The following is a 126,262-nucleotide window of genomic DNA, read 5'->3' as shown; positions in this document are numbered from 1 at the left end:
TTCCAGTGACCACGTGAGGTATGCAGATCACATTTGACTTCAGTGAGTGAAACGGAGAGCGGTTATGCTCGAGCTCTAATATCCTCCAGCCCTGGTCTCTGAGGCAGGCTTTGGGTCCGGGGAGGAGCCGATCGTAGAAGAGAAAAGCTGTTCACTGATGGAGACACTGGAGCCAGGCTTGCCTACACTTAACTCCACACTCCAAGTTTATACACTTACACAGCACACGCACACACACACACACCCTCACACACACACACACACACACACACACACACAAAAATTCCATTTACACACCCACATTACCGAACATGAATGCAGAAATATTCCCAAATTTCTCATCAAAAATATTCTCTTTATTACAAGACTGCCATTCATTGAACTATACCCATGTATTTTGATGTTTCTTTGGACTGCAAATACATTTTCAATTGTATTAAATCCTTTAATAAACGGATTAACAGACGCAACTATAAGAGAGGGGAATTTTCAGAGAGCAAGCTTGAATGGTCTGCTTTGTATGTTTGATATTCTATTTAAGATTAAATTGGAATATTTCAGGCACAAAATATTTTCATGTGGATTGCAGGACCCTCGGGGGATCTATCAGAAGCGTTTTTTATTTGTGTTGTAAGGAAAAAAAAGGAAAATCAACTGTTCCTTGTTATTTGTCTTTTAATCGACAAATTGTAGCACCAGATGATTGGACGACTCATTAAAATCTGCGCTGGATGTTTTATGCATGCATGCCCTCATCTCTGTGTTCACGCATACGTTGTGAAGGCGGTAACGCAAGCATATTGTCAATGCTCTCGAAAGTCTGCCCCACATCAAAACAAAGTTCCAGCACAGTAATCACATAGGCACAGAACAGCCACTGACAAAAACACACAAACACACATACTCTCACATTATTAAGGGCTAAATCCGTAAAATCCTCACAACAACGATGGAAATGGCATATTTAGGAGCATGATCGTAATGCAAATACACCTACTGGCAGTTTCTTACGAAGTGCCGGATAAAGTTTTAAATAGCCTATGGGATTATTTAATAAAATTCTCTTACAGAATAATACATTTTAAGATCCCAGATCTCAGAGCCAATGTGGCTTCTAAGATGTCACACATCTAGTCCATTGAGACATACAGATACACATGTACATGGCAAGCCGTTTGAGCTTTTATTCACTTTTTCCCATCAAAAAGAAAAAAAAGACATGTTGGTGTCAACAATTCCATGGCAAGCCGTTTGCGGTACACTCACTGACACAGAACGGATGCTATCATGTGACCTGTGCGTGCTGTCACTTGCACATGCGTGTGTGGTGAGGCGATGCTAAAAAATTGAGTATTTTGCTCAATTATTCCACATTAATGGACCAATCTGGATCAAACTTGGACGACGGCATGTTGGGACCACCCCGAATACACATTTTATTCATCTTGTCTGTGAGTGCAGCGGATCCGTGACATCCATAGACTACTGACGTCAGTTTTTCCCTTCAGGGCTCGACCCCTGAATATAAATACTGGGAGATCAGGGAGGATTCACGACAGTTTGAGCACGTATTCACTTTTTGAACTGGTTGCAATTCCGACTGAGCTACTTATAAATCTACTATTTGATAGAAAAAAACAACACATTGTTGATATAAAAGAAAAACGGACATTGTTGATATCAAAATTCTAATTCTTGATATCAAAAATGCAACTTTAACGAATTATTATTGTTATTCGTTGGGTGGGAGTAACAGCAGGATGTACGTAGTACTAGGTAGGTGGCTAGGGTTGGAATCAAAAACAATTCAGCAACACAATGGGAGATGTCTTGTGGCAAATTCAAAGAAAAAGAAATCTACTGTAATAGAGTTTAAGTTCAATCAAGGATTTGTCGGACATTGTGAAACACGGACAGTTAAACGGAGGCTGAAGTGAGCAGGCGAGTCGCAGCGTTATTTCATGGTGAGTTCAAATCACTCTGAATTCCTAGGCATTTCTTTGTACACACAGACCACTAAAAACCAGGCCCCCGATCAAAAACGACTGCATTTGTAGTTGTCATCCCTGGACTAGATTATAAAAACAACACTATTGCATTGTAAACATCATTTCTGATTTGTGGAACTTTTATTCTATTTCTGGAAACAGGAAAAAGGTGGTTAGAAATCTATTGAAATCCACCATTTCCCTGTTTTACAAATAGAATAAAATGTTCACAAATCAGAAATGGTGTTTAAAATGCAATATAGGCTTGTATTTATGATGTAATCCAGGTTTGACTGTTTTTGATCTGGATCTGGTTTTAAGGGGTCTGTGTGTGCTAAAAAAAAAGAGAATTCGGAGGAATTTTATCGCGCCAAGAAAAAATGCTATGACTCGGACGTTAACTTCAGCCTCGTTTAACTGTGATTTCATTAACAGCCCTGTTAAAATCTTCATGCTCGTGTTCTTTGTTTGTTAAAGATTCCGAATCTCTCACCACAGTAATTGCTTCATACCTTGCTTCATACCTTGTGTTTTTTTTTTTTTTGTTGTTGTTCTTTTTTTGGTCTGCTGCCCGTGAGGCAACACCCTTTGGTTCGCGTGTCTGCACGCGGCATACTCCGCCGCCTACTTAGGTGATGTTATTATTCACAGTGACACCTGGGAGGGCCACATGCAGCACGTGGGCGCAGGTGGATGGAAGACGTGTACGGTAGGGCAGAGGGAGGTGCAGTATCTGGGGGTACCACCTGGGTGGAGGAGTGGTCCGAACCCCAGATAGATAAAACCGCCGCGGTCGTGAACAGTCTGGGGCCCAAAGACGAAAAAAGAGGTGGAGCAGTTCTTGGCGCTGGCAGGTTACTATGGGAGGTCTGTGGCCGGCTTTTCCGAACTGACTGGCCCTTTGTCTGATTTAACTTGGAAGGGTGCGTCAGATCCGGTCCAGTGGAAGGGGAAGTGCCAGTGGGCATTTGATGAGGTAAAATCAGCTCTCTGTTCCTCTCCCATTCTGCTTGGGGAACGATGTGTCGGACAGAGGGCTAGGGGCAGAGGTCGCGGCTCCTCGGCCTAAGTCGGGCGATGGGGTATTTGGCAGGCGAGGGGGGCGTGGTTCAGCCGCGGTCTTTAGGTGAGGGCGCTGGCCTCTTCCCGCCACGGGGCGCGTGGTGCAGGAGACCCTGTGGAGCCGGATGGCGAGCCACACGGACCCTGACGCAGATTGATTTAGTTGCTATTTTATGTTCCCGTTTTGGCGAGCGAGCCTTCTTGTTTGTAATAATTAGTAAAGACACGCCATCTCAGCATCCCGGAAAGTCTCCCTCCCCATAACCGTACCTGAGGGTAGAGACTCCCACAGACAGCCATTGTTACCGCTGTCAGAGTCTCAAAGATCAAACCCACGCAACTAAACTGATGAGAGCACCGTGACTCAATTTTTTTTTTTTAACTCCTTCCTGTAAACCGCGCGTAATTTATTTTCTGTTACGTCACTTCCTACTGATCTCCTGCACGGGAAGTCACGCTGCTGCTTTGGCTTTTATATGCAAACCACTTGCTTCCAATTTGGTCCGAGTTCCAGAGCGCTCACATTCTACTTAGCGCTTATCAGAAGAGCTCCAAGTTTAAATTACAGTTTTGGTTGTATATTGCACATATTTTAATAAATGCTTCATTTAATGTCTCCTGCATACAACTCCCACAACATCATACAAACCAAAATATTGAAATGACGCAATTGTTTTTGCCCTCTGAATGTCCCTTTCAACTCAGACAATTAAAACGTATTACTTTAAACTCTCTAATTCCTAGAACTTATAGAACATACGACTTATAGAATAACTCATTTTTAACTAAAAGGGTAACAAGTTAGGCATACTGCTGGAAATGCAGTTATTCCTAAAATGTGAGCTCCACCAGCCAAAGGATTCTCTCTGATTAGACTTTTTCCCCCTGGACAGAGCATTCAATTTGTCGTGCTTTTCGTTCGGACGAGACTGCATCTCGAGACGAAATCTGTGTATCTTTGTTGTCAACATAACATTTCGGTTCCACTGTGGACGCACTTCTAAAGGCCCATTCATTTGCAGTGAATCAAGCTTTTGCAATGTTTTAAGCCCCATAACTGAATTTATACTTTAATTGGCTGCAGCTTGGCTCGAATTAGATGGTAAGAGAAGAGGGAACTTCTCCTCGACTGTTCATTCATCGCAGAAAGTCAGACAACATGACTTTGACATTATCGTGACTTTCAGACAGTACGTCTGTCTTTTGCCTGGATATTAACATCAAATGCACAGCAAAACCGGCCTTAAGCCCAAAACGATGATTATGATGAATGGCCTTCATTCACAGTAATGTGCTGCTATTTGTAATGCCTTTGCGCGTGTCCCCCGTGCACATCTGTGAGCGCAAATGCTCCTGTTGAACGTTTCAACAGTCGTTGAAAGTACATACTTGTTGTGCGGCACGGCGCAGAAACCTGGGACTCCTGTGCATTCCATAGAATAAGTGCAGTCGTGCATTTGTGGGTCAATCAAGAAGTGACGTCTATTTCGTGACCTAACCGGCTTAAAGACGAGTGGACTCATTTAAGGCCCTCGCCCTATGTTTCAGTGTGAGAGTGTCACAGAGTCCTCTGAATCAATCACAGGTATGTTACACTACAACAATACATTGACGTATCGGAGGTCGTCTTCTCCATGATTCATTCATTTGCTCGGGGGGGATATATAAAAAAATATCTCCTGGCAACAAAAATATTCATACAGGATTAAAGCAGTAAAACAGAGGCAATGCAGCTTTGGCCAAAAGTTGTCTCTAAAGTGTTCCTGTGTGATGGTGGCAGGGAGCTGGATTCTATCGTACGTTGGCCAGGCAAATTGTGCATCCTTGTTGAACAAAAACTACCCGGACAAATAATGTTGAAATAATATGCTTTTGCAATGAATCGCGATCGTAGTATGAAGAGAGCTATATATCACCGTGTAAACCCTCATCACTGATATAACTGTAGAGTTAACGCACTCCAAAAAAATGAGCGTCGCTACACAAATCAGCGTGCGTGCTTGAACACGGACGGCACTTCTTTTCTTTTTCGTCTCAAGAGCGGCCCTGTTTCCACTCAAGGACTTCAAGTTCGTCCCAAGTTATTATTCACTGCATGTGAAGGAGGGTCTGCAAAGTGTGATGAAAAAAAAAAAAAAAAGCGTGATGCATTTCATGCCTATATCTGGTCTCCAGTCAGCGGCAACACTGTGCAGGACAAACGCAAATCCATGAGCATGTTTCACACACGCCGCTCCTCTCATTATCCTCTACTACTTCTCCTTAATTATTCCATGACACTATTTATTCAATTTGTGCTAAATGGCTGGTGCTTTTCGAACAATAAAGTTAAGCCGAGCTTTCCATGAGTATTCAAAAAAGTTTTTATAGCTGGCTTTCGTCGTACTGACCTCTATGATTGTCCATTTCGATTGTTACGATTTTGGAGTGGAAAAGAAAAACCAACAACGAAGTCCTAATTGCAAAAACCCAACTTTCGCAAAGTGGACACAATGCATTGAAAGCAGATGAAGTTGGGAACACATAGTCCTAAAAAAAATGAAAGGGAATATATTTAAGGTCTTGGAAGTGCATCTTTGGTGAAGGAATCTAAACAGAAATTGAACTGACATATGTGTTTTGCATAATGTATGAACATTATATTTCACATGTTATGTCAACAGATACAGAACAAGGATCCAGATCAAGAAAAAAAAATACAAGGATGCTTTTAATGGTGTAATAAAGATGCAATGGGGTGATTTTATGTACTCCCAGGGAAAAATCATTATTGTGTGTGTGTGTGTGTGTGTATATGCGTGTGTGTGTGTGTGTGTGTGTGTGTGTGTGTGTATGTATGTGTATGACCCGATCCTAAAATGTGTTACATTGTACAATACAAATACTAATATGCACTACTACATTGGTACATGTGTAACCATGCTTTTAGCTGTAGTTACCTGGAGGAGAACCATGTTTTTGTGTATTTATGTATGCATGAAGTGCTCTAGCATGTAAAACAATAATAATTATTTATTAAAATAATATATAAACTCGAAAACATTACTAAAAATTACATTTTTACTCTTTTTTTAATTTTTTACTTAAAGTAATTTTCATTTTTCTTTAATTGTTTCAGATATTAGATATTACACTTCTGGTAAATTCATAAGGTATTTGATTAAATGAAATAATTTTTATGAATTATTTGTATGACTCTTTATAAACAAAATAACATATATAATGAAACACATTCACATATTTGTACAAATTTCACATGATATATATGCATATAAATACTTACAAATGTCTTCTTAAAAATTCTGATATTATTTTTGTGCTGCTTAAATATCTTAAATTTCAATATTCTTCTGAGGAACATGATCACATACAGCTTAATTACGTCACTTTTAAAAAGTAAAACCATAAACCTAAATACAAAAAATACATGTAAAACTGTGTACTTGAAACCTACTGTATATATTTCCAATAAATCATGAATATACTTTTCGGTTGTCTGTGTCTGTATGTCTAGTGAAGCGGCACAACTTCCTGTGTCTAGTCTCCTATGTTACGAAAAGAGATCATTTGCTGTATTTTTTAGTATTACATAGAAAACATGTCTATGACTATATTCTAGAAAAACTTCCTGTTTCCAAAAAGGAGAATCTTAGTTTCTCAATAGTAAAGTGTTGAGGTGGTACTATGAACCTTTTGTAAATACCTTGGTAAGTTAAAGGATCCACTGCCATACCCAAAATGTTAAGGACAATCTAACAAATGTTTGGAATTTGAGTTTTATTAAATGGCATTTTAGTGAATTGCCTTTTGTTGATTACATTTAAAAGAGGAACATTTAGATGTGTACATCTAAATAGCCACATTGGCTTTGGGGTCTGTGATTAACTTTATATATTTCTATTATATGTTGAAATTTTCACTGCATTGCAGTTCTTAAATTAGATTAATATTCTGCAAGATTGTTTTGTTAAATAATCCCATATACTATATAACACTTTATCTGGCACTTTATAACAAACAGCCATTAGATGCATTTGCATAATTCATGTGCTCGTTTTTGAACCCCCATCCAAGCATTGTAAAATATCTCTGGTTCAAAGCACTGGAAATCCCACCGTTCTAACCTCCAATTGAATTATTCTTCAGTATCCAGGCTGCCAAGACCTTCAGGGCCCTTTAAAGAAAGTGAGACCCGATTCGTCTCACTTCATGGTAGCCCGACTCGGATGGATTAAACAGTCACAGCTGGGCGTCAACCAACGCTGCGACAACTCAGAGACCCAGTTTTGATCTTTCAACCTCGTTCTTCACACACACTTAGCGCTCCGATGAGACCCCGGGTATCAGACCATCAGAACACATCTGGTTTCTGTACCGCAACAACACAAAAGCCTTCCCGGAGCAGAGACTGAACGACGGCCAAATGACTGGAGGTCAGAGGTGTTACTAGGATGTCATCTTTGGGTGGGCATTTGGATTATTTGGGTGGGCAACGGCCGAAAATGTCAGCTTTTCCTAAATAGGGTATGTAAACAAGGGCGTCATTTCATTTTGTTTCATTCAATTCACCGACCACATCTACATCTACAAAAAAACAACACCGTTTTTATCTGTTTTGTTTGGAGAAACGGGAGCGGGAGATCAGAGCTTGAGATTTAGCGGAAAATATTTAATGGGAGGACAGCGGGAGAGAAGGGTAAAATAAGGGAGAATTCCGGGAAAAATGGGAGGGTTGACAGGTAGGTAACGGGGATTTTTTTCAGAGTTTTCATTGGACGGGCAGATGGTTCCAGCCCACCCATAGCTACACCCCTGCTGGAGGACAAGTCAAAAAATCACTTGCCAGAGAAATATGACAAGAGAGGATTACCAAAAAACAAAAACATAAAAAAAAGTGAGAAGAACATGCAAACAGAATGACGTAAAACAATGAGCTGCAAAAGATTGGACCATTTTTTTTTTTTTTTTTCAAAGATCCCTGATAAAAATCAAAGTCAACCTAAGTTAAAGTGGTTCATTGCATAAAAAAAGCAACAACCCGAAACATAATATATTCTTAAGGTAAATCTTACTCTCATAAATTTTAATCAACAACAGGCAATTCACTGAAATTACATTAATATAACTTAAATGCCGTTCACATTGTGTTTCTAACTTATTTTGGAACATCTACTCTGAAACTCTATGATGGCTGTAATCTAATAGAGTCGCAAATTTGCGTTGACGTGGAAATGTACTGTAGCACTACATTTACCGTCTTAAATCGGGGAAAGTCAATTTCTATACTCCTTTATCATACGGCCCTAAGGGGCTTTGCAGGCCCACAGTCAAAGGACAGATTTATGGAACCCCTTTAACCCTTAGCCCCAGATAGGCAAGGCTCCCAGAAACCTCCCTTCATTCACAACGGGGGGTGGACAATTGCCAGCTCTCTTGCACATCTTAATTCAACAACTAATTTATCCAGAAAGGAAAGACCAGCATTTATAAGAAATCAAACACACATGCGTAAGCTGGCTACAGGAAACTGGCTGCGGCATCGCTCGGGATTTGCTGCAGAGTGGCATGTGCGAATTGGCGATCGCACAATTTTTGTGTGGGGCTAACTGCAAGCTCCAAATGTTGGCTTCTTTTCATCTCTATGCTGTTCTAAAAGCGGTAACAAAGGAGGCGGGGGCTGCGGGTTTCCAACACTAAGATGTCACACTGTGGAATCCAAACAAAATGGCCTATCCTTTTTCGCAACGCGACGGGTGTGACACATTTCAACACTGGCGGGGGGATTCACAAAGAATGGGTTGGGGCCGCGAATAGCACCATGAATCGCGTATCAATTTGCGCCGTCTTGGCGTCCGATTCACAAAATCTATTGCGCTGATGATATGCCAGCGCAAACACGGCCAATAAAGTTTTGCTGCCGAGTGCAATTTGCCCTTGTTTTGTATCTGATCACAATTATCCGTGCACTAAAATATAAAACATATTCAACGTTCTAGTAGGTACAGACCATTCCTGCAACGAATGACAATTAAGTGTGGTAAGTGATTCCGTTTTTCTAAAAAAAAAAAAAAAAACAGAAAAATGAAAAAAACATTTGTTTTTTCTTACTGGGTCCCTTATTATAAGATCAGATGGGTCCTGTAATGTTTGACAGTGTTTACTGGGATCATTTGTTTTTTAGTGGGTAGTTAAATAGTCAGAATGGTAGAACAGCACATACCTTCTAAATAAGTACAGAGTAAGTAATCTGTACTAAGAGAGAAATAACAGGAGGACAGTGAGAACTTGATTATCCGCCCCGCCTTCGGTTCTTAATCTGTAATTATGGAGTAACAATAGGAGGACAGTGGTCAATTCATAATCCGGCCTGCCCCCAGTTGTTGCTCTGTAAATACAGAGTAAGTACTCTGACAAACATATGTATGTTATTACATTAGTGTATTGTTAGTTTTACAATTAAGCCTTCCAAGGTGCTATGTTATGCCTTCTACTCCAGCCTGCCCATTATGAGTGTCTGCGGTGCTGGATGACACGCCTGCTAGGAGATCATTATCCAAAGTATAGATCCATTTCTCAACTTTTTCTTCTTCAAAATCATACATTGAAGTAGAAGCCATAATCATAATAAAACCCTGGAGTGTGGGTGAGGCTTGCCTGCCAAACTCACATGCATAAAAATGATTGTCACAACTGCCATGAGCAAAGGGTAAAAGCATTTTCTTTTCCATTGCACTTCATCCATTTATGATTCACATGAGGAAGATACACCGTAAGTTACGCAGAAAATGACGCGGTCCATGTCGGGAAGTTACGCTCTAAATCCCCGAAGAAGTTACACCGTAACTGACGGGTAGTTACACTCAAAAACGCGGGCTGTCTTATAAAGGGTGTTTATGACTTATGGAACCTCGACTTACAACTGTCATTGGTTCTATAAGAACGGTCGTATGTTAAAACAGTCGTATGTTGAAGCAATTTTTCCCATATGAATTATGAAATCATGAAGGGTGAAAATAAAAAAAATACACCGCACAAACACAGTAAATATGAAAAAAATATAGATAAGCCACGAATTACGTGCACACACGATGTAGGTCGCCCACTGACCGACTGCTGACTGACTGCTGACTGGCTGCTGACTGGCCGCCGACGCGCCAACTGAAAATTTCCGCGGCCGTATCTTGGAGCAGTCGATACAAGTTTTCGCGACTATCGCTACTCGTATCTTGGATTAGTCGTGAGTAGATGCAGTCGTAAGTCGAGGTACCACTGTAATCAAATCCCAGTCAAACAGACAAAGAGAAAAAAACACGGGTGAACTGGAGTAACCTCCATACAGTAACCTCTCTCTTAAAGCACAATCCATTCAGGACACGTCAGGGCAACGTGAAACATTTTTTCCCCCTCTGTTTCGAGGAATGAACTCTGAATTCCGAGTTTAAAGTCGAAATTTCGAAAGCAAAGTCAAAAGAACCATTCGAGAACAAAGTCGGAATTGCAACTTTAAAGTAGGATTTTCGACTTTAAAAGCCAAAATGAAGATTGGAGGATAGCCTCGGAATTGGCCGCCCCGGCCACCGCACGCCTCGAGTTTGGAGGCTCCTCGCCCCTGGGTCCAGGTCGCTACATCAAATTTTGCGGAGGTCCCGGGCCAGGCCCCTGAAAATCGCCGGGCCGACCGCCCGAAAAACTGCGCACGGATTCCCCCCTTTATCGGAATTCCGACTTAATTCTCAAAACTTAATTTCGAATTTATTGTTGAAATTCAGCCTTGGAATTCCATGTTTATTCTCGAAACACAGGGTTAAAGTTTTTTTGCGTGGTCATAATACTTTTCAGTAATTCAGGACAGGATAGAAATACAAAGGAAATTAAAGATTATTTTGACCGCGCCGGCACAAATCGTAAGACGCTTTCGAAAATGGGAATATCACGTTCCCCTGGCTTTAAAGAAATAAGGAAATGAAAAGGAATGGAGGAAAGGACGACATAGTACTATGTAGTACTGCCAGCCTCATTGGCTGTTCAATCCAGGGGAACAACACAGTAAATATCATGCACTTATTGTTCCAATTATAGATTCTCTCTCGGTTGTTTTTCCCCTCGAGTACAACCTCCAGGAAATACCGTATAAAACTGGGACAATTCTTAATAGGAGCCTTGAAATAACTTGAGGTAGCAAGCTATTTCTGACTCAAACTGGGTTTTACTGCATATTGCTTGTTTTTTCCTCAATCACTCAATTTCGTTTGGCAAATAACAGCTAATTAGCAGTACGTTTTCAAGGGATTGTATGCACGGCAGTTGTTGATTAGATCGATTCCACACATTCAGTTTGGAAATTCCCCTTATTCCTGAAGAGAAAAAGGTGTCGAGGAAGTTCATTTTTCTGTATTCACGGTGGGATCACTATAATATTCGAGCGGCTTACAAAGCATTTCTTCGATGAATGAGCATTAAGTGTGGTAAGTGATAAAATAATGCAAAAAAAAACAAACTTAGGGAAACTTTTTTTTTTTTTGCATAATTTACAGATCAGTGGCAAACCCCCTGCAATCTATCGTGTGCATGAAGCTTTGTCGTCAAATGAACTATACCGCATGCTTCAAAGGAGCCAAATGCACATCCAGGCATAAGGCAAATCATAAATATTAAGCATTTCGTCTTTAGGACTTATGGAACCTCCCCAAAAAATGTCATTGCCATACTTTTCAAGATATTTCAATCACAGTCAAACAGACAGAAAAATATGACAGCGCCTCTCTGAATGTTTTTTTCTTCTTTCTAGTTCTAGTTGAAGCACAATCCATTCAGCAAAGAAGAGTATCAGGGCCACGCAAAAAACAAAACAAAACACTACCCCTGTGTTTCGAGAATAAACTCGGAATTCCAAGTTTAAAGTCCCTGTAAAGTGAATTAAGTGATTTGTTTCTAAACACATTAAACACGTTAGAAAGTAGTTGCTGAAAACATGGGAAAAATACTGTGAGCGGTAGTGCTGAATTGTGCCGTGAGACCCTTAAAATGTTTCTCACCATTTTTATTGTCCAGGTTTGTGGTCCAGGTTTTTCAAGCTAATCTAACAGCCCGGAGTTTGGGATAAAACGCTGTTTTGGGAAACAGCGACTGGAGTAAAAGGCGTCTTCAGGGAGACTGTGAACTCATGCCGGGGACGCCAAAAGAACCGCCCCGTTGTTTTGACCGGGTGGGGGTTTGGTTACGTTAGCATTAGCTGCACGCTAGCAGGCCGTGGAGCCCCAACCTGGCCCGCGGAGGAGCCAGCAGGGGGCAGCGGAGGGCGGGGAGTCCCTCAGCCAGATGGCGGGGCTTTGAGGTCCTCAGCTAGACACACGGGACTGGGTTCAGCAGAACTTTTAAACATGAAATTTACTGACTCAGATGAAAACGTTTAACACGATTAACGCGAGATCAGGTGAGGTTTCAGCGTCTTCGGCGGAAACGTCCCCAGCGTCTCAGAACAGAGGGAACTGCCCTTTTTTATTTAAACAAATTTTATATACTTGCCGATTTTTTGGATCGTTCAAATTTAGCTGGGTGGTTAATAACACATTTTTCTGTGGTGTGACAAACTCAGAACACATATTTATTTTTACATTAAAGGGACTTTACTCCCCGATTTTTGACTTTCAAAGTCTGAGTATTCTCAAAATACAAGGTATTTTTTTAAACTTTTTGCAAGGTACGAAATTCTCTTCTGTAATTCAGGACAGGATAGTAATACAAAGGAAATTAAAGATTATTTGACGGTGCTGGCACAATATGTAAGATGCTTTCGAAACGAGAATATCACATTGTCATAGCTTTTAAAAATAAGGAAATTAAAAGGAATGGAGGAAAGGAAGACAAAGTACGATGTAGTACTGTCAGCCTCTTTGGCTGTTCAATCCAGGGGAACAGCACAGTAATTATCATGCACTTACTGTTCCAATTACAAATTCTCTCTTAGTTGTTTTTCTCCTGTGACTCAAACTGGACTTTCCTGCATATTGCACATATTTCCCTCAATTTTCTACCTTGGAAAACTCAATAAAAATCTGCATTTGACACATGTGTGTCCCTCAGTGGAACGGTATCAATCACCTCTGCAGAACTCCTTTTCACACTGGGGACACAAGTTTTTTAGTTTATCCTTATTAGTCTCTTACACTATATAAGGTCACCCATAATAATAATAATAATAATAATAATAATAATAATAATAATAATAATAATAATGAAAAATAAAAAAAACACATAATAATAGATAATAAGTCATTCTGTTTGCAAATTACCCTTATTTCTGAAGAGGGAAAAAAGGTGTCTGGGAAGTTCATTTTTTTCTGTTATTTCTATTATCTTCAACTGAATTTGAAATCGGTGAATAAAGAGCAACTTTGGAAAACCGTTGAGTCCTCACTCACCTATGCAAAGGGCGATGGCGACAAAAGTACGTGTGTGGCTTTTCACATATTCCATGGTAGAGAGAGTGCGCGTTGCGTCTCCTGCGCTTTAAGTCATCACCGTCTGGACACTGCGCTCTAGTTCGCGGGCGGCGGCGGCGGCGGCGACGGCGACGGGGTCGGTGCGCTCCCTCCGCAGCGCATTCTGATGCTGATGCTGCAGGAGCTGCACGCTGCTGATTCCTGCTCCTTCCCCCCCCCCCCCCTCTCTCTTTCTCTCTCTCTCTCTCTCTCTTTCGATCCCTCAACCTCTCTCTCTCTCTCTCTCTCTCTCTCTCTCTCTCTCTCTCTCTCTCTCTCACACACACACACACACACTTCTAAAGGGACCTTAAAAGTCAAAGTCTCTCTCTCTCTCAATCTCTCCCTCCCTCCCCCTTCTCTCAATCTCTCTCGTTCTCTCTCTCACTCACTCACTCACTCACTCACTCACTCACTCACTCACTCACTCACACTCTCTCTCACTCTGTCACTCTCTCTCTCTCTCCCACCCCTTCAGTGTGTTTGTGACGTGATCGTATTCTCTTTCGAGCTTCTGCTGTGACATGACTTACTGGGAAACCTTAAAAAGTCAGTCTCTCTCTATATATAAATATATATATATGTATCTATATACATACATAAATATATATATATATATATATATATATATATATATATATATATATATATATATATATATATATATATGTCCCTCCCTCTCCCCCCTCTCACTCCCTCTCTGCCTCCCACTCTTTCCCTCCTACCCCATCTCTCTCTCTCGTCCTCCTTCTCTCCACCCCTCTCTCTCCTCTCTCTCTCCCTCCCTCACTCTCCCCACAGCTCTCTTTCCCTCCTCCCTCCCACTTACTCTCTCTCCCTCCCCCCTCTCTTTCTCTCTCTCTCTCTCCCTCCCTCACTCTCCTCGCAGCTCTCTCGGCCTCTCTTTCCCTCTACCCCCTCCCTCAATCCCCCCTCTCTCTCTCTCTCTCTCCCTCCCTCACTCTCCCCGCAGCTCTCTCTCCCTCTCTTTCTCTCCAGCCACCCACCCACCACCCCCCTCTCCCCCTCTACCTCTCTTTCTCTCCACCCTTCTCCGTCTCCCTCCCCCCTCTCTCTCCAGGCTGAGTCACCAATCATGGGCCTACTCCACACTCTTGGTCATAGCGACATTCATATTCTCTGGCTGTCTATTCTTTTTCATTTTATGAACCTCACTTTCATGTACTCCCCCCCCCCCCCCCCCCCCCCCCCCCCCCCCGTTGCCCGGATGGCTTTATTTGTTCTTCAACGCCAGGTACAAGGAATGTCTACATAATGCATAACATGTATACTAAAATTTGACAAAGAAAAAGAAGATGTTTGATCCTGAACTTATAAAGACAAAAGAGCATCGGGACCAGAGTGCATCCTTTGCAAAGAACGGATTTTAAAATATCTTATCGTCGGTATGCAGGGCCTATGGACACATGTACATTGTTTAGGGGTTTTTTTTTGAGTGAAAAATTAAATTGATCAAGAATGAGTAAATAGGATCCAAATAGGCGAGTTAAATAAATCTGGGTTTTATCATGCCTATTTGTTACCAGACCTGCAAACATGGAACAAGAGCAAGAAACAGAAACAGAGACCTTTTATTTTTAGCATCCATGTGCTCGCCATATGTTTGATTGTTTGGGCATGCTTTAAAAGGAATTAAAAGGTTTATGGAAAGCCTTTTGACTCAATATTGAATAAATAAGTAAATAATAAATGCATGAATGAATAGGCCTATGAAATAAATCCTGAAATAATCGAGGCAAAACATATATACACACATAAATAAATGTAAATGTAAACATATAAATTGGTAAATATAGTTTAAAAAAATAAACAAGGTTTTATATTTTCAAAAGGACGAAAAGTCTATATTTATTCATTTCTGTCACAGATCCAGCCGTGCCTTTCTGTCCCCTGGTCTTGTTATGTGTCGGTCCTCATCTCCCCTGTGTAGGCTCCTCATCAAGACCTCGTCTGATTGTACCGTCACACACATGCATTTGTTGTTCCTTGACTTTTCTGATCCTGTCTGCCCCTCATCTCCAGAAAAATCCCCATGGGCCTGTCTGCCCACGCCTCACCACACTCTGAGCCCTGTGCCTTCAGCCTGCCCGCCTGGACCTTGAATGACCCACCTGCCCTTTATTTCATTCCCACAACATTTTATTCTGCCCTTGTAAATAAACCTTCTATACTTTCCCCGTGGTGTGTTCTGCGTCTGGGTCCTATCCGCGTTGTTCATGACAGAACAATCAGACCACAACATGGACCCAGCAGCCGCTACCCTCATTCATCAGACCATCTCCACCTATGACGAGTTCCTCTCCCGGCAGCACTGGATCATTCGAGGACTCATGGACATACAACATGCTGTGGGTGCTCCGGTAGTACAACTAGGGGAAATGCTGAAGAATCTGTCAACTTCTCCTATGCTCCCCCAAGATTCCTCTCCTCAGCCGCCTCCTTCCCTACAAGAGTCCCATGTACCCACGCCTGAACCCTATGCAGGGGATCTGGGGAGGTGCCAGTGTTTTCTCCTCCAGTGTGCGCTGGTCTTGACCAACCACCTACACTTCGGACTATTACAAGTTACTGTATCTTACGGGACTGTTAAGGGGGAGGGCTTTAGATTGGGCACAAGCAACCCTAATCAGGAATAACCAACATTCTGTACCTTTTTCTGAGTTCCTTGATTCATTCCATAGGGTGTTTGACCATCCGGTTCTGCAGGGGACCTCGATTGCTCATGCTCAGTCCCCAACTCTCGCGAGAGTCACTCCCAGTACCCAGACCATCTCCAGCTCTCCTCGTACCCTTGCGACTCCACAGGAGGAGCCGATGCAAGTAGGTAGTGCCCCCCTCACACCTGCCGAACGGCAAAGGAGGATAAAGGCAGGGGAATGCCTATATTGTGAACAGTCAGATAATTTCCTGTCGTCCTGTCTGGCCAAAAGACAATGCTCTGGTGGGAAAAACTACCAAAACCAAAGCCCCTAGGTTGCACGTCGAAGCCACCCGTTGCCACAATCTACTAGCCCTTCCATCGTTAGCGTTAGTGGATTCCGGTGCCAAATTCTCGACTTGCGTTAAGTCTCCCAGTCCGGCATCTCTGTGGAGCCCCTTGCTCCGGATGGTAGCATTCTGGCGCAGGTCACACACTCAATAACATCACAGTTAAAATCAAGTATCCTCTGCCTCTCAACAGTTCTGCCTTTGAACCCCTGCATGGCGCCACAGTCTTCATCAAGCTGGACTTGAGTAACGCCTACCACCTGGTCCGCATTCAGGTGGAGGGCGAGTGGAAGACGGCATTTAACACCCCACTTGGTCACTTTGAGTATTTAGTGATGCCTTTCAGCCTCTCCAACACCCCCACCGTCTTCCAGGCCCTCGTCAATGACGTGCTGAGGGACTTCCGGAATCGCTTCGTCTTCATCTACTTAGACGACATTCTGATCTTTTCCCGTGACCTCTCAGAACACAGGCTCCATGTCCACCAGGTACCAGTAAAATATACTTTTTTTGAAAGCGGAGAAGTGCAAGTTCCATGTGAATTCGTAGCCTTCCCTAAGTAGATCCACGCTGTCGCGGAATGGCCGGTTCCCTCCACCCACAAGAAGCTGCAGCAGTTCCTAGGCTTCGCCAACTTCTACCGACATTTTATTAAGGACTACAGCCGAGTTGCAGCCTCTCTCACCAGACTCATCTCCCCCGCGGCTCCCTTCGCCTGGACCCCTGTTGCTGAAGAGGCCTTCTTCCGGCTCCAACACTTCGTTTCAGCTCCCATCCTCGTCCAGCTCGATGCAGTTAGTCAGTGCAGTTAGTGGGGATGGTAGCTCAGGCGGTAGAGCTGGTGGTCTAGTGATCTAAAGGTTGCTGGTTCGATCCCAGGCTCCTCCTGCTAGCATGCTGTAGTGTCCTTGAGCAAGACACTTAACCCCTAATTGCTCCTGATGGCTGCGTCCGTCGGTGTTTGAACAATTGTAAGTCGCTTTGGATAAAAGCGTCTGATAAATGACGTAATGTAAATGTAATGTAATCAAGGTGGACTCCTTCGACGTAGGAGTGGGGGCCGTCCTCTCCCAGCACTCTGCTCCTGAATCTGAGCATCATCCTTGTGCCTTCTTCTCAAGTCGTCTCTCCCAGGCAGAGCACAACTATAATGTAGGCAACAGAGAGCTACTGCACCATCTGCGCTCAGAGTAAGGCCTCACACCACCCCCGGCAGGCTTACTCCATCCCTCACCTACTCTCATCCATCCCTGGTCACACATTGTCCTGGACTTTTCCACCGGCTTGCCCCCCTCTGAGGGCAACACAGTCGTCTTGATGATGGTTGACCACTTCTCTAAGGCGGTCCACTTCGTCGCCTTTCCCAAACTTCCCTCAACCTGGGAGACCGCCGACCGCATGGTCCGCCGTGTCTTCCACCTGCATGGCCCTCCGGTCGATATCATCTCTGACCATGGCCCCCAGTTAGTTTCCCAGGTCTGGAAGGCGCCTCTCATCCAGCTTTCACCTGCAAACCAATGGGCTGTTGGAACGTGCCAACCAGGACCTCGAGGTGGCTCTCCACTATGTTGTCTCCTCCAACCCCAATACCCACCCATCCTCTGCTACTGGTCTCTCTCCCTTCGAGTCCACCCTAGGTTACCAACCCCCATTGTTCCAGGCCCAAGAGGAGGAAGTGGCAGTGCCATTGGTGCAGCTCCATATCTGGTGCTGTCGCAAGATTTGGAGGTACACCAAGGCCACCCTGCTTCGGACTGCCCAGCAGAACCAACGCCTTGCAGACTGCTATCGGGTCCCGGCCCCAAACTACATACCCAGTCAACATGTCTGGCTCTCGTCACAAGACATCCCTTTGAAATCCACATGCGAGAAATTGTCTTGTTCCTTGGCCCTTTTGAAATAATGCGCATAATGCGCTATGCGCATCCACCCAACCTTCCGCGTCTCTCAGGTCAAACCCGTCTCCACCAGCACTCTCTGCCCTACGACCATTCCCCCACCTCCCACCCCGACCATCGAGGCCTACACTGTCAGCTGGCTCCTAGAGGTCCGCCACCAGTGCTTCCAGTACCTGGTGGACTGGGAGGGCTACGGAGTTGGGTTCTGCGGCACTCCATCTTGGACCCTTCCCTCATCCGGGAGTTCCACTTGGCCCACCCGGGAAGACCTTGTGGGTCTCCTGGGGGCTCCCATTGAGGGAGGGGTACTGTCACAGCCCACGCTGTGCCTTTCTGTCCCCTGATCTCCTTATGTGTCTCTCCTCCCTTTCCCTCTTGTATCTAGTATGTCCAGGTTCATACCTGACAGTGCAGCGTGGGTGTGGCGCCTTCTTTCAGGCCTGGTTGGCACGGCTGCTACTCGTCACGCTCACCATCCATAAGAACCCCAGCTCCTCATCCATACATTGTCTGATCGTACCATCACCTAGTGTGGTATTCTCTAGACTGCTCTCGTTGGGTTCTCATGTATTTGTTGCTCCTTGCCTTGTCTGACCCTGTCCGCCCCTCATCTCCAGAACACCTCCCATGTGCCTGCTTGCCTGCCTGCCTGCCTGTCTGCCTATGCCTCACCACCGGCCTGTCCACACTCCGGGCCCTGTGCCTGCCCGCCTGGACCTTGAATGACCCACCTGCCTTTTTTTCCATTCCCACATGATTTTGTTCCCCCCTTGAAAATAAACCTTCTATACTTTCCCCGTGGTGTGTGCTGCATCTGGGTCCTATCTGCCTCGTTCATGACAATTTCAGGGGCTTCTATTTCATCATTTCAAATCTATTTAAAGGGACTTTTATTTCATAATGCCACATTTCAATACCTTATATACAAATAATGGAGCGTGGTTATCTCACAGATTCAGAGCCAGGGCAGAGAGGGGGAACATCCACACCGGCGCTGCCGTTGTCACTCTCCGACACTTCAGTGGAGGTTGTTAGGAGCTGGTCCTTAACTCGAGATACAACCTCAGTTGGAACCAGCGGCCAGTAGGGAGCGAGCCGGTCATGGTGGAGGGCCACGACCCGGTTCGGCTTCACCAGCCGCACCTTGTACACAGCATTCGATAGGTGTTCCAGCAAAGTGCAGGGGCCAGCCCACTGGCTCAACAGCTTGGACGAGAGCCCCTTATTTCTCTCCAGTTAGTAGACCCCCAACTGGGTCCCAGGCAGTGGTGTACTCTAGGCGATATGCAGGTATACCCATTAGAAAGCGTCAGGATTTCCGTATACCTACTTAAAATACGTAATGGTACCTAACAATATTGTTTATATACAATATATACAGTATATAGTACAGTCATACAAGAAAGGTAACTGTAAAGGTAACTTTCCTGAACTGCTGTGATCAAAGGTTATTCTTTATTTTACTTTGTTACACAGTATACAACATTGACTACCGCACACAGGCAATAGCACTTCACTATGGGATTATTATGGGTGTACCCTTGGACTGCCTCACATGCAATCTTTCCAAAATTCCATGCATGCATGAATGCATGCATGGAATGTTAGTGTGTAACCACAACTACTACTAATAGACACGAGTCCGTCTAAAACATTTTTTCATTCTTAAATTTAATATCACATTCATGTTGTGAATGTTACATAATAATAAATGAATAATACATTTCCATGACTATTATTATTATTATTATTATTATTATTATTATTATTATTATTATTATTATTATTGTTATTGTTATTGTTATTGTTATTTTTATTATTATTTCCTTTTATTATCTTCTCAATATTTCCCTGAAATTTGCATTTTTCTTTTCTTTTTAATACATATAATTTAGAACAACAAATGTAAGTGATGTGCACAGCAGCTTTATTCACATTGGATTCAATACAACAATATTCAAATATAAATTCTTGTATTTTGAATTTGATCCAAAAAATTCAGATCCTCTTGCCACAACAAGCTTGGCACGTCGGGATTCAGCCAAATGGTGGTTTTACAGGCTGCCAAGCCTTTCGTATGCACCACACATTCATAATATTTTCTCGGCCATTAAACTAATATCCAAAACAAACCGCAAGACCACTGGGCATCTTACCGGCCTCATGTAGATTACCAAATCCACTGTGTGACGCCGTGGGCTTCTGTTTGAGGTGCATATGAGGCAAGCTGTACAAGCAGATCCAACTTTAGCACATCTGTGTTTCCATGCAGTATCAAATAATGGTCCCACTCCTTTAACAGTCCATTTCAGTGAAACTGGCCTTGCGATTTTATATGTTTACCGCGACAAAAGACCACAGCACAGTTCAGCTCCAAGCTGGCATGTATTACTTGACACTCTCAAAAGGGGTAAAAATTGTGGCAACTTCCCTTGTGGGTATTTGGGTCTCCACTTCTGTGCCCAAAGTGATTCTCTTACGGCTACAGTACCTTTGATGGGTTGAAAATGATTGCCGTAATTGTGAATGAGTTCTAACAAGCGTCAGCGCTGCAAACCCCACTGTGCCTTGAATAAAACATCACAGGGTGAGAAGAGAAACGTAAAAAGCCATGTAAAGCAACCCAGTAGAATAATATTAATGAACTGTTCGAAGTCGAACTGCCTACGCCTCGAGGTATCGAATCGTCATTATGTTTGTATTTCATCATTCTGATCAAAATGAAATAGAAAAAAAGGAGATGAAAAAGGAATCCGAGGGAATCAAAGCAAAGCAATCTTCCACCATCTAGTAACATTATTCTTCTGAATCTCCTCAGAGAAGATTCCGACTCAAATACCGTGCCTAAAAACGACTTAGCTTGCAAAAAGACATTTTGCAAGTAATGCATGCATATTTGAACGCTGTAAACGTGCCTTCTTCAAAAAGTCTGGAGTAGTAAAACTGCTCTCAAAGCTGGGTGCTTTTACTCTTATTAGCAGCTTGGTTGCCAACATACTTTCTGCCCTTCTACACAATACACATGTGTAAATAAAAGTACTCCAGAGAAATACATTATCGGCTTTCAAAGGGCTCCGATAATTACTGTTTTAGTAAGTTCCACTGAGGCCGAGTGGCTTCACAAATCTGGAATTTATGGAATTCAGCTGGAGTGCCATGCGGATGTGGGCTTACGTTTGGAGAAGGCGAAAGGATGGCCTCAACCCACGGTCTTTATCGAACGTGGCGGGGCGTCCGTAACGGTTGGGGCAACCTCCCGTGGGAGACCTCTGGTCCAATAATTGCTTTGCGTGGTCGTATAACATCCAAGCAGCATGAGGGCGTTTTACAAGACCCGATGCATGCTACAATTTCACACTAGCTTCCCCCCCAACTCTGAGGACGGGGGAACTGGATGTTCTACTTTTCCTGGCCTCCTCCTCTTGGTGCTAGGAGGACGGGATCAGTTACAGCGCTAACAGGAGTTTTGTGTCTTGCCCGAGGGCTATGGAAGCTTACCAAGCAATGGGAAAGACATTCCCCCTGCTCAACTGTGTTGATCACACACACACACACACACACACACTAGAAAATGTTCTAATCCATACAGAATATTAAAAACAAACACTAGAGGAATCCCACAGGGAAGAATAAAGAATACATTTAAATATATTGGAAAAAAAACTCCACATATACGGTATATTGCAGTACATTCCGATGTATTGTGATTTTTGGAAAATACATTGATTATAATATAAGTGTCAATAGTTGGTATATTCCACGATATACTATGAATATATTATCAATTCTACATTCCGAACCCAGCTCTTGAAATCATATTTTGATGTAGTTTTCTCACAGAGGAAATCGTGACTACAGTAACAACTATACACGTACTGTAATTGACAAGAACAATGAGACATCTTGAATGTCCATTATTTGCTTTGTTGATCCTTTTTTCACCTCAGACGTACATTAAGAGAATTCAGAGCGATGTGATAATGATGATGAATCATTTCGGCTTTATCGGTCGCAATTTAGCTCACAACATCTCCCCTGGAATCATGACACTGTTGGCTGTGCGTCCAAGCATTAAGAACCGTTCAGTCACGGCTGTGAGTCCGAACGAAGGTTTTCCCAATTGGTTGCGATAAACAGACAATATAAATAAGACACAACTATGCAGATCCGACTAGTTGGCGTCAACAGGAAAGCGCTAGGAAGCTGTTGAATTTTTCCCCCCGCTCGTAAATACCGCCAGGACTTTCTGTCGTCGCACGCTTTAATTGAGCCCTGTTTGGCCCGGGCTCTCATTCTGGTTGCTGGTGCTTTTGCCGTCTCGGTTCCAGAACGCGCCGCTTAGCCAGCGCTCTCGCGTCCAATCCTGACATTGTTCAAAAATATGTTTTTCAGTGATGTGGAACATAGCGCAGCATAGCCCCCCCCCCACCCCCACGCCCATTTACCATCTCTCAGGATGGTCTTAAATCTAATAATGTAATTGAATTAGAAGAACATTATTCGTTTGAATTGGACGCAGAATTACTGCTTTGTCTCAGATCCCAATATATGGCATTTCTTCATCCACAGAAAGGGGCCTCAGGGGTCTATCGGGGGAGGACAAGTAATAGCAGATAAGGGATGGGGGAGAGAACAAAGGCAGACGGCAAAAGTTCGGAGGGTGTCTCTCTTTATGAGCTGAAACCCACTTACCCTCTGCTGTGTTTAACAGTTTGTATTTTATTTATTTAATTAGAAGAGCATGATCCACAGCCGGACACTCGACTGACGTCGATTAGTCCATTATGAAAGTTGTGAGGAGGTTGACTTCCCTGTCAAAACACACCCTCACAGTCACCCATACACACTTTTATGGTCACAAGCACATTCTATGCAATTTGATTTACGTCAAATTAAAATGTGCGCAAGTATTTGGCAGCGGGATTGGCCTCGGGAAAGTTATAAATTTGGGGTGGCATATGAAATATGATATTTTGAAACCGAGCAGTCGACATGGTCGGATGGATTTGTAGCTCAACACTTCTCAATGTGCGGTCCGGGGAGTGAAGGACTCCCTCAGGGGTCTTTCCAGCGCTTGGAACCATATTGCCACTTAGCCTCAACCTAATGCCTTTAACTTAATTTCTCCTGTGGATAGAATCAAATTTTTTTGGATAAGCTGTATATTTTGTGGCCGCTCTTGTTCCTTATTTGGCGATTTATTTTGGAAATGTGACTTTTCCCAGTCTTCTGAGTTGTTATGGCAATCGCCTGCTCAGCAACGCAACCATTTCTTTCCAAAACAAGATTTAAAATTCTGATTTACCAGACCCTAGCGCCATAAAAGAATGAACAATAATGATGGTTTTCGCTGTTATCTCTGTAACTATAGTATAGACTGGGGTCCCAGAGACAAACTCTTATCAAAATTGGGTCTGTGGCACAAAGCATACAGTATCAAATTGAGGAGCACTCATATGAAAAGGAATCACTGCTCGGCACGCTGCGTAGTCTAGTCGACCCTAAGCTTCATAAATGCCTTTTTTTTCCCTTTGACATGTTTTATTTCTGTTCTCTGTTACACATTCAACATCTTTTTTTTTTTTACGGGCTATTTAGGTAAATAACTGACACCACGAAAGCGTACGGTGGTGACCTTTAACATTGCGATTCAAAACGTTGCGGTTGCATGAGTTTTTAATTATAACTTATCACACATCATCTGTTCTTCACAGCAGATCTTTATAACTTTCTCAGCTGAGGGACAGAGAATCCAGTCGCTATCTTTATTCTGTCTGTGTGTATTGAACAGTTAACAGGAAACAGCATGCTTTTGATGTTCAGTCTAATCAATTTGGAAATCTCCCTCCGTTGGTCTCTCCCTCTCGCTCTCTGTCTCTCTTTTAAAACTGTGCTTGAAAGCTCAAGGCCCTTCAGACCTTTGGTTTGGATTACATAGAAAGGCCATTTATGGAATGAAAGATCATGCTTCGATGGACGAACACAAAGGAAGCTGGCTTATGCTCCGCTTAAGACATTGAGTATACGGGGGATTTTCTGTGGTTATTTGCAAGGGTGTTGTTACCAAACACGAGTCCAAAACATTCGAAGCATACAACCCAGTAAGTTGTAATGAATTTGAAAAATACTCCGTTCTTATATCGTCATTCTGTAAATATATTCTAAAATTAGGGCTTGACCTCGCGATTTGAGGCACAGAGAAAATCAAACAGCGAAAGATGCTTCCAATAAAAATGAAAAAGAACAGAGGAATGAGGTGCTCATTCTTCACGTCTGTCCTGCAATTTTAATACCATTCATGTTACTGTAGCTTAGAACACGTACACTCCCACACAAATCTTACTCCAAGCAACATTCCACCATTTGGGTTGGACATGCTTGGAGGAGTCGTACCTCCACGCCTCGCAAACTTAACTGTAATTACCAACAGCACCACATTGAGAACCGAGGTTGGCGGGGCGCTGGTCGGTTGATATTGGGGCGGGGATGGCCCAGGGGGCGACTGGGTGGGACCCCTGCCAGCTGGGTCCCACCCAAATACTCTGTGTTGTATGCCCAGCATGCCGACAGCACAGGTAAAAAAAGAATATATATATATATATATATATATTTTACCATTTTTACCTATATATATATATATTTATATTTATATATAGTCATCACAATAATAATATTACAAATATTATTATTATTATTTATTTTTATTATTATTATTATTATTATTATTATTATTATTATTATTATTATTATTATACTTTTTGTCTTTATTTGTACTAAGTTTAGAGAGAAGAGAATACCATCAGAACATCTTAATCATAAGCATAATGAAAATGGAGAATGCCAGTCTGAGAAGTGAAAGACTGAGAGGACAGAACTGGATGTGGGAAGTAGTGGGGCCCATGGAGAGCACACTAGCACTCATTTATTCTCGAAGAGCCATGCAGCTGATTCCCTGGTTAGTCCCTCAGGTTAAATACTGGTCTACTTCCCTTTGTTCCCTGCCAGATTGTATTTTGCATTATGTTGAGCTTTCCTGCACTGCTTCCTGATTCCTGTCCGAACCTCTGCCTGTTTCCCTGGGCTCTGATTCGCTGCCTGTTTCCCTGGACCCTGATTCTCTGTCTGTTCCCTGACGTATAAGTTTGCCTTCTCTGACTGATCTCCTTGTTTTGACCCCTGCCTGTTTGTTGGAATAAACCTTGTGAACTATGATTTCTTACCTGATTGCTTTGGTGTCGTGCTTGTGGGTTCACATCTGTTTTGAGTCAGTGAGTGTAGCAAGGGGTGTCAGTGTGTGTGTGTGTGTGTGTGTGTGTGTGTGTGTGTGTGTGTGTGTGTGTGTGTGTGTGTGTGTGTGTGTGTGTGTGTGTGTGTGGGATCTGGGGAGGATGAGAGGACAGACAGAAAGGCAGGACACAGGCATCTATTGTGCATGTGTCAGTGGTACAGCAACTGTAAATTCAAACCGTCTTTAATCAAGCTGAGCATTGTAGTCTCAAGATGTAGGAGTTGTTTGAAAACCGTGGCTCCTGACTATTGGGACGGACATTTGTGTATCTCAGCTATCTCGTTGTGTGTGTGTGTGTGTGTGTGTGTGTGTGTGTGTGTGTGTGTGTGTGTGTGTGTGTGTGTGTGTGCATATGTTTGCGTGTGTGTGTGTGTGTGTGTGTGTGTGTGTGTGTGTGTGTGTGTCTGTGTGTGTGGGTGTGTGGTTGTCAAGGGGATTGCATTCAATGTGGTCAACTCCACAACCGTCTGCAGGTCTTTGTCAATATTGTTCTTGGCTGTGCACTCTGACGTGACAGTAACGACTCCGACCGCAACCTTTACAGCGAGGACAGGAAACTCAACAGTCGGGGCTTTCTTCACCCCATTGCAGGGTTGTTTTTTTTTTTTTTTTTTTTTTACAGTAGAACAAAGGGCAGTAATTAACTTGAAGTCAAACAAAAAGTCAAAACAAAAAAAAAAGGAATTTCTGTACCGGAAAGACATCACCGGAACACGGCAACAAAGCGATTATTGTCGCTGTTTAGACGATAAAAACAAAAACACCTCCACATGGAACATTTTCACAACTGAAGTCAGATGCACAGAGTACTGGAGGCGTGATTTGTGTTTGTAATTCTGTCAGATCTTTAAATCGCTTTCTCTAGAGAGCTCTTGGCACAGAAGTGTATTCCAATCACTTAGGGAAGAGGCGGGTGTGTGTATGTGTGTGTGTGTGTGTGTGTGTGTGTGTGTGTGTGTGTGTGTGTTAATGTATGACTAAGGATGCTGCAGTGGAGCGTAGGTTTCTTCTGTTTATATACTTGTGCTCAGAGAAGGTACTTCGATCGGGCTCTATTCACACACAAGTCTCAATTCTCAATTCACACACACACGCGGGCGCGCACACACACACACACACACATATACTGATGTGTGAACTTATTCCCGCAGGTGGTAAGAGCTGTTGTAAAAGCAGTCATAAATATATTGACAGGCTCAAAAACACAGACACACACACACACACACACACACACACACACACACACACACACACACACACACACACACACACACACACACACACATTTCAATGAGAGATAAAGAGTAGAAAAACACTGAAGTGTATAACTCCTCCATGGTTAAAACCTTGTCCTGCCAAAATGCCTTAAAATATCAATGGAGTGACGAAAGATGACACTTTATTGAAATACAAAGAAATCTATAACATCTGTACTATAAACTGCTTCTTAAGTGTGTGTGTGTGTGTGTTTGTGTGTTTGTGTCTGTGTGTGTGTTGGGGGGGGCGTTATGTCAAAGATCACCATAAAACTGATCATTCCCAACAACGATAGATAAATAAATACATAAAATAACTTTTAGAAGAGCATGTGTGTGTGTGTGTGTGTGTGTGTGTGTGTGTGTGTGTGTGTGTGTGTGTGTGTGTGTGTGTGTGTACGCTATCTTGGGTGATTTTAACTCACAATATGTCCTTGCAATACTGTAACAGTGACATATCCCGATGATATGTAGATATGGCACTAGAGGTTATAGATAGAATCTATGACCTTAAAGCCAAGTTAAGTTGTGTTAATTATACGTATTTATTGCAACTCAACTCTGATGGGTTTATTTCCCACCGGCCACTCAGCGATCACATTTTAATTAAGTCAGATTTACTGTGAGCACGTCTGATTTTTGTTTTGTTTGGATTAATTAACTTTAATACTATTAAATGAGAGCTAATTATAGACAGTATGTGTTGTTGTCATAGTAAAGCAAATTAAGTTATTGACGCATAACCACACACCCCCACCCTGGATGCAGTGATTATCAGCTCTGTGCCGCCTGTAAAAACCAAGACGTTGCTGTATTGTTGCCGTACCGTCGCCAGTTCTGTGAGCTCATTTTTGTTGAAAGTAGTGCCCCCAACTCGCTTGCCAGGTATACAAAAAAGATCGCATTTGAACGATCATTTGAACCACGGTACGATATACGATCAATAATTCCAAAAGAAGAACAAACAAAGAACAAATGTGTGAACCCACTTGTGAACTCACTAATCAGTGGAATTACAGGATTGTGTCTGCATAGTACAATGCCAGGGGGCGGTTCCTGTTGCAAATGCAAATGCATTCATGGATGCGTAGGGTGGTAGTGTGAATATAGCCTTGCAGCGGTGCTTATGAAATCGTTTTGCCATTCGATGTACTATCCTGGCCCCTTCCCGGGTTGTTTCAGTATACACGATGGCTTTATTCCAATACGATGATTTCAAAGTCGCAGTACGACATTGTTATTATTTTCCATCCAGCAACACTGAGCACTTAACAGCTATGATCCCCGGGGCGCGAGACATGGATAGATGACTACGCTTCCTCGCCTCTATGATGTTACAATCATGATATCACCTTTATTATATCAATATGTCAATTTGAATGACTTACAGGAATGACGTACAGGAATATAACCATTTTAGAGGACGTTGCAAATGTTTGCAAAGGTGAATTACTCATGTATGGCAACTTGCAGGCGCATCTCATTCGCCACAACCGTTTAAATGAATGGCAGTATCAATGGCGTTTAGTAAGGTGATAAAATGACACCATTAACTTCCTCACGGCTATTAACGCCAGCCACAACAGTAAGCACATATTAGATTACATTGTCATCTATGCCATAATACAAGAAGCAGGTATAGGCTGCCGGTGTTTTGCTGAGGGACACTTGACATGAAACATGTTGGTTATTAAAAGTATCTACTCCATGGAATTTTAGTTATCGCGGTTAATTGCGACCCAAGCTTGCAGGAAACGTCAGTGGCTAAGCGGGAAGTCGATTGTCAACAGAAAAGCCATCGCTGTTTCCAGACAGCGTGTGGGTAATTATAATGTGCCCAAGAAGCTCACTGACCTGTTAAGGCATTAACGATTTTGGACAAGCGCTTTCATTAAAACGCCGATAGAGCCTCCCGTTGCCTCTTTGTTGCTTCATTAGAGGAACATCTGTGGCCTCTTTATCTGTCCCGCTGAACCACGGCCACATCGTTGCTGACCAGGGCTGTTCTGCGCCCGCTTATTGAATTACTCACCACATGATCTTCAAATGTAATATGTGATAGATAACTGAATGAATGAATCAATCAATCAATCAATCAACCAATGAAAGGGTCTCCTGAGGCTTTTTTCAACTTTAAATGATCTATACGTTGTGGACTCGCCTGTTGGTCTTATGCCCAACACCTGTAATTATGCTGATGTTCTCATTTTTGCATTCTGTTTGAATTTGATCCCCGTCTAGATACAATATAATTGGAAGAAGTGTTTTTTTTTTTTTTGTTTTTTTTATTGTTCGAATGTGTTTTTATTGAATTACTCTTTGTTTTGTGTAATTTCATCGCCGATTGCTGCACCACGGTGTGTGAAATAAATGAAAACGATCCCAATCTTAAATGATGTTTCTGTTGTGGCTTTGTGACGAATGCCGCGTCCACATGGAACACGGTGGACGGGAGAGGCAAATCGGAAGTCATCTCTGTGGGGCAGAGCATGACGGCAGTCCGGCAGAGCATCAGCAACGGTAGCGGTACGTGGCATCTGCCGTCAAAATTAAAATATTTCAACTCTGCGATGGAATTACAGCCGGACGCTCAAAGCCACCTTGCAGGCATGGAGAAAGCCGGGAGCTGACTCTCCGCGTCAGCTGCGGCTGCCGGAGGACAGAGCCGGTAGATGCTGTTTTCTCTGGAATATTGCACTTCAGTGGCTTAAATATAAAACGCTGTTTTTACCTTTTCATTAATTGCATGGAGGCTGTTTGGTGCTTGTAGCGAGGAAGAAGACCCGCTTGGAGATGAATATGATGATTTATAGCCTTTTGTTTTGGAGGGAATTTAACATTCATTTAAGTTTCAAATTAAATATTATTAGTAAGCTGCATTGTTATAGCTACATGCATTACTAAAATTCCTATATAGTAAGAGATACAAAATAATTGAGTTTAATATATTTGAATGCAGTCTTTGTACATAACCATAGCAACACTGCCGTCATAGCTCCGCCTCACTCAACCTGTGCTGCTCGGAAAGTGCCGTTGCGTCGTTCCCGTCTACCGTGTTCCATGTGAATGCACCATTATAGGAAAAATGTGGATCCTGAGGCCAGAGCAGTTGAGAAACACTGATCTCATGAGATCAACAGCAGCAGGGAAAAAAGAAAATACCCGGTTCCCGCACAGAACCTGTTTTCAAGGTGTTATTGTGGATGTAAAAGATATAATTGATCCACTGCACTTCTCCGAGTCACAGTGAAAACAAACATACCGTACAGTTATTGATCAGCTATTGAATCTTCCCAACATCAGTTCGTCTTTTTTTACAGTATGAGTATGCATGTTCGTATCATCCTATATTAGACATGTATTCCACGTGTACTTTCGGTCCTGATTATCCGGGCGCTCTTTGACTGCACTTTGAGTTACGGCACGAAGTCGTGAGTTTGCAGCACAGCTACTAAAGAAACGCTGAGTGGGGGTTTTCCCATCCTGCGGAGGAAACCCCCAGGTAATGGATGAAGACAGTGTTGAGGGGGAGCGCTGGGCTGGGGCCCGTCCGTCCTTAACCTCAGCCACCTTGAGCCCAAATGCAGCTCTTGGCTGCGGAGCCGAGCGGCAACAACAGATTCTTCTCTGTTTTAAAGTGATCCGAGCTGCTGCCAATTCACCTGAGTCAACAGAGAGCAGCGTGTGTGTGTGTGTGTGTGTGTGTGTGTGTGTGTGTGCGTGGCGCACGCATGCATGTGTGTATGTGTGTGTGTGTGGGGGGGGGGGGTCTTGTCAGTCATTTTTGCTATTATTCACTTTGGTCATTTAATGTGTATTTTGTCGGAAATTGAATTTTTACTAAAGTTACGTTATAAGTGGCAATCAGCAAGATTGTCTGTGTTGGGTGTATTTCACTACAATTCCCAGAGTTCCATTCGGACCTAAAATGTTTATGTTGGGTTCATCGGTATAAGACGTCATTTTCTTTTTGCCAAAGTTTGCCTTTTCCTGGTCTTTTGGATTTCTTTCATTTTTTTGTTTTGTTTTCCTCTTCTTCTTGGTCGCTTGAGGTGGTGGGGCTATTTTGTTCTCTGAGGATGCTTTAGGGTTGTTTTTGTGAATGTTCATCCATCTGAACAGCTTACTGACCACAGCTAGCTACGCTGCTTTATGCAATTCACCGCTGCCCTTTCACTTCTTGCGCACGACCGACCTCTGCGTCCTCGCCTGGTGGCAGACCCCGCCGCCAACAAGAGAAAGAACAGCACATGCATGATGCAAATACATTGAATGGCTGTTTCTTATAAAGTGCCTCTAATGATCTTATCTTTTTGGATTTTTTGAAATAATAATATATAACGGATGATATCAGAACTTCAATTGAACTAATTATAACCATATTCCAATATTAACAGCAGAAATAACATTTTTTATACTGAATATATACTAATACTGAATGTTGCATGTATTTTTAGAGTCTAATATCTATTTGTGCTAATAACAAGCGACAAAGCGTGAGTACTATGAGTCCTAATTGGATCGTTTTCAGTCAACATGAGAGCAGCATATGCCTTGAAGTATTTCCTTTCGGTATTTTATCGTGACTCAGATCACCCCGTAAAATTTGAGCTCACTAAATAATAACCCTCATGCAATAGCATACAATATGTGGATTCTTAAGGAACAAAGCATGTTCTGCCCATTATTGAGGGGCTTTGAACTAAACTCATTGAAGCCTCTCTCTCGCTCTAAATTTGGGAATGTGCCGCACTACAGACAGACCTTTCCCCTGGGGTTAGAAGGCCTCTCTTTATAGAATATTATCCAACGTAAAGATATAAGTTCCCCTTAGAAGTATTGCACGGCAGAGTTCCGCACTGTGGTTAACGGTCCACTCCAGTGATCCCCAACATATGGCGGCTTGCTCCAGCAATCCGAGGTCAGCTTGCCAAGCTCTACACGAGAGTGTAGGGGAGAGAGAGCACAGACCGAGAAGGAGCATGGTTTAAATTCCGCTTTTAATTAAGACTTTATTTGGTGGAAAAAGGAAAAAGGGAAAAATATAAACTATTCTGTTATACAAATGCTTAAAAACTAAACAAACAAAAAAAGGGAAAACATTGATTTAAACTTAATTTTGGTTTTGGTTTTATTGTGGCAGACAGTTGAGAAATTACATAATATAACACTGTAATAGAGAGGCTGTATCTTTCGGTTAATGATAGTATTGATAATAAAATGTCAGGGGTTGATTAAGCTTTAGTTCTTGGCAAACGGTAATTCTGAGAAAAAACGTTTTCTTTTTTTTCTGTTTTTTCTTTTTTACGTCGTCGCTGACATGGCATGGCTGTAACTGATTTGGGAATTAAGCTACGCCTATTTATCAGTTAATTAGCGCGACAGACGGACCCTGCGAGAGCCCGTCAAACACGGACTGCGCCGCGGACCCGCAAGCGGTTTCCGTCAAGGTTATGAATCAGAATGCAAACCATGCTGATTGAAGCAGCCCTCTCCTTCCCCGAACAGCGCGGCGCGGCGTCTTTCTGCACCTCAGATGGGCAGATCCGTCATGCTGGCTCACGTCGCCTTTCCCTCTGTGTGATGCACTAAATTCTGTTGTGGCGTAGTTTATGAAAAGAGTTTTGTGTGGATTAGGAACTGAATGTTAGTTTTAAAATGATTTTCTTTTTGATGATGTTTATGGTTATGCATGTTTACTGCGACGTTTATGAAAACCATAAACCAGTATTACCTTACATTACAAGTGTATAATTACAATAATAGTTTAATGAAGAAAACGTATGTTACAACCCGGCCTCGCGCATTTTCGTGCTCATAGTCATGAAAATTAATCTATCCAACTTTTTTCTTGCTACATAAAACATATTTAAAGAAATTAATTTGATTGGGAGATTTTGGGGAGGGGGCGGCGGGGGTGCAGATACGTACACCAAAACTAGGTGACTGACTGGCTTTCTCTCTATTGAATGGTCTATTAAAGGTTGGGCAAAAATAGGGATATATGGTCATACCCTCAGTATGAATTTCATTTGTAGAAACAATTTAACTGGACATAAATGTCAGCCTTTGTACGCCTGTGTACCCATCAGCCAGTGCGGTAAACATTTCCATGGTAAAATCAAGCTCCACCTATCAGAGATATCGCTGTTACACTTAGGATTTTGGATAGTGTAGACTACATGACATCGATAATAAAGCATGTTATAAACATATTATTATATCCATTGCGTAATATTTACGCAGTTATTTATAAACATTTGAAACCCTAACGGTAACTCTAAGCCTAGAAACTACAAAAACAACAATTCTACAAAATGTTGTTATGCATTTGGGAAGGTAGTTATATTGTTATCACCTAAAAAGGAAAATAATGTATGGGTAAAAACATGCATGTGTTACTAGGGGTTCATCTTGATGCAATTGCCTCATGGGTCATAGTCATTTTAAGTGGCGCCCCCTACTGACACTACCACCCCTCTAAAAGTACATGTCCGAGCTGTCCAAAACAGTTGACCTTATTTTATTATTAATTGCTGAGATATAGGGCTTCAAGGGTGACCTCTGGTCAGGATTCAAAGGTCAATATCTCGGTTTAGGGTCCACTGAAATCTGTCAAACTTACATATGTTAACCCACAAAATGTGTTTGGTTTTGTTCCACGACAAGTAAAAACAAAAATCCAACCCTGCCATGGCAGTATTCACGTTCTAAATGGAATGAAATCAGATTATTTATTTTTTTTACATTGTCATAGAACAAAGCCAAACACACGGAAAGTTCTCCGCTTGTAGGTTAACAAATGTAAGTTTGAGACATTTTATCCCATCTTTATGTTTGCCTCAGAATGCAAAATCAATTTTATTTGCCTCTTTTAGAAGTTTTAGAGGGAGAAAGATGAAGCAATCATCTACACTTTACCTATGCCAGGTGGCCTGGAAGACTCGAGGAAACAACATGCCATGGTACCTGAAAAGCTCCTGTAGCAGGAGGGAAGGCACAGAGAGAAAATATTTTTAAAAAGAAAACCTTGTTACCATGCACTCAGAATTTAAGTGTAGATTCTACATGAAACTAATTCAAGTGGAAATCCATAAAAAATACGGGCAATCTTCTGGATCGTCACTTTAGGAACGTGAGTGTGTCCCAATTAAGCAATTGAAAATGGCACTTGTGGTCTACTGGGTAAGTGGTAAGTGTAATCAGCACAGGAGAAAACAAAATATCCTGAAGAAGGGCTGAAAACACTGGCCTGGGCTGAATATATTTTTCCAGATTTCTGGATTTCTACTCTTCCCCAATCGTTCCCCTCCTTTACACCTAACAGGGTGTGAGCAGCGAGTGTAAATAAACATACAGTGATTTACAGGGAAGCTCCCTGCTGTTTAAAGGGCGAGCTGTGTAAAATTTAAAGACCTGGAACAATGATAAGGCATCAAAATAACATCCAAAAAGACCGCGGAGAGAGACACGGCGCTTTATGTACAACTACTCTCCCAGAAATAAAACCACTGCCTTTCTGCCAACATCACTGCTGGGCACAGACATTCCTTGCAAACAAAACCAGAGCAATTATGTTACTATGTCCACCTACCTCATAAGTTCACATGTCATAAGCTCACTATTGTCTTTCTGTCACATATTTCATTGCAGTTTATATATATGTGTGTATATATATATATATATATATATATATATATATATATATATATATATATATATATATATATATATATATATATATATATATATATATTTAAATTTCTGTTTTTATATATAAATTATATATTTTTTTTTATATATATATATTTTATCTGCATCAAGTAGTTCAAAGTTTATGTTTACCTTTGTATTGCTTTGTTGTCCTTGTTTTAGCTGCATTTCCATTGTGTGTAAACAGATTGAGAGCAAGGAAATAAACCAGAGTCAAATTCCTTGTATGTTTACACACACTTGGCAATAAAGATGATTCTGATTCTGATTCTGATTGTGGAATATAACCAGAAAAATGTTGGATTATGATGCAAATGCCTTCAGATCAGTATCATTTATTTGGATGGCGTCTGCATTTCTCTCTCGTTTAGGGAATAAAGTGGAAGCAGGTGGTCTTGGTATGTCTCACAAATAGTCGTTTTATCGGGCGAATTGTGAAAAATATTAAACAGAAAGGCAAGGGGGGGTGGCTTGGAGTTGGGCAGGGGGTGGGGGGGGTTGGCTTGGAGTTGGGTGTGGGGGGTATGGGTCAGGGGTCAGCAGTTAGTGCCACATACTGTACAAAGGCCTTATACCGTCAGAAAACTGAGTCCCTAATGAGTACCTTGAGATTCAGCTTGACACTGTATGGCAATATTTTCTACCAATTAAAATGCGATAATCATGCACGTGGGGTGGGTTGTATGTATGCGCTTCAGGGGTGCAGGGTCTCCTCCTCCCTGGGCCTGGGTAATGCTACTCTGGGCCGGGCGCAGGCGTTGTTCCGCGGGCTCTGGGCGCTGGGCGCTGGGGGTGGGGGTCTACTCTGGCTGCAGGGCGGGGTGCTCGGGGATTTGCTGCAGTCGTGGACTGAGACAGTCGCTCTAAAGTACAGAGGGCAACCTGCGGCTGTGTGGCTAAAGAGCCGCATGCGTCTCTTTAGCCCCTCCACAGTGGCTCCCAGTGGCTTTGACAAAAAATTATATGGAAATGAATAACGTCATTTTTCAGCATTTTAATTTTCATTTATCATTGTTGTGGGCCTAAAGTGATTTATAGAAATGTGTAGCCTATACACCGTATAAAAAATGTTCCAGCATTTCAACTAAAATGTGCATTAGGGGTTTAAGTTTTCCGAGTTCCAGCTTAGATGGAACGCAGCTGCTTCGTAAGCACGCCAGAGGAGTGTGACGAGGCGGGGTCCTTACAAGCAACCAATTGAAATCAAGTATTCGGCCCCTTACTCCCTAATGCTAATGCAGACATTCCAGCCAATGGGAGAGCAGACTGCTGGGAGTGGATACTGGATAACAGCAGCACGCGCTCTCTGGGGACGCCGTAAGTAGATTGCAGCTCTGACCGAACAGCCACATAATTTATCCTCAAATTTGGAACTATTGCGCCGAGAATACAGTAGCTACACATTCCAAATCCCAAAAAAGAAAAGTCTCGGAGAAAAATAAACAATTTAAAAGTGCGTGGACTGATTTGTTTGCTTTCACTGCCAATGCTGCTGGCTTACTTACTACAGCGAGAAATGACCAAACAAAAAAATACTGACAAGACATTTCCAGAACATACACACTGCATTTGCTGAAAAGTATCCGGCCAGGGGATGATAGAAAAGAGAGCGATTTCAGAACTGCTGCGGAAAGCAGAGCAAATGTACTCTTGAGAATTTAAAGAACAAAAATAAAGACATTTGCAGCATAAATTGATGCAGCAAAGGCACACATTGGCGCATAAAAATTCAACAGAATGCGGGAAATAAAGTGGGTTTCACACACCCTCCGCTCAATGACAGATAAAAAACATTATATTTAAAATTGCGCCTTATAAAATTATTAATATTTTGAGTGTACAGGCATTTTTATACTCATGCCTGATGATGGCACAGTAGGTAGGACATCTTGCACAACACAGAGATCTCTGTCAAAGGTATATGTGGTGGGAGGATGGTGTGGTTTGGGCAGCCACACCATGACCTGGGTCTAGGTAATTGGGGACCCAGGATCAGAGTAGCTACATGCCTGTTGCTCATTGGTTGGTCTAATGAGCAACAGGTAAAACCCCCATCCCCACACACACTCAGGAGAGGAGCCCCTGACATGACACATCTCCTTCTGGGCTTACTCCAACCAGTCCACCCTCTACAATAAACTGGTGTGTCTGCCACCAGTCAGTGGTCGGTGTCTCTGTTCTGGAGGTCCCTGACAACGCCACGTGGGTGGCACGTGGAAGGAAAAGCTGCCCCAGGTATTAATAATAATGGCCTGTTTGAACTTACTTTTGCACTGTTTTAGACCGTGTCCACACGTAGGGGTGAATTCACAAAGAATGGATTGTGGCTGCTGATAGCACCATGGATTGCAAACACTATCTGCCCGTCTCAACGTCCAATTCACAGAAGATATTGCCTTAATGGTATGACGCCGCAAACATGCCAATAAAGTTTTGCAGCTGAGTGCAATTTGCCCTTGTTTTGCAGAGCTGTAGAGTAAATAAGTGCAATTGTCTGGCACCCCAGGGGTGCACCGGGTGAGGCGCCCGACAATTGTCCTTATTTACTGAAAAAGACAATTGCCCTTATAAACTTTATTTTAAACCAGGTACCAGGTGTTCAATTATGTGTGATTAGTTGCACCAAGTTGTAGGGTGTTACCATTAATTACACAGGTTTGATACGCTTTCTAGCCATGGGAAAAAGGGTCAAAAAAACGCTCCAAAGACCACCTGAAGACCTCATGACCTTGAAAAACACGACGTAATGCACGTAATAACTTTTGAAAATTGGAGATTTGTGTTTGACGATTGGATGACAAGAACTATTTTCTGTAAATGGCTCAGAAGACATCCTATACATTTTCTGAATGGTCTACAGGTCTAGATTCTGGGTCTAGAGTTTTGTGAGTTGAGGTTGTGGCCGTGATTATCCCAGAGGTCACAATAGGTAATTTTATACGGCAAGGTCAAGTTTAAAGAAATGCTGTCATCACATTGAAATGGTTACTATGACGCCAAATGTCTTCCCCAATGAATACAGTTGGGCTCTTTGGATTCACAAGAGTCTGAGCTTTGTAGCCATACCTCATTTTTAAAATTCCATGACTCTTTAGCTACCACAGTGTGCAGAAATAGGGAAAAGAAAAAGAGGCGAAAATAACATATTTTCACCGCATTCAGAAAACGGTCCGTTTAGGAGCCTGAAGCTGCAGTAACTTACCGATGTAGCTGACAAACACGTATGTCAGGCATGGCTGAGAAGGGTGCTTGACATTATGTCTGGTGAGGCCCATTAACCTTTGTCAAAAAATGATTGCTGATTTTGAAGCTAAGTTGCACACCCGCCGGCATGTCTGTCGAGGTTATGAATCAGAGTGAAAACCGGGCTGATAAAAAAGAAATAGATATATAAAATAAATAAATAAATGTAAATATAAATAAAATATCAGTGCAACAAGGGTTGAATGAACTAGTTCCTACATGAAGCAAGTGATGCCTGGTTGAAAGTGAAATGCTGTGAACATCCCTGGATTATATAAATGAATAATATATTAAGTACATTCAAATACATTGTATACCCGTTTAGCCATACAAATAAATGTAAGTAGCTATGTGTCCTTAACGTCAGCCGATATGTGTAATGTGATATGTGACTTCCCAGCGATGCAGAGCCGGGGAACACGTCTGCTACTCTACGGTTGAAATCCTCGCAAAAGCTGAAGGCCACATTATTTTTCAGCGCCAAGCATCAGTTTCTGGTTATAAATGGAGCCGTTTTCGCAGCGTCTTTCTGCACGCCCCGGGCCGGTGCTGGGCAGAGCCATTGCGCTGGCTCACGCCGCCTTTCCCTCCGGGTGGTGCACTAAAATCTGTGTGGCGCAGTTTACAAAAAGCGTGACTTAGACCGGTGTGGCTCCTCATTAGGTGCCGGTAAGCCTCCTCCCCATTGTGGTGAGATACGGCAGGTACTCCATCCCTCTCATGTTCATCCATGCTTGAATCCTCCGCCCGCTGCAGTTCTTCTTCTTCTTCTTCTTACTTACATACTACCACCTGCTTAACCGGGGGGGAATGCAGAATACACATCAAACGGCCCCTGTGTTGTTTTTATTTATTTATTTATTTGTTTGTTTAAAAGGTTAAACAGATTTAGGGGAACATATTTAAACGGGAGGACAGCGGGAGGGAAGGGTAAAAATACGGGAGGGTTGACAAGTACGCACACGCCATAATGGAACGTACGCGCCTATTTTCATAACGACTGTGTAAGCAGGCCTGAGAATGTGTGCTGATTTATACGAACGATGTTGTTTATTTTTCTGGTTTTGTCGCGTGAAGTGAACCTCGCAATTTCACTTGCATCCGTCACATCCAGTACGACGTCAGAACATCGGCTGGCCGAAATTGGAGGCTTTTATTTATTTAATTATTTTACTGAATGGAAATGATGTGGCCTTCAGAGCCGGGGCGTGTAATGCAGTGTGCAACAAAAAACACCATAGCTGATCTGATACCCAAAAATTTGACACGACACGGAGGGAAAGAGAGAGTGAGAGAGAGAAAGAGAAAGAGAGAGAAAGTGAGAGAGAGAGAGAGAGAGAGAGAGAGAGAGAGGCTGCGTAAACATCTGCTCAGCTCCGATTTGTTGCCTATAGCCGACGTTTCAAATCAACCCCCGCCTGCGAGCTTCATACCTCAGCCTCTGAGCTCAGCCCGTTCTCCATCTGCCATGGATGCCATTGCTTTTGTTCTTCCCGGAGCATCTTTCGAGGGACGTGTGAATCTGTCTTTTTTTCAGCATATGAGGGTTGTGTGGATCAACATGGGTGGGATCGTGTCGTTGGAAGCAGTGGTTCAGTAACTTTCAAACACGCAATAAACAAAGTTTTTCGCTTGAGCGCGTCGATGCCGTTTGACCGACAACGCCCGATCCATGTGTTTGGACGGGGATCGCATTCGCCGATTTCTGATTCCTGTCCCGTTTATTTCCACATGTGAATGTGGCCCAAAACGGATATGGAAAATTTTCCAATCCACGTGTTTTTGGATGTGTGTATATTCTCTCAATAAATACATACGCATTCACTTACGCAGTCACTCACACACGCACACACACACACGCACACACGCACACACGCACACACACACACACACACACACACACACACACACACACACACACACACACACACACCTCTTTCTGACCTGTGCTTAAAAACTGAGCGCACTAATTTCAAGTGCATGATCACTCTACTGCAGCTTTTACAGTCGCACACACACATACACACACACACACACACAGACACACACACACACAGACAGGCACGCAAACCGTTTTCCAACTATAGCAAGTCCTTCATGAACTGTAGACTGTGTGCACGTAAGTATGTGTGTGTGCGTGCGTGCCTGCGTGCGTGTGTGTACGTGTGTGCGTGTGTGTGTGCGTATGTGTGTGCGCGTATGTGTGCGTGTGTGTGTGCGTGTGTAGGCCTGTCAGTGTGATTATTTTACAGTTCGGAAAAAAACACAAAGCTCAAACGATCACCTCAGTATCGACTAGTTTAATGGGTTTATAAGCACAGAGAGGGGGGGGGGGGAGGAGGGGGAGGAAGTGACGGGGGGCGGGGGAGGGTGGGGTGGGGGGTCAGACTGAGAGAGGGAGAGAGGGGGGGAGAAGGGATGCTCGTGATTTCAATCAATGACTTATTGACTGCTTCTGTCCGAGCCATTGTCTCTTCTCATGGAAGGTTAATGCAGGATAGAAACTGAACCCGGGGTTCATTCAGTTCGACCTGCTGATTCTGATTCATCACCCAAACCATGATAAGTTACAACAAGATATTAAGAGCCACTTCAATGGCAAAATCTTTATATATTACTTCATGTGGTCTGAATCAAGTACTTACTTTTTTCATTAACTCTTTTTCACTGGCACATGTCCGTTGCCCAAAAAACAAATTCCAGCCACATCCTTGTTTTTCATTTTAATAAATTCCTGCAATTCGCTGAACGTCATCCGATGATTTAAGAAATGATAATAAAATGGAATCAAATGTTGAAATTCGATCAAAAGTTCAGACGCAGCACATTTCCCACCCAAGGCCAATACTAGGTGCTTGACACAAGGCATGAACTACGTACTGTATGGAAGAGTAAAGAAATAGAAATAAAAAGCTAAACACAGGCCTACGCCCTTAAACACAGCAGGACTCGAACCCATGACCACTTGGACATTGGGACTCAAACTGAACTTTTAACTACACTAAAAAAAAACCAGACAAAAAGACACAGATTAAAGGCTGAAGAAGGCAACCGTAACCTTTTTTCCTCAGTTTAGATTTGATGGGTGATGCCGTTGAACCACATGTTGCTGTGTATAAAGTTGCCCATCTTTTAACAATGCTGCCGTTAAATGCCGCACGTGTGGACTCAAATTACCGCTGCCTTCACATGGTTTTTCCTCTCAACATCCGCACCAGACTCAAGAGGAAGTCCCCGTTTGACAGCCACCCATGGCTGAGGCTCCGGATCCCGCGTGAGCGATGAAAAGGCCTTGGGTCCGTTCCCACCAGGTGGGCACATTGGAGACAACAACAATAACTCCATCAACCCGCCCCCATTGTCGCCACAGGGTGTTCCATTAGAAATGCATCCAAAAAGGATTCCTCGAATTTCCAATGGGGGGCAGATGACAGATCTGGCGTGCATGTGGGGGTATGTGAGGACGGGACCACCGTGTTTAAAGTGTGGCACTACATCTTTTTTTTTTCGGGGTGAATATATGCAAAAATTGGAAAATATATTTTGGGCCCGAAATTATTACATTTCACTGCATATATGTATGCAAGTATGATAAACAACAACAGATATAACCTAGAAATTACATAAAAACAAACAATTATTAAAAATAAAAATGAAAAAAAAACCTAAATTAAATAAAAAGGTTCAGAAATAAAAAAAAAATCAATAAACTTATGAAACTATAAACAGTAAAAAAAAAAAAAAAAAAGAAAAAAGATGAACCTCAGATAGAAATGGTGAGATAAACAAAATGTTGGTATTAAGCCAATAAACCCCGTGCCAGAACTCCCCGATTGAGAGTCCGGGCCCGAAATCGATTTATCTATATAATCTATATATGTATATACAGTATATATATACAGTACATATATATGTGTATACATATATATATATATATATATATATATGTATAAAGATAGATATTGACTTTGCAGGTACTTTATCCAACCTTCTCAGTCTCGGATGCAAATAAGTAGCTCTGGCTATAATACCATGTGCGTCTCCTTATTTTTAAATTTTTAATTTCATACTATTTCATACTCAGACATCCCAAAAAGTAAACGCAGGGGGAATTCTCCAGTAGATCCTGACCTGAGAAACCCTCTCTCTCTCTCTCTCTCTCTCTCTCTCTCTCTCTCTCTCTCTCTCTCTCTCTCTCTCTCTTTCTCTTTTGCAAATATATAGTGACGGTGATGAGTCTCATTGCCATCACAGGTCTTTGAATCAGCGATCTCGTTGGCCTACACTCATTCTCGCCGCGATGAAGACCATCAGCTTGTATATCAGACTGGCATGAGAAGCCCGGCCCTCCTGCGCAGGGTTTTTAAATTATTAACGACCTCCGAACTACAGAGAGAGAGAGAGAGAGAGTCAACCCTCACCAGAGGTAGGAGGTAGACCCAACCTGACCCAAATTGTGGCAGCGAGTCTGCGTCAGACCTCAAGATTCAAGATTCACGATTGAAGAGGTTTATTTGTCACATACATATACATACTTTCATACATATATGCAGTGAAATGTCAATGCAACGCACCCGGTGATTACACACAATATGTCCTAGACTGAACACAGTAGCTACCTAAGAATTTCTACTTGACTAACTAGCTTATTCCTAAAACGCAATGCAGTAAGACGAATAGTATAGAATAAAATAAAAATATATAGAATAAAATAAAATAAAATAAAATAAGAACTCAAGGGAAATGCAGGGTGGGGGTACAAAATATCAAAGACCTGCGATCTAGATGAAGCTCACACGGCATGGATGACGCATGTGCTGTGTGTCAGAGATATCTATGAGTGCGTGGGAGTGGTCCTGCTTTATTGAAATAAAATGGTTTTTTTTTCTTTTATAAAAGTAATAATTAAATGAGTAGATGAGCATACCGTGTCCTCTTTCTGGGTTCTTCCTGTCCTTTCTTAATAAATGACTGAGGGATAGAGGCCTACCACTACCACAGCAACATATTGAACTGATTGGGCACACACACACACACACACACATACGCACGCACACACACACATACGCACGCACACACACACACAGACACACACACACAGCCACTCTAACTACATTTATTTATTTGTGCATCAGTTTGCCTAACTCACGGTTCTGTTTAAATGTAACATTTTTTTTTATATAACCTATATACCCATAACAATCATTTATCCTTTCCATTGTATCGCATTTAGTATATTTGTTTATCTTTATATATACACTGACTACTTCTGTGTTGTATGCTTTTTCGCGCTTTTGGGCTATTTGTATATATTTTTTCAATAACCTTTTTATTTCATTTTTATATTTTTTATTTCATTTTCACTTCACTTTTAAATTCTATTTTATTTTATTATTATTTGTATTCTCAGATCTTTCAAACTGTTGAGCTTTTCAGTTTTTGTTTTTTTTTAACAGTGTCCGCCAAACCTCACCAGAACACATTCCTGTAATAACCAGTGCACGAAAATGTACCTGGCGGGAAAATAGACATGCCGAATACCTGGAAGATTTTCTTCAAAATGTTTCAATCAAATATGTAATGGAGATGAACTGCATCCTAGCGCAAAACCAAACCTCCAAACTTTCCACATCTGAAAATACGAACCGCCAGAAGATGCCTCAGCGCCCTGCAATGACTTGCTGCGTTTCCCAGCCGCCTTCATTCCTTGTTTGGACTCTGCCATGAGAGCGGCTCTGGAATGAATGGCAGCTTTGTGAGCGAGGGCTTGCCAGAGTATCATGTCCTCCTTCTAATGTAATCAATTCCAGCAAATTATAACGAAGCTAATGGCATTAGGACCTGATGACATTGATTAAGCCTGCTCAGTTGATACACATCCTACCACGGCTCGGCTAAAGCCAGGGGATGCGACGGAGGGACGGCCGTCTAAACACCACCTCCCACCGGCGACAGCGGGATGTGCTGGAGTCAAAAAAATGCCCAAAAAACGCATAAAATCCACTTTGTGACTGTGCCAGAGGGAGCAGTCATTATTACTTTATAACACACTATTGTGTTATATTGTGTTATATCATGTTATATGGGCCCATTTTGCACCAAATGCATAATACCTCATTTAAATATGTGCAAATATCATCGGCGCAATATTGACACTGTTTGCGGGTTAGTTAGGTGTGTATTTCACCGTTTGCGGCTGCTCTGTGAATTAGATGCCCGCCTTTTCTGTTATTTGCACACGTTTAGCGACCGCGCAACCCTCTAGTGGAATCGCCCCTGGGTGTCTTTGATTGGGTCGTGTAAACACGTGCATGCGTGAATCGTAGCCGTCTGCACGAGCCCCCGTCCCGGGGATTGAGCGCCCGGCAGCGCAGGAAGCAGCTCCGGGCTATTTATCGAGGCTTGCAGAGAACACCTCATACCTACGCATATCCAGGCTGTCACAGCTCCGTGGAGATTATTCCAATATTATAAAGAGTGTGTTGTAACGTAATGCGCGCAGCTTTGAAGATGCCGCCGTGATGGGTATGCATAAAACATATTGCTTTCAGGGGTTAATTGAGTTTAGCGTTCCATTTGTTGGACAATGAGAGAACATAAAAGGCTGGGGACATGGATTTAATATACGGTGTCATTCTATTGAAGGATTTTCTGCTCACCCTTGAACTGGATGCTGAATGGCAAAATTGAACATGATCGTACCACCGGCTCGGGGGTGTGTGCTGTGAAATAGGGCTATTATTCCAACTATCTCAGTATGTAAGTAAGCGGCGTACTAAGCAAACAGTACGCAATCAATCATTATGAATGACTTTCCAGAGCAGTGAAAATAGCATGCACTTTTAATTTTCAGAGATGTGTCTCACAAAGAAATACACTCTAGAATAGTACGATCGCAATCCCTCAAGAATGCATCAGGCCATACGCTGAATAGGACACAACTAATGACACAATGGCACAACATTTTTCGTGGTTCACCGCTATGTTTTTCCTCCCCCTGTGAAAACAGCCTCTATGAAGTCCACTGAACAGAGGAAATAGATGTGTGAGAATCAAGGTGAATCAACGGTTTGCAGTGTTGAATGTCTTCAATAATTTTTTTCTTTTGTTGTTGTTGTTATTCATAACACTCTAGTTGTTATCATTATAACGTGGGTAGAATGTGTCACCTTTTTTTTTTAAGGATGATGGAAGAGAGGGAATTTTCTCACGGAACAGTTAATAACGTTCAGCTTGGGAGATGAAGATCAATTAAGTGCATCTACTGCGCTTCCATATTTGGGCCTCTTGCCGCAGTTCAGATGAATTACCTTTCTCTTGGCTTTGCAAGTGAAATATCTGAAGTTCAACCAAAGAAAAAAAAATAAAAAAACAACGGATTTGTGTGTACGTTTTCCAATGAAAACCAAGGAGCAGGAGCACATTGGTCTACTCATGAAGAACCCAACGACCCAAGATCATCTCATCTGCTGTAGAAGTTATATTCTAATATCGCCATAGCTCCGCTCTGATGGTAGCGCTCTAGCCTTGATTCCATCTCGACAGTTGTTCATTTCCATTGAATAGAATTTAAATTGAGAGCTTTTATTCTTCAATATACGTCTAGGGGTGGTATTCAAACTATGGTGCGGGGTGCGGAGGAATTGCAAGGGAGGGTGGGAATTAAAGATAAATACATAATTAAATAAAGTAGGCCTTCGATATGTATTGTATTTTAAAGGGGACCTATTGTGAAAAACTCACATTTTCAGTGCTTGTGGACGTACATTTGTGTCCCTGATGGGCCTACTCACACACAAACAAACACAAGACAACCCAGACAGCTTTTTGTGAGCTGTCTCTTTCAGAAAACAAGTCCTAAAATGAGCCGTTCATCTCTTCATCAAATCTTTAAAAGGAAAGAGGATTTAATACCAACTGTCAGTGACAAAACGGCAAACGATGGAAATGTAAGTATTTAAAAATGAATTCTGCTGTGTGTGTCTTGTGTGTTTGTACCGTTGGCTGCGGCACTCTCCACATTTCTCCAAACAATACTGTAGATGTATTTATTTGAATGTATTTTCAAGATTCAAGATTCAAGATTTTTATTCGTCACTTACATATACATACTTTCATACATATATTTTATTTTATTTGCCGACAAACGTAATTTAATGAAACAAAAAAGCCCCAAGCCCCGCCCTGCTTATTTCTCGCCTCAAATTTGTTCAGAAACAGATTTTAGCGGACGGAAGTTATGGATTCAATGAAACACGGACCTTGTGCTCAAACCCCATTGGCTCACAGAACTAGGAGCCCCGAGAGGGAGGCTCCACCCACCGAAACAGCCCCGTTCTCAAACATGGTGAATTTAAAGGCGTGTTAGAGTGGCTCGGTTGCATAATCTGAGTGGCATTTTCAGCAAAGAAACTTTAAGAAACATGTTTTGGAGACCTCCATGAAAACATATTGACTCGGCGAAAAGGAGCGTAATTGGTTCACTTCAAGCACTAATTTGACATTTTATTTATTTTATTATTTGTGTGGGGTGTCAATCCTGCCTTGAAATCCTAGGGAGGGGGGCTCGACCAAAAATAAATAAAAAAGTTTGAATGTCACTGAAATATGGTTTGAGTTGTTTCATCTCAAACCTGATATGATTCATTAGCCTGTCTACTCCCTCTGGTTTCACACTAAATTTAATCGGCAGAGGAAAAATAAAATACATCAACAAAACACGGCAAAGGAGGACACATTTTTTACCACCAGCGTATTCTTCTGCATTTGATAAATCCACGCGGCCGAGGGAAATGGGAGAATCGCAGGTTTAGGGACGGACAGCTCCGGGGGTTTACAGGATTAGTGGCTTTGGGGAGGAACCGGTAGGGCTTGTGCACGACAGATGCGAGGCCTCAGAGCATCTCTGGGGGTTTGGGAAGAGGAGACGAGCGCTGGATGTCAGAGGAGAGGGCCCGAGATGGAGAACAACAACAGCAGATGGGGACCGAAGGGGGAGTCGGGGGAGAAAGGGAGTCGTCAGTGTCACAGAGCCACGTTTCAGGATTCGGCAGAGGGAGCAGGCGGAGGCGTTCTTCGCGGGCACCATTCCGATTTTTTTTTTTTTTTTTTTCCACGCACATAAATCGTCTAATGTCATTACGCGAGGGTAAAAAATCTGCCAGAGGCCAAGATGTCCCTTGGAGCTGTGATGTAACCAAACAATACATTCCATAGGAAAAACCTCTTGTGTGGTGTTGTGGGAATTTTTTTCCACAGTGGAACAAAATTCCCACCCTCAACACAGGGAATGATATTGAGCAAACCACAACCTTCATTTCAAAGGTCTAAAAAAAATTTTGTTTTTTCCCCGACACTGAAAAAGGTGTTTTTCATTTTGCTTGATTCGATTGTTTTTATAATGCTCTAAATTCTGATCTTTTCACAGCTCAGCCATGAATGCCTCCATCTCCCGCAAATAAACCCCAGTGATTTTATTATGATTCTGTTATCGATTTAGATTGATGTTCCGTAGACGCAAGAATCTTTTTAATAAGATAGGAGTTTGGCATATTACTTTATGAATAAGAGAAAATAGGGGCCAGATGTCGAACAGACTGACCATTAGTGCCCACGAGCAGCCATTTTTTATTTTACTGGCTAATTAGATGCCCAGGAATTCCTCTGGGAGAAAACAGGAATTTAGACCAACTCTTTACCTACAGTACAATACCTACTGCCTCCTGCGCACACACACACACACACACACACACACACACACACGCAGGCAGGCAGGCAGGCAGGCACGCACACACACACACACACACACACACACACACACACACACACACACACACACACACACACACACACACACCTCCGCAGTGTCCCTCCATTTCCTGATTTACTTTGTGAAAACCTGGACTCCAGGTGGATGGAAAAACTGACGGTAACAAACCTCAAAACACATCGAGAAAAAACAAAACAAAAAAAAAACAAGAGACAAGAAATAGAAATCCCCACCGTCACTCTCTGTGTAACGGATGTAAATGCATCAAATGGAATATTGGGAACACATGCTGAGGACAGTGATGCAGCACGTACCGTATATTTGGAGTCCATCAAATATTCTCTGTGAATACAATGATCTTCAAGTGTATAAGCACAAATGCTATTACATTGCCTCAAAACTACCAGTTTTACCAATCTTTTTAGTTTTGGAGCTTATCCCAGCACAGTCCATGAAAATAAGAATAAGAATAAGAATAATATTATTGTTATTGTTATTATTATTATTATTATTATTATTAATAATAATAATAATAATAATTATTATTATAATTATAATAATAAAATAAAAATTACATTATAAAAAATAACTAAATAAAAACCAACACTCCTTCTGTCCCCACCAGACCCTTGCGGCCATTTTCCAAAATCAATTTTTAGACAAACACTGGTCGAGGAAGCTTCAGTGGAAAAGTAATGGGATCCATGTTGGTGAAGATTAGGAGGATTTCAGAGTGCACGATAGTGATCGTGGCAATGTAGGCAACACTTGCTGTTTATCTGGATAATCCGATATTTTAGCGGCTGTGGAGCCGGGGTTAACGTCGCCACGAGAGAGAGAGAGAGAGAGAGAGAGAGAGAGAGAGAGAGAGAGAGAGAGAGAGAGAGAGCAAATTGGATGTTTTTCAACTCCCGTTTTAATTTTGTGCCAGGAAAAAAAAACAACAAAGCGCCATCACGACATTCCTATAAAATATCTGAAGAGCCAATAAAGAGACATCCTGAACACAGTTAACTTTACATGTTGTTACAAAGGGAGCTTTTATTGAAAGCAATATCATATGACGCAGGCCCTTACAAAGCACGGCATCTAGTCCCCCACCCCCCTCAACCTTTTGATGTAAACAGCCTTCCTGCTCTGTTTCTCTACAACCCTTACGCCATAATTACAGAGTAAATACGACACGACAAACGGGCCCTTCTCATTGTAGGTTGAATTACGTGACACGTGGCTTCGTCACACCTATAAAAATTCTTTGCTGTCATTCGAAATGTATTAGTCGGATCAGCCAACTCTATTAACACAGCTTCAACCAGCGAATAAAAAAATTTGACTGAAGGGATCTCAGCAGACGCATCGTATCGTGCTGTGGGAAACCCAGGTACACCTCACAAAAGATTGGCTGTTTTATTTCAAACCGAGACCTTATGTACTCGTTCCCCTTCCTTCTTCACCCTGGTCCTGCCACGCCAGCACTCTTTCATTCTCCTCTTGCTTCTGTTCCTGTTATTATTATTATTAATTTTTTTTTTTCTCCAAGTTGTACTCTCATCTCTTTGCCCCGGCTTCTTCCTTCCCATGGCTGTCGTGCTGCGCTCCCAGGACACTCTCCAGACGCTGGGCCCTAATCGGAGGCAGCTGCTGGTAGGTGTCAAAGCCCAGCTCCGAGGGATGCTGGGGCCGACGGAACTGCAGTAGGTGGTCCCTCAACACCTGCAAATGAAGGAAGAAGCGAATTAGGAACAGGGGGGGATGTAGGATGATTGAGGCCCCAGGGTGCAGACAACAGCCTGCTTTAGATCAATAGGATATCTGAATTAAAGAAAAATCAATAAATAAAAGAAATACGTTTTTTTACATTTACATTCCAAGAAACAAATCACATAGGTTATGTACCTTGATTTGATTCACACTGAAAATAATATTCACAATGGCGGCTTATTAAAAAAAAATATATATAATTTTTTTTTTTTTTTTTTCACAGAATTGTCATCAGGGATGTTACTTTGACACGTCCCACCTACCTAAACATTGTTGCAGACCAGTGTTCATTTTTTCTTCACATTTTAGTCATGTCGAGGACAACTCAAAACATTTTAGTCCGGTTTTAGTCGACGAAATGTCATTACATTTCGCTGACTTTTAGAACTAATTCAGTTAGGCTAATACACTGCATGGCTGGGATTCTGAGAATCCGTTCACAGAATGCAAAGTGCAGAGTGAAACTTAGAAAAATGAACTGAAGTGCGATTCAACTAAAAACGAGGTCAAAAGAACCTAAACAGGAGTTGAGGCTACGGACCTGACTGAAGGAAATAGGAGGGAACATATAGAGGGACACGGCCAAACCAAAGAGACACAAGAGGGGTGAAAGAGATATCAGAAGCAAAAATTATTAACTCTAAATATTGTAAAACAAGGGACTCAATACTAAAAGTGCACATGTTGAAACAACTGCAAAATAAATACAAAAACCTCTATTAAAAGGGATTATTATTAAAGGAAAAACCAATTAAATCACCCCCCACGAGGTTGAACTGGATGGGACTCCTCCACAGCTTGTTAAGCCCTGCAGCTGTGGAGTTCTTGTCCTTCCAAGCAGGGGTAACCAACTTAAATCCCAGCAACAATAACAATAACAACTATAATAACGGTAATAGAATTAAACATTGGGAAAATATAAGGCCAGTTAAAGCAAACGGCGTGTGTCACGAGGAAGTGAAATTTCTTGCTTCTGATGTTTATTTGTGGTCGATTTTTCTGTGATGTTTAGGGAAGTGATGTCACGTCTCGCCGGTGAAGTCGTTCCGAGTCGACACTTTACATCCTCATTTTATCAAAACGGTTTCACATGCCGACCTGACATCACACGGAACCCGGACTGATTGTCTTGATCCGCATGTGTGCATCAAAGAGAGCGGAAGATCACTGTTCGTGCTGTTGTTCCGAGGTCAACAACGGGCGAGTAACTCAAAAACTCTGTTCTCTCAACTCGAATAAGTTGAGAGATACTTTGAATACTTGCATAAATAATAGAAAGTTCAATCGTTTGTATTGATAGTAAAAAAGCATAACAAATAAAATACACATTTCCTTTGGCTCCAATGACTTGATGAAAATAAATCAAAAATACGTTTATTTTACGATCGTTTGTCAATTAGCAACCCTTTTATATAATATTTAACATGGGGACAGTGGGAAATAGATATATCATTCAATAAATAGATAAATCAACGGGTGTTAGGACTGCGAAAATAGTTTATTTAAAATATTTAAAAAAGGTATTTATTTTATCAACTGATTGGGGACAAATTAAATAATCAAAATGTTGTTTTTTTTTATTCATTAACAATTGTTTTAAATAATTTGTTGAACTCAGCTCTTGTATTCAGCTGAACCGGTGGCATCTCTATGAAAAACGGCTTGAGAGATTACAGGTGATCAATGAAAGTGGGCAAGGGGACAGGAGGTGAAGACGGCAAGCGGCGCAGGGATTGGCGGGGACGGAGGGGAAAGGGAACAGCGGGTGGGAGGACGAAGGATGAGTTTGAGTGTGAAGGCGGGAGACGTAGGAAGGCACCTGATCGGTCAGATAGTAGATCTTCCTCAGCATGCTGCACCGAGCTGCTTCGACGTCCTGCGGGCAAGAGGGCAATCCAGTTCACATACAAACAACAAAAAATAAAAATAATACACTTGAATAAAGCAAAACAGAAAAAAAAAAAAAAAAAGGGCCAAGGTTTTCGTAAAACACGATGTTTTTGCGACTCTAGCAAATGAAATAGCTGCGCGGCGAGAGGGCTGGACCGCAGAAAGTAATATGAGAATAATTCAAACGCATTCGCATGTTTCCTTCTCCGCATTGAGAAGGAAACATAAGCAAGTGGTGACAAGTCGACTCTTTTCAAGCAACAGAAAGCCAGATCTGCAGAGACGGACGACGGTAGGCTGTAGCCGGAGGCGCTCAGTATGTCGGAGCGCCGCGCGGCAGACTCGGAGCGTCTGATTATGATCTTTATGAAACAGCAAGCCTGGCCCGCCGCAGCACTGACAGGCAATGTGCCCTTTAAAATGTCCCAAAGGATTCCTAACCGGCCATAAAACCCATTTCCTGTTCACTGGAGGTGGAGAGGCTTCAGAGTTTGCCTTCCAGATGGTCGCAAAATAATCCAAATATTTTATTGTACAAAAGGAAATACGCCATTGTCTTTGTTGTTGGTTAAACAAAACAAATAAACCCAAAAAAAGAAAAAGAATGAAGTAAGCAGCAGCTGCAGACCAACGCCGTCTCCCTTCCCTTTGTTAAAGGCTTACTGGAAATCAAATAATCAAAGCGGGCAGAAACCCTGTCCCCGTTTGACCTTGGTTTACGGGGCTGAGAAGCGCATCGTGTGAAACACCTTGGGGGAGGGGGGCTTGCGTGGCGCCGTACCCGTTCCGCAGGACCCTGCGAGAAGACGAAGGCGTTGAGGTGAGACAGGGCCACCACGTAGAGAACGGGACACCAGTGGCGCTTCAGCGTGCCCGTCACCAGGGAGCGGAAGTAGAGCCGCAGGAGGGGAAGCGAGTCCTCGGGAGGAGACGTGAACCGCTCGAATGGGATGGGCAGCTGGGAATGGGGGGAGACACAAGACGGGAGAAGTCACGGCAGGGTCGGCCGCATCGTGAAATACAGCCCCCAGCGTTTAGTCCCGTGTATTTAAAGTGGTAATGAGTACGATTATTTTCCCATGATTAAATCCCGTGTTTGATATTCATCCCATTTCTATTTAGCTGATACTGCATAAGAAATAGGGGTGCCACGATTCCATTTGACTTTCAATTTTAAGGTCACGATTTGATTTTTGATTAAAAATAATAATAATAATTCCCAGCACTGACACCAATGCCATTGTTAGACAATTAAATCTTGATTTGTAAAGACAAAAAAAAAAAAAACCCACATGAAATCATTATAGATTATTAGTTATTTTTTTGTCGTGGAATAGATAGAAACAAAAATCTCATACAATTTTAAAGAAAATAAACTGTTTCCTAATGTTACTCATCATATCACAGCATCATCTTCCGTTTAACATTATTATCTTTATCACAATCCAAATCATATCCATAACGTTAACTACTTTTATGGAACGCGTACCAGTGCCTACCAACACTTCTCACCAGCTGCAGCTCTCTCTCTCTCCCTCTCTCTCTCTCTCGACGCGGCGCCACTTTTCACCGCTCTTTTGGTCGAGAGCCAAACAGCAGCGGCATAATGTCACATTATGGACGCTTGGCCAATCAGATAAAAGAGGCGAGTCGTAAAATTTTCACTACAGATAACGTCCAGCTCACACAAAATGTTAGTTATTTATTAACATGTGAAAAGTAATGAAGGACAAATGGGGCTAGTTCATAAAAAAAAAAAAAAAGACGAAAGCCCAGACCTAAAAAATGTTTTTAACAAAAATAAGAATAATGAAAAACATAGCCCCGGATCTATTCATCTGTCATTCCGATCATGCATTAAAGCCCTTGAAAATAATATGATATCGTTGATCAAAAACGCAAATATTTTTTGGGTCCTCTGTGTGTCCTCTAAGGGTTCCATTCCTTCCTTCCTCTTCCTTTAACGACCATTCAGACTTACGACCAGCTCTCTGACTAGTCTGTATCGTACAATACCGCGGCGCACATCAACCTTTATACACTATATACACTATATATAGTGTACACTATATACATCTCATCACTGTTCTCAATTTCAGTTTCGTTCCTGCAGTCGGTCAGTATTTACTACACTAACGTTCGCAATCTCCAAGACTGAATAACGTTAAGGGGGCGGGTCCCCGCTTTATCGACCAATTCGACCATGTTCGGAACATGGTCGGAACATGGTCGTTAAGTGAGGAGTACCTGTATTTTATTTGACTAAATTTTTTTTATATTTTACTCCTCACCCCCTCCTGCCACCGGGCCTAACAACCTTTCTGGAGGGAACCCAGCAGATGAATTACCCAAGAATAAGATTCTTTATTTATCACACACACCACAACACATGCGGCGACGGCGACCAACACACACACACACACACACACACACACACACACACACACACACACACACACACACACACACACACACACACACACACACACACACACACACACACACACACACACACACTTAAATGGTGGATTGTGAATCGTGGTGAAACTTATTCTCTGCTTTTAACCCATCCTGGCTTTTCCCTCCTCCGGGGAGCAGCCAGGAGCAGTGGGCAGCATACAGCGACGCACCCAGGGACCAATAACAAGGGTCCATCACTGGTCAGACGACCATGTTCTGCATGTTTTGGGTGGGGGTCCTTACTGATGTTACAAGGAGATACCCCATGTGAGCACGGGGAGAACATGCAAACTCCGCCCAGACAGACCCTAATCAGGAGATAACTCGCCTCATCACAATGTACGGTAATGTCATTACCTGTTGAAAGGTGACTCCCAGCGACCGCAGAATCCCCACATGTTCTCCAAACACAGCCAACCTCATGGTGGCGCTGTAGCACCTCTGCAGGGGCAGCAACACCCAACAGCCAAACAGGCGGTCTCCGAAAGAAACGGCCTCGTACTGGGTCAGGAGGGCAGAATAAAGGTCCTGAAAGGAGGCCAGTCCTGGCGGAGGGACGTCCAGGTCTAAAGAGTCCAGTCTGGAGGGCCTGCGTGAGGGAAAGGTTCATATTTCAGGAGCTTTTTGAGAAATTCTGCATCTGCACTGAATATTATCCTGTTATTTGTACTGAAGGTTTTTAATAATTTAATCATCGGGCAAATAAAGATTAATGGTTATGAGTTTTCTGTCTCTTATGACTTCCCTGCTATACCTAATTAATAGTCGGAGCAAGGCCCAGGCCAGCCTCTGAACAGGCCTCTCCAAAAATAAGTCACTGGAACACAGGAACACACAGGACAAGTGTGCAAGCTTGGCAACTGGAAGGACCACCTACAAAAAGAAAAAAAGAAAAAACAGAAACATTAAAATGATTGAATGATGAAACCACCAGGGGTCCTATGGGAGCTGTGTTTCGAGACAAGAATGAGTGTCTGCTCTGTACCTTCAGTGTGTCCTCCCTCCAAACCTCCAACAGCAGCAGCCACTGGAGGCAGTGCGTCACGGCCTGCAGCGCCCCCTGCGGGAGCTCCTCTGCCTGCACGCCACCCCCGTCCGACACGCCCATTAGCTCATAAAGGCTGACGAGCGGCAGGAAGGGCCAGTCGGTGGGCAGGGTGGGCCCGCTGAGTTCTGGCAGGAGCTGTGAGTGGATCCAGGGGTTCCTGCCGAGGTAGGCTTCCTTGGAGCGCAGAACGGAGGGCTCGAGGTTGGCGAGGTGAGTGAGGAAACACGCCCGGATCGAGGGGAGCTGGACGCATGCCTCCCTGAGGAGGGAACCCACAGTCTGGAGGTGGGGAGAGGTGGACTGGCTTGTGTCTTCATGGAGCTTCAGCTGCGCCAACTCTATGGCCTCAGGTCCCCCACTGTGGCCTTCTCTGAAAGCCCAGAACAGAAGAATTTAATATTCAAAGACAAGCACAATCATGATGACTTTAAACTCCTAAACAAAAGGTGTTTTCGTGAAGAAAAAAAAAAAGTACACTTGGCGGTGTACAAGTTATATTTGCCTGTCAAAATAACAGAATCAAAACACCAGCAAAAACAACTTTGGGCAGCACTGCCCAGCTTCTATTGGTTGCCAAAATGTTATCTCTGAGCACTGGACTTACACTACAAATAAACTATAAAATGTCCAATCAAAAGCATCAAATTTCCCGAAGTCTGTTTCCAATTGTTTGGACACAATGAGATCCAGACCACAGAAAACAGACTCTGGGAAGGGCCTGGTCTGTTTTAAAAAGACCTATAAAAAAAAAAGACCTATAAAAAAACAGAGGGATTACAAGATGCCTAGGGCATTACCCTCTATCATAATGAGGTGATGACATTAATGATAAGCCAGGAAAGCCGGGTTTGATGGTGTTGGTGGAGTTATAATCACCAGTGAACTTCTTAGAAGGTAAGCTGCCAAGTGGATTTGCAAAACACAGATGTTAATCCATAATTTCTAATTGGTAATTACCATTGCACCACAATATTTTGATGGACATTTCCTCATCCACCACATACACGGGCTGCAGCGTGCACATAACCCACAGGATTTTGGTCGCCCCTTGGACGCTGTGGGTGCTCCTTCTACGGTCCGACTTCCTGACACAGGCAGCGGGGAACATCTTCCATCCTGCACTTTACAAGTGGAAACTGGTTGCCTGGCCGCACTCAATGGTTTATCCATTGGGGTGGTGGAAATAATTCAGAGCGCTAGAGCCCTGTCAACAAGGGCGCTTTACGCATCCAAAGGGCTAGCCTTTGAGCGCTGGTGTGTGGCGCGTGGAGACGACTCATTACGCTGTAATATTGGGGTCATACTCAGTTTCCTCCAAGGCATGCATGAAAGAGGCATGGCGCCTTGCACTCTCAAGATGTTCTTTTTTTTCTCCTCCTCCCTTTGGGTCAGAGGAGAACGAGAGGCTGCACACCCTGTGCCCTGTCCGGGCGCTCTTGGTCTATGTGGAGCGCACGTGCATCAGTCCCACCAACTTTTTTGTCCGTTAGAAATCTCAGACAACGAGGAAACCCCTGTCCAAAGATTGTCCCTCTCACTGGATAGTGGAAGCGATCGCATTGGCTTACTCCTATGTGGAGCAGGAAGTCCCAGAGGGTCTTCAAGCACATTCTACTAGGGGTGTGGCTACCTCGCGGGCGTTGTTAGGAGGGGTTTTGGTCGATGAGGTGTGTGGTGCTGTTGTACTGTGGTGTACCCCACACACATTCACAACACTCTACATTCTCGACATGAAGGCATCAGCACTGGCATATGCTGTTATGACAGCTGCCAGGTGTTAGCCTGCGTACAGAGTTATGCTATGTGGTTGAGAGTGGTCACAGTCTGGTGCTCAGCTGTATGTGGAATCCCCACTTACGAGCATTGCAGTGGGTCTCGTGGGGTGGTAATATAATTTACCTTCGCACCCTATGAATGGGTTCTTATACGCTGGGATTGTGGTTTGAGGTCATCTGTGAGTTGGTCCTTAGAATGGACTACCCGGACCCTGGGTTCTATGTTGCTGTCTATCGGGGCTTGCATAGGACACATCGGTTCTTCAGTATACCCCCAACCGTCACTGACCGCGAGGGTCAGTGACGGTTGGGGGTATACTGTATGGCATAGTAAGAACTGAAGTTCGAAAAGAAGTAAAACATTTGGGTTGTGCTACAACCCCGGTTTTTATGAATGAAGAAGGAGAGTTTATAACGGTGGCCTCACTGACCAGCCCGCTCAAGAGCTGAATAATATGTCAGAGGAAGTATGGCAGGCGGTCACCCAGTTTATATATGAGGGGTGGGCCTTATGATATGAAATGATATGATACGATAGTGGCCGAATCACAGCCTGTCAGGGCCCAGTTGAATCTTGGTTGGTTAAAAGGGGCTTTCTGTTTTATTCAGTGGGGCAAGCAAGAAGTCTGCTTCCTCATTCGTAATACTAGGGTTGTAGCACAACCTCAATGTTTTCATGGTGCGTTCAAATTCTTTCAAATTCTTGGCTGTATTTGTATTTCTTTTCCCTACTTAAAAATCTTTTAATAGAAGGGATGGCGATCTGTCAAGGTTTGGACCATATGTCTACTGGTCTTTGGAAAGACTCCATATTGCACCTGCTCCTTTTCTCTATTATCTGTTTATGTCAAAGTATTTCTTCATCCAAAAATAAAATGAACACAAACTCACGCTATGAAAGCCTTGCTGAAGATGACGGTAGAAAGGAGGTCGTGAGCCAGGTGTTCACTACCTGGTAAGAGCCATGGCAGTAGGACCAGCGCTACCTGGTGGTACAGCGCTGCGTGTTTGGCCACTTCTGGATCGCTGGGAACCTGGGAGGAACATCAGTGAAACAAGTGAGAGAAAGACAAATAAATCAAAAATACATCGGCCAATAGAGCAGTATCCCCCTCAAGCTGTGCCAGAAAAACACAACGGAGATGGAAGCGAAAACATTCCTAAAGTTTTTCCTTAATTTATCTTGTTAATGTCTACTTATTAATATTCCAGTAATCCATATTCCAATAATATTGCATTCCTAGTCCATGATAAATGATTTGAAAAAAGGAATTTTAAGATTTTTATTATTCTTATTATTAATACCACAGTTGCCGATATTCAGTGGGTGCCTTGTATGGTTTCAGTTTAGGCTTCCCAGCATACCTGTCAACATTGAGATTTGAAAATGAAGGAAATTTCCCATCCCAGCAGCACACCGCTGCTGGGATGGGAAGGGACAGCGGGAAAGAAGGGTAAAGTACAGGGAGAACCTGGGAAAACCGGGAGGGTTGACAGCTATGCCTACCAGTCTGTGTGCCAGTCGGAGCAGCAGGTGGAGGAGGTGATGCTCGTGACGAAGGATCCAGGCGCTGCTGTTGGAAAGTGTGGGGGTGGCCCGGGCACAGCTCTGGAGGTAGCCAAGCACCGGCTCTGAGAGAAGGAGGCCGCCGAACTACAAGAGGAGCCGGACGAGAGACAAAACCTTCAAGTCGGGATCAAATATGCAGCACTTCTGAACTTTTCCCCAACAGATGGCGGCGATCCTTCATCTGGCTGAGTGAAGTTCTTCTTTGGAGGGAAAAGATCTGACAAGTCCTGACAAAGATTATTTTGATTTTATTTTATTTTTTCTGATCCTACTCATACAGTAATAACACTGTATGAATTCGGAGGGAATTCAAAGCTTTGAGTTCCATCTGCAGTAGGGGTGTGCAGGAATTTATTAGCTCACCCCACTGTCCAGTTTTATCACATGAGACACAGAAATGAGCAGTGCCATCTTTCACATCTCCTGTTTAGGGGCATTATGGTTTCCTCGTAAACTACATTAAAGATCGGCGTGGAAGGGTAGATCGGATCGGAAGAGTGTGTCGACATCATTAAAAATCGATTGGTTATGTCACATATCTTAAAAAGAAAAACATGACAAAAAATTGATTTTTTTTTTGCTCTTCTTTTCTTTTTGGCGAAACCATGATCCCAAAAACCAACTCTGTGACTGGCGATGTCAGTACTTATTTAAGTAACTTTTGATAAAAGCCTCTGGCAGAAATGTTTCTCATTCAATTCTTTTAACAGGACCTACTTTGCAACCAAGACCCTTGTGGATGCCCGTGAGTGTGTCCAGGAAGAGACACACGGCCGTCAGGAGGGGGAAGGGGGAACCGCCAGCAGCCAGCCCAGAGCGGTCCCTCCATCCTGCGCAGGCCAAGCCAGGCAGGCTGGGCACCGTCTCCAGACCAGGATGCCCGGACTGGAGGTTACACACGGCCGAGCAAGACCTTTTGGGGGTGGGGAAAAAAAACAAAACACCACTTTGATTGCTGGTCAAAATGCGAGATTTAGTCGAAACCTGTTTAAAAGATAAAGTTGAAACTATGTTTTATTTATGGATTCGAGTTTTCTGTAATATTAACAGTGTTTCTGTCGTAAATGTGAGTCTGAAATATGTAAAAACAGAAGTTTGTGGTCGGGATTTTTTTTCTTACAAATCCCTGTTAATGTCATCAAATTTTCAGGGAAAGCACTTGAAAATTTATATATAATTAATTTATTATTTCTTATGTAATTTGTAATACATTTTGACATGTTTACACTTTAAAAGTCTTGATAATAGATCTGACTTACTTGAGGTTTTTTTGCAAGTTTTGGACAGCATTGTGGGACAGCAGGGGCTGAAGCACCTCTGACGTGAGCAGCTCCAGCTCCTGGAGAGTCTCCACTGGTTTAAAGCAGCTCTACAGGGAATGGGCACAGGATGAGTTTCTTACGAGACAGCGTGACACATGTCATACAACTCATTGAATGATCTGGTACCTGTTTGGAGAGCTGGTGGTAGTAGGCCTCCAGATAGACCAGGTAGGCTGGTATCAGAGTCAGACTGCTCTCTCTCTTCGCCGGCTCATCGAGGCTCCTCACAAAGCTCTTGAGTTGCCCCAGCATGGAGGCCTGCAGCCCTGTCACATGACCCCAAGAGACCGGAGGCGGTGGGGGACACTCACAACCCAGAGAACTGGAATGAAAGTAGACAATCGTTGTATAAATATGATTTCATAATTGATGTGCTTTCTAACAGCCCTGTCACAAGAGTCATTTAAATGTTTCGAATGGAAATGACCAATTCTTCTATTCATCCATCCATCCATCCATCCATCCCTACGTACCCGACCATGTCCGCTTGTAGCTCCTGGTGGCATCCAGCAGTGTGTGTAACCTGTGTGAGCAAAGAGAGCAGGGCCAGGACTCTGTGGAGCTGGAGAGGCAGCAGGGGGTCTGAAGGAGACAACGCTCTGTGGACGGCCTGCAACGCCCGCACCAACACTGGATACAGCTCTCTGGAGGGAGAAAACACTACCGGTTTGGATTTGGGGGAAGTCTCTGATGAACATGTGTTCCGTGGCCACCGTAACCAACAATGCCGTTTGGGCAATTTTATAAACGGTAAAGGGAAGAGCTGATCTGTACTTAATGAACAAAACTTAGATGGATTTATTGTCCCCACGCCAAAACTGTTTTCCTGATGCTGTTTTCTATGTTACATAAGCTATTATCCAACCAGAACAAGTGAGAAAAAAAGTTCCCTTTAAATACATATTTTCTCATTAATTACATGAACGGTTTCCAGTAGACTCCAGCGATGCTTTCTATTGCTTGAGGTATTTCTGTACAATACTTTTTTGAATGTGTGTGTGTCCGTGCAGTGTTCAGTCTGCATACTTACATGTATACATTGCAGGCCTGTCCATAGCTGGCTGCTACAGCCCACAGTCTGTAGGCCTCCGTGGTGAGCCTCAGAGCCTCGGCCCGTTCCAGCAGCAGCTCAAAGGGCTCAGAGCTCAACAGGCGGGAAAGACGTTCCTTCACTCCAAGAGAGTTCAGCTGGAGGGGGTGGAAGGACACAAGATGTTAATCGTGTTCTCAGGTTGTTAACGTTCAACAGTGGAGACCGTGACTGGGTGAAAATGAGAGAACACTTACCAGCCTGGCGCAGGCGTGTCTGCCCGACGTAGCCAGAACCCTCAGGAGCTTCATGGCGCTGGACAGTGGGAGTCCATAAACAGAATGCGGAAAGGGCAACGACGGCACGACCCAGGAAGTGGGCAGAAACTCAGACATCACCATTTCTATTAGACGAGGGCAATCCAGCACCTAGCGGAGATTTAAGAAAGAACTTACCGGATTGGTGAGAAAGAAAAAACAAATAAGCAGGCATGACAAATAGTCACAACAACTGCAGATAGAATTCAATTTATTTTCTCGAAATGAGACTTGACACATCTTTCTTTGGCTTTTCTCAGCTTTAAGTAGAGATGCTCAGCTGACAAACGACCATAAGGGGAGTTGCTGTTCCTCTGACCTGTGTGGCAGATGAGCTGGAGTGTCGGGCGATCCGGGTCAGGACCTCCAAGATGCTCTGGACGACGCGAGGGGACGGCCGCACCACCTCCAGGATGTAGCGCAGCCTGGGAAGCAGATTCATCTTCAACAGACCCTGAAAGAGAACATGACCGAAAACACAAGAATTTCTCATTCAACTTTTGAGACAAAAATGTGAAAATGAAGGATCCTAATGTGGAGTTGAATTACCATGTCAGCTGTATGAAATGTTTCATAGGATAAAACAAAGTATTTTAAATATAAAATATAATTAGGGATTAATACAATAAATAGTTACCTTGACAACATCCTGGCTGGCCACATCATGATCTGTCTTGCGCTCCTCCCTCTCCTTGGGGGTCAATTTCATGCATTCCTCCAGACCTTCATCCTCCTCATCTTCGTCTTCCTGAGTGGAGGGCAGCAGAGGGAAGGAGGACAGACCCCGGAACCAGGAGAAGGTGCTGTCCATGCACTCCTGCAAAGGGTAGCCTTGTTATGGTGTTGCATTTTTTTACACTGGCGTCCGTATCCTTCATCACACCATTTACACCGTCGTTACCCCCTTTTGACACTAGAGGGGGCTTTGGCACGCACTTTTATTATACACGGTAAGATAAGTTGGACATAACTGTTCACTGCCATTTTTTGGTCAAAATCCCAAATACCCCCATTACCCTCTCTATGCTGAGTTCTAATTACTCCCATCAACGGCTTAGGTTTGGTTTTCCCAGGTGTGCGTCCAACAGGTACAGAACCTCTTGTCACAGCGGTCATTTGGGTTTTTTGGGGGGAAAAGTGGGGATAATTCTATATTTTAATTGATGTTTTTTAAATTGTGTTGAAGACTTGGTTATTGGTTATTAAATAAATATCATTGTCAACATGACTATCAGGGATAGTCATGTTGATATTCAATTGTAAAAATATTCAATTGTAATATCATCATCATTCCTCATCAGTCATGTTGAATTTAAATTAATATTAATTGTAATATCATAATGTGCTTTTACTGTATTGTGTATATCGTATGTGATTGAGCTGTAAAGGAAATTGTCCCTCGGTATATTAAAGACGTACTCTACTACATTGATATACCAGGGAAGTCACTGTTTAGGGGGCAACCACATTAGAATCTCGCAACACACACAATCACAATCTGATCAACTACCTCTGCTCCTGCTGGTATAAGTAACTCGCAGCGACGCACAAGTCATTTTCTTATCATTAATCATATTTTAATAACGATGGAGTAATAAACATCGGTGTTGACCATACACCACGGGTAACAGCACGGAAGACATGAGCAATGCCGTCACGTTGCGCAGAGACACTTAGGTCATGTACCTCAACCTCCGCAGACACCAGGAGGGCCCTGAGGGCGTGCACGACAGCAGATATGACGCTTTCCACGCTGTCGTCCAATGTGAAGCGCAGCAGAAAGAGGAGGCCGGCGTCTAGCAGGGTGGAAGTCACGCTGCCCGTCAAAACTGATGCGTATTCCCCAGCACCGGCCTACGGAAATGAGAAAAACAAAAGTACAACTTGTGAAGATGTGGCTGTGAGCCTTCATCTGCACGTCTGCGTCAGCGGGGAGGGGGGGAGTGGGAGTACCTTTGTGAGGATGTTGGCCAGCGTGCTGAGCGAGAGACACCTCTGCTGGGTGAGCAGACTGCGAGACAGGAGGAACAGCTCCTGGAGGGAGTACCCTGCCAGCTGAAGGAGAAAAACAGCCCCGCCAGCAAACAGGGAAGCAAAGCCACAGCGCGGCCATTAAGGGCATTATCATTATAGTTATTGTTAATCTTCTTTCACAGGGCTATCGTCACGTGAAAATGGGACTCGGTCGTACGTGACAATGACATTCAGTAGTCTGAATTAATGTTGATAGGAAGGTATGAACCTACATTTCTTTGCAATAACAGGGTTTAAGTATTCAAGGGGGGAAATGTACCTATTATCCTATAATTCATTATTATGCAACTTTGATTTCCTTATTATGATATCTTGAGTTTATGAGGAAAAGGTGAAGCAGGTTCTGCCCAACAATGCAACTCAATAGTTTTCACAGTTATACTTGGTGTTGTTATACTTGATTGGACACTTACAAAGATGGAACCCAGAGGGGGCTTTTTCTATAACAAAAAAGGGTAAAAACACTGACCTCAGGCTCCTCTCCATGATGGTGCAGACCTAAGTGTGTCGGCAGATCCTGAGACGGCGGGATCAAAGTGCCGCTGAAGTCAAAGCGAGCCTGCATGGCCTATCAGAGCACAGGTCCGCAGCATGTGGTTAGATGAGGCATGCAGATAAATAAGATAAACACAATTATTATTTTTTTTTTTTCCAAAACAGGATTCCCAAACTTAATCCAAATATATTTACTTTAACGTCTAGCCTGCTATTCTTGAGCTGAATTTTCATTCTCTGTTTCATAATATCAAAAAAAAGCTCTGTATACCTGCCACAACAACTTGTCTGAATGTCTACGTAATCACCACTTAAGTCCCAAAGATGAAGCGTATGTAGGAAACACTTTTTCTCGAGGGGGCATTGTGACCGTGCATGGCTGTGCTTGTTGGACGTGGCGGCAGCCCGTCCCTACCTTATTGGTTCCCTTCCTCTTGGGAGCGGGAAGATCTTGCGTCCACTCCAGTTTCTCTGGCTCCAGCTTGTCCATGTGAACCCAGTCCTTCTGGGGATTCAGCGGCAGCACCTCCGCTGCACCCAGACACAGTGGAATAAATTGAGTGAGGCCAACGCAAAGTGAAGAGCTAATCTAGTGCCGCTCAATGCGACCCATGCACTACAGCGCCCACAAGGCTCTTCATTAGGTGAAATTCTACCTTTCACTGAAGACAACAAGTGCTTAGATTTACTTTGCTTGTGGGAGTACGGCATGTGCCTTCCATTTGTGAGGGTTTTCAACAGGTTGCATTTTCTCTGCATGGTCGGCAGCATATCCATTACCCAGATTGCCTACTTCTGGCTATAGATGGGACTTTTTAATCAAACAAAGTGAGATCAATGATCGGCTTCTGAAGCGCAGCAAAAAAAAAAAAGGACTTTCTGCACCACGTCTTTGGCGGGGAAAACGGAGAAGAGGGAATGGTAGGGATAGAATATAAGCAGGAAAACAACAGGCAGGTATAAGCAGCTGGAGAACCTTGGCAGCCAGCCAGGTGTGCTGCTATTTTTAACATTGATATAAAATGGTTTGATTCATTTGGTCCAAACCTGTGAGTGTAAGAAGACGTTAAAAATAATTTGGAGCTTCATTCATCCACCCGAAATGACTCATTCACTTCTACACGGGTGTGGGACAGCCCCGGGCCCGCTGACAAGATCGATGTGGGCTCGTCTTTGAATCCACCGTACCCGTGATGGGAGGCGGTGGTGACAGCTCTTCCTCCTCCACCTCCGCCTCTTTCGTCATCTCCGCCTCCTTGAGTTCCTGCCGTGGGCCGGCGGTGGCGGAGGAGCCCGGCTCGGCGGCGGTGCTCTCGGGAAGCCGCTCTCCGCTGCCTCCGTCGTCCTGTGCAGAGCCCGAGGTGGAGGGCGGCACACTCTGGGCTTTGCGAGATCTTACAAACTCCACCAGCCGAGGATCTGCAAAGCGGAAATAATCAGCGTTTGACACAGCTGAGCCGACCTGCTAAAAATAGGTTTTGAGTTCTTCCAAGGAGCAACAATAAATATAATCAGGCACAACCACTTTCGAGGATAGTTCAAACTTATCCTGATAAGATCCACCAGAAACAATGATTGCAATGTTGTCACTGCATATCTAAATTCAAATTTCATGGCAAACCAAAAAGGTTTGGTGAAGGAGATTTTGGAGCTTAAACGATAAAATACAAAATAATTACATAGATTGATATTAAAAAAAATTATTTGAAGGTGTAATTTGTTCAAATAGGCTCTCAATGGATGTTAATGTCTGTAATACCGTTTAATCTAACCATGTCTAAAAAAAAGGTTTGGTGAACAGAATTAGCCAAAATCAAGAAACCAAAAATAAAGATATTGTAAATGTACAGGTACAGAAAAGCCTGTGTCACTATAGGGATGTGTAGAACATTAAAGTGCCGAAACCCTGAAATAGGAAACGCCCGTAAATGACCGACATGCAATCTCCTAGTAATAAGCCGGTTCTGATTTAATCAGGAAATTCACATTTCCACAAAGTGACTAGAAAAGGTGTAGCTACCTAGTTGAGTCAACAGTTTCTTCTGCTCCTCTAATATCTGTGCTTGAGACATGTTCTGGAGCTTGGTTTGGTTTTCCCGGTGGATCCTCAAGCTCTCGGGCGAGCTGTCTGGGCCGCCAAGCCCCTGGCCGGACAGCAACCTGGGGCCCGAAGCCGCTCTCAGCCCTGGTGGGTAAAAAAAATGAAAGGAGATAGATGAAGAAAGGAAAACAGAGAGAGGCGAGGAAGGGAAAGGAATAACAAATACGCAAAATGCAGAAGAGGAAATAGCTCTCAACGCCTAGTTTTTTCAACAGTGCAATAAAGGTTGTTCTGAGATTTTCGACAGCTTCGAACCATAAAAAGAGCAGAGGGGTTGGAAGAAGCTGTTGATACCAAACACTATATTGATAAAATATAATTTAAAAGTTTTAGGCCATTTACTAGTCACACACAGTAGACACATTTTACATTACACCTGATGATAGTTCACATTTTTGGATTTTTATTATTATTATTATTATTATTATTATCCATTTTGGGGTTTTACGGAAATTTGAACAACTTTGGTGAGAAACTTAACTATAGATTATCTCCTGACGTTGCTACATATGTAACACAAATTACAGCACAATCACGTAACTCTGACAAACATCAGTGTTAACCTATTGATAATATCTAAACTTTATAAAATATGTTCACAGTCATCTAATGAGGGAACACTAAAATAAAGATTAGTATGCACTACAATTTGCACAAAAAAGCCCAAAATCACCTACGATCACATGCAGCAGGAGACTGATCTGTGTCCATACAAGCCTCAGGAAGGAGGTCAGTGCCTTTGAGCTGGGTTTTCGGACCACCGGAATTGGCTGGACAGTGTAACGGAGCCTTGCCCTCCTTTAGCCTCTGGGCTGCAATATGACGTGCAAAGATGCTCTTCTTTCCACTGGCAGAGGACAGTAGCGCCTGATCACAAAATCAGAGTTTAAAAAAAAAAGAACAACTTTCCAACAATTCCATCTGCTAAATTAAATTCTATCATGAATTACTCAACAGTACATTCTGAATTGTGTAAAAGTGTTTTCAAGAGGTGAGAGAGACAGAACATCAATGACACAATGTTAATACAATCAAACATTTTCAAGAGGAGAAGTAACAACTTCATTGCTTCTCTGCGGCTCCTACCTCACTGCCTGTTTCTGTGCGACGCAGGACTCTGGGAAAAGCAGTGCCGGTGAAAGCTGGTAGAGAGATTGGGGTCGAGCTGGTGTCTCTCTCCTGGAACGAAACAAAACAGTAAAGTAAAGAGAAAGGATCCACATCGGTGAAACAATTTTATGACATAAAATCTCTTGTCGACTGCTGTTACTGTATGCCATACTTCAGCAATGAATGTATGGGAAAAAAACACAAGTTCATAATACATGTTTGGGTTCCTAATGCATTTAAAATCTCTTCAGAGAAAGAGTAGCGCTGTCTGCGATTGCCGACCAGGAGACCAGACGAGGCCTTCTGACAAATTGCTGCAAGTTGTACTTTTATTGTTGTCATTTCATTGATCTCTACTGTATGCTAATTGAATTTTAATGAACTACAAATAAATGGCTAATTAAAAACACTATACCACCCCATCATATTTAACATTGTCTTAGAATAGGCAGCACATAACAACTTCGATTGGTATGTATTCAACTTCGATCAAATCATTTTATGAAATACTGTTAACCCTTAAATGAACACATCCAAACAACACCAACACTTTTATTCTTAAAACAGACTAAATCTTGCAATTATAATGAATTGTGTACAGTAATAACTCACAACAATCCTGGAAAGGACAGCACTGATATGAGTATCATGGTCGTCCAGCATCTGTTCCGCATCCTGATCTTCAAAGTGAACACGGCCGGCTTTGAAGCGAGACTTTTTTGGAGGGGCAGGCGTCAGAGAGGGGAGCTCGTCTGGGAGATCTGAACAAAAAAATGTGTGTGGTCTTTCAAAATACACTGGGTAGCACAAATATGACATTGGTCAATGAAAGACTGGTGAGACCACATGCATTTTCTCAAATGATCAGAAACGTCATATTAAAATCCATCAATGATTACAACATACAGTATACTTAAAAGATTGACCTATACAAGCTATTCAACACAAAAAATAAACAAATAAATAAAAGTGTATTTGCAGGAAAGTTGAATTTCATACTTTTTAAGACAAATTGTAACTATATTTTTCGACAAACCAAGCCATTGTCCTAAAGAATTGCAGGAAAGGGATTCGGAAGTGTAATAAATATAGCTAATAAATATTGCTTGTTTTCTGTCGTAGATTTGGCCAGGTAAGTACAAGTGTTTTGTGGATCTCGCTCTACAGATAGGTATAACAGGTGTGTGTAAAGTGATTTTTGTGTGGTGGGTGGGGTAGTGATTTCACTTTGACAAATAATAATAATAATAATAATAATAATATATTTACATATCAATAAGAAAGTCCCATTTCCATGATGAAATGAAGACATCATATATTCAAAGTTAAGCCGGTTTGACTTTAACGGCAACAAAAACAAAAACAAAACAAGATTCAAGACATTTTAATAGTTTCTTTTTTTTTTTAAAGGAGTGCAGACACCCTGAAAATTGTCAGTGCTGTTGTTGGTGTGGCTCATCACTCAACCTGCTACGGTGACAAAGTCCCTCTGGCTCCCTCCGTCACCCTCCTGCTCCCCGGCCTCTCCCCCGGCCTCTCCCCTCCTCTTGTCTGGGCGGCGGACCACCTTCACCGTGGAGGGAGTCCCAGAGGTCAGGAACTGTTGCTGCTCTCGGAGGAGGTCCGCCTCGGAATCAGACGGCTTGGGACGCCGCAACATCCCTCTTGGAGGACGGGTGTAATGCTGGTCGATAAAAGATAACAATCCATGAAGTCACGAGTTGTTATTATAGGGTACCAGAGCTGGGGGGGCGGGGACACAATTAACCGGTGCACACGATATATCGGCAGCTCATTTACAACGCATTTAGCAGGAATAGCTCATTTTGCAACACAAGTCGTAGCATCCAATGTAGTGGAACAGGCTATCGAAATAAATACTCATAATAAAATAACTTCGTTAGAAATATTACCAGTCAAAGGATGACTTTAAATAATGATACCTTGGTGTTTTCTGGCTCCGTGATAAATAAACACAACGTGCGAGTCCCACGCATCAGGCGGAATAACTTTACTGTGACACGCCGCTCCGCGCCTTCAAAATAAAAGCCCGGTCGCGGGGCGATGGGACGCTTCCTAGCTGCCGCTTTTACATCTAATGTGCGGTTATTGTGCATTTCGCTGAAACATTATGCCGATCTGAATATGAAAAACAAATATCTGTCTATCTACATCTATCTGTCTGTCTATCTGTCTATGATCTATCTATCTATCTATCTATCTATCTATCTATCTATCTATCTATCTATCTATCTATCTATCTATCTATCTATCTATCTATCTGTCTATCTATCTATCTATCTATCTATCTATCTATCTATCTATCTATCTATCTATCTATCTATCTATCTGTCTGTCTGTCTATGATCTATCTATCTATCTGTCTATCTATCTATCTATCTATCTATCTATCTATCTATCTATCTATCTATCTGTCTATCTGTCTGTCTGTCTGTCTATGATCTATCTATCTATCTATCTATCTGTCTATCTATCTATCTATCTATCTATCTGTCTATCTGTCTATCTGTCTATCTATCTGTCTGTCTGTCTATGATCTATCCATCTGTCTATCTGTCTATCTGTCTATCTATCTATCTATCTATCTATCTATCTATCTATCTATCTATCTATCTATCTATCTATCTATCTATCTGTCTGTCTATCTATATACATATAGACATACACATTATACACTTTTTAAATTGTTTTTTTAAATATATATTTTATTGCTATCTATATATTTACCCTTTCTTTGACAACCTCCCATGCCAGTAATGCGTCTTGATCGCAAGGTTTATGCCGCATTCAATTGAAGTCGTGGGAGAAATCCGCTGTCCGACTTGGGAAAAGCGCAGAGGGATTTCGGGGGCAGATCCATGTGTTCCAGAACCGGGGCGATGGGACACATGTCGCTTGGAAGTGCAGGACTACGAACTCGGAACCGGCGATTTCCGAGCGCCGACGAAACGAGCCCTTCGAGCGGAACGCCGTCACCTTCCCTCTGACGTCACGGCTTCAGCACCTCGGACAGCGCACTCGCGTCGTTCCCGAATTCGCGCTTGATTTGCGCGACGGGGGCGACCGCTGCGGCGGCCGTCGGGCGATTAAACACGCGGGGGAGGGGGGGGGGGGCTTTTGAACAGACGCGTTGCGTTATCCCCAGCGCCCTGTTCCCGCTTCTTTGGAACGCCACCATGGTCAACTTGTGTTGCCTCTGCTGCGGAGAGATCCCCGGACCCCGCCCCCCTCCCCCGTCCAGTCAGTCGCGACCACCGCGGGATCCGCGCTCCGTGCAGCAGCAGCCGCAGCAGCAGCCGCAGCAGCAGCAGCAGCAGCAGCCGCAGCAGCCGCAGCATCAGCAGCAGCAGCAGCCGCAGCATCAGCAGCAGCAGCAGCCGCAGCAGCAGCCGCAGCAGCAGCAGCAGCGGCAGCGGCAGCGGCGGCGGCTTGGCTCCGGCCCAGGGGGTTCGGGGCGGAACGGGGAGCGGGGAGGCGAGGGGACGGCCGGGGGGAGGAAGTCCGACACAACACGGGCTGATAAAGGGGAGTGAGCTGCGCATCCATGCTAGAAGTGCAGCATGTTTTCCGCTGATCCAGATGGCGAGAGCACTGCGGAAGGCACGGCGGCCAGCAGCGTGGATGGTGCTGATGGAGGAGAGGAGGAGGAGGAGGAGGAGGAGGAGGAGGAGGGAGACTCACCGGTTGATATTGATGTCCCGGAGGAGGTAGGTGGACAGTCAGCAATTACTGTGGATATAACTCATCGGTGTCACTTTTTCTAAAGGGGGCAAAAGTCAGTCCAAACGACTGCTACGCTAAAATTAAACGAAATAAACGCTACTATACTACTACTACTACTACTACTACTACTACTACTAATAATAATAATAATCATAATCATAAGAATAAAAGATAAGCGTGGGGAGTTCTGGTGTTACAGCAGCATAAGCTGACAGAACAGTACAAGTCAAATACAAAAGATAAAAAATAAAAATCAAGTAAAGTACATGTACACATACAGTCTATGTATTTGTACACAATATTTATATGTACACACATTTGCTACTGATTGATCGGAGGGTTTATTTAAAGTAGAGTGTAATTTTTCTGCTGTAGGACATAATTTATGTTGTTTTAGTGCATCTCATAGCCCTATAATATAGCCATATTATGCTTTATCTTGAAACACACCTGGACATTTGATGAAATGTATGATGTTGCATAATGACTTTGAATTTACTTATAAACCCTTATTCTCCTCTATATAAACAGTATTTTACAATGGATTCCACCTGCAGCAAAACACAATTTCTTGCTGCACAAATGTCACAACAAACCATTTCACAAGATAGGATCCAGTGATGCAGAAAGGTATACCCGGCCTGAAAAGCAAAATGTATTTGGCTCCCAAGAGGATTTTGGTTACGGAGGGAACAACTTGCAATGTAATCTACACGCATTAAACTTTGAAAGCTCTAGGTTTGTTCCAGGTTATCAAATTGTGTGTGTGTGTGTGTGTGTGTGTGTGTGTGTGTGTGTGTGTGTGTGTGTGTGTGTGTGTGTGTGTGTGTGTGTGTGTCTGTGTGTGTGTCTGTGTGTCTGTGTGTCTATGTGTGTGCGTGAGCGTGTGTGTATGTGAAGGACTGTGGACATCAAAACTTAATTTGCTGAGAAATCCCCTGTAGTACTGTTGCATAAAGACTGGTAGCATAGAGCTCAGTTCTGTGAATTTATATAGCTTTGTATTCAAACGGTTTTACCATAAAGCAATTTTTATTACCTATGTCCAATAGTCATGCCTCAGCATTTTGAAAATGCATTGACAATAGGGCTTTTATCTCTGGATGGAATAACCTAGATACAATTAATTTATTATTATTATTATTACTATTATTATTATTATTATAATTATAGCAATAATAACAATAATTGTATTATTTTTTTTATCATGAACAGTGAGTCACACCAATTATAGTTACTATAGCATACTATTACAGTACAGTGCTTCATTTTAAAATTTTCATATGTGTATTATCTCTGGAGCACTACTAATAAGTATATGGTTCTATAAATAACATTCCTTTATTTGTGTCAGTGCAGAAAATCTGGATGTCACTAAATCCTTTCACTTATAAAGCACCAGAAATAAAACTTGAATGTCTAATGTCTCATATCACATTGTAACAGGGCCACGTGACCAACGTCTGGACACTTCACAGACAGTCATTTTCCTCTTTTGATGCATTTTCACTGCCAAACACTAATTTCATCCATTATTGACACACTTAAGTTGAAAAACCCTGCACACGAGGAATTGTGCAATAAATCAATACACATCATGAAGCTCCCACTTGCTTTTTTAAGCATTCAAAACAGGCAAATATGCATGACTTTGTTTTGTTCCCTTTAGGCTTTTAGTGAAGATAAAGCCGCTCTGGTTCAGTGTCTCTGCTGAATGGAAGATATTTGGTGCTGCTGGGCATTGCAGATGTGAGCACTTTGGGCAACTGTACATCCTGCAGATTGAGTGACCAATACTCAGCAGAAAAGCAGCTGTGCGTGTGTGTGTGTGTGTGTGTGTGTGTGTGTGTGTGTGTGTGTGTGTGTGTGTGTGCGTGCGTGCGTGTGCGTGCGCGTGCGCGTGTGCGCGTGTGCGTGTTCTTGTCCGTCTTTTGTGCCTTGTTTTCATCTGTTGTACTGTACCAGGGGCTTCAGTTGCTTGGCTTCAAGTGTATATTTTATTATTTACGATGCAAAGCATTTCATCAACTGAACGGCATTTTGAAATGTTTATAGATGTCTAGCCCAGAGTTCAATGTAGACATGTGGAATGGCAGTGATTCGACATTGCTAAATCTAAATTGCCAAATCTGCAATATCAATGTATTTTATTTAAGAGAAAGACATTGGGAAATATACTTTACATCAGTGAAGTATTTTGGTACCCTGCTGAATTGATGACAAGCCTCAAAGGGACCATACCACTATAGCACAGCTTAGTTTAATTGAATTAAAGTGGTCTCCATGGCCTCTCTTCAATCTGATTTACTGTCTGATTAAGCATTTGAAAGCTCAGCAATTTATAGCGCAGTCATGTTCATTTGCATCGCTGTGGTGAGCAACGTTATCACTGCCATTTTTTCAGGGGGGGTCATCGGCTAAAGAGCTGGTTCCTTATAGCGATCAGTCCGTCCACTGAGATGCCTCTCTTATATTCCTCATCCCGCATCACCCTTTCCATTTGATCTCTTAATGTCCCTTCCCTGCTTCCTCTCTCAGTCTATCTACCGCCCTATCAAGCTCAAAGTGCTTTATTGGCCTAACAAGATCATCTCATTCATACAGAAAGCAGAATAAATACAATTTATAAATGAAGATCTGATTGAAAAAAAATACATGGAAGGAATCATAATAATTATAATAATCATAATAATAACAATTAAACAAAACATTTTAAACCTAAAAATAAAAGGTTGGTGTTGGAAAATGAACTTGAAGAAGCGACGGGCACATTTTGCCGTTGGAGTCGTGGATGTCACCCGCTGTCTCTTTTACTCACATCAAGAGCCGCCAGCAACACTCCCTGCTCTCTCTCGTAAAAGAGGCCGGTCGACCTTCGTTGTCAGCTTCTTAAAGTGTGTCCGAGCCACAAGAGAGGCTTCAAATTTACCGAAGTATTTTATATGTCCTGCCATTTGTGTATTTTGGCAGGAAATGCTGCTCCGTTTTGAGATTCTTTTGGTCCGGATCCTTTTTTTTTTTTTTTGTTGCACCAACTCTGTTTAGTGTCTTTGATTCTAGTGCTGTTGTTGTTGTTGTCCTGCCAAAAGTAATACTCCTCTTGGCTTCTTTTTCCTCCTCTTTGTTTCAGTTTTGACAATGAGGAGTTCCATATTGCGCGTGAAGTTAGTGTTTGAGGACCAGGTATCGGATTACTTATTCATCTCCTTTTTGTCCCACAGCAGTGTCCGGTGAAGCAGTCCCTGGGAGCATGTGTCTGCCGCGAGTCCCACTGGCGCTGCCTGCTGCTCTCCCTGCTCATGTACAGCTGTCTGGGTGCCGTGGCGTGGTGCCGGCTCACCCGCGTCACCAAGATCAGCTTCAACTCGGCCATCACCTCCTCCTTCACGTCCTCCATTACCTCCTCTCTCCGGGGGACCTCCGGGATGGGCATGGTTGGACACTCTATGATCTACCACGACAGCCCCTGCTCAGACGGCTACATCTACATCCCCCTGACCTTCCTGCTCATGCTCTACGTCGTCTACATGGTCGAGTGCTGGCACTGCCGAGCCCGGAGCGAGCTGCAGTGCAAGGCCAACGTGGATGGCGTGTATGAGCGCGTGCTGCGGATGCGACAGGCGAGGCCCTGCGTCTGGTGGAAAGCCATCAGCTACCACTTTGTTCGCCGGACGAGGCAGGTGACGCGGTACCGCAACGGGGACGCCTACACGACAACGCAGGTGTACCACGAGAGGGTCAACACGCACGTCGCCGAGGGGGAGTTTGACTACGGCCGCTGCGGAATGAAGGATGTCTCGTGTGACCTCCGGGGCCTGGAGGGACACCCTGCGACCCGTCTGCGCTTCACCAAGTGCTTCAGTTTCGCCGGGGCCGGTCCGGAAAACGCTTACCTTAACCAGCGATCCAGGTTCTTCTCGGAGATCGAAGGTCTGGATGACTACATGGAGGCCAGGGAAGGAATGCAGCTGAAGAATGTGGACTTCAAAGAACACCTGATAGCCTATCTGGACCCGGACCGGCTTCCTTGGTACACTTCCCAGGTGGCCTTTTGGCTGGCGGCCCTCCTGATGCTGTCCTGGCCCTTGAGGGTCCTAATAGAGTATCGCACTGCGTATGTGCACTACCGCATTGAGAAACTGTTCGGGCTCGAGTACAGCTACAGCAGCCCCTCTCCCACAGATGACGATAGGCCTCTACCGATCAATGGCAGCTGCGGCATTCCGAGGGTAGACACATTAGACAGCACCGAGCTAGAGTGGCACATCCGTTCCAACCGCCAGATAATTCCTAGCTACTCGGAGGCTATGCTGCTCAACCCGGACACGGCTGATTCGCCTTCCAGGGCGGATATTAATGACGGCGCGTCCTCCGACCGTTTTCTTCTGGGCAGCAGCCAGCCCGCTCAGAGTTACGGGGCTCTCCTGGCACCCGAGGACCGTGACCCCTGCTGCCCAGAGGGGAACGGGAGAGCGGAGGGCGGAGGGAGGAGGACGACCCGCGCCAGCTCCAGCTGCTCCTCGATCTTCTCCTGCCGCGGGGGCCTTTTCCACTCGCGCCTCTCCCTGGACACGTCCCGCTTCTCCCTCTGCCGCATGTACGGCTCCCGGCGCACCATCGGACTGTGGCGGAGCCGCAGCAGCAACTTTGCGGACCGCTGCTGCGCGGACGAGCAGTGCTGCCGTTCGGATTCCAGCCAGCTGGCGCTGAACGAGAGCCCTCCCACTTACAGGGATGCCAGGTTCTTCCCCGTGCTTATCGTGCACCGGGACGAGAACTGTGGCGCCGAGGAGGGGAGGGAGGTGCGCCGCTACTACATACGCAGAGGGTCCTGTTGTCTAGAGACCCCTCTATGAATACAAAGAGCTTTTTCAGTGTCGTGAATCAGTTGTGGGTATACGCGTGCCAATATTAGTAAAACAGATGAGCATTTTAACGATACTTTTTTTGTGTCACTGTTTCGTCACGATTTGTGACACGGGGAAGGTAAATACATCTGGAGGATTTTACTATTTACGCAGTAAATGACTGAAAGGTGGAAGACCCTTGCGTAATGCAACTGAAGCTTTGAAGATCTCGAAGAATATATATTTGTGTTGTAATAGACAGCGTGTGACATAATATTCACATTTACGATGCCTCCATGAGAATGGTCAACGGTCGCAGTTGATATTCAGTATGTTTTGTATATGAAATGCATTGAAAAATTCTCTAATTCAACAATGTCATACTCTCATCTTGTCAAGAACCATCCTGTCAGCTTTCGGGCTCCGTCCTTCCATGCTCATTACTAAGCAGAACAGTTTTTTTTATGACCCATCATGTGTTACATTGACATTGTAATATCTATGTTGTGTCTGGATGTATTTTGATAACTGGGATGTATACATATATCATATGGCCCACTGAGGCACACACAGTAGTGACTCATCTGAGTGCATGCTATTACCAAAGGTATTGTCACTGTGAGTCAGTGGACAACAAACTGAAACCAAAGCCATGGACTTGTTAATAGTATGTCTGTGTGTTCCATTTTTGAATTTATGTCAAAGCATATTCAAGCATATTCTTATTATCCTTCAATAAAATGGTGGATATGCTTGTTTGGCAAGATTTTTTTCTATTTGCTTGTTCATGAATTTGTTTATAAAAGAAAAGTGTTGGGGGGCATTGGGTAAATCCCCTCTTGTGCATGGCATGTTTAATGTCTCAAGTCTCTCCCCTATTTACTAAATAATTCCCTCTCAAACCCAGGCCACCACCGTGGTTTGAGGATTTCTTTCCTGTTAAAACCGTAAATACTATAGTTTGATATATTATTATTTTTTTTGCAAAAAGAAATGTAAACATACATTAAAAAAAAAAGACAAACGTAAACGAAAAAAGACTGAAGGCATGGACAACATACAAGAATCTCTGGCTATTTTTTTTTTTTTTTGTGGATTAGTGTACGTGATGCTTACATTTGTGACAATCTGGAAAACCAAAACGACATCTTAAAAACCAAATTACAAAGTTTAGGCCTAAATATAAGGGATCCTAACATGTGCAGTCACATAATTCTAAAACCATCCACAAAACTGTTATTCTAACTAATTTATTGACTTGTAAGGTGCTGATAATGAGGTTAATGCATGTATGATTACAGAGGCGATACAGATTAAGGTAAACTGCATGAAAGGAAATCATGCAAGAACTTGTTGTGAACAGTTTCGCAAGAAACTTGAAAAATATTTCCTGGTCGTCATTTGTTCACAATGCCCACAAACCGGTTTCCACACCGGTCTGGATAATGGGACGTCAGACAGTCCCCGGTTATTACCTATACTGACAAAAGCACTGAATTCAAACTTGAAATTACATTATAATGCCTTCCTCTGTGATGGGTTGTTGCATTAGGAACCAAAACAGACCCAAGCCTTTAAATCTATTGAGTAGACTACAGTATTGGCACTTTGCATCAACAAACACCAGACACATTTACTACAACCCACACATCGAGTGGCTGCAGTTAGTATCTAAATGGGTGATTCATTTGTGCAGTCAGCCAACATTTAGTGGAAAAGATCAACGTATGCCAAGAACAGTTACGGAATATAAATTTTTTTTTTTCCTCTTTTCTTTTTTTTCCTGAACTGGACATGGTCAGGATCGATGAACTGACTGGGGAAATGCATGTGTTTCATTTGTCTTTTGGACCACGATAAGAGAAAACAAGATCAAGAAAGAACATGATGATTTATCGACGGGAGACCATAAAATAACGACGGCTGTCGAAAATCGAAAGATTGGCCTTTGAAGATAGTTTTAAGAAGGAATATGACGTGTAGATTGATACGTGACGTTTTAAAGGTTTCATTATGTCTGTAGGTCTATTGTGTGTCATGTCATCACATGTGGGATATGGCTATGGGCCCTCAAAACAGTATGACACGGAAACAAAATAAAACTACGAACTCTATTCAAAGAGCAGAAGACAGAAGGGAGGGGGGAGCGCGAGTGTACAATTACCACAAAACAATTCAACCACCAATACATAGCGTTTTGATTAAAGAGAGAAATGATTAATTATTAATCAAAAATTATTTCATGGCGCATGAGACAAAAATATATATATAAAATAAACGATGAATACAAAGTTTATGCAACTGACTCCTCTTTTGGTTATTAATATTTTTTTCAGTTACCTACTTTTACTAATGAATATTCTTAATGTCAAGCTATTATTTCACAAAGAAAGTTCATTTTTATTGTATTTAACGCGATCAATGTATTGTAAATTTGATTGGATGGGTTTAGGGTTTGGGTTAAAAGGTGTCCGTTAGATTCCCTTTTACCGCGTCGGAAGGGTGGGAGGGGGGGGGCGGTGCCGTATCCGCATTTGTAGCCGCGCGTGTGCGTGTGCGCCGCCCGCCGCCCGCCGCCCGCCGCCCGCCTCCGGACGACCCAAAAACAAGCGCTCCTGTAACGAGGCGACGTCACTTCCCGTGCTACGGCGCCCGTCGGAGCCCGGGGGATGGCGACGTCGGGCGGCGTTCGGGCTCCAAGCGGGAAACGCGCGGTCGCTTTTGTTCGGTCCGCGTCGCTCGGTTTCACCGGCTGAACCCCCGGCGCCGCGCCGCCGCCGCGGTTCTCGAGTTGTTAATTGGGGGGATATTTCAGCGGTCGCTCTGCTGGGGGTAGGCGGCTTCGTGCTGGCTCGTCGGACGGCGCTGTTGTTGACGTCTGTGACGTCTACCGACCGTCGTTGAACGTCTTCCTCCGCCCGCACTCGCGGGTTTTTTGGGGTTTCCCCCCCCCCCCCCCCCCCCCCGTTTTTCTTAAACCGTGTGACCCGGTGTCGCCGCTCGCCTGGTCCGCAACCATGAAGCTGCAGTGTGACGTCGAGGTGGTGAGTCGGATGCTCCCCACGTTCGGGATGAGGAGCCGGGGGAAGGGCGCAAGAGCGGTGCTGTCCATCGGGAAGCATCCGGACAAGAGCAACCAACGCGCCGGTGTTTACATGATGATCTGCACCGCCAAGGACCGGGCCGGGTCCAAGTACAAGGTACAGGAGTCGACGCGCGGAGCCGACAAGTGTCTCCTGAACGGGGAGATCAGATCTGGGGCGGCGGTTCCCAACGCGGGGGCTCCAGGAGGCCCCCGGCACATTGGGCGATAGTTCAACTTCACCGCTATTTAATTTATTTACAGGTCATCGGCGCCGTTTAGATACTGTACAATAATGACTGTTTTGAACGTTGTTTCACTGCTATCGCTAACTACAGCGGTGGTTCCCAACCGATAATAATCAACAATAAGAAATAATCCCACGTCACAACCACTAAAGGCGTCACAAATTGTTCTGTCTATTATTATGGTCTACTAATAGTGTGCAAATTGAGCTTGCTCTGATGAACCCTGGCTGGAATAAGTACAGCCTGGCAATTTTGATCTTGCAAGGCAAGAGCTCATCTCCATTATTTGTTTGTTTTAAAGTGGCGCTGTGAAACATTTTCATGGCACACCTGGCGAGCCCTCACCACACACTGTTTGGAAAACAACACTGAAATGATAGTTAAGACAGGTATGTGATTTTTGGGCGAAATCATGGTATCAGATTGGGTCCCAGGGACAAAATCGTCACAAAACAGGCGTCTGTAAATGTGATGTGTATCACATCGAGGGTCCTTTTGATTTGTAAAAAGTTGAGAATCGCTGATAGAGTAGGGGGGGGGGGGTTTGCCGTCTTGAAAATCCGGTTTTTGTTTATGTTTTTAGTGCGCCACCCATTCCCGATAGAGGGAGGAGGGACGCAGCAACCTGTTGTTAAATGTGTTTTTCCATTGCTCACCTCAAATCCATCCTGTTGAATGTGTTTTTCCATTGCTCACCTCAAATCCATCCTCTCACCTGAAATCCAATGCTCCTCTGCAGTTGAGAGACAACATAGAGAAGTTCTTCACATGGTTCGTGGAGGAGGGCAAGGCCACCGTGCGACTAAAGGAGCCTGCCGTCGACATATGTTTGAGCAAGGTACAAGATCCAACATGTGAATTTAGCCCTCGGGTTATTTTACATATAGCGAAGCAAGAGTCACAACATGCCTTGAATATAATATGCTTTGCATGTTCAGTCCATTATAGTCTGTATTTATGTTTTTGGTGTTTTTCTGCCCATGAAGTGATATTCTTGTGCGATTCACGATCGCCCTTCAACAGAGATCATAACAGCTTCAGTACATCAAACACTAGTGTGCGTGCAGACGTTGAGTGTTAAATGAGAATGGGGCAAGTAAAACCTATAGAGACCTACTTTCCTTAGTAACCCACATCCTTTTTCAGTTTATACTATCATATATAGGACAAAGAACGTGTGTCAAGATATTCATGGAAGGTGATTTTAGGTTTGTTACACAAGAAATCTGATTGATATTGTCCATACACACTAGCAATTATTGTGTAAAAACTTCAGCATCATAGAACATACAGTAAGTGTTAGCACAGCCTTTGTGGTAATAATCGACTCTTTTTTTTTTTTTTTTTGTTTGTTTGTTTTTAGGCGGATGCAAATAGCTTGAAAAACTTCCTCTCTGCTGCTCGTTTGGCGGATAGAGGAAGTGACACAAGTAGTCTTCCGCTCTCGACGCTCACGCCAGTCCGCGCCAGAGACGTGGAAAACCCCAAGAAAAAGCTCACGATTGTCTTCAAGAAAGACTACCCCCTCACGTCCAACTTCCCCTACTCCCTGGAGCAGCTGCAGGTCTCCTACTGCAAGCTGTCGCGTGTGGACATGAGGATGTTGTCCCTGAAAGGTAGATGACAGGATGTCGTTTGTGGAATGTTGTGTCCTCTGGCGAACCTTTTTATTATTTGAATTGCTTGATTTGTGCACTCAAAATTATTATTATTATTATTGTTATTAGAAAACTTCAAGCCCTGTGGTTTTATAAATGGTAATCATTTGAGGAGCCTCTGAATTTATTTGTCAGGCAAGTACGCAGTAACCGAGCCGGCAGAGTATTGAAGTGTGTGTGTGTGTGTGTGTGCGTGCGTGCGTGCGCGATCCCTCTTTACAGCTCTCCGAAAGCTAGACCTCAGCAACAACCACATTAAGAAGCTTCCCTCCACCATCGGGGACCTGGGCTGCCTGGCTGAGCTCATCCTCCACAACAACCACCTGGAGAGCTTCAGCGAGGCCCTCTGCCTGTCCACGCTGCAGCGGACCCTCCAGCACCTGGACCTGAGCCAGAACCGGCTGCAGGGCCTCCCGTCTCAGTTCTGCCAGCTCCGAGAACTGGTCAACCTCAAGTTGGACGACAACCGGCTGGCTTGGCTGCCGTTCCACATCGGCCGCCTCGGCAAGCTGAAGTTCCTGTCGGCGGCGCACAACCAGTTGGCTCTGCTGCCCAGCGACTTCCGCAAGTTGAGCCTGGAGAACCTGGACCTGTTTGGGAATCCCTTCACCCAGCCCAATCCTCTGGACCACACCATCCAGCTGAAATTCCCCCTTCCCCTTCAGGAGTTAGCCTCAAGGGCCGTTGTCAACCTCAGGTAGGGATCAGTGTGCACCGGTTTACACCAGGTCAAAATCATTTATCACCGGACTCCGCGTTGTAGTTCCTTGACGCACTTAACCCTCTTTTCTCTGGACGCAGGATACCGTACGGACCTCACCTCATCCCCGCCCACCTGTGTAAGGACCTGGAAGTGGCGAAGACCTGTGACTGCAGCCGTGTCTGCGTCCGCTTCTTCATTAAGACGGCGGTGAGCATGAACCTGCACCAGGTGTCGTCCACGGTGGTGCTGGTGGACGACATGGGGGGCACGGATGCGCCGGTGCAGCAGCACTTCTGCTCCATCTCCTGCTACTCCCAGTTCCTGGACAACTGCCTCCAGCGGGGGATCAGATAAAAGGACGCGCTAACTGACATTGTACGAAGGACACTATTGATGCGCAAGCTTTGTTATATAAAGCACAAAACGCCGGCTTTTCCCCCCCGTTGGTATTTTGAAATTTCATGCACTGTTGGAGATGTGATATGAAGAGGTGATTGTAAAAGATAAGTGTTTCAAATAACTTCAGATTAGCGGAAAAGGCAGTAATATGCCCAATTAACAGGCAGTAATACTGACTGTGGGTTTGGCTTTTTCATGCTCTTGTTCTCATGATTTCGCCTTTGGTTTCCTCAGCAAATTGCCCCCAAGTTACTACTTTCCTTGTGATGCAAGACGCATGTGTCCCGACCGCCTCCCTACTTCTGTGAAGTGGGCAGTAAGATCTATGAGGCAAAATGGAAGTCATCAATGAATGAATAGAAGGCTAAGATTCACCTTGTTCCTGTGCATAATTCAGCTTCTGTACGGGTGGTTAGTTTTTACCGAGCAGACAAGACAATTTATTTTAAATAATGAAACATTTAATAAAATGAGAGTATTCATTGTTGTGTCCTGGGGGTTGTTATTGTAAACAGAAAAAAGTCCACTGTTTATTTTTCAAGTCATTATTTACTTCAGATGTAATTAAGCTAAAACTGATGCAGAATATGTTAATAATTTGTTTCACAGACTCGCAAATATGATAAGTCAAATAGAAAGGCTTTTTATTGTAGTGCGCGGTCTTGGTGCCTTGGTTAGTCTGTACTAATGGCTCTGCTCCAGGTTAAAATAACTCAGTCCAGTTCATACAACAGGGCGTTTTGCCAGGGGAACCCGGCAGACGTGGAGTGATCGCTGATGGCCGTCTCCCTCCCATCCTCACCCATTTCCCATAATACCGCCGGCGGTGGTTCGCTGTCGCACCTCGGCCTTTGCGGGGGCTGCGCGTCCGGGAGATCGTCCGCATCAATTTCCTCCGCCGCGGCCTCATTCGCCGGGTCTGCACCGGCTGCGTCCGGGGCGTAGGCCGTCTGAAGTGAGTTCTCTGGGTTTAATTTGTCGACCGTTCCAGACGTCTGAGCGGCTTCGAGCTCTTCGACCGTCGGGGGCGTCGCGTCGCCGTCAGACGGGTGGTGCTCTTTCCCCGGGCTGGACTTGGCGGGCGCGGTGACCTCGAGGGTTTCCTCACTGGTCCTTTGATTCAGGGATGTTTGTATCTAGGGTAAGAAACGGAAAGAAAAAATAAAACACTAATGGATACCTTTATGCATCATTAGCAGAGGATCAGTCTTTTTATTATCAATCATATATTCTTAAATCTTGGACATATAACTGATTATCTCTCACCTCATTCTTATTTGTTGTGGCGTTGGCCTCTTCTCGGGCCTCGGAAGTGTCCAATTCTTGTCTTGTCTCTGAGCAACTTTTTGAAAGTATGTCCCTCTCTTCTTCTACGCCACTAGTCTGGTCAGATGACACCTCATTCTGCTCATCCGCAGCCTCCGCATCGTCTCCTGCTGGGGCTGGACCCGCGTCCAGGTCGGAAGTGCCTTCAACGCGGGAGCCTTCCGCCCGTTCCACTCCCCCGCGTCGTTCACTCTTTTCCGTCTCCCACCCGTCGCTTCCCTCTCCCTCGCCTTCCCCGCCTTTCCTCCTTTTCTCCTCTCCCACTTCAGGCTCCTCTTCTTCGCCGTCTCTGCCGCCGCCGTTCGGCTCTCTGCATCCTGACGTCGCTTCGGTTTCAAATTCGTCCTCTTTCCTTTCGTCGCCGCCTTCCCTCGGCCCCTCCTGGTTTTCCTCCTCCTCCTCCTCCTCCTCCTCCTCCAGTCCACTTCCCGCCGCCTGGTTCTCCCCGAACCCTGCGGTAAAATCAAAACCGTCGTTTGCGGGGAGAACCGGCAGTGTGATGGTCAGCTGTCCGTTTTGTTTGTTGAACTTGGCCCGTCCCCTCTCCTCGTCCACGGGGTAAGCCAAGGGAACGTCGAGGCTGTAGGCCGGTTTCTTCGACTCCAGCACCAGGTTCCTCCCCTGGACCTCTACGCTGGCTCCCCCGGCTGTCTTGAGAAGCGGCATTTCCACCGTGACCACGATCTCCTTTGGCCGCGGGCTCCGGGCAGAGTCTCTGGAGCACCTGAAGTCCTGCAAATCGACGAAGGACCTGTACTTCAGCGTGTACTTCGGGGTCGTCGGCGCTCTGGGCCTCTCGGACGCGACCGTGAAGGTCTTCGGGCTGGAGTCGGGCGGCGCCGCGCCAGGTCTTTTTTCGTCGGGATATGGGAACGCCAGGGGGTCGGGCTCCACCGGCGGCTCCGTGGCCTTGTAGCCAGGTAACGGCTTTCGGATCACGCAAGGCTGCGGCGTTCCCTTGTACTTAGTTTTCAGCACTCTCGCGTTGTTCTTGTCGAGAGTCACTTTGAAACTGTCCTGGATCCCTTGAACTGCGGTGTTGTCCACCATGTCCATGAATCTTTGGTTCCTGCTTGCCATGTGAAGAGTGTCCGGGTGGAAAATGACGTCATATATCATAATCTTGTTTCCTTTAGGGTCTCTGTCCGACCTCCCGGGGTGAAGGTTGTGGGGCAGGGACCAATGCTGCCCCCTCCTGCCTTCATCCGACACCCCACAACTAAATTCAGGTTTACCAACCTTCTCGTTGGTACAGATGTTGACGAAGCACTTTTGAGTGCCGTTCATACTTGTTTTGAGAACTCTGCACGGTTCAGGGTGAATGAACTCAATGCTGTTCCCCCTCTGCTGCTCCAGCAGTTTGATCTCCTCTTCGTTTTTTCTCCTGTTTTCGGGATCCGATATCTCTTTCGCGTAGTCGAACAGCATCCCTCTGAATTTGTCATCCTTGAAAGCCTTTGTTAATCTGTCGAGTTCGTCGACTGTCATATCTAAATCCTTCAACCTATCTCCGCACTCCATGGTAAAGAGGACCGGGGCTGCGTTAACACGGGTGACTCCAGCAGTGTGCCCCGACAACCAAGCAAAATATGTTCGTCGAAAGGAAACCTGGGTTTCTTCTGCTTCTATGGCGTAAACTGCGGCTCCTCGCAACGCTCAGCTCGCTCGGTGGGTTGTGACGTCACAAATACATTGACCTGCGTGGAGAGCTTCCCTTACACGTTTACAGGCGTTTTCATGACGACTGGATTTCTTCCGCCGCCTGCGCTCTTGCTCTTGCTTCCCCCTGGGGCAAAGTTTTGGAACTAAGAGTGGAATACTTCGTGAACCGCTGAAACAAAGCGACTCCCGATGGAGCCGGTCGAAGTATTCCGCGTCTCTAGAGCTCGAAATCTGTAGCGCGAACTTTGTTTAATATTAACAACTACAATATTAATAATAATTATAATAATAACAATAATTATAGTAAGATACCAGCAACTTAACTTATATTCAGTTCATCGACGAAAGAACCGTTGCGCTAGAGACGAGATCGCGGCTCTGTGTCCGTCATTGATGTTGACGTTACCATGGCAACGGGACACTGTTAAACAGCGCAGCGTGGCGCTTCTAGCGACGACGTAAATAATGACAATCTGATTTCCTTTTGAGTAATTCGGAGCGGTGTACGTCGTTTTATCAGTTTCGTTGTACAAAATCCAGTGAATGATTTGCCGTCTTCAAAGTCAACCAGCTCGGGGTTCCGGTTCCTTGGTGTCAATAGAACATAACATTAAATAATATTCTTCGATGGAACAGTCTGCAACCATCGCAGGATGCAGTCAATAAAAATGAATAGAATCCCCAAATTCCTGTCCTTGTTCGGATGCTTACCAACATTTTGAGGAAAATCTTTTTTTTTTTTGTCCCCATTCTATTGATAAGGCTATCTTCCTCTTTATTTGGGCAGGTAAAATTCTGTTGGTCTTACTCCATCTTATCTTATCTTAAAATTCCGAGAGTTTGCTAAGTCTTTCTCCAACGCCCCCGGGACGTGGGTGGCCGAGCCCTTCCCCAATTCATTTATTATAACTGGGCAACTAGCATTCAAAAAATGTCATTGGGACCGTCCTGCCTTTCTTCCAACCCAATTGTCCTTGCTTCTCTTAGAATTTGGATTCAATTTCGCCTTCACTTTTACATTTACAGTTTCCTCTCTGGGTCCTTTTTTTTTTTTTTTTTTTTAATTAATGATCAATTATTCCCACCCTGTATAGTGGACGCGACATTCTCACAGTGGAGAAGGAGGGGACTGAAGTGTTCTTGGTGTAAGAAATATGATCTGTCCCGTTCAAATCTCTTCAGATATCTTCAGATCCCTCACTTTGTGCTGATACAGTTCCCTTCATACCCCAACCTCCCATGTGAGACGTTTTGGGGATAAAACTACTTGAAACACCTCCAACTCAGAGGGGACTTATATCTAATATTTACCATCAGATTATGAGTGCCATTGATCATTTTCCTATAATTAAAACTACATGGGAAAGCGAATCTGAGATGATTTCATCAGTGGATTGGTGGGTAGGTGCACTGAATAAGGTGAACATCCTCACATCCGGTGCCAGACTTAGTCTTATTCAGTTCAAATTGTCCATAGGATGCACTTTAGTAAAAGCAGGTGAGCTCAAATATTCCCAGATCATGAGATGCGATCGTTGTGGTTATCCACAAGCAGACTTACTAACTATGTTTTTGGGCTTGTGCTATGTTTTTTGATACAGCGATCAAGGTGAAACTGGCCCTTTTCTGGCACTTTTTTGGAGTGCCAGCCAAACCTGCCTTATATGGCACTAGAGAAAGGGACGTTATTGCCTTGACCACTCTTTTGGCGCGTCGTAGAATACTTCACCATTCCCTCACCATCTCGGACTGCCTGGCTGAAGCAACCTTTCACCTTTCGCCCTCTTTCATATCTTAGCAACCTGTCTGTGTTGCCTCCTGTGAATGAGACCCACCTGTCTGGACAACTGTATTCAACGACCTGGTCCTCTGCCCTTCCCCTGTCTGTCTAAATGATACCATACTGTAGTTTTATGGTAAAATTACTGTGCTATAGAATTCTACTTAAGTGCATTCTAAGACTATTTTTTGGGTTTGGTTGTAATATTTGCATTTTTGGCTGCACAAAATATTTCCCTTAGTTTTGGAATATTTTCAATCATTTTACTTCAAGCTACAAAAAGTGGTGTTTCAAGTTGACATTTTTGTTCGGGTTTTGAAAAAAAAAAACGTTTTGGAAAGAAAATAGGTAAAATTCTCACTCACTGGTTATAGTATAATTGGATAAAGAGAGCTCCTTGAACTGAATGCCAAAATATAAATGTTTTAAATGTGGGGTTTTCTTTTTTTATATATTATATTTAACACTAGATGTCGCCCTTCACAGCGCTTGTCATTACAGAGAAGGGGCGGGTGTTCACACAGACACATGATTGGTCGCACCCACCACATTCATCTCACACACCCTTGTTGAAGAGGTTCCCTGTTATTGAATTATTTAACTGCAGTTTATGCAATATGCGCATACTTGTTTCTCCATGACTCATCTACTTAATCGGATATCCTTCACCCAGCCCGGGGCACAACTGTTTTATCGGGGATCATCACACAGTCCTGGTGTTAAATATGAGATACATTCATGGCTCTCCACACTAGGTTAGAGAGATTTCCCTCTTGTCCTTGCAATTCACCAAAAATAACTGAAAAAAAAATGTCATATACAACTAATTTCTATGGTTATTAAAATGTGAAGTTACTTTCTGAGGAGACATGAGCAACTCTCCCCCTACATTATACAAGCCCTAATAATACATGGCCAAGCTGTACCATTGTTACGCCTTCTTATAAAAGATTAGGTTTCAAGTTAAAACAATTGGTCACCTTGAGTTGTTTCTTCTGCAAAGAATATGTCGATGGCTATTATTCACCAATTGTGCATTCTCACTCCTCATAAAATTACAAGGCTGAGAATGAATAGGACACTGTCCCCGCAGAGCTTCCATAATTCTCACCCTACCCAGCGACAAGTCAGCACATTTAACAGGCAGCGAGTGCTTCAGCTGACCATAAGAGGCAAGGCTGCAGAGAGTCGTCGAACATGACGCACACAGGATGTGGCTCAGTTACTGCTCAGCTCCGTTTCTCAGTGAGCTCATGGGGGGTCAAGATGACAGAGGCATAGCTGAATAAGGTGATTTGTTTCCTCTTTTTATTACAAACACGTATTAAATAATATGAAAAGACTAGTGTAAAATCATTGTACTGATGATTAATATTCACTTTTACACTGTATTGCATGTGAAACATTTCCCCAAATTCTGACAAATAAATGCATTCCAGGCGAAACATACAATAAAGTCACATAATACAAATACTAATACAATAAGACAGGCTGGGTCAGAGGGTCAGGCAGTGAAATATATATAAGACAAGTTTAATTCAACAGCTTTGGCAAAAACGTACACATTTTTCATCAATTAAACAGAAGTAAACAAAGGGAATCCTTTTGAGCAAGATAAAGATACAAATGAGCTGTAGATAGAAAAAGAATGGTCCAGTGCATGTTTTTTGTTTGTTTTTTCCTCATCCCATGAGTAATATAGCAACAGCTTTGTGCTTTACCGCTTCCTCTGTCCTTGTGGCAGCCTGGGAGTACTTTGGGTTGTGGAGTAACAGTTCATTGTCTACTGAGAAGCAGCAGGTACCAGCATGCCGAGGGTGGGAAGGCTGGGCTTGAGGGACGGCGCCTTGCCGGCTGCCATCTTGTTAAGGCTCCGTACCTCCGTCTGCCAGGAGGGAATTTTCTTGGTGGTCATGTGGCGGCGGGCGTGTTTGGTCAGATGGTCGCTGCGCATGAATCGTCGGTCACAAACGGGGCACGCAAACTTCTTCTCACCGGTGTGAGTTCGCCTGTGACGCGAGAGCTCGTCCGAGCGGGCGAACTTCTTGTCGCAGCCTTCCCAGCTGCAGCTGAAGGGTTTTTCTCCTAAGGGAGCGGGAGAGAGGAAGAGCCAGTGAGTCAAAAAATAAGTAATCAAGGAGTCAAGGGACAAAAATGGCTTCTATTCTCATGCTCGGACCCGACAATAAGCATCTCTTATGAACAAAAAAACAAAAACAATGGCAAGACCTGTTTTATCGATAGGACACTACAATCGACGTATCGTAGATTTAAAAATAAGCAGCAGTCGGCTCTGATTACAGGATCACTTTGAAAGATTTTGATGCCATCACTGGGGCTGACCCCTAATGATAAGAAGCATTGCGATAAATTGTTGCCTCTCACCTGTGTGTGTTCTGAGGTGGGCCTTAAGATGGGAGCTTTTAAAGTACGTCTTCCTGCAGCCGGGAGAGTTGCAAACATAGTTTCTCCTGCGAGAGAAGTCCGTCTTGGTTGCCATCATGGCACCGCAGTGCCCCGATGGCATATAGACGGGGGCTGGAGCTAAAGGGAGGAGCTTGGTGTTGCCCAGGGCCATGACAGTCTTTGCGCAGTGTTGCACCTGGGAAACAGCTGGCTGGGGGAGAACAAGCATCACCGTGCCCTGGGGGACTGGCGAGCCCATGATGAGGGGCTGCTGGATTGGGACAGTGTGGGCAGAGGGATGGGAGAGGCCGGGCAGGGTGCTGTTCCTCATCCCAGCACTGGGAATAAAGGCAGAGATTATACCTGACTGGCCGCCGACAGGGATCATCTGGCAGATGATTTGAGGGCTCGCGACTTGAGCAGGGGAGATGGCGGCGGTGGCTGGAAGAGCGGGTGGGCTATTCTGTGGTTTGGGGCTGATGGGAGTGGAGGCCGTGGCGTCGGCGCAGGGTTTTGATTGGTTTGCCAGTCGCTCGGCACACAGCTGGGGGGTACAAGGGGACGGAACGGAAAGAGGTGTGGTGAGCTGTTCAGTCTTTCCCGTAAATTGTTGTTGTGGTTGCTGCTTCTGCTGCTGTTGCTGGCAGACCGTGGCGGCCATTGCTGGGCGGTCACAACTTTTTGAACTGGGGGCCACTGGAATATGGTGCTGGCAGGGGGTGCTGTCCGCAGTGTGGCGGATGACGCTGGTCACCATGGCTCTGCAGGGCTGCGGGGGAGGAGAGAGGGGGCGGGTCTTCTCGGTGACGAGGTTCAGGGCAGAGCGATGCACCCCGGGCCTGCAGCGCTGAGAGGACCCAGCCAGGCCAGAGCCGGCTCTGCCAACTGGGATGTTGCTGGGATGGAGGGCAGCACCGGAGGTTGCGGTGTCAGCAAAGCTGGGGCTGTGCGGGGGAGTCATACACTGGAGAGAACAGGAAGAAAGACAGACATGGAAGATTTACGAGCGATATAATAAACCAGTAACATTTAAGAACACTGCTGCAATATTACAAAAAAAATGTAACAACCCAGACTCCATTATAACACTTCATAGGTAGGTGTCCCCAGTTTTATTGAGGATAATGTTTGCAGAGATAAGAACCCCAGGAGCCAAGGACATTGCACAGAAAACAAATGACCACTTTGAGCTGTAAATTTCAATGTTTATCGCCTGGCAGCTGAGAAGAGGAGCTAAATGAAGTTCAAATCACCTTACTAGAGCCGGGCTTATCTCTAAAGCATGACCAAAGGCCCCCATCATAAACCGCCACCCCAAAGTTTTCGGCAAACGCATTAGCAAACAGATGGACGGAGGTGGTTCAGTTACGTGTTGACAGTGGGGTTTGTATAGCAGAGTAGAGGTCCCGAGTATGCATAACAAGAAGGGTTAAAATTCCCCATTGCTATTTAAGAGCCACCTCCCTCCCAACAAATGGGTGGCTCAGGCATGTCACTTTTCGACTGAAATTGATCATTTTCAAAGAGCTTCCATACTATTTTGTAGTCTGAAATTGTATCACTCCAATGACTTACCAGTGACGAGAGGGACACAAAGTCCTTTGGGGTATCCGGTGGTTCGGGGGACTGGAGGATGTCGCAGGAGTCTGAGGCTGGGGTGAGCGGTCTGGGCTTGCCGCCGGCGCTACCGGGGAGATGGGCCTGACCCCAGGAGCTCATACACACCAGGGCCTCCGCCGCCTCCAGGTCTGTGTACTCCAGGCTTGTGGAGCAGCTGCTGGTTCCACTGGAGATGGAATGCCCGCTGCCGTGTCTCCTCCGCTTCAGACCGGACCCGCATTGGTCCATATCCTCTGCCTGAGGGACGCCGACAAAAGGAAAAATGAAAAATGGAATTTTGACCAGACTCAAAATCGGTGTGCAATTACGCTCAAAAATAAAGATGCTCCTTTAAAAAAAATAGGATTCTGAAAATATGTCTTTTTTTTTTATTGGTCATCTGCAAGTATTATTAAAATTGTTATTTTGGGATCTTTGTGACAGCTTGCATCCTGTTTTGTTGTATTTCAGCCCTCTTCTTGCCATTTAGCTAATCTTGCCGCTTCTGCCTGCCCAAGCGCTCAGCTTTATTGGGGGAAGAGTAGTGATGATGATGATGATGATGATGATGCCTTTGTGACCTCAGCTACCTAATGAGGTTCGGGGGAGGGGGGGGGGGGTCTTTGTGACCTGACCAAGGGGGCCAACCCCTTGGTTCCAAACCGCCCTCAACTATCACTCCGCAGCATATTCGCGGACGTTGGCCGGAGGAGGCCCGCCACTTTCGGCGAGTCTGCGAACTGGGCCGACACGGTCGGATAAAGCTGAGGCCGAGAGCCACCGGGGCCGCCCCAACAGAAGGGGCGAAGCGGGCGGCGAGGTGACGCTCTTGTTTGGCAACGCCGAAGCAAATGCCTCACACAGCCCCCCCACCCCCCCCGGAAAGCTGGGTTTCTCTGTCCGAGAGTAGATTGGGCAGGCGTACCCCCCCCCCTGCTTAAGCTATTTAGGGCCGGCGGGGAAAAGAGTCAGCACGGGCGGTGCGCAGTCAAACAGCGTGTCCCACGTTTTCTCAGTACGCCGCCCCGTCCTCACCTCAAATGGCCCCGAGAGCAGTACACGCAGAGCGACGGCAGCCCCGGCTTAAAGTCCAGAGTCTATCTGAGTCACTCGCCACCGACCTCGCGGTGACGACAGGGGGGGGGGTCGGGTCGGGCTGGGAGGCCACACCCGCGTTGCCCCTTGGCCGAGTGACAACCGCCTCCCACCACCAAATATAGACGGGGGGCAGTGACGCGCCGGCCCCCGACGAGCCATGTGAGAAGGCGGCGAAGCGGGAAGTGAGCCGAGGCTGACGAAGCCGCAACTTTCCGTCAATGAGGGCGAAGTTAAACAGCGGCGAGCGGCAGCCGCACTCCGGACACGGTCACGAATTCGGCCCCACAAAACATTTCCTTCGCTCGCCCCGATAACGAAATATATATAAATATATATATATATATATATATATATATATATATACCTGTATATGTATCACTGTTTTAAACAAGTGTCAGCTGTGGGGGTTACGACCAACGGCTGAATCAAGCAGACAGACAGCATGTGAGAGAGGCGATACACCGGCTAACTGTTGTTGTTGTTGTTGTTGTTGTTGTTTTGTTTGTTTTGGGGTTTTTTTTTTTAACTGATTAACGTCCCGCGAACAGCGCGGCTCCAACACCACAACTGGAATCAGAACGAGCCGCTATCGACAAGCCACAAAGAACTGTGGGGGGAAAAAAAAAAGAAAAAAGAAAAAAGAACCACACCACACACACTTCCATCTCCACCGGCGAGCGACCGAGGAGTCCGCTCTGTCGCTCTAACGCGGTCGTCGAGCCCGACGGAGCGGGTCCTACCTCGAGCTGCTCCCCCGTCTCCGAACTCGCCGGCGAGGGCATCGGCGGGCGCGCCGATTCGGAAGAAACACCGCGTAACGTCTGCCGGGGGAGGCGAGCCGGGGAGCGCCGCGGAACAAAGAGACGCGAATCGAGCGGTCGGGAGTTGTTGTGTTTTGTTTTGGGGTTTTTTTTTTTTTTTTTTGGTTCCCCCCCCCTCCTCTCCCTCCCTCCCTCTCTTCTCGCTCAGCTGTGCGTAGAACACGGGTGGTGGTGGTGGTGGAGGAGGCGGAGGAGGAAAAAGGAAACAAAAAGCGGCGCAGGTCGCCGGCGGACGCGCCCCCCCCGCGCCAATCGGAGGCGAGGCGGCGCGTGGACACTGCGTGGTCGCCGGGCGGTTGGAGGAGGCGCGCGGCGTGGCGGGCGGGGCCTGCGGGCGGGCGGGGCCCCGGGAGTCAGCGGTGTCAGGGTAAACCCGCTGAACTGCGGCGCTCCGAACTGGGCGAAAGGTCGCCGCGGTGCCGGCGCGGGTTCCGCCCGGTGGGAAGTGGACATTTTGTTTCGCGTTCGCTGCGTTCGGGTGACGTCCCACACAGGAAATGTTCAACGGAATTGCAAAGGAGATCCATTCAATTTTATATATATATATATATATATATATATATATCACTGTTGTCCTCATAAAAACAACACAAATTGTGTTTTTCCTTGTTATACTTCTGCTATCATACTCTTTTCGGATATTCATCCCAAAGAGAAATTGCATAAAGTGTGGGGAGGGGGGTGACTGCAGAAGCGCGCCTTTGTCCGCCGCAACTTATAATAATGATGTTAAACACATCATTATAACGCCGACGGACCGTACGTCGCAGGCGCCAATATGAGCAAGTAACATTGGGTTGCGTCTTGAGTTTTCTTTGAGGGCAAAGCAATTAGGAGTAATACAGAGTCATGTGTTTATTTGTAAGATAAGAATAGACGATATCAGATGGCGCTTTATTAATCCCCTTGTGGGGCGAGTTCGAGCAGCTCAGTGCGATGCATGAAGTAAGTACGGAAGTATAACAATGAAATAAAGATAGTGTAACGATAGAGTAAAAATATAAAATATGCAATAATGTAAAATATACAATATACACAACGTACCCAAAGTTGTACACAAAGTACCTGTTCAATAACAGATTATTAAATAGTATATCTAAATGCAGCACAGGTTAATCACAAACAGCAGGACCCTTGACCTAGAGATAGGCATGGCCACGAGCTCTCGATTTGTTTTTGGCCTCATTTATATTCGTATAGCCTATACCAAAAAAAACTTTTCTAATTGTGTAAACTACCAGCAAAACATGCAGCTTAATACCCTTAGCCTTCTGCTATAGGTAGGCCTATTCTTCTCTCAATAGTTAAGATAAAACTACCATTCACCTTTTTTGGTCTCCTTATGCAAAAAAACATTATTCTTTATTAAAGAACCCGTACATTTCAATATATGCCTGGTATCTCCAGTGGCATTTTATCTGATTGTGTCTTATAGACCCACATTTGGCGTTACACCACAAGTTCCATTGGAACAAAGGGAGAATCTCTGTCAAAAGACTAACGTGAGTTTTCCAAACCATGGCAAGGTGATGTGCAAACATCAGTGTGACCTTTGTTAAATATATATTTCATATTCATTTGTATATTTTGCATTTACCTCAATTCAAGGCTTATTGCATAATAACATACACTGATCAGCCACAACATTAAAACCACTGACAGGTAAAGTGAACAACACTGATCTTCTCGTTCCAATGGCGCCTGTCAAGGGGTGGGATATATGAGGCAGCAAGTGAACAGTCAGTTCTTGAAGTTGATGTGTTGGAAGCAGGAAAAATGGGCAAGCGTAAGGATCTGAGCCACTTTGACAAGGGCCACATTGTGATGGCTAGACGACTGGGTCAGAGCATCTACAAAACAGCAGGTCTTGTGGGGTGTTCCCCACATGCAGTGGTTAGTACCTACCAAAAGGTGGTCCAAGGAAGAACAACCAGTAAACCGGTGACAGGGTCATGGGTGCCCATGGGCTCGTTGATGCGCAGGGGGAGAGGTCTAGCCTGTTTGGTCCGATCCCACAGAAGAGCTACTGTAGCACAAACTGTTGAAAAAGTTAATGCTGCTTTGATAGAAAGGAGTCAGAACACACAATGCATCACAGCTTGCTGCGTATGGGGCTGCGTAGCTGCAGACCGTTCAGAGTGCCCATGCTGACCCCTGTCCACCGCAGAAAACCTTTTTTTTTTTTTTGCTTATTTCCCATCAATGTGTCTTGAATCACAGTCCCTGTTAGCAGCGTGTCCACCCCAGTGGGAGCTGAACAGGTGTTGCCACCCTGCCCTAGCACTGCAGCGCTGCTAATGGAAGCTGCGGAGCTACCATGACTCACACAAGCATGAGCGGATGGAGCAACAGGGGCCCCAGAGATTTTGCAATGTCGCGTCAGTGCCAGCGGTTAGCGGAGAAGGGGAAGAGGGAGTCGCCCACGGGGAAACGTGTGAGCATGCAGGCATGACATGCAGATGAGGCCGCGGCACAGGAGGCTGTTTGTGATATAATTGGTCCAGTTCGCTTAACTCGGCCTGGGAATCTGGAGGAAAGGTTACACCGGCCCTATCTAGGCTTTCACATGCACACCTCCTCTGCCTCGCCGACTCCCCTGACTCTCCCGGCCCAGGAACTCCAGCGCCGGACTCTGCGAGGGGGGAGTTTCCCCCAGCAGGGTTAAATATACAACCTCGGGACTATTTTTCACTGACAGACCCTGTGCCCTGATACGCGCATAGTCAGGGAATTGTGTCATAAAGTCAAAAGCAGTGTTTCCCAAAGCAGCCCTCCCAAAAGTATGGGTTGTTTATGTATGTAAAAATGTTCCATAGATTTTCAATATTAGCTTTTTCAAGGAGAGATAATTATTAAAATCATATTCAAATAACGGGCATATGTGCGTTTCTGTTGAAATATTTAAAAGTTAAATACATTTATCATAAAAGAAAAAACATGAAAAAATCTTTCAAGTTTTAGTTTTAAGAGAGGCATACGGACAGGGCTGGAAAGATGATCTCAATGATAATCTGTATTTGAGATATCCAGCCCTCTAATAGCAAGCCCATAGTCAAATATATCTCAGTTGACAACTTTTTCATGTATGATGCTGTTCTATTTGGCTTTTCCTTGCACTGATCAAGAGACACTAAAAAATATTTGTACAGGATACTGTCTATGTAATTGCAATAAAATGGGGTCGCTGTGTTACTCACCTGCCCACATTCGAGGAATTGGAACGTCAGTCTCGAAAGTAGCGTTTCATAACGGCTCTGGAAGACTTCACTTAGTGGCTTATTTGTTCGAACCATTTCCAGACAGTTTTGAGGACTCAGTTTATTCTTCAGTCACACTTCTCCCATGTTACTTGTGGCATTTGTGTGAAAGGAGAAACTGAAAGGGAATCCCTGGCCAGTTCAGATGGCTTAAGATTAGTCCCTTTCTTCCTCCCTCCCTCCCTCCATCCCTTCCTTCCTTCCTTCCTTCCTTCCTTCTTTCCTTCCTCCCTCCCTCCTTCCCTTCCTACCTGTCTTTCAAGTAAAGTTGAGTGAAGTTTATTTAGAAAGCCCTTAATCACTCTCGAAGGACTTCACATTTCACACCCAAGGAGTCAGAAAAAAAACCCTTGGGGAAGTGACCTTGAGGCAGCAGGTCACAGCAGGAGATATCACCCTTCAGGCACAGCCAGGCTGCAATGGATGCCAAGTGAGCAACATTATCAGCATATGACAAGTATTAGGTTATATACTGTACAGTTGAGTATACAGCTCAGTTTACAGTCTACAGTTCAGTATACAGTTCACTATACAGTTTACAGTTCAGTATACAGTTCACTATACAGTTTACAGTTCAGTATACAGTTCAGTATACAGTTTAGTATACAGGTTACAGTTCAGAATGCAGTTCAGTCTTTGTTTCTTTCTTTCGCATCCCCATTTTCAGTATGTTACATTTCAAACCTTTAGGGATCCTTTTTTATTATTAGTTTCAATTATCCGGCAAAGTAATATGGTCCACAGATTTAAAATATCAATCCAACAGATCTACTGACATCTACCAGGTAAGAAGCTTTATAAATATACACGTAAATTGATAGTTTGGTAATGTGGAACCGGTTGGACATATTTCGGAGTGAAATTCATTGGACCTCGTCTGTGATATCGGTCAAATTTGGTCTGGTTTTCGCTAATATCTGCTCCGTATGTGGATCGCTTTGGATGAATCTTCAACCACGAGGTGTTTGTGACAACCCGGTTCAAACAACATGTGAACCATGTTCGTAGGTACTGTCGAAGTTTGTGTTCCAGATAGCTTTCGATTTCAAAATTCTGAGAATTTTTCCTAGAAGAATAACAATACGGTCTTAAGGGCTTGACCCCTAATAATAATGATAATGATAATAATAATAACCTTTATTTGTTTGGAACCTTTCATACACGACATGGATCTCAAAGCACTTTGCATTAATAGAAGGCCATCAAATAATAACAATAAAAGCAGAGCAAACAAGCAAAATGCATCTAATACAAATAGGTGAATATTATACTATCCTCATGACTTGAGTCACCAAATGTTGGCGCTACTGAATATGTGGTCCCTTAATTTGGCAGTTATTTTGGATCATGCACAGACTTGGCCACCTCTTCCTCCTCCCACACATATAGCTACAACAGCCTCAGGATCGGTGGAAATTGGATTCTCACTCCAACGTGTTACTATGGCAAGCTGACATGTGAGTTACTAAGCTGCTGCCTGTTTGTTGTCATGGCAACGTTGGCACCGTTAAACTCCTTGCAGACAGTCTGGGGGTTGTTTGGTGTTGGTGCTTGTTGATGTTACCAGAAGCTTACATGTATTCATCAGAGACAATAATGAGTCTAGATCAGGGGTCTCAAACTGAAATGACCTGGGTGGCCACTGGCCAGGATGTCTTGTCCTGGGGGCCCGCCTTGAACGTCAAGCTTTGTAAAAACCAACAAGTCAGTAAATAAAGTAAATGCCTTGGGCCACAGACAGTTATTATTGCATGAACCGTCATTTTGTGTCAGTAAGTGTAACAAGGTAGGTGTGACAAGACATTCTGGGAAACAATTGTACGACCAGCCTCTCTATCTCGATCTAAAAGGAATTTGATTAAGGATGCCGTGGAAAATTCCTGAAAATTACCCCAATGTTGCATTGCCAAATATGCATCAGAAAAACTTTTTTTTATATAATATTTCACCATGTTGTTATAACTTAACTTATTAAGTAAAGTACTTCAAGAGAATTTCTGGTGATAACACTAATATCTGGCTATGGAATTTTTATATATGACACAGAAAATATTTTTCTAAAATGATAGTGACTTGACATGGAGTGTGTTTAATTTTCCTTTTTCTGAACCATTTGGCGCTGCATTTGCAATATTTGTACAGTGTGCACGTAGGTCCCATAATTGTCACCTGACCTTGAAAGAACTGCACAAGTAAACTCTTTCTCATTCATCATGTCCCACAGTGATCAAAGAGCAAAGCCTTGAACCAGATCTGGTTCAAGGCCCTTGAATAAACGATCAACGTCATTAACGGCAGCCTTCAGCCACACCCCTTTCTGGAAGAAATAAAATAAAATCTGTAATCAGTCGTTATCAGCAAATGGGAAAAAGATAAGGTTCTGTGTAACTACTTATAACACCAAAAGATAAATAATACAATACTAAATAATATGCATACAACAAACAAAGCCCATATTTAAAATAGGTTTGACACTACAGGCTTACAAGCCCTAACCCTTTTCACCCTGTCCACCAAACAAACACTTCTGGCTGTGAGGAATAATTTCTCAGATGACACACTCTTGAACTACAAAAGCAGAAGCAACCTCAACATTATGCAATGGCTGAATTTGCTAATGGATCACATCCGACTGGAGAAAATAATCCAATCTTCTCGCAAAAAGCCAGCATAACAGATTTTGCGACATGTGAGGACAAACTCCTGACTCATTGCACCTTCTCAATAATTATGCACTCTCACGCACATGCACATACAGGTACTCTTAGTCAAACAGGAGCCTTCACCCAACGACACGCGATGCTTCATTGTCTTTTTATTCCTTTCTCTCTCATCATTTAGTTTGGTTCTTTTTACAAGAAGCTCATGTCTGTCTGTGTCTGTCTTCTGGCTCTCAACCACTGCACCCATCTCAAGATTCAAGATTCAAGATTCAAGAGGTTTATTCGTCACATGTATATGTATGTGACGAATAAACCTCTTGAATCTTGAATCTTGATTCTTGAGTGACGTTTGCCCTCACTCAAGATTCAAGATAGTAGTAGTGAAGTGAAGACTTCAAAAGTGAATCCGTCACTCACACACACACACATACACATGCACACACACACACACAGGCACACACACACCACCTTCTTTGACCCCCCCCCTCCGATCCCACCCCCCCATTACATCCCTCTCCTTTTCTCCGTCCTTTACTGCCATAGCTATCACAGGAAGAGACCACGTGCCCAATTGCTGTTCCAATTTCCCTTGACTTAGTTAATTAGGAGAAGAAGAATCTTTAATTGCCACACAACACATGCATTCATGGCGACAAACACATGAGTGAAATGAGTCCTCTGCATTTGACCGAGAACATGCAAACTCTACACAGAAATTACCCTGATTGGGAAATAACCCGCCGGAGCACGGTGCCAACAGTGCCCTAGGCATTCAGTGCACTGTGCCACCGTACCCACTAATTATGCTTTGTTGATACACGTCCGATTCTATATTTATGTTTTCCAGGTACATGTTGTTTGGTTCTTATGTTTATTTGTCTCACCCGTGGTCATTCCGCCCTCTTGTCTCTTGTAGTAGTAATGATGATTGGATGTTAACAAACCAAAACATGGTTAGATCCTTTTCCAGAGAGGGGGATTGGTGGCTGTCTTGTGTAACAAAAAGCTGTGCTCAGTTCATGATGGTTAAAGAATTAATAAAGACTGGCATTGCAGGTTGAGAAGTCCTAGATGCAATGGCACAAATACTCTGTGTTGTATGCCCAGCATGCTGACAACATGGGTAAATAAATAAATAAATAAATAAAAATAAAAAAGTTAATCTGTCAGCGTCAAAGTGTCAATGGAGGTTCTGAGTTGCTGGTACCATACAGCTACAATGCCCCCGTGCAGGTAGACCAGCTCAGCATCTTCTCAACCGAAGGACGAACAGAACCCTTCATCTCCATGACGATGATGGGTTTAAAGCAGGACACCTTGCATCCCGGAGAAAAGTAAAAGGGGGGGAAAGAAAGTGAGAGCTGGACAGAGAGAGAGGGAGAGTGTGAGAGCAGATGGCTTAGCACTCAAGGGCAGCAGGCAGTATTGGTTTGCGTGGTCGGTTTAAATATAACCAGCTGTCACCTCGTGCCTTATCACTACGCCCAGAAGCCTGAGGTTTTTGGGCATAGTGATAAGGTGTGAGGTCCTCGTGTTTTACTATTCTGTCTCTTTTAGGACAGGCTTCTTTGCAGCTGCGGATATCGCCCTCATTTTCACCAATAGTGTGAAAATAATTGTGATCAGAATTATGACCAAAAGATGGCAGAAGAAAGTATTTATTGTAGTTAATTTAAATATTTCGCCATTCTGTTTGAAAGTGAGACACAGAGAGACGGAAATTGAGAAGCCGCGAACATTTTTTTTCTTTACCAAAAAGTTCCGTGTCAAACTGTCATTTGAAGACATTTGCCCTCATTTGACCGGGTTTTTCTAAATTGTTTTCAAAAAAGTGCATCTTCTCTAAACCACATGCTCTTGTGACACTTATTTCCTGTCAGCAAAGTTGGGGTTGACGCCCAGACATCTGCTCCGGTAAGTAGGAACAAAATAGCGGGCCGGAGCGTGCACACTTGCTCTAAAGCCTCGTTTACATCCCGGTCGAGGCAGGAACGATGGCTAAAGGGTCAGCCCCGGCCGTCGGAACGGACAACATTGAGAAGAGAATAGGAAAAAGGTTTGCTGTTTAGGGGTCCTAAGGCCTTCAAGGTAGAGCCTCTCCCGTGCACCTGAAGCGGTGATCCTCAACCTTTCTCACACCACGGACCTTCAATTTGATGTGCATTTGGCCACGGACCCCGTTGGGTAAGGTTTTGTTTGCGGGACCCCCGCCACCCCCATCCTAAAAGGTTTGTATTGTTAGTTGTGATTTAGTCCAAACTTCCATACCTGTCCATACTATAATTATAGGGAGATAACAGTGAAAACAGTCAGTATTGCACACCCTCTGATTGTAAACGACTTGTGAAACTAAATGATGGTGAAGTTGAACTATGTAAACTCCTCGTGGCCTAATCGGCCTTGGCCTGATGTGGTTACCCATTAGTACAGCTCAACATGGCAACCCTCCGTGATAAGAGGTGATGGATGAGTCTTCTACGGGGAAGGAATGCTGCGATATGCGGAACGGGCGAAAGTGATAACCTCAAAGATTCCGCTATTTTTAGAGGAGGTTTGAGATTGAAAGATGCGCCAGAATCCTTACGTGGCTTTTCTTTGCCCTGAAGTATCTGAGCAAAAATCATAATCGTCGATTCTGATTGTGAAGTCGTCGGAACATCATTGATATATCGGTGCATTTCGGTGTCGAGGTGACAAAGCGTTTGAAGACGACTGGCACAGCAACTGCTCCACGTTTATTGGGTATTGTGCATCAAATGCTTTTACAAAAAAATGGAGAACGCGTCGTCATTCGCGACGTGACAGCAGTCCCTCTCCGAACATGTGATCTTGGAACGACTTCATATAAAAAAAAAAACAACTAAAAAAAAAACAACAAAGAAACGAAGAAACAAAAAACATTATATTAATAAGTATAATAGAAATAAACATTTGGATATATGCTGTAGAAAATGACCCACATCCATTCTCTTAATAAATATAAACATTAAGTACTGATATACAAAAGCGAGGATCGGAGCCATCCTTTTCTACATTATTTTCAGTGGACATTTACAGAACAATAACAGTCTCATGCATTCGATTGTTTTCTCTTTTTTCCATTTGATATTCCTGATGAAGACATGGCCGAGGAAAAAAATGACGACTGCATGGATGTGTCTTCAAATGGATATGATTCTTGTAGTGTGCTAAGCTTTACGAGCTCATGATCGATCTTATCTTCTTTCTGTCGGTGTTCCCTTTTAATTACTTTCTTAATACTTACAATGAGGCCATTGTGAAAACTTGATCCGAGCAAAGAAAATATATATATCTTGTTGCCCTCCATCGAACAGCTGACCCACGTGTACGGCAACTGCTCTCAAAACTCTGCGACAGAATGGGACTGAATACTGCCAGGCTGTTTATGTTTAATACACTGGACCGCAGCGGCCTCATGGCTTTTTTCCCGTTTAAAAAAAAAAAAAAAAGATTAAAAATCGAGCGTCTTCACGTTATGTGCTGGCTACCCCGCTTTGGACTCATCAGTGCTCTGGCTTCGGAAAAGGGATCGGCGAGGGCGCTGTCTTGCAAGTACGGCTTCGCATTATCTAGTCCTGTTGAACGCACGCACGCACACACACACACACACACACACACATTTTCTTTATACAATTTAAGGATACAAGAGAGGCGGTTGCTCGCACGTTGGGAACATGAAAGGGTAAATATTTGAGCTCCAACTCAGCTGTCTCGGAAACCTCCCATTTCTTATGTACAATTCGTTTTATTTTATTTTATTTTTTTAATTCATCAAAATGTATAACTTTTTTAATTTAATTTTTTTTATTTTTTATTTCTTTTAATCTCGAGCCAATGCTGTTGTCTTATAAGCGCTATGAATTTCCTCACGCGGCTTTCCGAGGCACGAGATCTCTGCTTTCCGTTCTCGGTGTGTCGGGCGCTAAAGCGGCCTTTGGCACAATGTGGTTCCCGTTCAGAATTCAAACCGTTATTGTTGCGAGGGCTGAACTGAGCAAAGCTAGACCTGTAAACCAAAAAAAGAAAGCCATGAACAGCTCGCCCCGGTTCCCGCTGCCGGCGAGGCCCGACGCCGACTCAGATTTCGGTGAGGGTGAGTTTGTATATGCCGCCCAACTCCTCCATGGAGATCTGGAAGGTGTCTTCATTCGAGTAGTGCTTGATGATGTTGTCATCCATGTTCAATAAAATCCTGAAATTTTAAATGATCCGCTGTGAGTGTTTTGATTTTTCAGAACCATAACAACAAGTTTATTTCGTTAGTTATTGTATACGACCAAATTTTCCAGTTTATTTTTGTGGTAATTTTATTTGTATTTAAGTGGGTTTTTTTTACATATTTGTTGTTTATCTATCGAAAGTATCTATCTATAGTATCTATAGTATCCATCTATCTATATCATCTATAGTATCCATCTATCTATAGTATCTATAGTATCCATCTATCTATAGTATCTATCTACAGTAACTATAGTATCTATAGTATCCATCTATCTATAGTATTTATCTACAGTAACTATAGTATCTATAGTATCCATCTATCTATAGTATCTATCTACAGTAACTATAGTATCTATAGTATCCATCTATCTATAGTATCTATCTACAGTAACTATCTATAGTATCTATAGTATCTATCTATTTATCTATAGTATCTATCTATAGCAGCTATCTACAGTGTCTGTCTGTCTGTCCGTCCGTCCATCTATCTACTCTGTCTGTCCGTCTGTCCGTCTATCAACTTTGTTTGTCCGTCCGTCCATCTATCTACTCCGTCTGTCCGTCTGTCCGTCAACTACTCTGACAGTCCGTCTGTCCGTCTATCTACTCTCTCCGTCCGTCCGTCCGTCTATCTAGCCTGTCCGTCTATCTACTCTATCTATCTATACTATCTATAGTATCTATCTATTTATCTATAGTATCTATCTATAGCATCTATCTACAGTGTCTGTCTGTCTGTCCGTCCGTCCATCTATCTACTCTGTCTGTCCGTCTGTCCGTCTATCTACTCTCTCCGTCCGTCCGTCCGTCTATCTAGCCTGTCCGTCTATCTACTCTGTCCGTCTATCTACTTTGTTCGTCCGTCCTTCCATCTATCTACTCTGTCCGTCCGTCCATCCGTCAGTCTATCTACTCTGTCCGTCTGTCCGTCAGTCTATCTACTCTGTCCGTCTGTCCGTCCGCCTATCTACTCTGTCCGTCTATCTACTTTGTTCGTCCGTCCGTCCGTCCATCTACTCTGTCCGTCTGTCCGTCAACTACTCTGTCTGTCCATCCGTCTATCTACTCTGTCTGTCCGTCTGTCCGTCAACTACTCTGTCTGTCCGTCCGTCTATCTACTCTGTCTGTCCGTCTGTCCGTCAACTACTCAGTCTGTCCATCCGTCTATCTACTCTGTCCGTCCGTCTGTCCGTCAACTACTCTGTCTGTCCGTCCGTCTATCTACTCTGTCTGTCCGTCTGTCCGTCAACTACTCTGTCTGTCCGTCCGTCTATCTACTCTGTCTGTCCGTCTGTCCGTCAACTACTCTGTCTGTCCGTCTGTCCGTCTATCTACCCTGTCCGTCCGTCTGTCTGTCTGTCTGTCCATCTATCTACTCTGTCTGTCTGTCTGTCTGTCCGTCTCTCTACTCTGTCTGTCTGTCTGTCTGTCTGTCTGTCCGTCCGTCCGTCCATCCATCTGTCAGTCTAATATTGTCTGAATATAAATATTGCATTTACTCACCCTTTCTTGCATTTCTTATACACCTTTCCAACTTTCTCCAATGGCAACTCATATTTCTCTGATATCTGGAAGATAAAAATGTTGTATATAATTAATGTTTAGCAGATGCATTTGTCCAAAGAGACTTTCAATTATTCATGGACGCCGATGGACACAGCCACCAGGAGCAGTTAGGCTCCAGCAGCCTTCGGATTACTAGACAACCCACTCAGCCCCCGGGGCGACTGCCCCTTCAAGTAACTTCTACCATTCTGAACCCCCCTCCCCGGTCCCCGGTCCAAGGTCGGCAGATACATACAGACGATACATTAGGCAAAAAGTAAAACAAAAAAAACAATTATTTAAAGAGAAAAAAATAAATGCATTTAAAAAACTGTACAAATAAGCATGAGTTCTGGGGACTCTCCGAGGGGAACTAGGAGCTAGGGAGGTCCCCCGAGAACTAGATACCTTCAAGGGCCTTTCTTCTGGTTGTATTGGCATCGCTAATAGGAACTCTGAAGTGATGTCTGCCAACAGGGTTTCAGCGTCATTCCGTGTTCCGTGTTGTATTTACTACTTTAACCTATTTCACCTTATCAGTCCACTAAAATCTTTTCCTGAGCAAATTTGAGGTGAGAAATAAGCAGTCCAGCTGCTGAATCGTCACTCATATTAGATCTACAAGACGTCATTTAAAAAGTTTGTTCCGACTTCCTGAAGGCACGGACTCGCATCGGGACAGCGCCCGCAGATTTTTTTTTGTTCCATTCAATTAACGTTGTAAAATAAAATAGATGAAATAAATACATCTGCGATCAAATAAATACCTTGTTTTATTGTTTTTCATTTTTATGGGTTCTTTTTTTTATTATCGCCGAGCGTACGTGGGCTGGTCCTCACCCAGAGCGAAGGGACTGTCCTCAGTCCGAGGGACCGTGCGCTTACATCTGGACCAATCACCGTGCACTTACATCACTGAAGGTTCCTCTTGGTCGCCTGCCCTGGAGTAGGAGCTAAAAGGGTCCCTCAACAACAGCGTTCCGAAAACTAAGATCGCACCTAGTTTCTGCAGTGCGGACACACACGCACAGAAAAAAGGGGCCGTTTCTCCAAAAGTTCTTAGAACTTTGGGTTTGGTTGGCCTATCTCAGCTCTCTTTTCTATGTTTTCGCATCTGGTCCCTTTAACCTTTGACCCTTTGACTCCTTTCCTCTTTTCAGTTCATTTTCCCCAGCAAACCTCCTCCCCTCATTTCCTCTCCCCGTCCTAACGTCAGCCTCGGTCCCGGTCTACTCACTAATAATACAATAAAAAGAGTGCGTTGCGGCGCGCCGGTCTCACTGTCACTGGCGGTGGCAGTGGGTTGTGTCAGTGGTGGAGAGCAGAGTGTGAGAGGAGGGGAACTTACGGCATCCACCAGGCCTTTCAGCGTGGGGTTCTTCAGCATGACGGCATCGAACACCTCATCCCCCTCCTTACGCACGTACAACAGCACTGCGGGAGAGAAAGAGCACAGGCACGGGTGTAAAGACAAAGCCAGTAAGAGGGATACACACACGAACACACACACACACACACACACACACACCACAACAGTGCACTGTCCATCACGTCACACTACTCTGGTCTCGGAATTATACCTGCTCCAAATTGTTGTGATCTCTGGCACAGTTAAAACCTAGTGTGTGAAACCTACAACCCTGGCACGGGGTGAGGCGATCTGACACACACGCACGCACGCACCCACGCACGCACGCACGCACCCACGCACGCACGCACGCACGCACGCACGCACGCACGCACGCATGCACGCACGCACACGCAGTGTCGGACGCTGCTGATTCACGGAAATCGCTGATTCTCAAAATAGAACGGCTCGAAATAGAATTGCTAGCGTTGTTTTGCAACCCCTTTACAGGTACAATCGTCATTTGTAGTCGTCGAAGGCAATCTCTCGGTGAGAACAACAGTCAGTTACACAGCCTGCAGTGGACGGCCTCTTTAACTGTAAACACCGATGTAACACAGGAATTATTTACTTCGCTAGCCTGCTAAATCACTTTTATATCTACACCTTTTGTGTAGTAAAGTCCAAAAGAAGTGTGCTATATTAATATCAGTATTAACATGGACTTTAAATATTTCTTTATTCTTCTTTATAAACTGAGTACTGCACTCAGACACCACAGCATATTTTTAGTTGTGTTTTGAAAATTCCCAGCAGAGGAGTGGAGGTTGCATGCGCTGATGTTACATACAGGTTCTGCAGAAGGAGATATAGGGTAAAGGGCAACAAGCTGTGTGTGTGTGTGTGTGTGTGTGTGTGTGTGTGTGTGTGTGTGTGTGTGTGTGTGTGTGTGTGTGTGTGTGTGTGTGTGTGTGTGTGTGTGTGTGTGTGTGTGTGTGTGTGTGTGTGCGTGCTTGTGTGTTTGGTCAGTGGAGGCCACCAGCACATGTGGTTTCAGAGACCTGGACATAATCACACGGCTCTTTAGGGAGGAGTGGGCTGGATGGCTTCTCAGTCATAGCATCAAATCCTACCCAAAACAAACAGACGGGGAGTGCACGACCGCACGCACGCACACACACACACACACACACACACACACACACACACACACACACACACACACACACACACACACACACACACACACACACAGCTTGTTGCCCTTACCTTTCTTTGGTTCCTCCACTCTTGCCATCTTGTTTGGGGGCGAACAAAACTCATCTTCGGAGAAAGGCAATCTCTTCATAGCCGAGCTGCAATGAACACACACAAATCATTGCAAAATCACCCGTCACCACAAAAGATTCACGGCAACAGGCAACCGCACGGACGCACATTATTTCAAGGGCATTTTCCCGGAATTCCCGGAAGTGTTAGCCAATGTCTTGATAGGGCTGGGAGTGGACCTCGTCACGCTCCGACATGCTGACATGTCTGCTGAACTGGCCCTTTACTGTGCAGAACAAGCAGTGACATACGAGTGTGAAGACGGGGGTTTTCCAAGAACTCACCTGTCCTCTCCGTCTTCTGCTGAGAAAGCCTGCGGGGCCGGAGAGAGGGAGAGTGGGGTAACATTAGCCAGGTGTCATACACATGTGTGGAAAACATTTGGAAAACGTTTGGAAATGGCACCAGTACAAAAACACACACACATAGAATGAAGCCTGACCTAATATTCCTCTTATTATGACTTTCTACAGTATGTGTAATTTGTAATTTTATCCTTTATTCCCTCCAGGGCTTCTTAGTACGAAATGCATCTTTTTAATTAACACACAGTCATTTAAATTTAGTTTGCCTAGTGTTTTAATTTGTTTCTGGCTTTTTGCCGACTATGTTTGTTGACCATCCAAATGCCTGTGGAGCTCATTCAAAGGCATCACAAATCCTCTGCGGTAGATGGCAAATAATGCCCGAATGTTAGAATTGTTCCCGAAAAAAGCAGGAATTTTCTCTCTTGGGTGGGATGGCTCGTAAATCTATTCCAAGAGATCTGGGAGGAGATGAGAGACCGAAGGCCACGGTCGGTTCACCGGGGGTTCGCCGCTCAGCTCCAGTGCCAGTGTCGGGACCAAAAATAACAGCGCGTGGTGAGGCCGGGGAGAGAAAGTAAACAGCCAGGAGAGAATTGGAAACGTCGGTCAAAGGGAGCGAGAGGAGAGAGACCGTCGCACTTTGACCGAGGGGGACAGTCGAGGTACACAAATGGTGACAAGGCACACACAGTAAAGACCCGGATAAACCTTCAGGTGTACGCAGACCCGACACAAGTACTTGTTCGGTCTGACTGTTGTTCACTCCACCGCATTCAGTCCTACACACTTTGCTTTTTCTACCACACAAGAGAGCCTCCACAACATTTCAGCCCCCTCCTCCGCCTGTTTTCTCTCCTATTTATTGGTGAATGATTCATTTGGTGACTAATTAGTCTGGAATAAAGCCACGGGTATCTAGGACACCTATCAGAACAGAACAGGCCTATTTAAAACCAGATCTCTCTGTTCCCACAAACTGGCAGCTACAAGGTGCATGTCATCAGGTCGTCTTGACCGCCCTTTGCCTTTATGGAGGAGGGATGGTTGGGAAACCGACACAACAACCATCACTCTGACTCATGCAGGATAGATTGCACTTTGAAAGGCCAATAAACCAAACAAAATAAAGAGATAGATGGATGGATGAATATATGGAAGGATGGAAGGATTGATTGATGCATGGATGGATAGATGGACAGATGTATGGATGCATGGATGGATGCATGCATGCATACATGGCTGCATGGATGGATGAATACGTCGAAGGATGGATGGATGGATGGTCGGATGATCGGATGGATGGATGCATGAATCGATGCATGGATGGATGGCCGGATGGATGGATGCATGCATGGATGGATGCATGGGTGGGTGGATGCATGGGTGGATGGATGCATGGATGGATAATACATCGAAGGATGGATTGATGGATGAATACATCGGAGGATGGATAGATAGATAGATAGATAGATAGATAGATAGATAGATAGATAGATAGATAGATAGATAGATAGATAGATAGATAGATAGATAGATAGATAGATAGATAGATAGATGGTTAGATAGATAGATGGTTAGATAGATGGTTAGATAGATAGATAGATAGATAGATAGATAGATAGATAGATAGATAGATAGATAGATAGATAGATAGATAGATAGATAGATAGATAGATAGATAGATAGATAGATAGATAGATAGATAGATAGATAGATAGATAGATAGATAGATACTCACATGGCGCTGAAAGCTGGAGAAGTGAATGTCGGGGATGAAGAGGACGGGCTGGGTCTCAAATTCTGTCATCATCTTGAAGATGGTCACGTCGTTGCGCTTCTGGAGTAGTGGCACTTTGACGTCCACAACTACGAGATTGGAGATAAAATAAAAATAGATCAGATTCTTCTCATTTTGCACTTTATTTTTGGTCTCTTTCTTTGTTATTTATTTTATAGTCAAGAGGCAGAAAATGAACGAGGGTCAATGGAGTTTCAATACATTACAGTACTTTAGCGTCTCTGTGTGTATTTGTATGCCTACTGTAGTGGATGGATGGATGGATGGATGGATGGATGCAAGGACAGACGGATGGATGGAAGGACGGAAGGATGGATGGAAGGATGGAGAGATAGAAGGAAGGATGGAAGGATGGAGGGATGAATGGACAGATGGATGGAAGGACAGAAGGCTGGTGGGATGGAGGGATGGAGGGATGGATGGATGGATGGACATATGGATGGATGGATGGATGATGGAAGGACAGGGATGGAGGGATGGAGGGATGGAGAGATGGAACGACAGATGGATGGATGGAAAGACAGAAGGATGGATGGGTGTATGGATGGATGGATGGATGGATGGATGGAAGGACAGAAGGATGGATGGATCGATAGAAGGGTGGATGGAAGTCTGAAAGGATGGATGGATGGAAGGACAGAAGGATGATGGATGGATGGAAGGAAGGACAGACGGTTGGATGGATGCAAGGACAGAAGCGTGGATGGATGGATGGATGGATTGAAGGACGGAAGGATGGATGGATGGATGGATGAATGGATGGGTGGAAGGATGGAAGGGCAGAGGGATGGATGGAAGGATGGAAGGATGGATGGACGGCTGGATGGATGGATGGATGGAAAGACAGAAGGATGGATGGGTGGATGGATGGATAGAAGGGTGGATGGAAGTCTGAAAGGATGGATGGATGGAAGGACAGAAGGATGGTGGATGGATGGAAGGACCGATGGTTGGATGGATGGAAGGACAGAAGGATGGATGGATGGATGGAAGGATGGAAGGGCAGAAGCATGGATGGATGGATGGATGGATGGAAGGAAGGACAGAAGGATGATGGATGGATGATGGATGGATGGAAGGACCGACGGTTGGATGGATGGAAGGAAAGAAGGACAGACGGTTGGATGGATGCAAGGACAGAAGCGTGGATGGATGGATGGATGGATGGATGGATGGATGGAAGGACGGAAGGATGGATGGAAGGATGGAGAGATAGAAGGAAGGATGGAAGGATGGAGGGATGAATGGACAGATGGATGGATGGAAGGACAGAAGGCTGGTGGGATGGAGGGATGGAGGGATGGGTGGATGGATGGACAGATGGATGGACAGATGGATGGATGGATGGATGGATGGAAGGACAGAAGGATGGAGGGATGGAGGGATGGAACGACAGATGGATGGATGGGTGTATGGATGGATGGATGGATGGAAGGACAGAAGGATGGATGGATCGATAGAAGGGTGGATGGAAGTCTGAAAGGATGGATGGAAGGAAGGACAGACGGCTGGATGGATGCAAGGACAGAAGCGTGGATGGATGGATGGATGGAAGGATGGAAGGATGGATGGATGGATGAATGGATGGATGGGTGGAAGTATGGAAGGGCAGAGGGATGGATGGAAGGATGGAAGGATGGATGGACGGCTGGATGGATGGATGGATGGAAAGACAGAAGGATGGATGGGTGGATGGATGGATGGATAGAAGGGTGGATGGAAGTCTGAAAGGATGGATGGATGGAAGGACAGAAGGATGATGGATGGATGGAAGGACCGACGGTTGGATGGATGGAAGGACAGAAGGATGGATGGATGGATGGATGGAAGGATGGAAGGGCAGAAGCATGGATGGAAGGACGGAGGGACAGGAGAATGGAGGGACGGATGAACGGAGGGAGAGGTGGATGGATGGAAGCACGGAAGAGCTTCCTCGGGCACTCACAGTTCCCGAGCCCCGCGTTGAGCTCCGACACCTTCCCCTTCCGGCGGGACTGCTTCCTCTCCTCGTCCCTGATCTTCCTCTCGGCCCCCTTGTCGCAGAACACCTTGATCTGGCAGTACGCCCGGTGGATGGGCTTGTTGCTGCGGTTGTTGTAGCTGTAGGTGTCGATCTGCAGGTTCAGCGGCAGGCCCTTCACCCCCTTCTGCGAGGAGAAGTCCGTGCTCAGACAGTTGACCGAGACGAAGATCTAGGAAAGAAGGGGGGGGGGGGATTGAAAAGATGGAGATCTCATTAAACAATATCAGTCAGCGTCTTGAAATGGTTTCTTATATTCTGGGAGGGGGGCGTGGGAGGGGGAGGGGAGGGATTGAAAAGATGGAGATCTCATTAAACAATATCAGTCAGTGTCTTGAAATGGTTTCTTATATTCTAACTGATGTTCACTCCTTGTTTCTTTCTCATATATTTCTTATATTCTTTTGTTGTTTTTTTTATTTTTTTTTATTAACCACATTGTTGTCATTGCCACTGGTGTTACTTAATTGTTGCCGCTTAGCCCACATTAGGAGTTCTACACTGTCCTCTATTGGTGGGATGACACAATTACACGCCGATTCGTTATGGGGTTTTCTCCAAGGGGGTGACGTGCCTCTCAAGACTCAGAACTATCTGATCAAGAGTGGAAACCCAATAAAATAGGACATAAATAAACACATTAATAAAAACGATTCGTCAGTAAGCAGCTCAAGCCTTCAGCTCGAGTGTTCTGCAACAACATTTGACTTCTGGAGATCTTCTTTTTTTTTTTTTTTTTTTTTGTAAACATGCCAAATACCCCCAGAGCAGGTAAACATTTGTAAAGGGCTGGACTCAATCAACACACTCCTTCTATCTTTACCGGGGGGCAAGACAGGTGAGAGAGAGGGAGGGGGAGAGAGAGAAAGAGAGAGAGAGAGAGAGAGAGAGAGAGAGAGAGAGAGAGCATAGACTGAGACGCATGCAAATGTGCACACACACAAACCCACACACGAACACACACACACATTAAATTTCACGCTCGGCTTAATTTGCACTTCATCGATGGCGGTTCAAACATCCTGGTGTTGCTTACAAAAAGGTGAGGAGGATATATACAAACACAGAGGTGTTGGGAGCACACACAAGGATGAACATCCTATGGACATAGGCTTGAGGCCATGAGAGAAGCAGGCTCACATCCTGGTCTCTCTCTCCTCGAGTGAGTGTCATTTAAGGTGGGTGCACATGCCTGAGCGTGCAGGTGACTGTTGAGTCAACGGCCGCACATAGCAAACCCTCCCCGAGAGGCCGGAGACGAGCTGCGGGAGACGAGCTGCGGGAGACGAGCTGCGGGAGACGAGCTGCGCACGCCTGCGCCTCGTCCACCGCCCCGCTGCGGTCAACACCGCGCTTTTTTGACTTTGATTGACGATCAAAAGCACACTTCCCGGGAACGACCCGGCAAACTGGTTCGGAGAGGGGAGGAGGGGTGGAGGCCCCCGTCGCCTCCTCCTCCGCCTCCTCCTCCTCCTCCGTCACCTCTTACCCCGTCGGACTGGATGTCATTGTTAACTGTCAAATCTGGTCGTCTGCCTCCCGCCGAGTTTCCTCATTCCCCAAGTCTATTGTCGCCGCCGTCCCTCACGGACAAGAGCCTGGGTGTGAGGCACCTGGCGGTTACAATAGGGGCGACGGGTCGAGCTCGTCGGGAGCGATTGTTGTTGGGATGGGGGAGCGTGCGCGCACGCACGCACACACGCACACATACGCACACACGTCCAAACAGTCACATAAACACACTTACAAATCTCTCTTCTGCTGTTTATTGAGGCAACATGGCCGACTCGCAAAGGAAAAGGGGAAAGCCCTTCAGTGAAATACAAAAACCCGAAACCCTTCCATCCAAGGCCACTCTCGTGTCTGTTTCGGAGGAAAACGCTAAAGAAAAGGAAAGGGGTCTTCAACGCGCGCGCATCTCTATTTCGATAAGCGTTGGAGCCGTCCTTCTTTTAGCCTAAACCTGTTCAAGTGAAAAGCATCAATTCATTACTGTTAATTATATTGCAAACCTTCCATTACTGGAATGATTTCATTCAAAGGAAATGTCCCCGACTACACTTTCACTGTGTGTGTGTGTGTGTGTGTGTGTGTGTGTGTGTGTGTGTGTGTGTGTGTGCGCGTGTGTGTGTGTGTGTGTGTGTGTGTGTGTGTGTGTGTGTGTGTGTGTGTGCATGCGTGCGTCTCACCTTGGCCTCCTCATTGGTGTCCCAGGTGAAGGAGATGGCGTTGTATGAGATCTCTTCGATGTTGCTGATGGTGTTGAAGCTCTCCTTGTAATCCGCTGTGAAGACGAAAAGGTTTCCATTGGCCCACATAATCCAACTGTTATTCACAACAGTGTGCCAATGTGTTTGAGAATAAAGAGACTCAGTCGGTCTGTACCAGCACTGGCGGAAATCTTTATTCCATTTATTGAAGCCGCGCGTTTTTCTTGACTTGGACATTGTTAATCATTCATTCGATACATAAAAGTCAATTATTTTTTTATACTAAATTACTAAATTATGGAGATAAAACTCAACTTCCAGAACTTGCCCCACAGGCTGCACTTAATTTGTTTGCTGACATTTTGGATCTGTCGCAACTTAACGTAATTGAATTCACACGTATTCGATGCCTTGGGTTGGCGCCACTAAATCAAATGCTTGAATCGATTTAGAGGTGTGAATAGTTGATAATAATAAGAGTATATTACACGATTATGAGATCATAATAAGATCATATATTATAATTATATAGGAAAGACTGTGAAAAGGTGAAATATTTATCTTCATTAATCATTTTGTGCTACTAAGGGTTAAACCAGTAAGCGGTCCACAAACAAGCCAAATCAGTTAACTGTCCAATAGGGCAACATGTTGGATCACTGGATTTCAGCCAATCACAGGCAGTGTTTTGAAGCCGAAAATGATAAATAATAAAACATCAATTATGGAAATGCCATTTACTGCACGCCACACTGTCCCCCAAAGGTCTTTTGGTGACAAGCACAGAGTGGTAGGGGATACGCAATTAGTCAAGATGCAAAATACAAAAGTGTCGCTTAGAAACAATATTTGAACAACAAAGCAGATGAAAATGACCTATCTGCGCCTCCCTGGGGCGGAGATGGAAAGATCACTGTGTGCTTTTTGTTTTAGCTCCTTTTTTTCTCCTTTTTTGGTAATTTTTTTTTTTTTTCTTCACCCTCAGTGAGTCAGACGGCAACGCAGCGGCTCTTACCGATATCCAGACACCTCTGCTTGGCCGTGTGCTGCCGCGAGTGCCAGTATTTCCAGTGTTTGAGTTGCTCGTCCCTGCACTTCTCCTCCCCAAACACGACCATCACGACACTCTGGGAAGCGGACGGTGTACAAACGCACACATACACACACACAAGTACGTACACACACACACCCCCACACACACACACACACACAGACACACACACACACACACACACACACACACACACACACACACAGTTGAACACACTTGTACATGCACACGACTGTATACACAAGGGCTGGGAACGGTGTTTTCTCACTCGCACTCATGATGTGACCACCGCTGACGGCCACTTTTCCACGCCTTAAAAGTCCCTGAAAGCTCATATATCATATTTTTTTCCCTCCGGATTTTGATGATCAATTGGGTTTTGTGTTGGAAAATCTCGAAAAGTACCAGCTCAACTCACCTACTGTACTCACTCAAGGGTTTTTCTTTCTTTTTTTTTTTTTTTACACTGTACATTGATAGTGAAGACATCGAAACTATGAAATGATACACATGGAACTGTGTGGTAACCAAAAAGTGTTCAACAAATCAAGACATATTTTTTATTGTAGATTCTTCAAAGTAGCCACCCTGGGCCTTCATGATTAATGGGTTCGAGCCAATCAGTTGTGTTGTGACAGGGTAGGGTTGCTGTACAGTAAATAACAGTCATGCTGAAAAAGACTATTATTTCATCTGTGCTGTAGTAGTGCATATACATACACTGTATATAGACATTAATCCAGCATTTTAAGATTTCCCAATGACTTTTTTTCCCTCTTACCCTGACTTTGGTGATCGGGCCTTTGCTGTTGTTGATCTCCCTGAGGCTGATGGGATAGAACTGCCCCTTGTTCAGATACGTCATGGTCCCGTCGCCCGTCTTCTGACGCAGCGACTTGGAGGCTTCCAAAGTATACTCGAAGTTGTTCCTACACACACGCGCGCGCGCACACACACACACACACACACACACACACACACAGACACAAATACGAATACAAAACAATCCTTTAAATGATGCTCGTGTGACTGTGAAATCATTTTCAAAATTGAGCATCTCTCTAAATCGTGACCCAAAACCCGCGAGGTGTCGGAGCTGGGTCCGATAACATTCCGCGGAGCATTGTCCCCTTTTATGCCGGAAGGGGGTCCGGTGTCTCCCCAGCGACCGGCCTGAATGGGGCTACTCCACCCGCCGCTGCATCGCGGCTGAAAGGCTGAGTGTGCGACAGGCGGGCTGGGAGTGGGCCGGCGGGGCGGCCGCCGCGGGAACTCACCCCGGCACGGTGTCAAACGCGCTGTAGTCCTCGGGCGTGATGGAGGCCATGCGTAACTGGAGATCCCCTGGGAAGGAAAACACCTGTAGCGCAAAAGAAGAGGAGGGGGAGAGAGAGAGAGAGAGAGGGAGGGAGGGAGAGAGAGGGGGAGACAGAAACGATAAACAAAAGAGGGAAAAGTAAGACACAGTGCTCAGTGAGAAGGAAACACAACAGGACTTATCCGACTGAGTCTCCATCACACGCCATGCAAACGCATTAATCCCCCATTTCGTTTTGCAATCGCTTCGCTAGAAGTTGATTCATCGAAATATAATGACGTGACCGTCAGACGGCCGCCACTAGAGTGCTTCTCAAGAATGCCGTGTGTGTCATATATATATTGTATGTTTTTCTCTGTTTTCTCTCTCGCCATTATTAGGGAACCGGGCCAGCTCCCCTCCCTCTCCCCTCACCCCCCCCCCCCCCCCCCCCCCCCCTTGCCCTCCTCGGTGTGCCGGGGTTTCGCTGGGTTACTCCTTTTCTGAGGTAATCCCCCCCCGGGTTAAGAAAAAAGAGAGAAAGGGGAGCGAGAGAGAGAGAGAGCGCGAGAGAGGAAAGGGCTTTGGCTATTGTAGGGGAAAAGTACAGCACTTTATTGTGTTGGTGAGACAATGGCATAATAACATGCTGCCCGCTATTTTGGCATGTAGGAATAAAACAAGGGAAGACTGAGCCCACCGCTGGCTCCATGGGATCAGGTGAAAAGGCCTATTGTCTGATTCGGGAGACTTGAGAGCGAGTGGGAGTGAGAATGGATGGGGAGAAAGGGTGATAGGAGGGTTGAGAAAAGGGGGGTTTGGGATCCTCCATCTCTCACACACACACACACACACACACACACACACACACACACACACACACACACACACACACACACACACACACACACACACACTCACTCGGAAACACACACCTCCTGGGAACTGTCCTTGAAGCTCTCCGGGAACGTGGAGTCCGGGGGCGTGCGGGTCTGGCTGCCGGGGCTGAACTGCACCGAGCTGTGGAGGAGCGGGCGGTCGAAGACCCCCACGTGGTTGTCGGCCTCCACGCAGTTCACTGAGAAGCCGTGGGAGGGCATCTCCGTCTTCACGGCGGCGTAGTTTGGCACGGCCGCGATGGAAACTGTGACGGTTGTATCTGAATCAATCAATCAATCAACCAATCAGTCAATCAACTGACCAGTCAGCCATTCGTTCAATCCGTTCTTAACGACTGAAAACCAGAGGGCGTGCTTCGGCGTTTGCCATTTTAGAACCTTACAGTCAGGGATGGAGTGGAGGGCAATTCCACTGGTTTATAGGAATGTGGCAAATACTATTAAACATGTGAAACTAATAGTCTGAGGAGGATATATAGACTTTTATGTAATATAATATAAAAGAATGTTGATATTTCTGGGGGGCCGATGGCTTTCTCTACCATATTCTTGCTTTCAAGACACGGTGAACTGACCTGGTGAGGGGAACGCTGTCCTCTTGTCCTGGCTCAGTTGGTTCGGCAGCAAAATATTGAAGGGTCCCTTAAGCACCTGGATCCTGCTCTCCAGGTTGGCCATGGAGGTTTCCTGGTGAGGGACGATGGAGTGTCCGGCCTGGATCTGGTGTCTGGAAAACAACGGACAGGGGAGTTAGTAATTCTGGCAAGGATTCATGAAGAGCACGCATGCCTGTCCAGTGTTAAATAGCTGTGGTGGATGGGGTGGCTTCAGTAGCCACAAAAGCTGCTCTTTGGTTGAGCTGACGAGCATCAGGTTTAAAAACCCTGTTGAGAGCCCTGTGTCATGACATGTTCCATTTGCTCCTGGATAATTCCACCTAGCATTCGCTCTACAATAAACTGGTGTTAACAACCCCCCTTCGTCTGTGTCTCTGTGCCGAAGGTCCCTGAAAACGTCACTTGGGTGGCGTATGGTGGCGAATCTGCCACACTGGCACCTGAGCAGGGACTCTCCGGCACTGGGAAGGGACACAGAAGGGCCGCCCGAAGACACCCTGGAGCCACCAGTGGTTCGACGGGCGGCCCCAGCACCAACCCTCCCCCAACTGGCAGCAGCAGCACCTAGGGGGTCCGGCGGAGCACCGGGGGAGAAGCAGTGCAGCAACCGCCACAGGTAACCGCTGGCAGCTGGCTTCTCCGCCCAGCAACCACCCCCAGGACCATCCAGCAGCCCAGCAGCCAGGCCACCCCTCCAAGCTGCCCCCGCAGCAGCCAAGTCCGGCCACACCGTCACCAGCAGCGCAGCAGCCCAAGGCCCCCTGTCTCCAGAAGAGAGGAGGGGGCAGGCTGTCGGCACCATGGTGGAAGGAGGCCGGTCGACCGCGCTGCTCCGGCGAACCCAGGTCCTCTGGCAGGGGACCTGTTCATTTTTTTTTGGACATTTGTTTGTATGAGGTATGGGAACCCTGTTTCAGAGTCCGGTGTTTTATTTATATAAGGTATAGGAACCCTGGGTCAGAGTCTGTATTTACAGGTATATTAACTAGTGAATCTGCCACAATAGCCAAATGCATGTTCAGTTCTCCTCCACAGAACAGAAGAGGACGGATCTCTCCATGTGGTGCTCCCCCGCGGCTGCGCTTTTCTAAAAAGGGGGTATTAGGTGAGGTCGGCCATCTACCTTTTGTTGTGATCCACATCAGAGACCAGTGTGTCCGACTTGCTCTGGGATATTGTTCTCTTATCCCGGGGCACCTGTATGGGAAGGTAAACACAGCCGCTCAGGGTCTGACCACATCACATCCACGTGGGCCCGGGTCCTGCGGAGCTGGATCGGTTGGGACCGGCTGACGGGCGCCCCACCGCACAGATGTTGTGCTACAATAATGACTGGAGCTTGTAAAGGGAGAGTCTCAAAGGATGTTTGGCCTTATCCTGAGGTGAAACATTATGCTGGTGGGTTTTCTCCTTTGAAGGCGTTCTGATCCACACGCTCTCGCTAACTCTCTGTAGAAACTCTCACCAACATAGGAAAAATGCCATTTGCCTACTTGGTTTGCTTATGACTATGGTTAAGTATCAATTCAATATTTTTATGGTATCAATCAAACGCCTCGATACGATCAGCTATCAATACCTTTATAAATATCTACATTTTTATACCTAGTAGGGTATCTTCAGTGCCAAAAACTCCAAAAAAGAGATTTGTACTGTCAGAGTTAATCTGCCATGTGTGCCAAATGTGAAAGTTTTTCTTAAATATTGGTCGAAAACCTTTTGATTTCAAAGCAGCATGTGACCCCTAATTTTGGTATTTATAATATAATAAGATGAAAATTGGTATAAAACAAGGAGCATCATTTCAGAAATGGTGTCAAAGTCAAGGTGTTGGTATCTGTATTGACACCGATATTGGTATCAGCATAGCTATCTCTAAATGATGCCCTGCCCCACTACATCTCTCTCTCTCTCTCTCTCTCTCTCTCTCTCTCTCTCTCGCTCTAAGGTGCATCTCCCTTCTCTACCTTGTAGTAATCGTAGAGCAGGCCCAGAGCGGCAGCGCTGTCCTCGTCCCCGTTGATGCTCATCATGGCCTTGGTGGCGGCCGTCAGGGGGTTCTCCAGGAAGGACTTCCACGCCTCGTCCTCCGTGGTGAACGAGCGGCGCTGCCCACCATAGCCCGGATCGTTCTGCAGAACCAGGACTGCACGCTTACTGGGAGAGGGGAAACAGAGGCGGGGATTGTTATGAGGCATGCAGGCGATAATGGGACGGTTTATCATGGTCGGGAGGACGACGCCGAATTGTTCACAGAACCTCTCACCCTCTCTCAATTTCTGCGGCCTTGTTGAGTGCTTTGGTGGGGTCCATTTCTAACAGCCTTTTGCCAAAAAAAACCTCAGATCAACGCGCCAAACAAAACCCATGTCAATCAACTTACTCAATAGCTACCTACAGTACACTGACTGACTGGTTATATAAAAGATTAATCATAGAGAAGGGTTGATTGTGCAATAACACCACTTCTGAAGTCGCAGGTAAAAAGCAAAGATGCTCTACTGGCTCATCCTGTGTGGCAGCCCTGGATTAAGGATCACTTTGGTTCCCAACATGACCACAGCCTTCACAGATCTGTCCCTGCAGCATTCCACAGCTTCAACCACTGTGGTGATGTTTTTGTAAGAGAACCTGTTTCTGAAAAACAATCACATTTTCCAGAACCATCACCCATGGTTATTTTTCCTCTTCTTCCTCCTTGTCCTCTTCTTCTTCTTCCTCCTCCTCCTCCACCTCCGCCTCCTCCTTATCAGGCCCGGCCAGATGATAATCTCTCCGGGAGTTAACAGCTTTGTAAACCCAACTTTTATAGGATAACTTTAGTTAAAATGTTCGAGTTAAAATAGTCCTGGGGATTATCTTGGAGGGGTGTGTGCTTTTTTCCACTCGGCCTGCTTGGGCAACCTGCTTCTTGCTTTCTAATAAGCTAGATAAGGGCACTGCTAAAAATGCATTCATATTTGCAAGGCCAATAAAGTAAATAGAGCAATTTGAACAATGATTTCATTATTGTTGGAAAGGGTAGGTTTTTGGTACATCTTAAAACATTTAGAATTCAGAATTCAAACACGATGTAGTCTATGAATTTCGACTAGGAATCACTTGGCTGAAGTTGAAATTACATCTTGGTTATTTGATTTCTCCTTGAAGTTTCTCGCTGAGATGCCATAGGCACCACTTTCTATAACATAGCACCTTTTAGTCAACATTAGTTCCCTGCCAAAGCCACATACTGACACTGACAATGCAAGATCAACTGTAAACAGAAGGTTACTCAGTTTCCAGGCTGCGTATCTACAACAAGCACGGCTTATTTTCTGTGAATAGTTAAGGCAAAGTGATAATTAGTAATCCTAGATCTAATTGTGCCATTCATGAAATGCCCATCTTGAGGGGTCAGGGATTTGCAATTCGATAGATCCGTTATTAAACTGTAAGAACAACCCACTCCACAAGGAAAACAATTTAAAAAAAGCCAATACATCTCTATATTACTTTTTTTTAGGAATAATAATAACAATAATAAAAATATAAATTATAATAATGCACTTCATTTACTTTGAACGTTATCATTTCTTCATCGAAAATAGGCAAATAATCCAATACATTGACTTTTGACCGTTAAGTGCGTCCTAACCGACGTAATAATATTATATATAATATTAATATACTTCAAATCCTAAAGACGTTTCTTATAAACAGTGTAGGACAAACGGACTTGTTTTTAGCACTCGGGCCAACGCCTAACAGGTGTACGATTTCATCCTATAGAGGTCCTTGTTAATGTCCGAAAAAACGCACACAATAACTCACATAATAAATAAACGACATAACCACGCTTTTAATATTTTACTTTTTAATCATTTCAATTAAATTCAAAATGTAATTAATTATTGAAATTTTACAATTTCCTTTTTTAACAATAGACCTACTTTTAAACGCTTTAACTTTTCCATTATTTTTGTTGTATTAATAACTACAACATCTACCACTATCACGCACTTGCGCACACAATATCCTTTTTCTTTTTCTTTTTCTTTTAATTTTTATTTTTAATTTCCATTCTAATCCCCCGCCCGGAGAAACTGCCCCGAGGCTTGCGCGGTTGAATAAACAGCATTAAGATTCGTCACATAACTGCAGGCCCACACGCAAAACCAAACAATAATCCGCCCAACAAGTGAAACATATGTCATCTGCTCACACGGCAGCTAAGAAAAGAACATTTTAAAATTAAAAATTAAAAATCCGCCTGCGAGAGTGGGTGGGCGCTACTGCCGGGTGAACCGGCACCCTGCTGCGCCCCCCGACCTGCGCCAACTGGCACAGGTGGATTTTCACCTGTCGGGACAGGGCGCAAGGGTGGGCGCACAGGTGAAAATCCACCTGCAGGTTGGGTGTCACTAGGCGGCTGCGGGCTGCAACACGACGAAGCCGAAGCTCCCACGGCTTCAGGGGCCACAGATCCCTCTGCCAGAGATTCTCCCTCTCACGGCGCACGGCGAGGGACGCGTTCATCCTTCACTCCTTTTTGCAGGCGGACCAAAATAAAATAAAATGAAATTAAATAAAAAAAAATTAAAAAAAATAAAAAAAATAAAAAGAAGAAACCACCCCACCGCCCCACCGCCAGTGAAGACATGCATGCCCGTTTCAAAATTAAGTCCTTCGTGCGCAATGTGCATGGCTCTGGAAACCTGTGAAAATGCTCAAAAGTCCCCATTTCACCGCCCTTGGTTATTTCTGAGCCAATGCCCCAAAATAAACCCATTGGTTCTGCTGACTACCAGGGCAGGAGTGAGCGCACTTACTTGTCATGCTCCTGTGACATCTCGCTCGGTCGAACTGGACTTTCTAGTTCGTACTGAAAATCCGATCCGTCTTCTTTACCTGAAAAACCCAACCACTACACGCGGGGATGAGGGCCACGCAACGGCACGGAAAGAGGAGTCCCTGCGAGAACGGGTTTTGTCGGCTTTTCTCGCTTTTTTGCCCTATACTGAGAAATCGAGGCCGGTTTTACCTGTGACAGGGCCACGGATTGGATTACAGGTGCGCGGAGGGGGCGTGGTCTCGCGGACCTCGACACCTGCGCGCGGCTCCGATTGGCCCGCGCCGCGTGTGCGCGTATACCTGCGCCGTCAGGGGGTGACCGAGGAATCACACACGCAGAGCTGAGATTTCGTCATACTTCCAAATAATATATCCATCGATTCATCTATTCATCAACCCTGAGGTGGCACTGACCATGAACACCATGACACCAAATTGACTACAATAAAAATAAGTACCACGTTGCCATCTCCACTCAAGTAGAAGTATATGAAGTATTTGCTCTTAAATGTATTTGTAAAGTATTGGAGGTTAACGTACTCAGTTCTGCTTTGGCTAAATTAATCAGGATATACATAAATCCTGATTTATTTCTGTTAGATAAAGCAAGCTGACTGTTAGGAATGCATGACAGTCAAAAGTATAGATGTTTGCTTTGAAATGTAGTGCGGTAAGAGCGGAAAGTCTCTGAAAGGGAATATGCTTAAGTGAGTACAAGTAATTACACATACGGCGCTTGGAAAACGCACTTAAGTCCTTCCATTACTTTCCACCACTGGAAGACTGTAACGAGTAGGCTCTCCAAAGGACGTTTCAGAGGGTGAAACCACGACGTCAGAACCGACTTCGTCCACAGCGAAGACCACGTCGTTCACAAAGCCTGTGATGTAAAAAAAAAGGCCTGTGTGCCTGCCAGCCGGCCCATTTTCCCAGTCGTCTCACTGCAGCGGAGCCATTATTACTGTTCCATATGGGCAAACAGCCATATATTGTCACTGGTTGACGAGACAGAGTTGTTTTGATTCCGTTGAAAGAGCCGTAGATCCCTATCAGTTACCACAGCTACGGAGTAAACAGTAGACAAATCAATAGTATGGACACCAGAAACATCCACAGAAGACGATTTATTTGCGTGCGACACTGGGGGCTCGCCTTTACCTTTTCAAACAGTCTGCTTTAATGAATATCGTCTCCTCAAATCTGCGTTTCATTATCCAAGACAAAGGTCGTCATTTGCCTATCTCTCCCGGGGGTATAGAAAAGGCACCAACCAATAACAACAACAACTACAACAACACAAAGCAAAACATCTGAGGCTGTTGCTTGTGGCCTAGAGCTGGAACCAGCATCCACTAAAGCCACTGGATGGACTTTAAAAATGCTTGAATTTATTTACTCAACTTAAACATGACAGTGTACACCTTATTACTAATATTTATTATGAATTTGTTTACATCTTATTACTCATATTTATTATTTATTAGTGTACACCTTATTACTAATATTTATTATGAATTTGTTTACATCTTATTACTAATATTTATTATTTATTAGTGTACACCTTATTACTAATATTTATTATGAATTTGTTTACATCTTATTACTAATATTTATTATTTATTAGTGTACACCTTATTACTAATATTTATTATTAATTAGTGTAGACCTTATTACTAATATTTATTATTAATTAGTGTAGACCTTATTACTAATATTTATTATTAATAAGTGTACACCTTATTACTAATATTTATCATTAATAAGTGTACACCTTTTTACTTATATTTATTATTAATTGGTGTGTACCTTATTACCTGTCCTTACTTGTAGGTTGAGAAAACCTGAAACATAAGTTTAACAAGGCTGTTTTGAGTCCATCCAATGGCTTCTTTCCATTTTGAATGGAGAAAATGTGATCCATCTGTCAGTCTGTCTGTCTGTCTGTCTCTCTAGCTGTCTGTCTCTCTCTCTGTCTCCATCTATCAGTCTCTTTCTACTCACTCACTCACTCTGCATTGTCATTATGCCGCATTATACCGAATTTGCATAAACTCGGCTCTCTCCATATAATCCTTTCCAACGAGCCTGGGGCGGATCGTCCGATAAAATAAATACTGAGGGTGAAAATAAACAGCCGTCCCTCTTTGTAGCAGAGGGACTTAAGAGATGCTATCAGCGAAATTCAACGTTTCTCCCCGCATGCCGTGTCAAAAGCTCATAGACGGCAAACAGTAGTTGCCCCCTCTCTCATCTATCTCACCTGTGTAGACACACACACACACACACACACACACACACACACACACACATAAACACACACACACACACACACACCCACACACACACACACACCCACACACACACACACACACACACACACACACACACACAGTCAACCTCCTGCTCCTATATCCTGGTTAACTGTTTATTTATCCCAATGGAAGGACACCTGTTTCTGGGAGTTTGTTTGTGTTTGCACTGAGGACACGGGATGTGTGTGTATTTGTTTGTGTGTATGTGTGTGCGTGTGTGTGCGTGCGTGCTTGTGTGTGTGTGTGTGTTTCTGTGAGAGAGAGAGAGAGAGAGAGAGGAAGAGAGAAAGAGAGAAAGAGAGGGGCGGGGGTCTGGGAAGGCTGGGATTACACTCTCACTGGGTGCTGACTCCACAGAACATGGAGAGGCTCGGCGCAGGTACAAAACAAATAAAGACGAGGAGACGCCTCACGCGAGCGTCCACCTTTTCATCTGACCGGCGAAAGGAGAGCGATCCCGGCTCGTTTTTCGCGGGGTTCCCGGCGGGCGGCGGAGCACGGCGTGCCGTATCGATAGTTTGAGCGAAAAGTAAAAAAAGGAGTAGGCCTGAACCCATTAAAAAAAAAAGCCCTTTGGGTGTGTGATGAGGTTTTGAACAGCTCTGAACAGAAGCGAACCCACACCCCGGCGATGCCTCCCGGCGCTACTGGTGATGTCATGTGGGTTTAGAAGAAGGAGAAGAAGATAAAAATAAAAAAAGAAAATGGCACAAAGATCAGAAGGAGCTTCCATAAATAAGGATCTCGGCGATATGACCTCAGAGCGGAGGAAGGGGCCCAAAAAACATGCGCCCGAGATGTGTTTCAACTTTCGCTGTGTGTGCATCTCCAACAGCACAACCGTCGCTTCCAACCGCAAACGACTCGCGCCCTCCAGGATGTGTGATCCCGAGTGTCAATTTGTTTTGGGGGCTGCACTTTTTCGAACCCACTTTTAATCCTTTCCTTTGTACTTTCACCGTCTACCCCACCCCCGGCCCAAAACCAAAACCACTTACCCAAAATTACCCCCTCCCCCATCACACACACACACACACACACCCACACACACACACACACACACACACACACACACACACACACACACACACACACACACACTCGCGTAGCGTTCCCGCCGCGGCCCCACCAACAACACTTGACTCAACTCCTCCCGGATGGAAATTAGATGCAAATCCTTGCCTACTTTTCAAGCATGTACATGTGAGCACCTGTCTGAGAAGGGAGCGAGAGCACGCTGGCGTCGGTGTGTGTGTGTGTGTGTGTGTGTGTGTGTGCGTGCGTGCGTGCGTGTATGCGTGCGTGCGTGCGTGTGTGTGCGCGCGCGTGTGTGTGTGTGTGTGTGTGTGTGTGCGTGAGTATGCGCGAGGGAGTCATGGTGATGACGGACCGCCAGTACAGGGTCCCGGGCCGACTGTTATTAGGGTAAACTGTGTCGAGTGTTCGGGACGGGCCTGTTTGCACAATGAGACAACTGTGTCGTTCCTCTGTTTGCGGATCATTACCAGCCTTTCTAAATATAACAGACAGTCATCACGCACGTCGGATGTGGAGGCAGTGGGAATACGTCCATGTAGGTGCGACTTGAGCTGTATTTGCACTTATTCATTTTTAATTTAGTCTATATGCATATTCTTACTGTTCCCGGCCATTTGTTTAGGGAACGGTCAACGTCGCCGCCGCCGCTCCGATTGGGCGACTCGGTTCCTCGGCCGTCGACACGCTGCTCGGTGACTAAGGCCGCGATGGTTTGCAGGGTTTTGCTGAGGCCTGGCTTAGATGTTATCAAAGTATTCCCACTGCTTACAGTGTAAACAGTCACAGACAGTGGGTGCGAGGGGCAGACCTGCATGCTGCTTCTATGTCCCAACACTACTGTACGGACACACACACACACATGCACACACACACACACACACACACACACATGCGCACCCGCGCACACACACGGACACACACACACACGCACACACACACACACACAGCGACGGAGAGACAAAGGGAGACAGCGAGAGGGAGAGGGAGAGAGCGAGAGAGAGAGGGAGAGGGAGAGGGTGGTTTTTCCAGGGCGTTATGGGATTCCAGCGTCCGTAATGGAGTGTTTGTATGTTTGGCTTCACAACAGTGATGGTGTTGTAGCCCGTAGCTGTGAAGTCCAAAATGATTAACGGGTCATTCGAATTCAACTGTCTAGAGGGACCGTTATTGCTCAAAGCAGGGCCAGAAGGGATTATGCACGAGGCTAGTTGTGCTTCTAAACGTGAAATCGTCTAAACTATTATTTAAAACTTTAAAATCTAATAAAAAAAAAAATCTTTCATCTCATCTCATCGCTTCAAATTAAGCGTCAACAGGCGATCGGTCCGATCTTACGGATTTGCACTTTAAAACTTTAGCACTCCAACAAATTAAAAGGAAAAGCTAATGACAAATACGAATACTTTATTTTTATTTTTTTTACATAATGGACTGATTTTCAAGGAGCAGCCGTCACAATGGAGTGATTGCTTTCCGTGTTGAAGAAAAAACCCGCCCTGGGT

The 126,262-nt window shown here is 44.5% G+C and overlaps 6 protein-coding genes across 8 annotated transcripts; 2 read left to right on the top strand and 4 right to left on the bottom strand.

Moving 5' to 3' along the window:
- Positions 1 to 48,781: 48,781 nt before the first annotated feature.
- Positions 48,782 to 68,280, bottom strand: rpap1 (RNA polymerase II associated protein 1; the record flags this gene model as incomplete). The annotated part of the gene is made up of 26 exons (XM_080012256.1): positions 48,782 to 49,420; positions 51,288 to 51,344; positions 52,140 to 52,316; positions 54,176 to 54,407; positions 54,573 to 54,691; positions 54,804 to 55,236; positions 57,533 to 57,675; positions 58,149 to 58,295; positions 58,929 to 59,124; positions 59,471 to 59,580; positions 59,660 to 59,855; positions 60,007 to 60,177; positions 60,564 to 60,721; positions 60,821 to 60,991; positions 61,200 to 61,334; positions 61,518 to 61,697; positions 62,567 to 62,734; positions 62,834 to 62,935; positions 63,384 to 63,482; positions 63,825 to 63,940; positions 64,598 to 64,828; positions 65,430 to 65,594; positions 66,188 to 66,377; positions 66,597 to 66,689; positions 67,233 to 67,381; positions 68,088 to 68,280. 26 exons carry the CDS (start codon positions 68,278 to 68,280, stop codon positions 49,256 to 49,258), a joined length of 4,296 nt encoding a protein of 1,431 aa, XP_079868382.1. The 3' UTR covers positions 48,782 to 49,255.
- A 1,921-nt stretch (positions 68,281 to 70,201) lies between these two features.
- On the top strand, positions 70,202 to 75,220 carry LOC307238680 (transmembrane protein 151B; the record flags this gene model as incomplete). The annotated part of the gene is made up of 2 exons (XM_080011773.1): positions 70,202 to 70,348; positions 73,586 to 75,220. The coding sequence occupies 2 exons, from the start codon at positions 70,202 to 70,204 to the stop codon at positions 75,218 to 75,220; spliced, it is 1,782 nt and encodes a 593-aa protein (XP_079867899.1).
- Positions 75,221 to 77,879: 2,659 nt separating this feature from the next.
- On the top strand, positions 77,880 to 81,769 carry lrr1 (leucine rich repeat protein 1). The gene is made up of 5 exons (XM_080012953.1): positions 77,880 to 78,411; positions 79,281 to 79,379; positions 79,905 to 80,157; positions 80,422 to 80,896; positions 81,001 to 81,769. The coding sequence occupies exons 1-5, from the start codon at positions 78,229 to 78,231 to the stop codon at positions 81,254 to 81,256; spliced, it is 1,266 nt and encodes a 421-aa protein (XP_079869079.1). The 5' UTR covers positions 77,880 to 78,228; the 3' UTR covers positions 81,257 to 81,769.
- Positions 81,770 to 82,014: 245 nt separating this feature from the next.
- On the bottom strand, positions 82,015 to 84,148 carry dnaaf2 (dynein axonemal assembly factor 2; the record flags this gene model as incomplete). The annotated part of the gene is made up of 2 exons (XM_080012002.1): positions 82,015 to 82,437; positions 82,568 to 84,148. The coding sequence occupies 2 exons, from the start codon at positions 84,146 to 84,148 to the stop codon at positions 82,015 to 82,017; spliced, it is 2,004 nt and encodes a 667-aa protein (XP_079868128.1).
- Positions 84,149 to 87,361: 3,213 nt separating this feature from the next.
- LOC307239281 (Krueppel-like factor 11) lies at positions 87,362 to 92,120 on the bottom strand. 2 transcript variants are annotated; one of them, XM_080012628.1, is made up of 4 exons: positions 91,832 to 92,120; positions 90,051 to 90,332; positions 88,455 to 89,439; positions 87,362 to 88,154 (listed from the first exon to the last, which is right to left on the bottom strand). In XM_080012628.1, exons 1-4 carry the CDS (start codon positions 91,952 to 91,954, stop codon positions 87,853 to 87,855), a joined length of 1,692 nt encoding a protein of 563 aa, XP_079868754.1. In that variant the 5' UTR covers positions 91,955 to 92,120; the 3' UTR covers positions 87,362 to 87,852. The 2 variants fall into 2 exon arrangements, with proteins under 2 accessions (XP_079868754.1, XP_079868755.1); XM_080012629.1 differs by having other exon boundaries at positions 91,913 to 92,120.
- Positions 92,121 to 100,626: 8,506 nt separating this feature from the next.
- On the bottom strand, positions 100,627 to 121,541 carry grhl1 (grainyhead-like transcription factor 1). Of its 2 annotated transcripts, none has more exons than XM_080011924.1 (16): positions 121,389 to 121,541; positions 118,545 to 118,734; positions 117,701 to 117,774; positions 116,536 to 116,687; positions 115,997 to 116,220; positions 115,042 to 115,124; positions 114,546 to 114,693; positions 113,729 to 113,840; positions 112,693 to 112,787; positions 110,429 to 110,675; positions 108,424 to 108,551; positions 106,662 to 106,690; positions 106,318 to 106,403; positions 105,049 to 105,134; positions 103,659 to 103,723; positions 100,627 to 102,126 (listed from the first exon to the last, which is right to left on the bottom strand). In XM_080011924.1, exons 1-16 carry the CDS (start codon positions 121,406 to 121,408, stop codon positions 102,012 to 102,014), a joined length of 1,854 nt encoding a protein of 617 aa, XP_079868050.1. In that variant the 5' UTR covers positions 121,409 to 121,541; the 3' UTR covers positions 100,627 to 102,011. The 2 variants fall into 2 exon arrangements, with proteins under 2 accessions (XP_079868050.1, XP_079868051.1); XM_080011925.1 differs by having other exon boundaries at positions 115,997 to 116,205.
- Positions 121,542 to 126,262: the final 4,721 nt, after the last annotated feature.

Source organism: Zeus faber (assembly GCF_960531495.2).
Source record: "Zeus faber genome assembly, chromosome: 13".
Lineage (NCBI taxonomy): Eukaryota > Metazoa > Chordata > Actinopteri > Zeiformes > Zeidae > Zeus > Zeus faber.
The sequence above is the reverse complement of the archived record's forward strand: the minus strand, read 5'-3'. Positions and strand labels throughout refer to the sequence as shown.

Excerpts from the sequence above, each read along its gene's own strand:
- lrr1 (XM_080012953.1), top strand. The coding sequence starts at position 78,229 with ATGAAGCTGCAGTGTGACGTCGAGGTGGTGAGTCGGATGCTCCCCACG. Across the intron at positions 78,412-79,280 it reads GGGCCGGGTCCAAGTACAAG|TTGAGAGACAACATAGAGAA; the intron begins GTACAGGAGTCG and ends GCTCCTCTGCAG. Across the intron at positions 80,158-80,421 it reads GAGGATGTTGTCCCTGAAAG|CTCTCCGAAAGCTAGACCTC; the intron begins GTAGATGACAGG and ends CCCTCTTTACAG.
- LOC307239281 (XM_080012628.1), bottom strand. The coding sequence starts at position 91,954 with ATGCCCTCGCCGGCGAGTTCGGAGACGGGGGAGCAGCTCGAGGTAGGA. Across the intron at positions 90,333-91,831 it reads GCTCGCCGGTGGAGATGGAA|GCAGAGGATATGGACCAATG; the intron begins GTGTGTGTGGTG and ends GGCGTCCCTCAG. Across the intron at positions 88,155-88,454 it reads CCACCTCAGAACACACACAG|GAGAAAAACCCTTCAGCTGC; the intron begins GTGAGAGGCAAC and ends CCGCTCCCTTAG.
- grhl1 (XM_080011924.1), bottom strand. The coding sequence starts at position 121,408 with ATGTCACAGGAGCATGACAA. Across the intron at positions 115,125-115,996 it reads TCAAGGACAGTTCCCAGGAG|GTGTTTTCCTTCCCAGGGGA; the intron begins GTGTGTGTTTCC and ends TTTGCGCTACAG. Across the intron at positions 106,404-106,661 it reads GCAGAAGACGGAGAGGACAG|CTCGGCTATGAAGAGATTGC; the intron begins GTGAGTTCTTGG and ends TGTTCATTGCAG.